This window comes from Pithys albifrons, chromosome 1 (genome assembly GCF_047495875.1).
Source record: "Pithys albifrons albifrons isolate INPA30051 chromosome 1, PitAlb_v1, whole genome shotgun sequence".
Classification (NCBI taxonomy): domain Eukaryota; kingdom Metazoa; phylum Chordata; class Aves; order Passeriformes; family Thamnophilidae; genus Pithys; species Pithys albifrons.
Genome location: NC_092458.1, coordinates 31,392,378 through 31,495,100, shown reverse-complemented (window position 1 = coordinate 31,495,100; position 102,723 = coordinate 31,392,378). Strand labels below are relative to the sequence as shown.

Sequence of the window (102,723 nt, the reverse complement as noted above, 5' to 3'; positions counted from 1 at the left end):
TCCTGGCTTGGATGGGTGGACTCTTCAATGAGTAAAAAACTGGCTGGATGGCTTGCTCCAGAGAGTTGGAGTGAATGAATTTAAGTCCAGGTAGTAGCTGATCACTAGTGGTGTTCCCTGGGGTTGTTTTGGAGCCAGGCCTATTTAACAGTTTTATTGATGACCTGGATGTAGGAATTGAGTGTACCCTCAGTAAAGTTGCAGACATTAAGCTGGGCAGGAACACTGATCTGCTCAGGAATATGAAGGATCTACAGAGAGAACTGGACAGACTAGATCAATGGGCTAAGGACAGTTGCATGAGTGTCTTGGTTTGAGATAAGCAACTGCCAACCCCCCCAAGCACAGAGAGAAAAGCCTCCCTCCTAACACCAGGGAAAGGGAGGAAAAGAGAGGGGAAAGAAAAAAAAAACCACTTCAAACCGCATTTATACTAAATCTACATATATTTTTCACAGAAAGAAAGAGACAATTAGAAGAGAGTACAAATATACACTCACACAAGTCTACAACAACAAGTTCCCCACCTCAACTTCATAACAAACACACAAAGTCTACTGTCTTAACTACACATTATTTAAGAAGAAGCTTATTCCCCAGGGAGACAAACCCAAGCAGAAAGGAGAGACCCAGAACAACACATTTTACTTTCCTGAGGTACCCTGTGAGCCAGTGGTGGGCCTGGTCCTCTCCGTCCCCCCTGGGACAGCATCGTGCGTCCTCCCCAGAGGAGGGCTGAGAAGCAACTGCCTTAACCACTCCCACACTGGTTCCTCCTTCCCTGGAGATGATGTCATAATGTAGTATGGAATACAAACTTACTGGCTAGAAGAGGTCAGCTGTTAGCTCAGCCCAGCTCAAGTCAGCTGACAGCTTCAGCCTAGTCCACACTTCAGAGCCCAAATCTAGGCCCACCTAGGTGAACCCATAACATTCTCCACCCCTTATTCCATACCATATTATGTCACTCATATCTTAGGTTCTCATGCTTAAAGGTGAAGTTCTGGGTCCTGTACTTGGGTTGCAGTAATCCCACACAGTACTAACAGGCTTGGAGAGGAGTGGCTTGAAAGCAGTTCAGCAGAAAGAGACTTGGGGGTGCTGGTTAACAGCCAGCTCAATATGAGCCAGCAGTGTGACCAGGTGGCCAAGAAGGCCAGTGGCATCTTGGCCTGTATCAGGAATTGTGTAGTCAGCAGGACCAGGGCAGTGATCATCCCCTTGTACTCTGTCTTGGTGTGGCTGCACCTCAAGTACTGCATTCTGTTCTGGGCCCCTCACTTTAAAAAGGTTATTGCCATTCTGGAATGTGTCCATTGAAGAGCAACAAGGCTTGTGAGAGGTCTAGAAAACATGTCTTAAGAGGCACAGCTGAGGGAGCTGGGTCTCCTGAGAAGAAAAGGTTCAGGGGGGGAACTCATTGCGCACTGCAACTGCCTGAAAGGAGATTGCAGTGAGGTGGGAACTGGTATCTTCTACCACAAGAGGACCAGAGGAAATGGCCCTAAGCTGAGGTGGGAGATTCAGATTAGATATTAGAAAAAGGTTTTTCTAACTTAGGGTGGTCAGGCATCAGAAGAGGTTGTGTGGGGAAGTAGTGGCTTCACCATTGCTGAGGTTTTTAAGAGGCATCTGGATCTAGCAGTGGGTGATGCAGTTTAGTGATTTAGGGGTTACAGTTGTAGGGCTTGGTTGACAGTTGGACTTGATGAGTCTGTGATTCTATATGTTTCTACTTCTTAGTTACTCTGTTCTTAGTTGGTTTCTAAGGTGAAACCTTGGTTTCATATGCTGCATTTTTCTCTTAAATTTTCTGCTTTTCCCTTTAGTAAAAGAACTATAGGGGTATAAGTTAAGTTGTACTCTGAACCATGAGGGCCAAATGGCAAGCTAACTCTGGCCTATCTCAAATCCAGGATATCCTTTATCACACCATTAAGAAACATGAACGACTTTTAGTTCTGAATGTTTGCTGCCCTCAAGAGGAGAACTTTAAAAATATTTCATTCATGACTACTCACTAAACACAATGACTGAGGGATGTTTGTTTTATGCTTTGCAAAACAGAAACACAACCCAGCCATTGCACCTCCAGATGACTATGTACTTAGCTTTAGAGTTATTAGTATTTTTAAATGAGATGCAAATTAAAAACACTAAACACTGATACGAAATAGCTATCACCTGGCCACTGTCAACATATCATTTCAAGTGGAGATTAAATACATATTTCAAAGACAGATCTATGTAAGGTTACTAAAAACACAAACCTCATCAGGTTCAGGAAGACCCATGAGCAGAAAATAGTTTACATTGTTCACAAATACTTATGTTTGACCAGATCTTACTCCTCTCTCGATGTCTGCTAATGGGCTTTACTGGGAAACAGGATGTTGGACAGGATTCTTATGGATTCCTTCCAAAACAGGAGATTCTGTGATTCTATAAGGCCTTTTCTGACTCTCACCCCACCCTAACAGTTAGCAGGCTAGGGATGCACAAAGAGCTAGGAGGGGACACAGCTGGTACAGCTGACCCCAAATGACCAGAGGCATATCCCAGACTTATGAGGTCATGTTCAGTGTATAAAGCTGGGGGAAGAAACAGGAAGAGGGGGACGTTTGGAGTGGTGGTGTTTATTTTCCCAAGTCCCTGTTACATGGGATGGAGCCTGGTTTTCCTTGGAACTGCTGAACATCTGCCTACCCAAAGAAAGTGGTTTCTTTGCTTGTGTATGTGGCTTTTGCTTTACCTATTAAACTGTCTTTTTCTCAACCCATGAGTTTTCTTAATTTTACCCTTCTGATTCTTTCTCTGATCCCTGTGGGGAATGAGAAAGCGTCTGCATGTGGCTTAGCCATCAGCTGGAGTTAAATCATGACATAGTGTTGCCTGCACAAGTGTATTTTCATTCATAAACTTTAAAAGAAACAAAGTTGTGGTGTCTTACAAAATTCAGCTATTTAAGACCCTAAAACATCCCTAGTGACTTTCATGTAACAGAATAACACTTGCAAAACCAACTGCTTTGGCAATCACCCTATGAGTGTAGTATTCTAAACACTGCAAGAATTCATAAAAACAAAAATCAGTGTGAAACCACATGGAGTAAGCAGATAGCACCTATGTTGAACAAAACCACTTTCGGTCATTTATATTCATTATCTCATAGATTGTTCTGCACTCCCATGTTCATTTGCACAAAGATGTGTGTGTCCCAGTGGTCTGGTCAATTTCACTTACACATAACAGAGGGACAAGGGACATCAGCTATCAATTTCTAAATAAATCTCTTGGTTTCCTCTTGCTGAGGATAGGATTTAGCCATAGATTTTATCCATGTTTTGAGTTAGTCACTATGGCATGAACTTTTGCTTCAGAATCTTTCTTTAAGATTCCTCTTCCATAAACCTTTCGGAAGGTTGCTACCCATGGACTGTGTACCCTCATTTGGGCATCTTTGTGGCTACAACCTTGCTGCCATCCTTAGCAGAATTCAGGTCTTCTACTTAAAGCATTATCATGCTGTGGTTATCAGTATATGATATTTTCTAACCTTTGTTTGATACTGTTTCTTTAGGTGCTTTTACATACATGCATTTCCATCCATAACTCATTCTAGTAACCTTTGTATTTCTATTACAAATCACTGCAAGTTATACAAGGCCAAGTCTGGGAAAAAGGCTGAACTCTGTTTCAAGCTTTCGAGAAACATGAAAAATGAATCTGCATGCTCAGCCCTAGAAAAAACAAGTATGTGTTATATTAAGCAATTTCTTTGCTCATTTTTGCAGCATAATTAAAGACGACCCCATAGACCTCCTTGCATCTGTCCTCTGCTGATGAAGTCGTGGCTGTCTCAGTTTTATTTCAGCTAAAAGAATGGCTCATAGAGGGCACATTTGTTGTATTCTTCTCTTTCTGTGTTACACCATTGCAAACCTCAGCTGTAAGTTAGAGAATTACATTTCTCTCATTCCTTTACATGTCTATTTCATCTCTCCAATGCAGGGCAAAAAATGCATGTATAATTTTCTTAGGGAAGATGTGATTCTACAAAGTCTCTCTGCAACTGGAACACAGCCTCCAGTTATCTGGGTGATTCTGAGTTAAGAATTCAGAGAAGGAATGATTCCTATGGAGTCAACTACCAGCTGTGTTGAAGTACCTGTTGTGGTACTCAAGCCTTTTATGACTGGGGATGTGTCAGAGCCCAATACTCGCTGAACAGGTTCTTTGAGCTATTCCACATGAGGAGGGCTGCATGTTTAATACCAAATTTCCTTATTTGTAAATATCTGGTATTGCAGAGGATTTTGATTTAGCAGAGTGATAAAACAATGTACGAAAATCACAAAAGCAATATAGTAATTGCAATACACTTGTTCACAAAACAAACCCCATTGCCATTACCAGTCCTTGTATGCTCAGCATCACGACACAGGGCATCCCAGGCTTCAGGGAGGAGTACATGGGTTGAAACCAGCTGCAGCCAGTTGCTTTCTTCAAGGTTAATTTTCTTGGCTGTTCAGCCTTGATACTTTTAGGTTCGGCTGAGTCGCCTACACACTTCTCCACCCATGCTGTTTCTCTCTCCTAGTTATGTCAGGCAAGGCTGCTCCCACAACTCAAAACCTCACTGGTATAGCTGGATATCTAAAACAAAGGTCACCCTCAACACCCTGTGTGCTGAGATTAGTTCAGATTTCCTTACCATATTGGAGGTTATTCCATATATTCTTCCCTAGGTTCATCATTCTTGCCCATCTCCTCCCAGCCTTCTTTCATTGTGGGTGTTTATTGTCACAGTGTACATTTCCCTTCTTCATTTTTTTAATAGCAAATAAAATGCAAACTTGAAAACATTCATTGCATCAAAGATAAAACCTAAGTATGGTATTTGCATTTGTGCCTCTGTTATCAAGAAAATACATTTTTAAGAAACAACCCCACTAATAATTTTGCCACAGAAGACCACCGAATGTTTGAGACTCAACTGGTAGTGAAATGCAGCTGCAGCCTTTTCCTGGGCTCAGTGTCTTTCTAAATGTGCCCTACATTCTTAAAATTTCAGGACTAATAATTCCTTTGAGCAGCATTGTTGAGAAAGCGCTTAAAGCAATAAATGAACAGTTTTCCATATGGATACACTTTCAGACAATTTTAAACACGTTTGTAAATGAAAATATACCCTGAAACCATTATCTGGGCCCCAAGAGTCTGTGACAGAGAACAAGAAGAATTCATTAGTTTTAGCTTCAGCCAACTTTGACAGACATATTTGAAATATGATTATAATGGAGAGTACTGCCAGCTGTTGCTCACTGATGTTCTCATCATGTTATATGTATGCAATGAACATCTTATTTTATAAATATCAAGGGAAAAACATGGCAAATTGACCCATCCAGGTAAATAACTCATTAAAACAAAGCTGAGGATGCATTGCCCACAAAGTTTTGTTATCAAACCTAAAAGATATATGTTTTTTCTCTGTGAAGAAAGTGTGTCAGGCTGCTCACTCTGTGGGTTTGATACCTTTGTCTGTGTGGAACTGTTCTCTAGTAATAAAAGAAAAAAGAATTCTCTGAAAAATCTTAATTAAATAGATCCACAAAAATACTGACACAGGCTTGTAGGTATCCTGGCACTTTGTAGAAGTCTCAGTACAGTACCTGGTAAACAAAACCCAAATCCTGTAAACCCAACTTCCCCGACAGAGTGTGTTGCAGATGACATGTGCTGGGCTGGACCATCTCCACTCTGCACCAAAACAAGTATGGAAGAGGTGGTACAGGAACCTGTCTCAGGTACCAGCTCCCAATTGCTTTTGTGGGATAATTTTCAGCCAGATTTATTCCTTTATCTGTTCCATCATGAAGCCACACCAGCAAAAATGACTGAGGCAGCAACACAAGAGTGAATGGTCAAGGATCAGGCTGAGACAGAGTGAGAAACTGTTTCTTCTGGAGAACTTGTGTTGTTTTACTTACACAAGGATACTAAGAAACAATGTGAAGGGAAGTGAGACAGAAAGCAATGGCAGGAATTAAGTACATCTTGACTTCCACCTCATTCAAGGATCATCTATCCTCATTATACCCTAGGAGTTAGACACTGAAGTTAACCCTCTCTCCTAAAGGAGGAATAAGGAACCTCTACTGAGCACCTCGGTAACTAATGAACACACTGAGAACACTGAAGTGCCTGCCTTCCCCAATGTAATTTGATCAAACACCTCCTCTCCCTGTCTAACTGGTAGGCTCATTCCTGCAATGTTGCAACTGAGGCAGGTTTGACAGAAGACATGAGTGGGTGAAATCTGTAGCATAGTGACTTACAGTACTTGCTTGCAACTGAAACTTAAAGAGTTCATGCTCAACTCCAACTGACAGTTTGTATAGAACAATAGAACATTAATTAGAGAAAGAAACCCTGGTATTTTTCCATCCATGTCAAAGCCTGCACTAGTAAGATACCAGGTCGTGTCGTTTTGGGCTCACTTTGGGATGTTTCCATGCGAAACAGAAACACATGACTCAGAGAGAACCCTGCAGCAGCAAAAGCTTTTAGTTTGCAGAAAGATGCATGCTCAGACAGAAAAGAAATTTGAAACCCAACATCCAACCTCTGGGTGTAATGTCAGGCAGAAGATGCAGTAAGTAACCTCAGCCTTCTTATCCACAGTGCATTGGGCTGCACGTGAAATCAAAGGCGGTTGTTGGCCATCTCCACATCCTGACAGGCCAATAGATGAACAAGGTGAGGAATTGCTCAGGGCCTTTTGCCAGGTCTCAGATGCAGATCTAGAAGCACATCTACATTGGGAGTATCCAGCGCTGAATCTGGGTGGGGCATCACATGCCTGTGGAAATCTAGGCAAGTGGAGACATTTGGATGTTCATAGAATCATAGAATGGTTTAGGCTGAAAGACAACTTGAAAGGTCATCTAGTTCAATCCCTTTGCAATGAGCATGGGATCTTCAACCAGATCTGGCTGCTCAGAGCTCCAACCAACCTGATCTTCAATGTTTCCAGGGATGTGGCATCCAGACCATTTTGGGCAATTTGTTACAGTGTTTCACTACCCTCACTGTAAAACAAAATTTGTATATCTAGTCTGAATCTACCCTTAGTTGTCCTGTCCCTACATGCCCTTTGAAAAATCTGTCCCCATCTGGAACACTCTGCCTATGGAGGTATTTAAAGAGATGTAGATGTGGTGCTTGGGGGCATGGTTGAGTGGAGTACTTGACAGTGTCAGTCCAACTGCTGACCTGGAAAACCAAACATAAGAAACCTGAGAAGCTCAGAATTAAATGTAAAATTCCAGAATTCTCAATACACTCAGATCTCCAAAGGCTCAATAAGATGTACAACATTAACCCTGTGTTCTAACACTTCAGTTGTACTCATACAACTAACACAATAATTATGTTTTAAAGGCTGCCACCAAAATTAGTTTTTTTCTCTCTCGTATTGCTTTAAAGTCTGTTAAAGGGGGATTGGCACACCTTCCTCAAATCCTCATTTTTCCTGCAGAACCTGCCCTGCTACTTGGCAGTGCACATCACTGTGTTACACATACCTGCACAATTAATGTACCTGCTAATTAGATGAGTTGTTTGTGGTATAACTGTGAGACCAAGGCAACAGAACAGAACAGAAATTGTCAGGGTTAGTAAGAAATGTTTTCAAATCATAACATTCAGCTTGTTCATTGAATGGGATATGAAACATTTTGAGAATCTGATGTAGTTTAGTATCTCAAAGTATACCAGGGATAGGATATATTGGACTTCTGTTGATCTCAATATGCTGCCAGAAATAGAAGCATCTCCCATTGAAATGCACTAATGATAGAGAGAAGGAAAACTCAGCTCAAATGGGCTGTGAATCAGATATTAAACAAGTGGAAAACCAACCTGTCAAAATAATTCTCTCCACTGAAGTAAGATCAGTCAAGGTTTTACATAATTAATAAAAAAAGAATATATGAATAGGGCTGTCAGACACCAGCAGTATTCTGAGAAAGCCAAGCACATGGTACTTAGACATCAAAATGTAAAATTTTGACTTATGATTGAAAACCAAAGCGGAAAGCAGATTTAGTTACACACAAAGTACATGTGATACAGAGTTGGTGCTTTCTTTTTTAATATATATATAATCTGTATTTTTAAGGCAGTGCTCTTCAGGTTTATTTTAGTATTTGCATAAAAATCATGTAGATCTCTAAAGTCATTAATGAGCTGGAAGACATTGCCAAAGGAAGCTCAAACAAGGGGAAAAATACAGAAAGTACCACTTTTTGCTAGCAATCCTCCCCCCTCTTCTGTTACGAAAGAACAAATGCCAGGTCCAATGAAGATTAATGTCTGACAAACATTGTATAAAATGTCTCATGAGACCCATGAAATAAACAAAAAATTACACAGGGAGAAAAATTCTCAAAATCCCAAATCCCCTTTGTTTTATAGTGAAGTGAATATGTTAATGCAGCCAAACTCAACCTTTTTCTCCCAAGGTGACTCTCTAAATAGAAACTTAAGAAAGCAAAGTGATACCCTAGAAACTAACCTGTTTTACACATACTGCCAGTTAAAATGGCTAGAGTCTGACATTAAAAACAAGCCATCTTTTCAAAAGTTCTGTGTGTATTTGGTTTCAGATACTCCACAGTTCAGGGGTTTTTTTGCAAATGAAAGCTAGAAAAACACCTTTAAAACCCCTGTTTTCCAAAAATTTGGGGGATCTGTGTGTGTGCATGTGTGTGTGTGTGTGTGTGTTTGGAGGGTTTGGGGCTTTCTTTTTTCCTATAGGTAGTCTTTTTGGGGTTTGGTTTCTTAATTGTTTGTTAGTTTTTCCTCTTTGCTAAACAGTTGAACAAGTACCCAACTGCTGTGCAACCATTACGGTGACCTTGTCAACCCACAGCAATGGAGACACCATGCTCCTGCTGGCACTGCCATCACAAAGCCTACTTTTAAACCGGACAATGAATCAGCAGGAAAAAAAATAAAAATCATTAAGTAAATGTTTGTACATCGGATCACTGAGAAATGGAGGCCTAGGCGTGACCTTATCACTCTCTACAACTATGTGGAAGGAGGTTGCCAGGTGGGCGCTGGCCTCTTCTCCCAGGAAACCAGCGACAGGACGAGAGGGACTTGGCCTCAAGCTGCAACAGGGGAGGTTTAGGCTGGTCATAAGGAGGAATTTCTTCACCGAGAGGGTGACTACACGCTGGAATGAGCTGATCGTCCCTGGCAGTGTTTAAGGAAAGCCCGTCGCGGCACTAAGCGTAGCTGACAAGGAGGTGTTGGGTCATGGGTTGCACCCCGTGACCTCAGAGGTCTTTCCGACCTGGCTGACTCTGTGACTCTCATTTTAACCCGAAGGGCCCCAAAGGTTCCCTCGGCTCCCACCGCTGCCGGACGTGGCCGCCGCGCGCCCGGCGCGTGCATCGCGTCGCTCCTCTGATTGGCTGCCTCCGCCCCCGGGCCCCGCCCGCCTCGGCGCCTCATTGGTCGGCTTTAGCCTCGGAGCTCCTCGCGCCGCGGGCCTTGAGGGGTGCACCTCCCCGTGGGCGGCCCTGCGCATGCGCCGCTCCGTCCCGGCCTGGCGCGGCCCCTCCCCGCGCGCCCGCCCCGCGCCCGGTCTCGCCCCCTGCGCTCGCGCCATGGCAGCCGCCGCCGAGGAGCCGTTCCCGTTCCACGGGCTCCTGCCCAAGAAGGAGACCGGCGCCGCCGCCTTCCTCGCCCGCTTCCCCGACTTCGACGGGCGGGGCGTGTTGCTGGCCGTGCTGGACACCGGCGTGGACCCCGGGGCGCCGGGCATGCAGGTAGCGCGGGGCGGCGGTCCTGAGTCACGGCCGCGGCCCTCGGGAGCGCCCCGGCCCCGCCGGGCCGGCCCCGCCGCGGAGACGGGCACTGGGGACCGAGGCGGCGGCGGCGAAAGCGGGGGAGACCCGTGCAGGGCTGTCCCGGTAACTGTCCCTGCCCCGCGGACTCAGTGTCCGGGTGTGTTCGCTCCCGGTTCCCGCTCAGCACCGGGAGCGTGGGCGCTGGGACGGAGGGCGGGGAAGCGCCGGAGCCAGGAGCACTCCGGGTGCTGCGGGGAGGATCCTCCTAAGCCGTCCACAGGCGTTTTATGGCACTTAATTCTCTCTGGCTGCCGCCTCTCACCAGAGCTCATTATAAAGGAACGCTTTGTGTTTTTGTTATACCGTAGCGCTGCTTCGGCAGTGGTAACTCGAGGCTACGCACAGCCGCTTAGGTCTTTTGCATGAAAACTGTGTATCTGGCACAGTTTGCATACCCGCCTTGCTCAGTGTATTTTGCGTGCGTTGTATTGCAATAACAGTCTGTATCAAATTCAGTACTGCCAGCTTGTTTTGGATCTGCCAGCTTTGTATCTCGGATCGCACAGTGATTGCCATTATTTATCTCCATCTCAGTTTTGTAAATTTCTCTGGGTTTGATTTCAATTTGGGTATATCTCAGCACTTCTTTTAACACTTGTCTCCTGACATTTCTACATCGTGTAGGTTTACATGTGGCCTTTTGGGTCACTACTGCTTCTGAATTCCTGTCAACATGTTTTCTCTGAGTTCTGGCAAAGGAGGCCTTGAAAAAAGGCAACTCACTTGAGTACTGCATTCTTTATTTTTTTTACATAAGCAGAGCTTGTTTTGGTTTCTCACCTTCTTTGGTGCACATTTAACTCGTAAATGACCTCCTATTCGGGGACTTGACCCTGGCAGGTCATTAGTTCCGTGTTCTGAAAGGATGAGTGTGGAGGACAGGTAGACTGGATGGAGGAACTGAATAGCTGTAACTTTGGTTGGGTTAAATTGAAATGAAGCTGGTGATTTTGGCAGGAACTTGTGAGTAAATTGAAGCTTAATGAAAGCTAGCCAAAAAACAAGCAAGATAATACCATGGACTGAGCAGAAAGTAGTAAAAGGCAATTAGGAAGATGTGAATATAAGCTGGATGATGTACATAGTTCTGAACTCTCACATATAGAGGCAATACCCCCTAAATTTGTGAAGGTTATAAATGAGGAGCGGGCAACAACAACAAAAACTAACAACATGAGTTTATGGGCAGTAGTGGGAAGGCTTGTTCTGAGATAGGTAACCCAAGGCTCATAAGGGATACTTATGAACCATCGTGATCTCAGCACTGACCATATCAGTTTTCTCCAGCTTATTTCCTTTATGTGCAGGATGATATTTCAGGTAGTCAAGTAAGAGATTTGTCAGGAACCTTGGGAGTGGGGGGGAGATGGAATTTGTGTTATAGTGAATGAGAGTGACTTTGCAGGGAGTCTTATTGCACAGGAAATTATGAAGGAGACAGAGCCTGCACAGAGTCTGTAGAACAGCTTTGTAGGTGTCTCTTTAGCAAGAGGATGTCCTCCCTCTCTGCAGTATTGGGCAGTTTGCATTTTTCCTCCATGCAATGAGTCAGTGTCCTGGACACAGGCAGTGAGGCAGCGTAACTCTACTGCAAGAAGTGGTTTCTAACCTTGGGACAATTTTTGGAATTTTTTTTTATGCCCCTGTCCTTTTTGCTTTTTTGTACTATCATTCTTACTGTCAGTTCTTGGCCTGGCATGGATTTAATCTATGAGAGTCAAATCAGTTGCTTAGAGGGAAGAAAAGAGTTAAGTCTATAGGTATTACAGCTTTGAGTTCAGGTTAATGACAATAATGATTACAGGCCAAAATGAGCTGCCCTGTTTTGAATATAGTGGGGATTTTAGTCAAAACCAAACAGTTTCTTTGCTACTCCCTAATGTTTCATTCCTGGGTAGGATTCCTTTGCTTGTTGATTCTATGACTTAATTTGTAAACACTGATGCTAATGTTTGTCCCCTTTGCAAGGGACAAAAACATTTGGGGACAGAGTTCAACAGGGAAATACTATAGTGTTTATGTTCTTCCTTGGACACTTACTGCTAGAGAGAGAATAATTATCAGGCTTAGCAAACCTTCTTACATCTTTTTTTTCTATTGGTTGGCTTGCTTGGCCGAACAAAATGTTAATCTAACTTGTACTTACTTTATGAATCTTCTGTAGTCATTGCCCTCTAGTGAACTCTTTTCACAACCTCTTGTTTTATAATCTACCTTTTTGTGATACCTGTAAAGTTCAGTTTGTCTGCTGCTTTCATGGTAGTTTTTGCCCTTTCAGCCCTTCTTGGTAGAATCTATTTCCTATTATTGTCTGCCAAGTCATGGCTTGTAATTCCCCATTAAGGCACAATGACTGATGAAATTTTAGGTGGGCAGATAAGGTACATTTAATGGAGTGTTGTGGTTGTGTATGTATAGACTTTGTTCAGCCCCACTCTGGCCTTTCCTTGTTCCTGTTGTGACTTCTTACATTTCACGATAGATAAGTCAGTTCATCTGCTTCTTGCAAATTTACTTATGTGCCTTGTTGGAATTACTACTTACCAAAGTGAACTTGTTATTGTTATGTGACGACCTTTAGCAGTAGCAACTAGTTTGGTTTTACTTGCTTTTCAGCACTGAGTTAAAAAAAAAAACTTGAAAATTATTTTATTTGCAATAAGTGTTTGTGATGGGATCAGCTGTCCCATGACCAAAGTGCTGAAGGACTTGTTCATCTCTGTCAGTTGGAGTCAGTAACATTGCATGGTCTGGCAAAACCACCTTCAGTGCATCTGACTTTCCCCTTTCAGCTGGGATTGTCATGGATACTGGTGCTCCTCTCATGCTGATCACTTGCCAGGATTATGCAGATAGATGATTTTCAGTGTGTTCAATTTATTTGTTTTGCAAAATTGGAGCTAACATGTAAGGAGGTTTTTCAAACTTCAAGCAGAAATGTATAAACAACAAAGTAATTTTTAGTTTTAAACTACTAGATTATTTGTTTTTCAAATGGCTGTAGGCAAGCCATGGTAGGATTGATGATTTTTTTTTTTTTTTTACGAATACAGTATAAAATATTTTTAATTGTGTAAAAGTTCTTAATTTTTTGAATTTTAATGCAGAAGGTACTTAAATGTACCTTCTGTCTAATTAATTCATAACTTCAGGACTTTCCTGTTCACATAAGGGAATTGAGCAAGCTCATGTGATTATTTTTTTATTATTATAATTTTTATCTCAGACTCATGAGACTTGAAAGGGAAAACAGAGCTGAACTCTGAGTTTCACTCTGGCATTGCTGCTGGTGGGCCGTGTGCCGAACAGCAGTTCATGTCAGCAGCAGCAGCAGCCGTATCAGTTACTCGCACTAGGTTACTGCAAACCTGTCTGGATTGCTGCTTTTAGGAATTGAACCTTGGACCATTTGAAATTCTGAGTTTCTTGTTTCTGACTGGAAGACACTGACTGTACAAACCCACCTGCGTGTGCAGACCTGCTGGGACTCACCTATGAGGCAAAGAGCCACAAAGTGGAGGAGTTGCACATTGTCTTTCTGGCTGGAAAACAACTAAAACTACCCAAGCTTGCTGCAGCATAAATCTGTGTTCCTGCCACCTGTTGCTCTATAACTTGCCTACTTCAAACAAGTCACCTTGGATTACCTTCTCATTCTTGTTTTCTTGTTTTTTGATCGTTGAATAGTTCATTTTGAGTAAAGGCACATTGAAAAGTGTCCACTGCTGCTATCTCAGGTTTGGCTTGCAGTTGCTTTTTTACTGGAGCAGCACTTGCCTTTTCTGTGAGTTGAGACTGACATTTGAAGGCATTAACTACAAATGCTAGAAAATTATATGGTTTAATGCCTGTGTGCTTTTCCCCATGTAAATTTTCACTACTGTGTAACTGCTGTTCAGTGGATGTTTTACCAGGTTAAGATGCTTTAGTGATTTTCTTGAGTGAACATGAGTTTCTATGAACAGAGTAGCAGTGTTGGTTTCTGTAATGGAAGTTCTGCCTTGGCAACCTTCTTCACAAGCAGGATTTGTTACCGTCAGGGAAATTAAATTGATACGCTTTTTGCAGTTGCTGTGGGTTTGAATTTGTTTGTTTGTTTTTGTCTGTTTAACCCTATTTTAGCTGGGGAGTTGCTTGTTATTTTTCTGGGTTGGTTTTTTTGTTGTTGTTGAGTTTTGGAGGGTTTGTTTTGTTGGCTTATAGGGGGTTTGTTTTGGTTTTTGTTTGCTGTTTTGTTTGTGGTTTGGGGTTTTTTTTAAACCATGAGAATTTGAGACCATGGAAGTATTGCACTTATTGAGGTGTTATAAAAGCCTGACCCTTGTCCTTTTGGCAGCAACAGAGAGACTTTTATGAAACAGCTTGAATGTGTTGTTGGCTTCCAGCAGCTGAATCCACAATTCCAGAGCATGATTGGAGCAAAACTATCTGCAATCTATGATACACCTAACATCAAAATTATTGATAGAGAACAAAGGCAACAATACCAAATATTTGAATGGTAGAAAATAGCAAATGTTTGTGCTTTTCTGAGTAAGAAAATTTTTTCACTTTCATTGTAGTTATTTTGTGGGACATACTGGGATGATGATTGATTTATTTTTTTTAATCAATCTTTATTTCATGCTATCATATAATGGTTTGGGTTGGAAGGGCCCTTGAAAGGCCAACTAGTCCAACCCTCCTGCAATGAGCAGAGACATCTTCAAATAGATCAGGTTGCTCAGAGGCCTGTCCAACCTGGCCTTGAATGTTTCCAGGTGTGGGACATCCACCACCACTTGGGACAACCTGTTCCAGTGTTTCACCACCCTCATAGTAAAAATTGTTTTCCTTATAGTGGTCTGAATCTACCCTCCTTTAAGTTTAAAGCCAATCTTCCTTGTCCTGTCACTGTCTGTGCCCTTGTTAAAAGTTCTCCTCCAGCTTTTTTATAGGCCCTTTTCAAGTACTGGGAGGCTGCTATAAGGTTTTTCCAGAGCCTGCTCTTCTCCAGGCTGAACAACCTCAGCTCGCTCAGCCTGTCCTCATGGGAGAGGTGCTCCAGCCCTTTGAATTCATATTGCCCTTCAAACAAATGCTACTGTACATGAAGTGTAGTTTATTTGCTGAATAAACTTGTACTGTACATGAAGAATGTTATTACAAGAAAGAAACTGTGTATATTTTTGCTAGATGTTAAATAAATGAAAAAGTGTTAACTATATATTGGTAATAGTGTAGGAGGTTCCTCTGGGTGGAATGGATGTTAGATGGGTTAGTAGTTTCTTTTTGATGTTGTTTAGTTACCCACAACTACTATAAAGTCCATCAGGGCTAGTTTTGATCTACTTTGAGGAGGATTTAAATGTATGCTCGTAAACTCTTCATGGGTAGTCAGCTCTTTTTGTCCTGGTAAAAGCACTCCTTATACAAGTATTGGGTGTATGTAGCCATTGGTACTAACAGTGAAGCAGAATCCTTGAAACAGGAAAAATAAGATGAGGGTAACTTGAGTTCCTTTTAGGTTTAAGCTCAGTTAAGAGACTTGAACTTGTGGGAGCTTGTAATTCACCTTTCATTTTATTAGTTATGCACTCATTACTGTAAAATTTTGCAAGAATGGGGAGATGGAAGCAATGCAGCAAATAATTTGACCACAAATAATATTTTTTACAAATTTAAGCTTCATTGTAAAATGAGGGTGCGTGTGCTTTGTTGACACAGTGTTTTTCACCTGTTTCTTTTCTAAGTCCTTATTAGAAATAAGTGGATTTGTATAAACTAGAAAAATTAAAATGTTGATCCTAGTTCATTAAAAATTTGACCAAGTTCAAGTTGGTTTTATGTCCTTCGGTAAAAGTTTGGGTGTCTAAAAAGGTTAGTTGATATTTTTAATAATGACAGTGAAAGCTTTCCTGGTTTGCGTGCTGAAGGGAAAGAATGATGTTTTCAGTTTTCCAATGCTTATCTTTTCAGATTACAACTGATGGGAAACCAAAGATAGTTGATATAATTGACACAACGGGCAGTGGTGATGTAACTACATGTACCATTGTGGAACCTAAAGATGGAGAAATTACTGGTCTTTCTGGAAGAACTTTAAGGGTGAGTATTTGGTAGTACAGAGACACCACTGTACATCATCTTCTTGCTTGCTTAACGACAAATATAGCACCTATTTTGGTTTCAGCAAAACTTACTTCTGTTTAACCAGATTTTGTGGTTTAAGCCCAGCTGGCAACTAAGAACCACACAGCCTCTTTGCTCACCCTCTCCCCAGCAGTGTGTAGAGAAGAGAATCAGAATGGTGCATGTGAGAAAACTCATGGGTTGACATAAAGACAGTTTAATAGGTAAAGCAAAATCCATGTGTGCAAGCAAAGAAAAACAAGGAATTCATTCACCAGGTCACATGGGCAGGTGTTCAGCTATGTCCAATAAAGCTGGTCTCTGTCACAGATAATGATGACTTGAGAAGATAAACACCATCACTCTGCACATCCTCCCTTCTTTCCCCAGGTAATGTGCTGAACATAACACCTTAGTCTGGGATATCCCTCTGGTCAGTTGGGGTCAGCTGTCCCAGCTGTGTCCTTCCCAGTTCCTTGTACATCCCCAGACTGCTCCCTGCTGGAGTGGGGTGAGAGACAGAAAAAGCCTTGACTCTGTGCAAGCACCACTCGGCAACAGCTAAAACATCCCTGTGTTATTAACACTGTGTGCAGCACAAATCAGCCCCCACACCAGCTACTGGGAAGAAAATCAACCCTAGCCCAACCAAAGCCAGCAAACCAGATCTTATCCACAGCTAAAACTGGACTTGCTCATCTTCTTACAGATTGCGTAGTATTTCTTTTACTTTTCATATGTCTTTATTTTTAATATTTTCTGTAGCCAAATGGGGGTGTGTGCAGGGGGATTTTGGCTGCTTAACAATCGTTTAATTATTTGTTAAAAACAGCATCTGATACAGCTTTGGAAAGTGGTTGAAGAAAACATGCTAACATGCTTTAAAAATATCAGACACAGTTCTGTCTTTAAAAGTGCTAGTATTTTCCACATTTGCATAAACTACAAGAGGAATTGTGTTAAGCTCATGGTAAATAGTTTCAGAGACTGAAAAGTCTATGACAACTTAGCTGTAGGCTCACTGAATTCTCACTGTGCACAGAATAGAAATGGTGCAGGATTTTCCGAAAGGACACAGTAAGATCCAGTAGAGGTCTTGGGCACACGAAACTGATGTTGTTGGCATGTTATTGATTTCCTAGTTGGATTGATGAGGTGATACAGGGACATCACATCTTTGGATCTCTCCGTTCTATCAACTTGCTTCTTAAGTTTGCACAGAAGATGATTGCAAGGGTGAATCTGTTGCTCTTTTACTGTTGTTCGTAGGATTAGTGGATCTGATACTCTGAGTCTAAATTGCAGCAAGATGTGAAATGAAACATTTAGATGTTTGTCATGACTTCCAACCATAATACTCCTTCATGCTCGAGTGTGTCTCTTCATTTGCAGTACTATTTCCCCAGACTTCTGGCCAGTAAAGTCAGTGCTGGGGCTTTATGTTTTAAAAGCAGGGTATTAGGGCAACTGGTACTTGAAGATGTTCGATGGCAATGTCACAGAAACTGATACTGATTCTTTTGGAACTGAATTGAATTTGCCATGTCGTGTTGTTGAAACAGTGCAGTAGCTGCTGTCCTGGAGACAGAATTAAATTGGCCGTATTTGCAAGTCTGTTCTGCTAAGCTCTATTACGCAGTCTTGGAGGGGTTTTTTGTTGAGCTTGTTTTTTGGGTTTTTGTTTGGTTGTCTTTTTTTTTCTTTGTTTTTTTTTAATGCCATAGTTAACCTATTTCTGAATATACTTTTCCGTAGATTCCAGCAAACTGGGTAAATCCTTCAGGCAAATATCACATTGGCATAAAAAATGGCTATGATATCTATCCTAAAGCTCTTAAGGAGAGGATTCAGGTAAGGAAATACCATTTGTTCCAAGTGTATAATCATATTTTAGTGTTCTGTTTCTTAATTTGTTTTTAAAACCACACTGTGACTTGCTAACACACTTAGGCTGATAGCCAGTGCTTGAGAGCTATTCTCTCACTGATTTTTGTTTAGTTTTGATATGACCAATTTCTTCTGTGATTTTTTTTTTTGAGCAACAAGAGGTGGCTCAGTGGTCTTCACAGTGGTTCATTGAGGCAAAAAGTCTAGAAATTACTAATTTTTCTTATCTGTGGCAATTGATGTTTATTTATAGTATTGTATGGGATGTTTTTAGCCATTGTGCGTCAAATCAGAATTTTCAAATTATTTTTGAAGACTTCATACTTTGACTTGTATTTCTCAGTATGGTGAAGAACCTGGTTTTATTTTACAGAAAGAACGCAAGGAAAAGCTGTGGGATCCTGTTCACAGGCTGGCTCTAGCAGAGGCCTGTAGGAAACAAGAAGAATTTGATGCTGCTCATAGCTCTCCTTCACAGGTCTGCAGAAGTCTAAACTTATAAACTTGTTACTTGCAACAATTTGTTGCTGGTTGACAGGATTAAAATATTTCGTTAGATGAATGAAGGAAAATACGTGTGATTATTTTGGCAGTTAACTTACCAGTGTATCTTCTGATTAATTTAAAAAGTCTTTATATGGATGGTTGTTTGATTTGCTTAGTGTTGTTAACTTTCTAAAGTTATTGTCAAATATGAAAATGGTGTTACTTCAAAAGCTTCGTAGGATACTTCTAATAAGTTTTATTTTTAATTTAATTTGCTGTGTTCAAAGTTGAAATCTTCTAAACATGTTTTTTCTTTTAGAAACTATGTACTACTTCAATGAAGTACCTAAGACGCCTCAGAGTATTACTCTATCATTTAACAATCTTAAAAAAAATGTGGCTTTAAATGTTATGATTACAGAAATTGGAAACAGTTTTGCTTAATTGGCTGAAAATAAATACTGCACTGTTGACTTGATCTTCTAATGTTCGTGACTCCTAAGATGGTCTAACATTCCTGAGGAAGTAATGGAATAAATGAATAGTGTCAGAAAGAAATGTAGGATTACTTATCTTGTAATAATTTTAGAAATACTGTAACTGAATTTTGGTTGCCTTATTAGGTACATAAACTAATAAAGGAAGAACTTCAAAATCAAGTGGAATTGTTGAATTCTTTTGAGAAAAAATACAGTGATCCTGGCCCAGTATATGATTGTCTAGTGTGGTATGATGGTGAGACCTGGAGGTAAATGCCTAAACTTGTCTAAAATGTCTTGTTCTACACATAAAACAACAGCTTGCAAAGAAGACTCATGTTAACTTTTAAATCTGCCCTCTTTATAGAGGTTTTAAATATTTTTTGCTTAAAATGATCCTGCTGTATCAATTGAATGTCTTGACAAAATTCTAATCTCATGTGGAAAGGAGGTAGAATAAAAGTGAAGACACCATGATATGAGTGGAAGTTTGTGGGATTTTCTGCTGAAGCAGAATAAAATTGCTTTGGGTATTCACTGGGGATAGGAATCAAAACCCCAAGACAAAACAGGTGTCTGGGCACAGACTCCAGGATGTAACATGGCACATTTCCTGGCTGATAATTGCATCATAAAAACCAATAAGACTTCAAATGTTTGTGTACCAGCCCTGATCAGCCAGCTTTAGTAAAATTTCTTGCTTGAAATTGCATGAATTTTCATATGCTTGCTTTTCAAAGGCAGATTTATTTGAATTTAGTAGCATTTGCAAATCAAGGGTTTTTTAGAGATCTTTGTAGTTTTTGAGTCTTAAGTGTAAGCAACCAGGTTTTAAAATAAATAGTGACTTAAAGATACCATAAGCACAGAACCAAACTGCCTGAAGTCTTTGTGTTATGTTGTGCTCCAGGGCGGGGAGATAACCCAAAGTTTGCAGCAGCTGGAAAATTGCCTTTTGTTTGTTGTTTTTTTTTTTGTCAACAGAGCCTGCATAGATACAAGTGAGAATGGTGACTTAACTAACTGTACAGTCCTGAGAACCTACAAAGAAGCTCAGGAATATGGATCTTTTGGAACATCTGAGATGCTGAATTACTCTGTAAATATATATGATGATGGAAACCTCTTGTCCATTGTGACAAGTGGAGGTAAATGAAAGTCATTTTAAGAACATTTTGTTGTTGAATAGGTGTCGTGAGAAGTAGCAGTTTGTTTTGGGCTGTGATTCTGATATTTTGGACAGCTCTTAACACAGCATTCATTATTATGGCATTTAAGATTGATCCTCACTGAACTAAACCTGTAATGACAGCTCATTACCAAACTTGCTTACATTTTTCTCTGAAATATTGTCAACTTTGTGTACCTAAGCATGTGTACATAGAATGCAGGAACTTGAGTGATCTCTAAGATGTTACTGCATCTTAAGGCCTAAATTAGAGAGAACCTTCTTTCAAAATACTCTGTGTTTTGTTTGTTAAATATAGAGTGATGATTGATTTTTAGTTGCTATCCTTTGTGCTTGTATAGTTTTAAGAATTACAGTAAAAGATCCCTGGGCAAAATGAGTATTGGTCTTTATTTAGGTTTGTACAGATGTCACTATGGGTGTAGCTCCAACCACTCTGAACCCACATTGGTGTACTCTTTAAATAATCATATTTTGGAAGCATCCTGAGTGATTAGGATGGTATGGATGTATTTGATTTGAAGAATGATCTTAATTTCTCATGAAACTATTCCAACTACAAAAGCAGTTCTGATTTCTAAATTGATGGAAATTTTTTTGAGAGATTCCTTTATTTCTGTGCAGTTCCAGTTCTGGTTTTTTTCTTAGTCCCCAATATCCGAGTCATCTCAGACATAATGTTCATAACTTTGAGTAGGAAGCATTGAGCCTTTGAAGTAACTTTTGTTGGTGGAATTGAGTTAATACTTCATTTCTCTCTGCCCACTGTCTTCTTTTTCTTCTTAAAAAGCTGTTTCTTTGTTGAACCTTATACAGTTGGCCTCAACCTCGTGATCCAGCCTGTCCAGTTCTCTCTACAGAGCCTTCCTATTCTCCAACAGAAAAACACTCCCACCCAAGTTGTTGCGGTCTGCAAACTGACTGAGGGTGCCTTGGTCCCCTTGTCCAGATCATCAATGAAGATATTAAACAGGACTGGCCCCACTGAGCCATGGTGAACACCTCTGGCCACTGACTGGATTTATATGCTTATAGATCACTAAGTGAAAATTAGTTGAGCTGTAGTGTATTAAAACTAATATAAATGATGTTCACCAAACATACACACTTTGTGTTTGTGCAGGAGCACATGGAACACATGTGGCTAGTATTGCAGCTGGATACTTCCCAGAAGAACCAGAACGAAATGGTGTGGCTCCTGGAGCTCAGATTCTTGCAATCAAGATTGGTGATACAAGACTAAGTACAATGGAAACTGGCACTGGTCTAATAAGAGCTGTGGGTATTTCATTGAATAAATGATTAATCTCAGCACTGTGACTTAAGTGTAGAATATTGTGAACCTTCCTGCTTGCTAATAGGCTGTGTTTTTATTGTTCTATGGTATTTCCAATGACAAAACCCAACCAAACCATCCCCCCCTTAAAAAAACAAACAAAAAACCAACCACAACATCAAAAAAAGCCCAGCCAAAAAACCCACCCACCCAATGAAAAAAACCTGAAAACAACAAGAATGTATTTTAAAGCATATTTCAAGGCTAATGTTTAATATAAACCAAGATTTCTGTTGCATAGGGCACTTACAGAGTGTTTCCAGAATGGCAGACTTGCAGTGTGTCTGACTAGCTTGACACATGAGTGAAGTTACTTGCATGCTTGCTTAAAGTTTTTTGTGTTGTGAGTGTATTTTTTTATAGTTACTTATTTAAGTCTCTTATAGTATCTATCTATATGGCTGAATTTGTGTTAACGCTTTTTATTAAAAGTGAGGAAAAGTATTGAGCCTTTTAAGGATGGAAGACCCAGGACCTTTTTCATATAGTGAGGTGATAGGATAAAACTTTACACAAGAAAAGGATCTGCAAATAGAAAATTATCCTTGTGTCCCATAGAATATTTTAATACTGCAACATGAAGATGTACAATAATGTTTTTGCAACTTTTTGGAGTTCAACTGAATTGCAGTAAGATAAGATTTTTGTTATTGAGGACAGACCTTAGAGACAATATTGATGATGTCTGCAGTTTTCTATTAGAGTAACGTCTTAATTTATAGCTTGGAACATGGCAAGAATAAGACAGTTCAGGGAGTAGTTTGTTTTAATTTTCTTTGTTCATTGGGAAAATAGCTCTTAAATAGCTGACTAAAGTAAATTAGTTTCTAGAGTCAAAAGAGATTTATTCCAATTTCTTAGATACGTAGCAGACCAGTTTAAACAGATGTTTTGTTATTCCTTAAGTGATTTGTTCTATGACTAGTATATATTTTGGCTTTTATTTTTACTTTATCAGATGATAGAAACAATAAAATACAAATGTGATCTTGTCAACTATAGCTATGGTGAAGCAACACACTGGCCAAATTCTGGGTGAGTAGTATTGGGATTAAAGTATTCTATTTCACAGAAGTGGAATTACGTTTGTTGAGTTTTGTGTAAATCGACTGTCACTAAGAATGAATCGTCCAGGGCCATAGGATTCATATATGTTAGAAACTGTGCAGATTACGTTTTAAACTGTCTTTAAACATTAACTACACCCATCAAAAAAGCTATTAATTTATAATATATGCAAATATAGATTATACAAATTTATATATGCACATAATATTTTGGATTAATAAGGAAATTTTTTAGCTCCAACACTACATAATCTGTGGGATATTTTTTGAAGACCTAAGATCACTGCATAGCTGTTACCCCTCTTTAAAACCAGAAGGTATTTTTGTGATCAGCTTCTGTACTGGAACTGCCTCTGCTGAGTGTGGGAAGCAGGCTGCATAATGTTTCTTGTCTGGTGACTACGCAAAGGTTTTACTAGAAATCGGAGTTTTATCCTGTGGAAGAAAGCAATATTGTTGATTAAATTACTTTGGTTCTTTATCATACTTAGGAGAATTTGTGAAGTGATTAATGAAGCAGTGTGGAAACACAATGTAATCTACGTTTCAAGTGCAGGAAATAATGGTCCTTGCCTTTCTACAGTAGGATGTCCTGGTGGAACTACATCTAGTGTAATAGGTAAATAGCTTGTTTTGAAAAAAAAATTGATGATATTCAGCTTCTGTCTTTTCAAACTTTGTACTTTTGTTACATGTTTGATTGCTGACCTAAATCTAAAAAAATTGTCAGACTGTTGGGCTATAAGATTAATTCTGAGGGAGGCATGTGCTGTATGCTTAGGTATACAAGTTTAGATTATCCTCTTACAGTTCTTGCCAGACCTTGTGTAGAAAAGAGGGGTAGGAGTCAAATGGTCTTGATTTGATGTCAGTTTGTATGAAATGTGCAAAAGAGAACTTTAGTCTGACTTGAACATTTCAGGATTAGTTTTTTAAGTGTAACTGTCTAAGCACACCCCTTTGCTCAGACCAGTAGCTGCTGATAAATGCAACTTGTTAAAAATGTGATTTTAAAGTCTTACAGTGCATTCTGAATTGTCAGAACTATGGTTTTGGATCATCTGTCTTCGTCAGATACTCTGACTTTTATTTGTAGTGATACAATTAAATAATTTTAATTTGGATATAAAATAATCCCATGTCAGGACCTAGACAAGTCATTGTAGGGAAGGAATTCTTCCAACTGCAGTACCACTTCTGTGCAAGTCTTGTACTGGCATAAAATTTTTTTCTGATGGTCTAATGTGTGTTTTAGATATTTTAGTGAAAAGTTGAGTAATAAGAGACTTGTCAAAATGTGTAACATTCAGAGGTAACTTCCTTAGTCTTAATTTTTATATAAATCCTCTGTTGCCTTATTGTATTATACAAGATGCTTAAGTCTCCGAATTCTCATTCAAGGAGACTAGGATGTAAGGAGACTAGCATCAAAGTCTTGAAAGCTGGAGAGCTGCTATTTCAGGGCAGCCAGCAGAATTAATGTTGATTACTTTGTAAAAGTTAATCTGCATTTAATTCACTACTGAGAATGGAGGTTGGAACTGGAATTAACAAGCTCTTTTCAAGTCTGCGTTGTCTTTGCTCTTAGAGTGCATGTACTCTGTCAATTGAACTTACTTCTTGTATCACTCTAGAGACTGGGTGATCGTTCTCTCTGCATGCCAAGTAACTTGGTCCTTGTCCTCGATCTGGAGTGAACAAGATAAGGTTTTTTGTTTTTTGAGGGTAAAGCAAAATACAGCTGACAGGTTGGCTTAGTTCAGACAGACATGGACACTGGCCTTGCCAAATTTGTCAGTTTAGTATGGTAGTTTTCTACCATCCTGATGGTGCTTGTGCTATAATCAAAGTAGAGCTTCACTTTAGAATAGGTAAATAGCGTAGTTGTAATGTGCATCTTTGGCAAAGCCACTTTATCAGGCTTTGATGTAGCCATTTCCATACTCTGCACTTGGAACTGATTCACAGTAATGACTGTCGCAGACCTGTGTTTAATTGTGTGGGTGTGGCCGTTTGCACCAGGTGGTGTAGCTGTGAGCCACGTGAACATGGACCAATCCACATGGATTGCTTTGAGGTTTGGTTGTTGTGGTTTGTAGCAGTGTAAATGGAGCTGAAAAGGTACAGGAGAGAATGGAGATAAGTAAAAGGCATCTACTGTGAAAGAATATAGAAGTTTAATACATCCTAATCCAGCGGAATAAAAGTGAAACTTGGAAGTTTGCATCATATTTTATTATTATACAGTGTGCCCATCAGTATTTTTAGTGCATAGCATGCAGCTTTACACTTGCTCTGCAAAAATACCTAGTTTTAATGATATGGAAAATGTGTGTTTCCGCTTTTAAATGTCAAACAAGAATCTTCTCATAATGAATTTAAACTACAGAAATATTTTACTTTAGCTTTTAATAAAAACTCATATTACATCTAAACTGCTTGAATGTTTTTACAGGTGTCGGTGCCTATGTATCACCTGACATGATGGTTGCTGAATACTCTCTAAGAGAAAAACTGCCAGCAAATCAATATACTTGGTCATCCAGAGGGCCCAGGTATGTTACACTTTTAGAACAAATTCATTACTTTGAAGTAATTAAAAATTTAAAAGGGGTTGTTAATACCAGAATAAAAATACTTCTTTCCAGTGGAAAGATCATAGTTAACCTGCTGTTCTGGCAAGGCCTTTGTATGTTGGGCTTGAGAACTTCTGGAGGAGGAGTAGGAATACCACTGAACTGCCTCAGCACAACCTGTATTTTCCAGGAAAGTGGTTTTGGGTGCAGACCTATTCAGAGATGATAAAAGTTGCTGAAGAGTTGTTTGGAAATTTGTTGGAGTTTTTTAATGTATTTTTTTAAGATTTTTTCCATAACATTTATTTCATTAAGTTAGTATGGCGAAGTTAAATATTTTTCAAGTGCTAAAAATTAAAAGAAATACTGGTACTACAGTGGCGCCACTTCTGGCTTCAGTGACATTGCTGTGATGGCACGGCTTATTCAAGTGTTTTGCTTGAGTCCAGCAGAGGTGTGAGTAGGCAGAGAAATTTTTTCTACCTCACACTATAGAAAATTACCTCAAAGAACTATAAAAGAAAATCTAGGGGCAATTTAAACTTCAGTTTGTATTTGATGTCTCAGAAGCATTTGGTGGTAATGTGGTGGACAAAAAGAAGATGGAAAAGAGTCACATCTCTTCTTGAGTTCTTACATTTATTTGGACTTTCGAATTGTTGTCTGTCATGGTATTTGTATATTTACAGACAAGTATATTGTTCCAAAAATCTTGCTATGTAGAATTCTCATGTTTCATGTAGGGAAAAGCAAGATGTTGCCTCTGCCTTCAGCTGAGAAAGAGAGAAAGTTTATTAATTCCTTTTGATATACATACACACACATACATAAAACTGTGTTTTGTGTGCTTAGTCACTGTGCATTGTGAAGTAGTCAGAGTGAGCATATGTCAGCTGAAAGGCCTCAGTCTGGCCGAAGGAGGATTCCCTTGTGTAGGGTGCAACATGCAGCTAACTGGAGAGTTTCTAACGCTTTGCAACAGGAACTTTGGTGTAGGGGATCAGTCTGTCTCCGAGTAAGCAGCAGGGGCTTTCAGGCAGACGTGCTGTGCACTGCTTGTCCAGAGGTATTCTGGTACAGAACCTTGTATGGCTTTATATATGTCTATCATAAAATGTCCAAGCATCACATTACAGTATCATACTTAGGGTTCTCATTTGAGACGTATTTTGGTCATAATGAAATCGTTAGTGTGCTATACAAATACCCTCTAATATCCTGCCCAGTAGCTCAGGAACAGTGCCACCTTATTCAAGCGATGCAATTTTTGTGTATCAAGAGCAGGAAGATGTAGCATATCTGGCTCATAATGTTGAAAACTAGATGCTGCATTAACTGTGCCAGAGGTCCTTGCTCTGTTCTTAAATATGCTTGTGAAAGATGGGCCCAGCTAATCCTAATCAAACTCTTGGCATCCTTTTTTTTGTGTTCTCCCCCTGCCCTCCTTGTTTCAGGTTGTGTGTTGTAATTCAGAGCTTGACCTGGTAGTGAACTGGCAACATGGAAAATTAGAGATCTAGTGTTTGAATCTTTTCTAGCCTTCCTCTTCCTTTTGCTTTTTTTCTTTAAAAATAGTAACCATTGAATAGCCTATGTAAAATACTATTTTATGTATTGAAGTGTTTAATAGGTTTGTTTGTGTGCATTCTCTAATTCAAATCCCAGAAGATACTCTGCTGGCTAAACTGAAGAGTACTGGAGGACTGAAAGTTTAGAAACCTTTCACTGTGAAACAAACACAGCTGATGATTAATGCGACATTTTGAACTGTTACTTGATGGCATGCTTTGTCTTCATTTAATGGGTTAATGGATTTAAGGAAGTAATAGATTGTGAATCTTCCCTAAAGCTAAAATTTTTTTGAAGTGTACTGATAACTTCAAGGAAAAAAGTTTGTTTTTTAACCATTTTTTTTTTAACATTAGTACTGATGGAGCCCTTGGAGTGAGTATCAGTGCCCCAGGAGGTGCTATTGCTTCTGTTCCAAACTGGACTCTGCGAGGAACACAACTCATGAATGGCACATCCATGTCATCTCCCAATGCATGTGGAGGCATTGCATTAGTTTTGTCAGGTAATGTGCTACAGTGCTAAACTTAGATAGGTGACCTAAATGAGATTAGATAGGTTTTCCTCTTTAAAAAAATGCTGTAGCTTTCAAATTTTTTGTTGTATCCAATAACACCCATATTTTTAATTTCAGGACTCAAAGCTAATGATATTCACTACACTGTTCATTCTGTCAGAAGAGCTTTAGAAAATACTGCAGTGAAAGCTGAAAACATAGAAGTATTTGCACAAGGACATGGTATTATTCAGGTATTTGCTAGCAAAACTCCCAGCATGATATAAGTAACTGACAGTGGAAAATTAACCCACAAAAAAAGCAGGTTTCTAGATTTGATCCCACGCTACTTGATTCTCAGATCTGATGGGGTGAGAGGAAGGGAATGTAGTGGGAGAGAGGGAAGAATGAGAAGGTTTTTCCAGTTTCAGCATGCGGTTATTGTAGAATAAATGTGTTAACTGGACGCATTCTTAAACTGATCGAAACTGATGGACAAAAGTGGGAATGTGGGATTTTATCACCCACATGTGAATTTGGGTGCTTAAACTCTGTCCTAATGGCCAAAAATATTTTTTGTCTATTGTCAGAGAGAGCTGAACTAGTCCTGTCCAGACAAAAGCTGGAACTGTAAGTTCTGGGCACTGAAAATAGATACCCACGCTGGTTCACGAAGTTGTACAGCTGCAGTTGTGCAGTGACTTTGGTGCGGGCGTGTATTGAAATGCTCATTGTATCCTGTGGATTTCTAAGTAGCTTGGCAATCTGTGATGTGATTCTTTGTATGCTGAAGGCATACTGAATTGCTGTCTCCCTATGCACAAGCTTGTGTTCTTACAGAGCTCTGCTGGTGTTTGCTTACAGTCGTTCCTATCCTGGTCAAAAGTAGTACTGAGATTTTTCTCTCGTGCTTCAAGATGCTACATATTAAATGCTTAGCCCTAAACTTATATTCTGGAGATGCCAGAACATAGCATGTACTGTCCACTAAGCACATCTGTAATGACACAAAAGTCGGCAGTGGTGGCAGCCATCTCAAATAAAAAACATTGCTACAGGAAATGAAATGTACCAGCCATACATACTTTGTGATTTAGTAGCATATGATTAAAGCATGTGTTAAAATGTGGTTACAACTGATCTGTGAGACAAGGCTGTTCTATGTCCACTTGTCTGAAAGGAGAGCACACTGGTCTTGGCTGGTGAAGGTCCCTTGCTGTCAAATAGAAGAGAATGTAAGATTTTTATAGTCAGTAAAATAGCAAGAAAAGTAGAATGGCGCGTTTTTAAAACAAAAGCTGAATTTGTCATGTGATTTTACCGTGACAGCTCACTTACTTAGAGCCAGGGCTGGATTTCATGACCTAATTCTCTTAATTTATACCAATTTCTAAAACTTATACAGGCATCCTATGTATCTTTTCTCTTTTGAGTTGCTTAACATTTTATTGTATAAAAGTTTAAAATGTTTAACTAGTGTTGCTCCTCCTTTAAAAAAGTCACCTGAATTAGTGTATCATAAAGTCCTCTTTATCTTTGATGTCATCTCTGAAAACTGATGTTATGAATCTTTTGATGAATTTGTAGCTGAGGAGACTTACCTTTTTTTTATTTTAAGGGTTCTTGGTTTTCTGGACTCTGTGTGGCTGTTGCAGACAGAAAAAGTTGCCTTATTTTATGTATTTGGTATCGTGCAAGCACATGTGGCTCAGGTAGCTGTGAAGTGCTTCATTGTTGCTGTGTTTGCTGAACACTTCTTATTGAAGAGAATATGCATAAATTGCTATTAAGTTGAAATTTGTTAATTTAGAACGTTTTCTTTCTAACAGGTTGATAAAGCCTATGACTACCTCATTCAGAATTCATCATTCACAAGTAACATCGGCTTTACAGTTACTGTTGGCAGCAACCGCGGAATCTACCTCAGAGATCCGGCCCAGATAGCTGCACCATCTGACCATGGGGTTGGCATAGAACCTGTCTTTCCTGAGAATACAGGTAGGAAAGAGCTTTTGTATGTGGGGGGTGGGTGGGGACGTAGAAGCATGATCTTGAAACAAAAAGCTGTGATAATAAGGAGCGATAGGAATCTGTACTGTAAAAGGAGTCACTGTATCTCTGAATTTCGTGGTAAATGCAGGCATGCAACTAAAACTTTTCCATTCTAACTTATAACTGCAGCTCTTTTGTGTGTTGAAGGAGTCTGTTTCACACTTGGTCTCACTTGAAAGAAAGGGATCTCTCTTTGTTTTTTAGAAATTTCAAGTGAAGATGTGGGGCTAGGGAAAAATAGCAAAAATATCAAATATTCCTGATGTTTCATGAAATTACAGAATTTCAGGGCTTTTATTTTAGGTAGTTTTTGACAAAGGATGATCAGTGTTATAAAGATGAAAGCACTTACCTAGAAATTAGTTTCTTAGTTACTTGAAGACTATAAATTTTAAATTTGGACTTCAAGTTTCCACAACTTGAGGAAAATCTTGTTTAATAAACTAGACTTCCATTAAGTGATAAACATAAATATATCTAGGGTCAATACAGGCATTGATACAGATTTTACTTACAGAGTAGAAGTAACTTACACAGATCAAAATAAGATTTGACATCTTTTTTTTCTGTAAACTGTTTTGCCCTACTTTGCTTTAATGAAAATTGGAACTCACTGAGAGACTGAATTATGTTGTATCTGAAAAATGAGCCATGTGAGAGCTTGTTACTGAGGTTAATTCCTCTCCTAAGATCAGTGATCCTCAAGAAGGTTGACGTGTCAGAGGGGTGAGCTTGCTCAGGTGAAGAAAGGGTATGAATTCAAACAGGTTACAGAATCAGAATAATTTAGTTGTTTGGCAGCTTACATTGCAATTAGTGTAAAAAACACATGACACAAAGAAAATAATTGTTCATTAGACTGTTCTGCAGGAAGCAAGCAATCTGAAAACAGGCATTTGTAGTGTGATGAGCAGCTTGTAAGCATGATATTGTTTCCCTAGTACCTGTCCACTTGTTATTTCTGTGCTGTGTCTGGTGTTGTCAACAAGACTGAGTTTGAGAAACTGTAGTAAGTGGTTAAGGGAAGCTCATTGCTCAGTCTGTCTATTGAAGCTTTTCTTGGTTTAAAAGATAAACGTTCACCAAGCAAGATGGGAACATTCCTGGAATAGAAATAGGACCCCTCTCTCTAAATTACTATAACTTCTAAATGAAGATACTTTCAGGCCAAAATGTAGAAAAGGGAATAACAGTTCTTTGCTAAAAATAGATAGACCAAAACAAAACCAACACCACCACAGTAACAGAAACCTTCCAGCAGCCAAGCCCTGCTTTCCCTTTCGGTGCAGTTACAACCACAGCCGCCAGGGGAGCCCGGCTGGTTCAGGATCAGCGCTGCCCTGGGAGGGCACCTGCTCCCTGCCCGCTGTCAGAGCCATCAGCCCCTTCGGGGGAGAGCCGATAAGATCCAAGCTAGAGACACAGTTGAATCTTGATGTTTATCTTTCCCTAACAGAAAAGCACACTTCTCCACATCCCCCTTGACTGTGTATTGGTGTGGAAAATGCATTAAAAAAATTAAAACTGTAACAAAGCTCTGTTTCAGCTTTTCTTGTACCTATAAGGGAATTGGATCTGATAATGGGGTGCACTTTTCTCTAATAAAGATGTGAGGCAATGTCTGAAAATTAAGCTAAGCTTAATTAGGACCAGGAAACCTGAAAGAAGTTTTTCCAAGTGTCATCTTTGGAGCAGGAAGCTGGTTTTTAGTAGTTAAACCATTTCAGCTGGGTTGGATACTTAGCTTAGCTTAGCTTTTTTTTCAGCATAAAAGCCAATTTATGGAATCAGACTGTTTGCAAGGTCAGAACAGATTAACAGATTTTTCTTCTTGCTTAGGTTGCTCTATAATGTAATTTAGTGATTAGCATAACCTTCAGAATCAATTGATTGCTTTTTATTGCATTTTCTTCATTAGGCAAGATTTTATTTACAGAAGGAAGTTTAAACCTACTTCCAGGCTATGCTGTGAATAACTGAAGCATTGCTTATCATCCTACCTTTCACTTTGTGAGGTTTGACTGTTTCAGGGGAGAGGACTTTCAAAGCTGGGTACAAACTTTATTTTATTGCATACTACTGCTATTCTGTTTTTCTCAAGTTAAAAGCAGTAATACAGAACACTACCCTTTGTGCAGAATCTGACCTCCAGGTGCCCTAAGAAATTGGTTCCTATTGTATTGCATTCATGTGTGCATTTTAATAGCAAATACTATGTTATAGTAAACTATGTGCCCATAGTTACTAACTTGTTTCTTCACTTTGTTTCTTGACAGAAAATACTGAAAGAATCTCCCTTCAACTTCATTTAGCTTTAACTTCAAATGCACCATGGGTCCAGTGTCCTAGTCACTTAGAGCTCATGAACCAGTGCCGACACATAAATATTCGTGTGGATCCACGTGGCCTGAGAGAAGGAGTACATTATACAGAGGTTTGGAAGTATTGGTGTTCTAAGCAGGATTGTGTACTCTTTCCTTTTCATGTGGTCTCTATCAACTTTTTATAGAAGTGATTTTTAAGGAAGTCAAATCTGTGTGCTGTACAGACCAGGAAATAGTTCCACACTCCATTTCACTGTACAGGCTGAAGCCGGGGTTCAGCAATAGTTATGTTATACAATCTTGTATAGCATATGCCAGTAGGACTTGGAGTATCAGTGGTTAAAAAGTAAAAGCATGTAGAAAATATAAACCAAATAAATAACCATAAAGTTTTTTTCTTCTGGATATATTTTAACCTTTGACTATCTGTCTCAATCCTGTATTATTATTGAGGATAGGGACTTGTGGTTTTATGAGGTCTTAAATAATTCTCTGTTCTGTGATACCTTAAGGACTGGCCTGTCTTTTGTGGTGTTGCCAAGCAGTCTTAAATGAACCCAAGATTTTGCTTTATCTTGAGGAGTTGCCTGGTACAGTAATGTGACATTTTTTGTTGTTTTGGAAGGTGAAGGAGAAAAATATGTGGTAATGGCTGTGTATAGTAAATGTAGCTGACTTTGAGCATGTCCTTTCAAGTCTGTTCAAATTTAATAAGAAAACCATTAAATTTCTCTTTTACTCTCCCAGCCATTTTCTTTCATTCCTAGAAAAGGCACCCATCAGCAAAAATATTTTTCAACCATCTCTATCCTTATCACAAACCTTACATTAATATCGAAAAGTGTTCATTCCATTGTAGTTAACCATAATGATGATCATAATGAAGATTATACCAGCTTTCTCTTTAAAATTGCTTGCTTAAGATTTTTGAAGTTGCAAGTCTTCTCTGAGAACATTTTAGCAAAGTCACTGTGAGGGTAGTGAGGCACTGAAACAGGTTGCCCAGAGGAGCTGGTGGATGCTCCATGCTTTGCAGTGTTCAAGGTCAGGTTGTTGGATGAGGCTTTGAACAACCTGGTGTAGTGGAAGGTATCCCTGCTCCCTAGACAATCTTTAAGGTTGCTTCCAACCCAAACCATTCTGTGATTCCATGATTGAACATAATTTTCAGACATAGTATTTAAAGCTTGACTGTTAAAGGCATGGTAAATCCAACTGTGTTTTGTCAAACATTATACTGGACGACAAGGATAAAAATACTTTTTATGTAACAACAAAAGCAACTGAACTAAAATAAGTCTGTTTGGGACAAATTCTGAGTTGAAACTTAATTGAGCTTATGATATAGGGACTATCAAATGTGGGTTGAAAACTTGAAAGACTGAAATAAGTCAAAGTGTGAAAACTATTTTTAGTTTCTCAGGGATTGTTGCTGATTTACTGTTTCTAGGGGGACAGTGGTCAAATGACTTTTTTTCTCAGTAGTTACTACAGATACTGAAAATAATCTGAAACTAGTTTAAGTTGAACATTGTCTTTTGTAGTTTAATTTTTTCCCAAAGATTTTAAGTGGTTGTATTTAATTTTGTTAGGTGTGTGGATATGATACAGCAACGCCTAATGCAGGCCCTCTATTCAGAGTTCCAATCACTGTTGTTATACCAACAAGGTCAGTAAACCCAGACCTCTGGGAGTTCTTGAACTTAATACTTAACTCTGTTAAGGAAGTAGACACCTGAAAAGATTCTTTCAGCAGACTTATGCAGTTGTGACATTTTTGTAGTTTTGGTCTTAACAGCCAGAAGGCAGTGTGTTCTGGTGGCCTTAGCCACAGTGGCAGCAGCTCCATCAGAATGCAAATGCCTTCTGGCTTGTTTTACAAAGTATTGATCAATGTACTCATATGTGTAGGTCAACAGGAGTTTGTTTTATTTCTGCCTGGTGGACTAGAGTACATAGGGGCAGAGGGCATTATTTGGCCGTTGTACATTGGGATGAGCTCAGATCATGACCTTAATACAGTGAATTTACAATTAGTGTTGTTCCCATTATTGTTTTAAACATATGAGTTCAACAATGTTTTATAGGGAAGGAGGGTGTTTTATTAAACCAATTTGGTGAACAATCTACCTTGAGGTAGAGGGGAAAAGTAACTCTAACTCATTCATGGAGATGTTGCTTCTTTCATACTTTAGCTCACTTCAGTGTCAATTCACTCAGGCAAGAAAAGCAGATCCACTGAAAATGATTTTGTTAGTTATTTTTTTTAAGCGCTGTAACTTCATGGAGATGGGGAGGGTGTTTACATGGTGTGGTGGAGCTGATGTTTTAAATCTTTTGGATACATCGTGCTGTCAGATTCTGTACTAGTATGGATTAAAATTATTGGTGCTGAGGACCAAATATCCTCATTGTAGATATTTTTAGAGTATTTTTGCTTTTAAAAATAGTTTAAAAATTGACTTCCCAGCTTGTTTGACTGCTGTTTATGTTTTACTTTTGACATACAGAGTAGATGAATCATCGTGCTATGACCTGACATACACTGATGTTCATTTTAAACCTGGTCAGATCCGAAGACACTTCATTGATGTTCCACATGGATCTACCTGGGCTGGTAAGGAAAGTAACCACCTTAACTAAATAAAGTATCACATCTGTCAGACTTGAAAAAATTGTTTTTAAGTAATTTTCAGTTCTGCTTGAATTGATACTGAAGGATTCAACACATGAACATGTCAAATATTTGTGTGATTTTTAAGCTCTTAAATGAGTGATTGTAAATTATCTTGTGGTTTTTGGCCTAATAGGATCATGATTCTCAGTCTTAAAGACACCAGCAAATAACAGTCTGAAGTGATTTCCTATACCAGGCGGAATGCCCCATTGTTTATGGAAAGTGTTACTATCTGAGCTTTGTCCAGTTTTTAAGGAGTATGGATGTAGTGTAGAAAGATGTCACAGAATCACAGAATCGATTGGGTTGGAAAAGACCTCCCAGATCATCGAATCCAACCCTTGGTCCAACTCCAGTACATTTACCAGGTCATGGCACTCAGTGCCACGTCCAATCTCCGTTTAAAAATATCCAGGGATGGTGAATCCACCCCCTCTCTGGGCAGCCCATTCCAATGCCTGATTACTCTCTCTGGAAAGAATTTTTTTCTGATATCCAACTTAAATTTCCCCTGGCAGAGCTTAAGCCCGTGCCCCCTTGTTCTATTGCTGAGTGCCTGGGAGAAGAGACCAGCCCCCACCTGGCTATATCTTCCCTTCAGGTAGTTATAGACAGTGATGAGGTCACCTCTGAGCCTCCTCTTCTCCAGGCTAAACAACCCCAGCTCCCTCAGCCTCTCTCCATAGGGCTTGTGCTCCAGTCCCTTCACCAGCCTTGTTGCTCTTCTCTGGACTTGCTCCAGCAGCTCAATATCCTTTCTGAACTGAGGGGCCCAGAACTGAACACAGTACTCAAGGTGTGGCCTCACCAACACAGAGTACAGGGGAAGGATCACTGCCCTGGTCCTGCTGGTCACGCTATTTTTGATACAGGCCAGGATCTCATTGGCCTTCTTGGCCACCTGGGCACACTGTTGACTCACGTTGGGCTTCCTGTCAGTTAGTACCCCCAGGTCCCTTTCTGCCTGGCTGCTCTCCAGCACTCTGTGCCCAGCCTGAGGAACTGAGGAAAGTGTGATTTTTTCATAAGGAACAAGGAGCTCATGATTTTGCAAGAAGAAAAAATACGGGGTTTTTCCCTCATTTTTCTGTGTGAGATTACAAAATAATCTTTAAAAAAATCATCAATTTAGACTGAAGTTAGTGATAAGACTCTTAATTTGGAATTCAGCAGTCTGTCCTGTACAGATTGTAGATCTGTACTACCTGATTAATTTTCACCATTTAGTCACATTTCTTGATCTGAAAGGGGCCTTGGAAATAACTGATATATAAGCATTTTTCGCGTATGGAGCCATTTTGGGTGCTGCATAACTTACTAAATTATGACTTACTTGTGAAAGTAGTGTTTCCCTGGTGAATCTCTGCTTTCCTTCTAAAATTCTTGGGTCTCGAAACTGAACTTGATTGCTTTTTCTTTGACCTAGAAGTGACAGTGTGTTCATGTTCAGCTGATGTGACCGCCAAGTTTGTGCTTCATGCTGTTCAACTGGTGAAACAAAAGGCATATAGAAGTCATGAGTTCTACAAATTTTCATCCTTACCAGAAAAAGGATCAGTGACTGAAGCATTTCCTGTCTTAGTAAGTTACCTTAAGGTGATGTGGGGTAAATGAGGTAATGTATCTGTGCAGTGTGGCGTAACTCATTCTGGATTTTTTTTCCAAACAAAAACCTCAAACCCAAGAAATCTTGTGTTTGTTATAGTAGTGAATACATCTGATTTTCAGTTTTGAAAAGATCTAATACCTTGCTAGTGTTTGTGAGCTATTTAGTCATTTAATACATGTTAATATCTTCAATTTGTTAGTACTTGTTTATACAAAGCAATTTGTTTCCCTTTCAAATAGGAGTTATGACTTTTTGGATAGCTGTAGTGGATATACAGCATATTTTGCCTTTAGTTGTTAATGTGGTCATCTGGGACATACTGATGTTTAAGCCAGGTAATAACTGGTACAGCAGGCTTAGCTTGGATGGTGCGAGCTCAAGAGTCCAAAACACAGCCAGGGAATGAGCCAACAGTTCAAGGGTGCGGCCAACAGAGCCTCCTTCTCAAGTTTGTCGCCTGCCTTGCTCAATTTAGTTGTATAGCTCTAAAGCTTAAAAGTAGTTATAATTTCTGTGCTATGCAGTCCCTTACCCTCTGTGAAAATGCCAAATGGGGAACTGTAAGCTAAGTTGGTCTTACTGACACATTATTAATTTTAACATTTAAAAAGCAAAACAAACAAACCCCCACCAACTAGACAAAAACAAAACCAAACCCAAACCTTTCAAGCTCCATGTCATCTTATTTAGGAAGAGAGTGGAATCTCTTTTTCTGATACATGTTTTCTAGGGCACACATATTAAACTCATCTATGAACTAATTTGTCTGCCTGGTTTGAAGGATGAGAAGGGAAGACGTAACCTTCAAAAGCTGTACTTTCTGTGTAGGGTATATCCCAGCACTCTTTGTTCTGATGCATTCATCAGTCATCCTGTTCTGTTGAAGCTGTCTTGTGTTTTCTGAACCAAGTATTATGTCTTACTTGGTACTGTAAAAATCTATACAATAGGAGTAAACTGGAGATAAGAGGTATATTTTGAGCTGTACTCTGATGTTTTTGTTGGCTTGGGATGAGGGAGGTTGGAGTCAATAGAAGAGGAAGATGGGAGCTTGAGTCTAACTCTCTGCTTTTGTTACCCAGGCTGGAAAAACCATTGAATTTTGTGTTGCTCGGTGGTGGGCAAGCCTTAGTGATGTTAGCATTAATTACACGATTTCTTTCCATGGTGTACTTTGTGCTGCTCCTCAGCTAAGCATGGTAAGTTTTCCAGAGTGTTTATTTTGAATTATCCCAAAATCCTATGGTATCTCAGGAAAAAAGCTTTCTTCCTTCTTGCCTGTATTTAGAAAAAGTATCTTTAGATATGAGATGTTTTTTTTCTCTCCTAAAAATTGCTAAAACAGAGTTCAGTCCCACAGAAATGCCCGTTACCATTATTTGATTTTTATTTTGCTTTTGCATTATAAGTCAGTAGTGGGAAAAGAAAGGAAAAAAAACAAACAAAAAGCCCTGAACTCAACACCAATAGAAAAAATATCCAAAGGCTGAAGTTGTAAGTACACTTACACTAGCAGTTGTTTGTGTAAATAAAGTTTTCTGGCCCCACAAATTTCTGAACTTGAATATTTAGAGTACTACTGCTTAAAAGACAATGTTTTATTCAATGTTTTATTGAGATCTGCTGATTGGCTTGAGAGTCATCACTTAGGGCAGTTGGGGCCAATGAAGGAACAGTGAATGGGTCAGTGTTATGATTCCTAAGGTTATGTGATACTCTGTAAGGCTCGATTGAAAAAGGTGCTTAAAATGTTAGTATTGCTACATCTACACTACTCTATCTTGGTCCTGTGTTCTTTGTTGTCCTATGCAGTCTGGCTTGGCTTGACACTGCCTCCCTCAAGAGAGCTCTGTGGAAGGTGATATGGCAATACCTACTCAAAGCAGCACCATGCTAATTTATCCTGGCTCCTGCCCTTTTTTCAGCCAGAGGCAAGAGCAAATTATAGCTGTCCTGTGGATGAATTTGGATGTAGTCAGGCTCTAAGAGCTGAATAAACTGGGGGGAAAGCAGGGGGTGCAGTGTGCTAAGGTAGCAGCCTACAAAAGTGAAAGAAGGAGCTGGTGGTGGTGTGCACAGCAACTGCTCCCAGCCCAGCAGGATTACATCAAATGAATAATGGAGAATTAAAAAATAAGAGAATATGAACAGTTTTGCCCTTCCATCTTCATAAAAGCAATTTTCATAGTGCTTATATGCCTGTATCTTTGTCATGAGATACTGCTAAAAGGAAAGTTCTTGAATGATTTTGCGCATCACTAAGTCTGTGTCTATGTAGTATTGTTTCTCTTTTGGAGAGTTAATCTATTCTGTAATAATAATTCTAAGAAGCACTATAAAATACTTGCTTTAATATTTTAGATGAATAATACTTGCATATATTGAATTACATATTGAAAGTAAAATATTTCAAGTGCTCAAACAAAATCCAATCCTGCTCAAAGTCTGACTTGTCAGTTCTGTGCAAAGTATTTAAATTATGAAGGGAAAAAGTATATAAATAAAACTTCAGCTCCACTTGATGAAGTTTTGCAAGTCCCAGTATATCTGCTGGTATAAAATAGAAATGCACTTGTGATACTTTCAAAATCACGCAGTATTGTTAAATTGTAAGTAATTACAGCTTATGCTGTATTTTGAGGGATATAACAGGTGGTCCACATCTGATATTATAGGTGCATATAAGCATAATTGTTATATGCTCTTTTTTAGCATGCTTCAGAAGGCATCGTACGATTTGATGTTCAGTCCCTGTTGAAATATGAAGATATTGCTCCATGCATAAATCTGAAGAGCTGGGTTCAAACACTCAGGTAGAGTTTCTGGGGAACTGTTTTGGGAGAGTGGGAAAACTATTTGTATATAGGGTTAAAACAGGAACACGTTAGCAGTGAAATTCAGGATTGCAACAATACTCATGTCAAATTCAAAGTAACTTTGGAAGCATAAGTTAATTTTTCAGCACTCTGTTTTGGTTGCTTTACAGTGACATTTTTCTGTGCAAATTTGTTTCCTTGAGCTAATTAAAAAAAAATTACAAAAATATTTCATTGCTTCTGAAGGAGGCACTTAAGAGGTAAAAGGCACTTTAATATCTAAAAAAAAAAATAAATCCAGAGTTATTTGGTGTTACTGTTTGTTGGCTTGAGTTTGGTTTTGTGTTTTGTTTAAGCAACTGCTTCAGATCCTGCCTAATTTTGACCTGGGAAGACTGTCTTCTCTATTACTTCATTAGAAGTAAGGATCTAGTGCAGAAGTTTTTTGTGTAAAGCTACTTTTGTCTTGTTGTCAGTTTAACTCATGCTGATTTGGAGGAAAAGCTATGTCAGAAAATTCCTAAACAGTGCAGAAATTATTAAAGTTGGTCACTTCAGAAGGTCAAAGAAATGCTGTGTGGTTTAAGTGCTACTTTTAAGATGTGGGACAGACAACTTCACAGTGCTCCGTAATTCAGTGTTTTCCTTTATTTGGACCTGTCAGTGGAGACCTTGGGGCTCTGTCTGGGGTTTTTGGGTACTTGTAACTGGAATTGAGGTAATTAGGAGTTTACTGTTTAGTGTTAGATTCAGAAATAATCGTTTTGATATGCCTCAAGTGAGGAAATAAAACAGTCCCCTAATAGAGCTTTGCCACTTTCTTGGTTTGAAAAACAAATGCTTTTAGCGGCTCCTTGTAATTTTTAAGGCACTCATCTGCTAGTAAATGAACTACAAAGAAATACTTGTGTATTTAAATTTAGGCATGAATAGTATCTCTTGAATGAACTATTGAGTCATATTAAAAAAAATACTGAATGACTTTTCATTCTGTCTCTTGTTTCAAATACTTGGAGGCAGAGTGAACGTTAGGGAGACGTATCATGTGTGGTATTACTTGGTTCTTAAGTCTTCTGTCAGCAGTCTATCTAGTGTCTGCCAGATGAGGAAACCTGGTTTAAATGGACATGTGGTCTGACACAGCACACATATCTTACTTAGGGTGACCAGTCTGTGCTCTTGCCAGTGAAAGAGCTGGCAGAATCTTTGAGAAAAATTCTGATCATATAGTTAAAGGTTGTCAGATCGAATGAATTAAATGTAAAGTTAAATGATGCCAGGCCACCCTGATTCTGTTACTCTTTATTTCCAAAGCTCAAATTTTCCTATATCATTATTATTTAGTTTATATTCTTTGATGCTTAATGTCTAAAATGCTTGTCCTGCCCTGAACAATAGCTTTTCCCGACTGTATTTGAATTAAAATACACTCTGTAGTGTACATTCTTCTGTATTACTATTCAAATTTCTGTAAGGCCTCTTAAAGATTCTCTTAAGATACTACCTTCTATAGCAAGGAATTATCAACTATTTGTTCTGTTTTCTAATTGCTGTGCCGTTAATCTTTTAATTGCTAATACAAGTGCTGATTTCAGCATGAATACTAGAAGTGTAACCTGATTTAGTTTTTGTTTCCTAAACCTGAAGTCTGGTTTTCCTTTTTTTATGTTTTTTAATGGCTTTTAATTTTGAGCATTTAGACAAGCTTGCTACATTGGCGTCTTTTTTTTTGACTGTGTCTGTAATGTCACTAAACCTTGTTTTTGAACTGACATTAATTTTAACTGAGAAATTGATGCTCCCTTGATACTTACTGCACGTGCTGAATTCAATGTACTTCCAAATATGCTTCTACTTGAACAACACAGATTTTGATAGAAAATATGTTGTTTTTTGTTGTTTAACTGCAGACCAGTCAGTGCAAAAATAAAACCTTTGGGTTCCAGAGATATTTTACCAAACAATCGTCAACTGTACGAGATGATTTTGACATATAACTTCCATCAGGTAAGAGTTATAGTAATTGTATTTTTAAAAGTCATCAATAAGTACAGCATGTTTTCTAAAACCAGATGTCAATTTTAACTAGCTTTTTGTCAGAAAGGAGGTCTAGTTTCACACTCTAGATCACACTCTACATCAAAATTCTGATTTGGTCAACTTAGAGCCGCTGTTGCTTGAAATGAGCTACAGTTCAGTTATCTTTTTGAACATACGTGTAAGGATTGTACTTGTTTTATTCTGGACTATGTTAAATGCCTTGACCTTTCTTTTAATAGCCAAAGAGTGGAGAAGTTACTCCAAGCTGTCCACTTCTTTGTGAATTGTTGTACGAATCTGAATTTGATAGTCAACTGTGGATTATTTTTGACCAGAACAAAAGACAAATGGGTTCAGGAGATGCCTATCCACACCAGGTACAGAGTAATGTATTTATTTTACCTTCTGTTTGCTGCAGACTATGAAAAATTTCATTCTTTTATACCTTCCAGCCCTGCCTGATGCATAGGTATAATCTTCTTAGACATTCACAAAAAGACAGATTCAATAGTGATGTGTTTGTATTAAAAAAATGACAGGTTTTTTGTCCATGAAACAGAACGATTTCTGCCTTCCCCCCCTGCTTTTAAGGAAGGAGAAGGAGGAAAAGCTGTTTAACTTGTCATTTTGACTGTGCTTCTATAGAAGTGAATTCAAAATCTTATCTTTAGGTTTGTTTTTTTTTAACAAAGACAATCCTTTAAACTTTTCTGTGCAAGATGGAAAGAATCCATTTTCTTTCTGTAGTTTGACTTGTCTGCTGATAGATCAGAGGCTTCTGTAGCCATGAAGGCTGTTGTCTTCTGTGCTGTTGACATCTGCAAGCAAATATTTAATGCTTCAGCTTGGTTTGCTTCCTGTTGCCATCTTTCAAAGGGAATTTTTTGTAGGACGCTTGTAAATACTGTACCCTCTGTGGGAATCTCTTTTTGCTGTTAACTGTGTGTCTGGATCATGAAGGAAGTAGGGTGGAATTAAAAAAAAGTAAACAAAAATTAAAAAAAAGTAAACATACACATTTTCCAGACTTTGTTTTCAAACTTTTTTACCAATCTAAAATCACAGTTGAACTTAATCAATGTAATGTTTATTTTGATAGATTGATCATCCTGGAGGTGTACAAAAGATAGTTTCAAAAGACATGATTTAAAGTTTATAAATTGCTTCTAGAAATTGCATTATTTAAACTTCTATTCCTTGACCCTGAGATTAGCTCAGTTGGTTAAAACTTGGTTGTAATAATGCCAAGGTCATGGGTTCAGTCCCCTCTATGGGCCATTGACTTAAGAGTTGGACTCGATGATCCTTGTGGGTCCCTTCCTACTCAGAATAGTCTGTGATTCTGTGACCTGCATTTTAATGATGCTTTAACATCTGGAAATCTAGAAAAAGTATTTTGTTACTTACACCTGGTGGACCACCATGCTGTAACTCTCTGGTATTGTGCACCATGGGACAATTCTAAAGCTACTTAAAATTATTTAATTCAGGAAGAAATACCAAGAGGAAGAGGAAGATTCTGAAAGCAGGGTAGTTCTGAATTACTGTTCCTTTCAACTTGGAGTTGCCTTTTGTATTATTGCAGCAGCAGCAGAAAGGAAACTTATCACATTACTGCTCCAAACATCCACATTGTTGCCCTTTTAGATAGAAATAAAAGAATGTTTTCATAACTAAGAATTTGAGGGTTTGAAGGTTTTTTTCTTGGTGATTCGGGGCAGGGCGGGAGGGCTACGAGGAGGATTCTTGGTTTTGTTTTGGGTTTGTTTATTTTTTTTATAAATGGAGATTATTTTATCTGCATATTCCTAACTGAGTAACAAGCTCAGGGCAAAGAGTCTGTCAGCTCTTTAAACTTCAGCCATAGATCTTACGGAAGTACTGAATCCTTCAGCGTGAAAATTGGTAGAGTATTTGAGACAGTAGATGTTCTGTGATCTCAATCACAAAGCTCCCGAACATAGTAAATTGAAAGTGTATCAAGGCAAACCTGCAGAGGTTTTGAACTTAAAGCTTAACAGGAGGTCAGATTTGTGCCTGTTTTGTGGTCTGAAAACTTTTTTTTTTTCAGTCAGTCTGCTATTATATCTTGAAAGTGCTTTGTTTTCAGGAGATTCAAAACCCAAGCAATGTAGTATATTTTAAATGGCTAGAGCTATATGGTTCAAGAAAAACATGACAATCTTATTTCTGGTGTTTGTTATTTTTTGTGAATAGTGAAATATTTAATTTTGACATTTATGAGAACTTCTTTCTTTCAGTATTCTGTGAAACTGGAAAAAGGAGATTACACTATTCGGTTACAAATTCGTCACGAGCAGAACAGTGAGCTGGATCGCATCAAAGACCTTCCATTTATTGTTTCTCACAGGTTGTCTAGTACCTTGAGCTTAGATATTTATGAAAACCATAGCCTTGCTCTCTTAGGGAAGAAGAAATCTAACAGTTTGACATTACCACCAAAACACAGTCAGCCATTCTTTGTTACGTCTCTGCCTGATGACAAGTAAGTTACTGAAGTCCTGTTTTTCCCATCTACATCTAACCAGCTGCCTCTGCACCTAACTATAATGATACTTGGATAGTGTCTGCCTGTTCAGACTTGGTAATTCCTTGTGTTGCTTTTCCACTTTTTGGCTTCTTTATTCTAGTTTCATTGGAATCGTAATGAATTTGGAATCTTAATGGTTTTAACACTGAACTTACTTTCTTTGACCAGAATACCTAAAGGAGCAGGACCAGGATGTTATCTTGCAGGAAGTCTTACACTGTCTAAAACAGAACTTGGAAAGAAAGCTGTGAGTATATGACATGAAGGACAGTTTCTTTTTCTTTTGTAGCAAGTGAATGGCATGCCAGGAGGTGCTGTATTGTATGGGTTTATTACTTTAAAGAACATTAGATTTGGTAATACATAATGTATTTTAGAAGCAATTGTTTCATTATAAAGTCAGCATAATTTCTAAGTAGTTTGATTTTTATTTTCATCTTCTAATTTTAAATTTAATTGCATTTTCTAAATTTCGTCTTGCACTTCTTTCAGTCTGAAAACTTTTATTTCTAGAAGCAACTGCTTTTTTGTTGGTGTGGAACCTTTAAAATTGATTTTTGTAACTGCCTATCTTAATATAATTTTTAAATGAAAAATACATGCATATATAGTGTAATGTTTTGTGCATGTTGGTTCTGTAATAAACAGTTATATTCTTCCTTGCATGTATACAATTTTCAGCAAAAATATGTGCTTTCTAAACACCTACTTTTTACTGTTACCAAGTAATAGGAATTTTGATGACTGAAATACATAAATAGATACTCTTACCTGCTACACACTGATGTTGTCAACCACTGGTATGACTGTATACTCCAACAGAAAGAGATAGGATCTTTGTGTGTGATGCTAGAAAAACAGCTGTAGGGTCTTTCTGCTCATAATGCAGCATCCTGTGAAAAAGGATTTTTAACTTGTACGACTTTCTAGTACAACAGTGATTGTAGTAACCGTGACACTTTTCTGTGTATCTGTTGCTATAGTGTTTAGAAGATTCCCTTAGCTATTTTTAAACAGATGGCAAACCTGAGATTAAATTTTAGTCAATCCTGGTGATTGTTAGTACCTAGAGGTAGTTTATCTATGTCCATATATCACTAGGTGTGGCTGAATAACATAGAGAAAACTCAAGTATATTTTCATACAGAATAGGTTTCTGTGAGTGGGTGGGCATATACCTTTAGATCTCATTGAGCATAAAAGTTTAGTTCATTCAATCTGATGTGGTTGTAGTGAGTACTTTGAGGGCAGATTGCACGTAACTGCAGGTGAGAAATTGTCTGTCAGGAGAATTTATGTATCAATGAGGAAAAACTCAGTAAATAGGAACTCTAAAAACCTAGTTTAATAGTTGTGATTCCTGCAAGGTTGTAAGTGTGCTTTTATGAAGTCCATGATAAATCCATTACACTAGTGTAGTATAGTTTCCCTAACCAGAATTTGCCCTTCCTTGAACTATTGGTTGCAATTCTTGTCCGTTCTATCTTAAAACCAGACTAAGTGGATATGTATAGCAGTTTCTGGGATAAGAAAGTAGGAGATAAGTAGATGCTGCCTGTCAAACTTCATGTGATGGAGAGAAATTCTGGTAGAGGCATTTCTAATGTCATAGTCTTAGACATTACTGTTATGGTCACATTTCACTGGAAAAAGGATGGTATCAAATAGCATCAGATACTTTCTGCTGCCTTTAGTGAATCTCAGTATGTCCCAGGAGACAAAAAAGGAGGACTAGGCAGCAAAGTTGTTCATTAAGTCAGCGGGTGGATGCAAGGTAAGGGAACACGTATCTGATTTCTGTATATTTATTATGAAATAGAACAATGCCACTAAACAGTCAACAATCTAAAAGCTAAAGTTCTGAGGCTGAATTTCTGTAATTTATTAATTAAAGCTAAGTGATTAACAACACTTGCTTATCTTGCAGGAGTATTGGACTGTATACACAATGATGCATTGTTTTATTGATTTTGAAAACTTGAAAGAGCATGCTTTAAGAGCGTGTTTGAGCATAGATGTGACTCTCTAAAAGTTGGAAATCTGTAGGTTGAAAGTATAACTAATTGTACAGAGAAGGTGTCTCCATCCTGTGTGGTGTGTGCATGTTTTCTTACAGTATGTTATTCTAACTCCCAGGGGCAGTCTGCAGCAAAACGACAAGGAAAATTTAAAAAGGTACTGAATGTTAGTTTTTGAAAAAGATATGCTTAAGTCTTTTTGCATATGACTTAACGAATTTGTCTGCCAGTCTTGGTTTTTAATTTGTTTCCTTCAACTATCTACTTAGACCTGAGTTACTTCCTTGAGCACCTTAAGTATGTTTACTGGTAGAATGACAAAACAGTGCTGTAGCTGAGAGGCACGTGAGCATGTGTATACTTCTGCAATAAGTGCTCTAAAAAATGCATGTGGTAATTAGTGGTCTGTAATTTTTCTTGTTATTAAATACTCAGGAATATTTAGTATTTGTGGTCAAGATTTTCTGGGGCAACTGTTTCTGCCTATTTTATTGTCTGCAGCCTGAGAACTAAGTATGAACCTAACACTTTGATATAGAATTGAAGAAATTAGTATCTAATTGTATACCCAATCTACTGAATTGAGAGTTGGCTTCCTTACAGTCATAAAATCATGCTGTAGGAAGCAGTTTTTTCCTTAAGTGGGATGGACTTGGTGAAAAAGTCTCAATTCACATTTCTATTCAAATGGATTGTAATTTGGTACAGGCTGGAGTTTATATAATCATATAGCAGGTAGTAGAATTTGCAGAATGAATTTTGGAGCACATATAACATAGATAAGGGGTGAGTGATTTTCAATACAGCAGTGTTTAATTTGTACTTTCTCTTATTTATACATTGGGTGTTACAATAGTATGCCAGCAGAGTGTGAAACAGTTTATTAGGAAAACCGCAAGAAATATTTTGATAGACTACCTATATAAAGTTACTGGGTTTTTTCTTGTTTTGTTCTTAAGTTGTAAGGGTATTTAGTTTCAGTTGATTTCAAAATATTTTGTTGTGGAGTGACATGCAGATTAGTCAGCATTCTTGTTAAAAATAAGACCTGAGAGCCATGTTTGTTGCCACATTCTGCTATTTTGTCAACAGCGAACTGGTAACTGAGACTGCTGACTTACTCTGTTCTTGGTGTAATAATTGTGTGGGAATGTGATTATACTTTACAAGAAAGATTTTAGTGCTTGTTGCTGAATTTTATTTTCATATCTGAAAATCATGCAGATCAGTTTTAGAAAGATGATTTAAAATCCCTTTTGAATGCACAGCTTCCTAATGAATATGGTATAAAATCTACACTAAGTGAATCTCTAACAAGGGAGTTAAACTCTACTCATAATTAATTTTGCATAACAAAGCGTATTAAACAGATTAGAGGTTGTATGTTGTTAGGTTTTTTCTTTTGTTTTTAGAACAGAGATTTGTGTTCAGATCTGAGCAATATACCCACCCAAAGCCAAAATAAAAACCATTCTTCTTGTTGCTTCCATCTCTTACTCATCAGCATACTAGCAGCAAATAAATAAAACACAGTGTATTTCAGAGCATTGTTCTGTAAGAGCTCCATTAATTAACGCGTTTTTCTGAGAATACAACTTCGAGGCCTTTCTAGTTTGCAAGTTTTGAATATTTACCCTGCCCTGTCCTAAATTTACATGCAGGTAAGATGTTTTCTAGTGCAGAAAACTTGTTTTTATTTTTTTTTGTGACCCAGTCAGTCTAAAAAGCATGTATAGACTTTTCATATTTTTCACAGACAAGTCCATGCTCTCCTGTAAGATTAGGAGTGTTAATTTACAAGGGCCATTTTTATTTTATGTGTGGGGATTTTTGTTTTGATACCAATGATTAATCTATGGAGGGATTTGGTTGGTTGGGGTTTTCTGATTTGTTTTTTGAAGCTGAGGAGGGATGGAACTTGTTAGTGTCATGCGCATAGGTGCAAGCTGTGACAGATCTAGAGTAGGTATTTCTGGTTATTTGAAAGGACTTTTATTTTCACAGAATAGTTGAGGCTGTAAGTGGCCTCTGAAGGTCTTCTGGTCTAACCCCCCTGACTGAGCAGTGTCTCTTAGAGCTGGTTTCCCAAGACCATGCCCAAACAGCTTTTGAGTATCTTCAAAGGCAGAGACTACACAACCTCTCTGGGCAACCTGTGCCCAGTGCACAGTCACCCCCACTGTGAAAAAGTTTCCTGATGTCCAGAGGGAACCTCCTGTGTTTCTGTTTGTGGTCATTGTCTCTGATCTTGTCACTGTGCACCAGTGAAGACAGTCTGGATTTCTCTTTACTCCTTCCCTACAGGTATTTACACAGATAGAAGAGTTCAATCCCTAAATGCTTTATCTAGGCTGAACAGTCACAGATTTCTCAGCTTTTCTTCATAGAGATCCAGTCTGTCATCTTCATGCACCTTCACTGGGCTCACTCCAATAGATCCACGTGTCTCTTTTACTGCAGAGCCTAAGACTGAACACAGCACCTGAGGTGAGGCCTTGCTATTGCAGAGTAAAGGAAAACGATCACATCCCTCAGCCTGCTGTGTAATGCAAGCTGGGATACCATTAGCACTCTTTACCACAAGGGCACACTCCTGGCTTATGTTCAACCTGGTGTCCATCAGGACACCCAACTCCTTTCCTGCCAAGCTCCTTTCCAGCTGGGTGGCCCCCAGCATGTTCTGTGCTTGGATTTATTCCATTACAGTTCTTGCAGTTTTCCTTATTGAACTTCATGAGGCTCCTGCGAGCCGGTTTCTGCAGCCTGTCGAGGTCCCTCTGGATGGCAGCATGACCCTCTGGTGTTTCAGGCACTTTTCCCAGTTTGATGTCACAGCAAACACACCGAGGGTGCCCTCTGCTCCATCAGCCAGGCCATTAATGAAAATGTTGAACAGGATTCAATCCATAATTGACCCTAGGGTGCACAACTAGTTACTGTCCTCTAGCTGTGTGCCACTGATCACCACCCTCTGGGCCCAGCCTTTCAGCAATCTACCTGACTGTTTACTCAGCCCATAATTCAACAATTTCTCTGTTTTGCAGAAAAGCAGTTTGTGGTTATGCCAGGAAATAGTACTCTAATTTTCCAAAGACAGTTCTTTCATAACTGGACAAAAATGTCAAGAGATTCTCTCCACATAATAAGCAGGTGACAGTGTTTTCACCATTACTGTTTGTTCAGCAGTTACAATCTGATTACTTTTCCCCCTTGTCTTCAGTTTAGTCCAGAATATAGTTAGAATGAAAACCAAGTCTTTGGCTTTTTCTGGTCTGCAAGAATGATTCTTTTGTTGTTTTACATAATGCAGCTTTTGAACAGCAGTATGTAACAACTAGCCAAGGAGTAGAAAATTTCTACATCTTTCTCCGTATTCTATTGTTCTTTCCTCCAATTTAAAGCAAGAAATGCTTTATGCAGGTACCAATAAGTACTAGTGGAAGACTAATAAATACCATTGTGAAGTCAAAAGGGTGACTTCTCTGGGCATTAAGACACTATCCCAGTTTCATCATGTGGCCTTCAAAAATAGGATGAAGTATGTGTCTAATAAAATTTTGTGTAAGCCTGTCTGGTGACTTCAAGAATCTTATTTTTCCATTAAGTCAGAGTATTAACATAAAAATAAGCAACACTGCACAAATTGTATGTGTCTGAAAGCAGATTCAAATTCCGTATGTTCATTCAACTGTATGTGTTGTAGATGTGCATTAATTTGCAGATGCATATTAAATGGAAAACGTGACGTGGGATGTGTTCCTTGAAGGAGCTTTTTTCCTGTGGTTAGTTTTGCTCTGAAAGTTTTGAAGTACAAAAACCAGTATGTTGTATGTGTTTTCCACATAAAGTACTAGATACTGAATCACCAGACAAAAATCGAAATTGAAATCTTTAAGCAAAATTAGCAGTTAACTAAGCTTTTTTGAGAGTGACTGTTTTGAGGGGACTGTGCTTGTTTATGTATGCAGATTGTAGTTCTACTTAAAATAAACTCAGTGAGGCTTATCAAAGTGCACAGAGTACACTGACCAAAGTGCATATCCCATATGCTTCCATAGTTTTTAATACTGCACAAATTTTTAGAGGATAAACAAAAAGCATCTTTCTTATTAATTTGAAAGTTTCTTCAAAGTATTTTTTTCAATGGATAATATACTGACTTGCTGTCTTTGCCCATAGTTGTGTATCTTTTCATAGATATTTGTAAAATCAAATCCAGTACACTACTCTAGAAATTCTGTTCAGAGGGAAGTTTGAATAGGAAAACAAACTGAAGTGCTGAATTGGGAAGATCTGCCTTTCTTCTCCTTGGTCTGTAATGATGAATGATTCTGTAATGGCAGTGACAGTGCCCTTCTGAGTTCTGGTATCTGGGGGTTGCCAAGTTTTATAACTGATCCTAGTGTTTGCAGATAGAATAGAGAAAGAAGCTTTCAGTCCATCTGTTATAGTTTAGTTAAATATGATAAGCACCTAAATTTCCATTTATTCCATGTAATAAGCTTGAAGTCTGTATTGAAGAGTGTGCCTTTTATTCTGTAAGCTCTTCTGATAGGAGGGTGCCTGTGTCTGAAGCTCATTGTTTTCCTTTCAGTGGTTGTAGCTTGTAATGCTTGCAGAATCTCATGAGACCAAAAGTACCTAGCTGAGGGAATGGGCAGATGACATTCTACTGTTGATAGTTTAGCCACATAGAATTAGTTTCTCTAAATGAAAGCCTTCATCCACATAAGTGGGTTTTTGTTAATACAGTTGTGCTTGGTTTGAAACTTAAACTAGAGTGGAGTCTTCTCATACAGACAGGGCTTGGGAATGCAGGGATTGTTTAGATATATAACTCCAAAAATAGCTGCCAAGTAAGATTATAAAGGAACTTTGAAGAAGGAAATCCTAAACTCTTGCAAGAATATTTCTTAGAATGGCTGGTTCTTTCGTGGGAAAATACTAGTCTCGATAGAGGACATCTTTTAGAAAACATGGTAAATTCCTGATTCAGAATTTTGTGCTGAACTTGTTAGGTATCATAAAATGTTTGGTTTATTTTAGTGGACCGTGTTGCTACATTATTACTTTCTACTGTTCTAATTACCTCAGTGAGCCCTGCACCTGTTTCTGACCTCTGTACCTTGCTGCATGTGCGTACTTCCATGACCTCTCTTGTTGTGCTCTGGCCTGGGTTTTGCTACAGTCTTACTTCACTGTACTGACCAGTCATGCACTTCATACTTGAAATGCACATGTACAGGATAATTCCTGTGAAGGAATTGTTCTTTATGTTCGTGTTATTATATTATTATCCTCTAATTATATTCTTCTTCTCTTTATATTATTCCTGTGAAGGAATTCCTTTAATGTAGATTAGTTACCTAAACCAGTATTTAAGTGTCAATATTGTGGTTCTATGATTATGTGTTGAGTAGCTGGAAAAATTGTTTTAAGGGAATATTAATGTGACTTTTACCAGTACTGTGTTCAGTAACCCACACCAAGCTGCTGGTCTGTTTTACCTGTCAGTTGAAATAAAAGTTTTCTGTATCAATGTCCTTGAATGTTTCAGAAGGACAGTGTTGAAGTCCATTATTGGAAGATTAGGCATAGCAGTTTCTAATAGTCACCCTTTTACCTGCTGTTTAAGTAACCTTAAATAACTCAGTCTTGTGTACAACGTTTCATTTTATTATGCAACACTGACCTGTTTTATGGGAAGCATTCCCACAAATGTATTTTGGAACAATTGGAAAGAGTAACTAAATTGTCACAATGATTGAGCATGCAACTCAATGTTGCGGCAGAGTAATGTTACAATAGAATAGTGATATCTGGAGGATATAAACTTAAACTATCTTCTTAGAAACATCATATATATAAAGTAACAGGACATGTGCTCTCATTGTTTAGGGAGAAGCTTTTTTAAAGATTGAAACATAAAACTCAAAAAGAACAAACCAGCCTCACCTAGCAGTTGTGTTTTAGAAGCAATGACTGAAATCTAATGCTAGGTTATTTGCAGACTTACATGTAAATTGTCTTGGGAAATGGACTTCAGAGCATGGTCTAAGTTAGGATTTTCCTTTTAAATAGCTGTGGATGATATTTGTATGGAGTGATATTTGTATGATAGCATGTAAGGTTCAAAAAAAAGTCTTGCTGTTGTGATGCTTAATGTGAGCATAGCTACAGGTGAAAGTGGAAATTCTGTAGCAAAAAGGTCTGGAAAAAAGTTGAGTGTGGATACATCAGCTAATTCAGTAGACACATGGAAGATACACTGTCCTGGGTGGAATAAACCTGTATGTCCTGTGGCATGTTTAATGTTTATCCTACTGTGGTATTTTTTTTTAGAATTTGGTCATCTTTATTCATTTGCTTATTGCCAGATTTGTAGGATAGGATCTCTGACTACCTTCCTTTCCTTTGCCTTTAAACCAAGTTATTTTGGTTTTTTTAGAAACAAACAAAATAAGCCCTCCACCTTTCTTATTCCCTAACTAATACTATTTGAAATTATATGAGTATAAAAATGTCAGACTTGGTAAATATTTTAGGCTTTCTTTTCTTACATTAATGTGCTGTATTAATATTTACATCCTTGCATTGCTTAGAATAAAAAGTTAAAGCAGTTCCTGAATTCTTGATACCTTTACTGTCAGAATTCTTACTCACTGTGTAGCTCAGAGTAGTTGCTGGCTATAATTTGGCTTTTATACAGCATCAGAAAAAAAAGTATGCTGTGCTGCACCCCTTTCAGTATGTATCTCTTTCCCCACCTCCAGGATGTCCTTACTGTTCACTATCATCTGATACCATCACCATCAAAGAGTAAAAATGGCAGCAAAGAGAAAGAAAAAGAACAGGAAAAAGAAAAAGATGTAAAAGAAGAATTTGCTGAAGCTTTAAGAGATCTAAAAATACAATGGATGACCAAGTATGTTGCTGTCATTACTACACAGGCTTGAAGCAGCCTTGAAGCAGTTCAAAGGAATACTCAGAATCTGTACTTTCATGATGTATCCTCCTCTCTTCTAGGCTGGATACCACTGACATATATCATGAGTTGAAAGAAGCCTTTCCTAATCATCTTCCATTGTATGTTGCAAGACTTCATCAGCTGGATTCTGAAAAGGTTATTTAATACTTCTCAAGCTTAATTTCTCAATACATCCATGTAGTCTAAAACCTGAATCTTTCTTCTTTTATATTGGACTTGAAGTGACTGTACTCAGTACTATAAAGCAGAAATTCCTAATTAAAGTGACAGCTGCCTCCATTAATTGGTGGTGGTTTGCTTAATCCCACAGCAGAATGAAACTATGCCTAACTGTACTGTGTTTGCTTATCAGCTACTCCTCCTTCAGTTAAATGCATTGCAAGTTTCCTTACTCGTTTAGTCTACAATAATATTATTCTGTATGGTGGTTATTGATACTTAGTCTGTTCCTCTACTGGAGTGATAATTTCTTCTAGCAGAATTGCTTAGACAACTGAGGACAGTAATCCTCTGAAATGACACAGCTAAATCCAGAATCTCTCATTGTCCTCAAAAATGAGAACAGAAAAGTTTGCATCTGATGTTTTTTATCTTGAAGATAAAGATCTTTGTGCATATGCCACTAGCTTGAATATTTTTATTTTCATTTGATTCTGATTTTATATTTATTTCTGAATTGAGTAACTGCTACCATTATTTAAGAGTATTGATTTGTACTGAAAGGTGATTTTTCTTTCTCTAAACTGAATTTTACATATACCAACCTCCTATTTCACTGCTTGTTTTCAGTGAAACGGACTATGCATGCAGGAAATCTTGCAGACTTTCCAGGTTTTTCTCAGCAAAATTTGGAGGAAATGGAAGAAAGGATGGGTTTAATTATCAAATGTTATTTCTACATAGGTTTGCAGTTAACCCTAATGTAGTGTGTTATCCAATGAAGTTGTGTGATTTCATAGATCTGAACATCTTTTTTTATTCTTTTAGGAACGAATGAAAAGACTTAATGAAATTGTTGAAGCTGCCAATACTGTAATCTCTCATATTGATCAGACAGGATTAGCTGTATATTTTGCCATGAAGACTGATCCCAGGCCTGATGCAACTACTATAAAAAAGTACCTACCCAGTAAATAATTTTCTTGCATCCTATTTCTGTGATCTATGTACTTTGTGTCTACATATAAGAAATTGAATGACTATACCTTTTTTTGATATCGTGTGTGAATTTTGGGACACAAATAATTCCAAATTTGACTATACAATTACTATGCTCTTTTATCTCCAGAATGCAGGAAGACTGAAACCTGCAATTTTTTATTTATTCAGTACACTAAATGGGAGTGCTTTCAGGATGTAAATGTATCAGGAAAATGGAGTATTAAGTTTTTGTATCAAGCTCAATCTAAGATCAGAGGGACCACCAGAATATCAGGAGTGTGTTTTGAGTGACACAGCTTTTTCTTTATACCTTGCAACCTCTCAGAAATTTACATCAGTCAAAGAACTAGCTGCTTGCAAAAGATTTCATTTGTGATAAGCATGATGAGCATACCTGTGCTTCAGAGTATTTTTGAGACTTGTTGCTTTTCTCTAGTTTTAGATTGTCCCTCTGAATTACTTGCCTGTCTGCCTGCCTGTCTCTGCCTGCCTGTCTCTGCCTGCCTGTCTCTGCCTGCCTGTCTCTGCCTGCCTGCCTGTCTCTGCCTGCCTGCCTGTCTCTGCCTGCCTGCCTGTCTCTGCCTGCCTGCCTGTCTCTGCCTGCCTGTCTCTGCCTGCCTGTCTCTGCCTGCCTGTCTCTGCCTGCCTGTCTCTGCCTGCCTGCCTGTCTGCCTGCCTGCCTGCCTGTCTCTGCCTGCCTGTCTCTGCCTGCCTGTCTCTGCCTGCCTGTCTCTGCCTGCCTGCCTGTCTGCCTGCCTGCCTGTCTGCCTGCCTGCCTGTCTGCCTGCCTGCCTGTCTCTGCCTGCCTGTCTCTGCCTGCCTGTCTCTGCCTGCCTGTCCCTGCCTGCCTGCCTGCCTGTCTCTGCCTGCCTGTCTCTGCCTGCCTGTCTCTGCCTGCCTGCCTGTCTGCCTGCCTGTCTCTGCCTGCCTGTCTCTGCCTGCCTGCCTGCCTGTCTCTGCCTGCCTGCCTGTCTCTGCCTGCCTGCCTATCTACCCTACCTAGGAGGACACTGTTGTGAAGGTGACATGCTACTCTGGAGAATGTGGTGGATTTTGTTGGTTGTAGCATGGTGCTGTTTGAGTTGTGAACAGAGCAGCAGATATGAAGATAAGGCCCTTAAAATGGGAGACCCATATTTGTTGATGATCTATAAAATACCAGATTTCAATTGTAAAGTTAGTCCATCTATTCTTGCTATCCTGAATTCTGATTTGTGTGTAATTTTAGAATTGTTGGTGTAAAAGCAAAGCCATGACATAATAAACTTCATTCTAAACATTTCTTGGTAAGTTGACCCATTAGGTCATGTGGTTGAATCTAACATCTGAAACGGAACACCAGATTCAATGGTGCTTTAAATGGATGCAATTCCTTTGAAGTCAGCGGAATTGTATCTGCTTATGTTAGTGGTGGATTTGACTGTCTCTCTTTATAATGCCAGGAACTATAAAGCTGTATTTCTAGATGCTGGCTTACTGACTTGCCCTTGCCTCAAGGCATCCAAGGTATTTCAGACTTTACAAGAATGACTGAGTTTCTTTAATGCATAGTGTCTATAGGTAATTTTTTACAATTATTTAAGTTACAGTAACTATCTTTGCTTTAAAAATTATTTGCGCTTATTTTTGTTTTGTGTATACTAGCTATTGTAAACTCAGCATTGATTCTGTTCTTCATGAGGCATCTGCAGAAAGTTCTAAATATTGTTCATACTGGTTTTTTTCTAGTGAAATGGAAAAACAGAAGAGTACTTTAGTGGATGCGCTTTGTCGAAAAGGAAGTGCTCTGGCTGACCAACTGCTTCATCTGCAGGCCCAAGAAGGGGCTGCTTCCAGTGATGCAGAAGGCAAAGATGAAGATCATGACAGCTGCTCAGAAGCTTTGACAGAGACATTCTGGGAAACAACAAAATGGACTGATCTTTTTGACAGCAAGGTAAGAGGCAGGAGCAGATTTTTTTCTTTTGCATGTTGGGTTTTCTGATAGTTTCTCCTGGAATTACGCACTGCCTTTGTGTGCACAGCTTCGTACATTCCTTCCCTTCTACTTTCTCATGCTATCCCCATATGTTGTGTTTCTTTACTGACCTTTTTACACAGAGTTTTTGCCAAGCCTGTCAAATCTATGGTAAGCCCATCTCTGTGCATGTGAATGTAGAGGTTAAGGGAAGGGTATAGGACAGTACCAGATTTACATGAAAAAGCTGCTTGTTTTATTGAATTGCTTCTTTCTGTACTTTCCAGGGAATATTTTTGATTAACCTCTGCGCTGTTGTAGCTGTACACACAGAAGTGTGCAGCATCCCTACTCTGTTCAGTCCTGCATGCTGTAGCCTCTTCCACACTATGGACAAGAGAAGTTTTGTGTTTTGCTGTCAGTAATATCTGTAGAGGTAAAGGAAGAAACCCTTGGAAATATATATTAGCACAGACTTCCCTGACATTTAAAGGTTCCAGGTCCTGAGACTTGAATATTTGTCTGCTTCATTCAAGACGGTTATTCCAGAAGGAAAAAAAAAATCGCTGTAGGTGATTAGTTATGTAGCTTTTAATTTATAGAGGTAATGACTTTATATTTTTAGCTGTTGAGCTATTGATATTAATTAATTGCTGTACTTAACTGTCACATATGACTGTGTTTTAGTGGAAGATGAAGTGACCAATATATTTGTTTAAGTAAAATTACCAAAGCACTTCAGGCAGTTAAAAAGCAAATACTTTGAAAGTGGGGAAAAAAATACACGCAAAAACATTTAACTTCCTTGGCAATAAATAAATGTCCAATAAGAACTTGTGCTTTAGGTGGAGACCTGAACAAGAATTTTTGTGGTGTTTACCCTCATTCCAGTGTATGTGTCCTTGTACATCTTTTCAGCATACCTCTTCTAATCGTTAACTGATTGTAATATCCTGTGGTAGCGCATTATGTGCTTTAATCATACTGTTTGGTACATGATTTTTTGCTGTCTGTTTGTAAATGCAGTACTTTGTTGCAGTGTAGTAACTCCTGGTTTGCTTCTGTCTTCTGATTTTTATTTTTTTAAGCAGATGGGAAGTTCAGTGAAAAATGCCAATATAGACTATTTTTTTTTAGTTTATCACTCTTTGTTAATAGTTTTAGTATTTTTTCAAGAGAGGTAGTGATTTCTGGTATTGTTGAGCTGTATGCTCTGGCCTGGAATAAATAACTGATTTAAATTCTACAGATTAGAAATTGAACCTTTCTCTTTGGCTGGCTTAACCATGGATTTGTCTAAGTGCATATTAAAGTTTTACTCTGAAAATTGATGCTTCTGTATTGTTAAATTGGTACTGAAAGGCCAACAAAACTTTTTTACATTTTTGTAGCATTTCATTTGGAATTAACTTCCATCCTGTTTATGTAGTATGTTTGTCCTCTTTTTCCTCTTGGTTTTACTACTCATATTGAAATCTAAACTGATTGACTGTCTTGAGCTATTTGCTCATTCCTCTGCTGTGGAGTGAGGGAGAGAACTGGAGGAGTAAACATGAGAACTTTTAGGGTGAGATAACAGTTCAACAGATACAGGAAAAGCCATGTGCACAAGCAAAACAAAACAAATTCATTTGCCTCTACCTATGAGCCACCAGATGTTAAAACATATCCACGAAAGCCAGGCTCCATCATATGCAGTAGTGACTTGGGAAATGAAACACCATCACTCCAAATCTCCCCCTTTCCTCCTCTTTCCCCAGCTTTATATGCTGAGCATGACACCATACAGTCTGGGATATCCCTCTGTTCAGCTGGGGCCAGCTGTCCCTGCTGTGTCCTCTCCCAACTTCTTGTGCACCCCCAGCCTCTTTGCTGGTGGGGTGGGGAGAGAAGCAGAAGAGACCTTGACTCTGTTCAAGTGCTGCTCAGCAATGACTAAATCATTCCTGTGTTTTAAGCCCTGTTTCCAGCAGAAATCCAAACCATGGTTCCATGCCAGCTACTGTGAAAAAAACTATAGCTCAGCCAAAACCAGCAGAGAGATAAAGAGTAGGAAAGGGTAGAGTGGTTCAGTCAAGTCAGATAGGGGACAGACTTTGTGTCAAATGAGAGTCCTCAAGAGGCAGTGAGCTTATTCTAAAGCAGTGTGGTAAAATAAAATGTGGAGCTCTTCCTGTATGTGGACATGGCTGTATGTCATTGGCACTTGAAAGATGGAACATCTGGTTCAGAAAGGATGGAAATAAGGCATTTGAATACTGCCCTGGTCAGTCAAGTATGTATGTATAGCTTTAGATAGAAAAACTGCTTTAAGTGTTTTTAGTTCGAAGCTTTTTATTAATCAGAGTTCATCCAGATGTCAGTAATTAAAAGGCTAAGTAAATTTTTGAAAACAAATTAATCAGGAACATCATCACTTTTCTGTGTGCTTCTGCTCACCCTCTGGTAGACAAAGTACTGTCACTTGTTTCATCTCTCCTCTGCAGATGTAGCACCTGTGTGGCCACAGGGCATTTGTTAGTTTCTTTGGATTGCCTGTTTTTCATTGAAGTGTTGTGCTTCTCCCCATATTGTAGCAAGTGTGTAGGGAAGTAACTTTACTTTTGATAGTAAGTGCATTTGTTCACTCTTTCAGCTATTCTCTGAAGGTTCACTTTAAATGAAACATGAAAGAAAATATCCATGTCCTCTGTGTACACAACAGCATTTCAATTAAACTCCATTTGAGACAGCTTTCTGCATATGTACTTCATTGATTATGCTAACATGTTTATGAGAGTGCTTTAGGGTCTTCAAGAATGAAATATAAATTGTGCAGTTTCTCTTTTACCTAAAACATAGCTTTAAATTTTGTAGGCCAAAATCCTGTTTATACAGAACTGCTACAGGAAAGGCATAAAATGTTGCGTGTTTGTTACTGAGAATGACCAATCTGTATAATTTAATGCCCCTCAACCTTTATTAGCTATTCATGAAAAGCCTAAAGTCACATTCAAAGATAAGTTTAAAAACAAGTAATAGGTACAAACCTTTCCATCTTGTCTTTTAAACATCTTTAGCTTATTGTTTTTCCTAGTACTGTCTGCACCATCAGATGCAGCTGTCTCTTCCAACTGATTGTATTCAGTCACTGCCAAAAATGTATTGCTGGATGCTTGATTCCTTTTAACTCCCCTTGCTCTGTGGAAAATATGAGTCAATTTTTTTAATATGAATATTACTTTTATTTGTAATAGTGTAGTTGATAGAGCAGAGAGAAATCAACAAACATAGACAAGAAACACAAACAAGAAACTTTAGTTTATTACTGTAGATGTATATGAATGTGGAAAAGCTTGTTTGTTGGGAATTGTAAACTTCATAATTCCAGTGTTCTTACAAGTAGTTGGAGTATGTTACCTATAGATTATATTGTTTAATCCAGTGTTTTAACCATTCGTAAATGTAGATATATTTTAATCAACTGCTTAAATAATTAATTGATTGCACAGGTCTGTTTTCATAGGTAACGGCGTTAGAATTCTAGAACAGGTTTTTTAGGGTCATTTAGTATTGCTAGATTCAAACACATTTTTCAGAGTGTTTTCAGGCTTTTAAATACTTCAGCCCTACAAATGTCTTGGGAGGGATCGTTGCAGCATTTTACTCTATGAAACATCTTTATAGTCAAAGGCAAATTAGGCAGCTGATGAGGAGATGGATGTTTAATCACTTTCACGGGTCTGGCTTTTAGCACAGGTAGTATTCCTGGCCATTCATTAGCTTGGGGAATAAAGTATCTAACAGTGACTTTCCTCCCTCCCCAGTATGCTAGAAGTATGAATTGCCTTCTCTTACTACCCTTTCTGTTGGTCTCTGTACAATTTCTTGGCTGTATCACCTGTTACGTAAAAGCTAGCCTTAACTATATTTATTGCAATTACTTTGAATTCATTCCTGTTCTTTCTTCTAGAAATTTTGCTTTTGGATACTACAAATTGGGTTTATTTGCTGATTTTATATGTTCATATAGCAGCTGTTCTTTCTGTTAAATCTTAATAGCATCCCGGTTTGCATTTTGTCTACACTCATCAAGGAACCATAGTCTTTACTTCAGTGATCTTATAAAGCTTGCAATAATTATAAGGCTTAATTTGACCAATATATGTACAAATTGTAAAATATCTAACATCTTTTGTTTGTAAACCAGTTCTGATTTTAAAGCAATTCATGGATTGTTCTTAACTTCTAAAATGCTAATGGATTTTTAGTAGTTTTACTGAACTTGTATACAGTTGATTGTTTTTTTTTTTCCAAGCACTAGAACAGAAATTGTTTTTTATCAACAGCTCTTGGAGCATTGTTTTCAACCTTTTAGTCCAGCAGAGAACCCTTTTCTCATTTAGAAATACCCAAACTTTTATTTGGCCAAAGCAAGGGTGTTTCGTAAAATGCTTTGTTTTCTTGCCACAAAAACTCTAGGAAGCCCTGTTACGAAAGAAATGCTGTCAAGTGGCTTTCCTCCTGCCTTTATCACTGATGTTCAATAACCATTCAAAACTTAGAGGGTCAGGTAAGAGCTTTCTTAATAGAGCAGTGACATTATTTCTGGTTAGCCTCCAATATGTTATATTTGCTGAGAGCTCCAATGCATTTTTCATTTGATTTTTTTTGTTTGTTTTTTTGTTTTGTGGTTCTATCATCTTTTACAGAAGGGAATTTTTTTCTTTTAAACTTTAGTTTAACCAACTAAATCTGCTAATGGATCCACTGAGCAGTTATTCAGAAATGTTTGCTAATGTGTTTTGCTTTAGGAAAATATCCAAAATAATTGGATTGAGAATGCAGCATGCAAAGTGTTTTTCCAATAGCAATATTTGGAAAATTTTATATGTGAATGGTGCTGTATGCTCATTGTTGCATATATGTGTGTGTTTTAAGCTACAACAGCTTAAGTGAATACTCAACATAGCCAAATAAGTACTTGAAGACAGAAGAAGAATGAGCAACTCTTGAGTACTTGGCATAGTATTTTGGAGCTTCAAAATTACACCTTTACTTGCTTGATAATTGAGCTTGTCATTTCTTTTTTACCTGTCTTTTAAATATTGATCCTGCAAAGTCTTGTGCATGTGATTAACACTAAATGAAAGTGTTCAGGCTTCTAAAATTAGACAGGTTCTTCAGTCCTTGCAAGATTCAGGTTTCTGGTTTCTTAATGTTTGTATTCTTGAGATATATTTAATTTGGGGGTTTTTTGCTGTAATGCAAAACATATTTCTAAACATCCTTGAAGGGGTTTTGTTAACTTTCTTAATGGGGTAGTTTAGGCAGGAAAATTTAAATTTTATTGTGGAGTCAGAGGGAAGGAAAAATGTAATGAATGAAAGGAAATGAACAGCAAACTCTAATACAAGATTTCATAAACGCTGCCAACAACAGACACACCACCATATTCACCAACTTTACTGCTGTGTCGCTTTTCAGTAAAAATTATAAATATTCATTGACTGTGTATGTACCAAAGGGAATAAATGACACCATGTCTTAACTCCTCTGATTCTTTGTACTGTAAGTGGTGAGATGGTATGAACTATTTTGCAACACCCTGTACACTGTCAGTGTTTGGGTGTTAAGAACCTGATTTATTTTACATTAGCTCTCAAATAGACACATTCATTTGCTTATGTGAGTTACCACATTGATAAGGACTGTAAGCTGGCTCTTTAGTGGTATCAAGAAAAAGCTTTTTCAATAATCTCTTCTTAATAAATTATCAGTAGTGAGGAACTGACCTAAAACCTGAGGCTTGTCTTCATGCTTACCTGTCTTCATTGCTTTTTTATAATTATGTGCATTTCTCTGTCTGTGTCTCTGTATATATATCATTCACTATGTACATCCATACTTGTTTCTGCAGTCAGTTTGTGACTACCTAGGAATCAAAATTCTCAATTGGGTCTTTGCTTCTGTAGGTCAAAGATATACCTGCCTGGTTCTTGATTATTTTTTTTAATTAATTTTTTCTTAATATACCCTATAGTTGCCTCTAGAGAATGAAAATTGAAAGAAGCTAGAAATGTGATAAATGAAAAATTAGAATAGTGACATCTGTGTGTTATGTAAGATGTTCTGAAGTCAAACATGTTTGTAAAGTCAGAAATAGTCTGCAGGAAGTTCGTGTTTATAACTGCTACTGTGAATCATCTGTTGTACTGCAAAGAAAAAGCTATCTTGTGTAAATGTTCTATTTTGAAACACTTCTTCTACCTGAAGACAATTTGCTATTACTTGTTAAACCTTGTAAGATATTAAAATACCTAATTTTTGGGTTTTTTTTTTATTTGCCTTGTAGGTTTTGTCTTTTGCCTATAAGCATGCATTGGTAAATAAAATGTATGGAAGAGGTCTCAAGTTTGCCACAAAACTTGCAGAAGAAAAGCCAACAAAGGACAACTTGAAAAACTGCATTCAGGTAAGGAATATTTTGTCAAGTAATGGGCTATGTTCATGCTGAGTAGGCTTTTAAAAGTAAGATTTAAGTCTTTTGTAATTTTTGATACTTTTTACATTTTAGAAACCACTAAATGTAACATTTTAACTTTATCTAGGCTTTTGTAGCTTGGCCTCCATGTTTAATAGTGATTTTGTCTTTCTTTTTATAGAATAACTAGTTTGTGAGTAACTGTCATTTTTAGCATATTTACTTTCTGAGACTTACTTTGAGGCATACAGGAAGTAGAGACAATGTAGTTAAAGATACCTGCATATTTAAAATCCTGTTGTTGCTGTTGAACCACTATTATTTTTGCTATTATTAATAAGAACTACTGCTAGTAGAACATAAGTGGAGAATTTATCAAAATTACTGTAATTCCTAGGACAAGATTTCTGTGCATTGAGTTAAACGATGGTGGATCATATAGTAGTCGGGGTGGGAAGTTTTAGTCCCTTTTAGGACTAAGGAATTAAAAGATCACCAGTTCTCCAATCTGTTACCTTTCTGATAATAGATATTTTTAGTAAGACGTTGATATCAATGCACTGTTTCTTTAGATTTAGATGTTAAAAAGAATTTTTTACTCATTAATGTCTGCTTTTTTTCTTCAGCTAATGAAGTTGCTTGGATGGACTCATTGTGCAACTTTCACTGAGAACTGGCTTCCTGTCATGTATCCACCTGACTACTGTGTATTCTAGAAAACCCACAATTGTAAAATTAAAATTATTTTATATGGGGCAGGATAGGAAAAGATAAGTTTGACTTTTTATTCGAACGCATGTTTTCATTACTGAATGCTGATTATTAAATTGTGTGTATTTATCAGTAAAGGCACCTGGGTACAGCTAATACCTGTTAACCTAACTCCTGCCATCAGGGAGTTTCCTTATTGTGCATCCCATTGCTGGCAATGGATGTGCCAGAACTGCCAACACCAAGGATTTGGAATCAGGTTGGAAAGATTTACTGCATGCATGTTAGGTTCTGAACTGTTACATTTAATTGCAAACCTGTCAAAGGTCTGTATTTTTTACGGTAAACTGAATTTTAACATGTTTGATCCTAATTTCAGATTTATGAAGGCCTTAAAGCTACTTCAAGAGTAGCTAAAATCTTACCTATTAAATGAAAATAATGGAACACCTGTATTGTTTGCAAGAGTTTACATTTAAATTTTTTTTAAGAAAAATTCAACCTCTCAAACTGTTACAGTGTTTAACTTGGAATTGCTGATGCATAGGTGCTCTTGTACATCTTCATTTTGGAGTGATTTCAGGCAAACTCAAAAATCCATGTGAAGTTGAGTATCAGGACAGGCTGATACGTGTATAAAAGTGCCAGAGAGTTACATCTTGATCAGATATTGTAAAGCTATGCATATATGTTTATTAATGTTAAAAATATAAACCACAGCAGAATAAATGTGCAAAGCTGAAGATCAAAAAAACACCATGTGCACTCTGATACTTTAAAAAAATTTTATAATTAATAAAAATGCTGAAGCTAAAAATTGTATTGGTTTCTGGATGAGTACATAAATGGAACTTGCTGAAAGAACACACCTTACAAATGACAGAAGTTCAGTGCAGCCCAGAAGATCTGCTTTTTGTAAAGCCTTTTTACTAACTATTGTTACAAACATTGTTTCTTCAGTGAAGGGAAATTGATCTGTTTGGACAGGTCGTATGTATCAAACAGAGACAAATTGCCGTATCTTTTGCCTTGCTGGTTTCTTCAATACTTGCAATGCAAAACTGAGATACAACAGCAACTTTTACAAATATAAATGCACAGAAGGTACAACATAATCCTGCAAAACATTCCAGACTGAGGTGCTGCCACTAAATCAAGATTAGTAATAGATTTCTCTTTAATTCTCTCTTACTGTGACTTTAAGCAGCTTGACATTTGATTCTGGAAATTCTGCCAGAATGGTTGTGTTAAATATATTGCCAAGTTTTTCCAAAAATTCATAATCTGTACTGAATCTGAATTTATTGGCCCATAGTAATACTGTTCCTGGCTTACAAAAATACACCATTGTTGCTAGCAGAGGATCCAGAGCTGCATGATGGTACACAACATCAGTTGCCAGTATGAAATCGTAATGGTAAGTCGATACAGGAAAATCTTCATTGAGGCCTTCTCCCCATACCAGTTTTCTCACTTCAGGTTTGTGCATATTCATGTTTTGTGTATTTCTTGAAATATTATATGACAGATTTTCAAGAACTTCAGGCAAATCAGTAGCTGTAACATGAGCTCCTAAAGAAAAATATGAATTTGTTTCAATTCACAGAATCATCAAGGTCAGAAGAGACCTTCAAGATTGTTTAGTGCAACTGTGTGCCCAGCACCACCATAGTCACCTCTAAACCATATTCGCAAGTCCCACATCAAGATACCTCTTGAACACTTCCAGACATGGTTACTACACCACCTCCCTGGTCAAGTTATTCCAATGCCTAAACCACTCTTTAAAAAAAAATCTTTTTCTAATGTCTAATCTGAACTCCCTTAGCATAACTTAAGGCCATTTCCTCCCATCCTGTCATTTGAGACATGGCAGAATTCATAGGTATGTAGTTGAACATATATAAAACTTTACACAACTTCTCCAGCCTCCCTCTCACCAATAACTAGGGTACTTACTTAGTTAACAAAACAGTATTTAACAATAATTTTCATTAAAAAAGAAAACCTGTGACAAAGTTTACTTCAGTTGTTTTTTCATTTGTCTTGAGGTGGCAGTGGCAGATCTAGTTCATCTTTCACGAGAAGTCCAAAAGAAAATACAAATTCACCAACCTAAGATACAGGCCACAATGGAAAGCAAGCCTGTTCCAGCACCAATTTCCAAAACTTTTTTGTCTTTGAGGTTGAATTGTTCTTGATTTGATTCCAGATATTGAGATAAAGCCAGTGCCTAGAATGGTTAACACATATCCATAAGAGGGTAACAACAAAGTTGCACAAAAATTCATTAGATGTTTTTATACAAAGGTGTGGTTTTTTAGTAGAATGAAAAACACTGAAGGATGTAACATAGAAACATAATAGGAAAAGAATTGCTATGTCCTGTTTTTTTATATTAAAAAAAAAGATTGAAGCAGTTTAGTTTTACATTCATGGGATGTGGATTTGCTACACATTTCTATGTGAGTCCTCTGACAGCTCAAGATAGGCAGTGTTAAGATATGAACCATGCAGTCAGATCAAGGAAGAGGTTTAACAATGTAAAAAGTAATTATCTGGTTTATTATCACAAATGTGCTTTATTATCACTAAGTCAATTCAGGCTTCAGCAGAGATTTCGGAAAACCTTTTTTTTTGTTTCAATTTTTTTAGCAAAGGAAATAATAAAAATTCTTTACCAACTCAACACTTGTCTTGATAATAGTATAAACTTTAAAAAGCAAAACAGCAGTATATGGAAATATTGTTTTTCAGGCCTTTGTAAAGATCTTTTCAATAGAATATAAATGCGCTGTTTATAAACATAAACTGATGCCAAAGAAACCGTCTTCCCCTTTTGCTTCTCTTTTTTAGAGTTGTGTTACTATTTTAACTTGTGCTTTTCATATTGCAACACTGTCTACCTGCTCTGCGAAACCTGACAGCTAATGAATCACCAGTCCAATTTGTGCAACCTCTTCATTTTCTTGGGTAGTTGTACCGTCTGCATTCTGACACCTGATCAATGTGCGAATTGATGATCTGACATGTCAAAATAAGATAGTTTCACCCGCACATACGCTTGCTTTCTTTCTACTGTTTTGAAATTGTCTGCTTTTTTTTTGTGAGCTTTTTAAATAAATGTGGATCTGAAAAATTTTGAAATCCTAATGTGCATGTCTTTATCAGTTGACCTTCCCTTCCCTCAAAGGCAGTTTTCTCAGTCCACATGAAATTCTGGTTTTAAGAGCAGGAGAAGAAGAGATTGAGAACTGTTTACAAGTATGGTTTTCCATACTGCAGTGGAACTGTTCCAGCCTGTTCTTTAAAAGAAGCGTATTTAATTGTTATAATCTCCTTTATTTAATCTCACAATTTTCTTTTTCAGCCTCCTTGTTGTACTGCAGATTGTTGACTTCCCAGCAGTGACTGATTAGAAATGTAGGAAGCTGAACGCTTTTTTCCCGAGTTCCCTTTCTGAATTATTTTTCAATGCCTGCATCCTATTTGGAAATGCTCAAGTGCCACAGTCCTTTTGGCATGAACTGGCAAATTACCAGAACCTTTACAAAGGCAGTTTTCTGCTAAAGACTTTTGTCTTGTGTAGGGAAACCTCCATTGTCAGAAGCGTCATCTAAGAAAGATTCCTTAATATTTGTGTGCTGCTGTCATAGTTTCCTCTTGTGTCATGTCAGCTTTCTGCTGTATTGTGTGCTTACCCCTGGCCATACCACAGCTCCAAAGTGTTCTATGGACTCCTGAATGACAATCTGGTGGCCAACGTACGTATAGTGCTCTTTGTCAAAGTAGTGCGACGCTCTGGGAACCCAGTTCTGCAGTATTTTAAGAGTTACTGGTGAGCCTGTGAGAAAAGAGTTGAAATTTGTGTTTTTATATGCAACTTGTTAAGGTGTAAAATGTATTTTGCAAAAACAGTGTATGGGCACACAGACTAGAAAAGCTGTCAGGCCATTGGCCTTGAAGTACAGACTCCTTAAGGTTGGAAAGATCTGGAAAGATGTTGATTCCAGCTATTAACCACCCCAGCACCACTGTGCTCATCACTAAAACATGTCTTCAAGTGTCACAGCCACACATCTTTTGAATACTTCAGGGATGGTGATTCTAGTACTTCCCTGGACAGCCCATCCCAGTGCCTTGACCACCCTTTCAGTGAAGACCTGTTTCTGACCAAAAAGTACACAGGTCTGGCTGGCCAGGGAGTGAAAGGAACAATGGTCATTTCCTGCCATTCTGAGTGTTCCAAGTGGGCAATTTACAGATAAAAACAAGCATTTTAGGAAAAGCTACTAATTCAAATATAAAACTCTGCTAATAACAGCTAGAAGACTTTCAGGGCCAAGTTGTGTTTTGGAGTAAGCCAGTTCATATTACGTGTTCCATTAAGGTTTTTTTGCCTTTGATTTCATTTGTGGGGCCACTGGCTCTAGAACATCAAGCTTCTTTTTACATAAGAAGGATTGAGAATTTACATCTTACATTGAAGAAAACCTAACTCTTTTCAGTGGTTGTTTCTTAAGCATCCTGCCACAGAAGGAGGGTTGTCAGAAGCTCTTTTAGTATATGTTAACAACATACAGTGTGGTACAGCAAGTCTAATGTGTTAGCTGTACTAATGTGTCTCATCACAGCAAGGAGGCTTATGGGTGAGGCTTTTCAGAAGAACTGTGCTGAACTGTTCGATCTGCTCTCACTGAAAACAAGGACACTTCTGAATGACTGTACTGGTGCTGGAAAACTGTTAGCAGGATATGCATAGAATTAACTCCAAAGAAAGGTTTGCTTTGACTAGCATGGATTATACTTGTTGCCTGCCAGGAATTCTTGGTAGCTTTTAGAGCAGTTAGTCTGTTGAAATTTGTAAAACCACAACTTTAACAGTGCCAGCCCAATTAATGCATATTGTAATCATATCTCTGATTGTATTTGGCAAGTAATTCTTAAGATGTCCAAGTAAAATCAGACTTTTTTATATATACATCTTAATTCTGGAGATAATATTTTTGTAGATTTGATCTGATAATATATGCAAATATAAGGGGAAACGAGAAAATTGGCTATCAAAAAGAAAAGTGACACGGTGACATCCATTTGGAGACTGACAAAAATCAAAATATGAAATGCTAGCATGCAACAGCAATTGCAGTATTTAAATGGAATTAAACCTGTGTCGAATTCTGCACACTTGGAGCTGCAAGTGCAGTTTTCAGAGTCATAATGCTCTTCACAGGTTTCTTCTTCCTCAGATTGGCAGTCCATTGCTCTTTGAATTTTGTTGGACAGTGGTGGCTGCTGTGCAGAGATCATAGCAGCAGAGCTGAAACAGAAGAGGAAAAATAATGTAAAATCTTGCAGGCACTCTCTTTGTGTGCAATATGACTGCAGAAGACAATGAGTAGTTCAGGTGGCCTTTGGTGGCCTTTTGGGGTATTTTTCAGTGATGGGTTGAAGGAATAGGATGAGATGTGACATCCCCATTCCTCTGGGTGCTACAAGCACTTTCTGGTAATGAAGTAATGCTGTCAGAATTCTTATTTTACTACATTCATCATATTTATTATCATGATTATTTTAACATTTATCCAGAATCCTAGCATTATGTCACTGAATTGATGCCACTAAGCAGTCTGAAAATTGAGCTACTTTTATCAATTGAAGCAATGGTTGAGAAAGATAACTGTCTTTTAACATCTGTTACTTCTTATCTGTGTAATTTACTGTTTTCCAAAAAACTTGAGACTTGGTATTCCAGAGATAAAACTGTCATTTACTGCAGCCATTGCTCTTGATTTTGTCTACTTACAGTTTCCTTTTTTTCCTTGCCTTTTCTTGCAGAACAGATAAATAAATTACCCTGAAATGTGTGGAACTGCAGAATATGCAGATGGCAGTCAGGAAATCATTGCAATGAGAAGTTTGAACCCATAAGGCTTTTTTGAGAGCTCTGTGTGTGTTGTGAATGACTTTGCATCCTCAGTGTACAGGGCAGCACCCAGCCTAAGTAGGACCTGATTGATACCAGCTAACATAATAAAAGCAGGAGTAGGACTGGATCTAAATTTGCCTGGGGAGAAATATGTCAGTGAAACTTTATGCTTGACTGGAGTTTTCTTCAGTGAAGCACCAGCATATATCTGTGAGTGTGTGTAGAGGTACATATATATACACACATATCTGCATCTAAAGAGCAAAAAACTGGCTCTGGCCAGAGGCTGTAGAAGTTCACCTTTCCCACATAACATGATGGCTGGAGTGAACTATGTTTTTATCTGTGATGAAAACATTTATCCTTTCTGCTCGCCCTTGAGACTGCATATTTGCTCTCTTCACCCACAGGCACTGCAGGCTAAGTGTTGTATCATTTGGGTTGAGTCATGCTGTGGGAGGCTGTTGTAGAGATCCTGACCAGAGAGGGTAAATTTTTGGCAGTGACCAAGAGGTTCAGCAATGCCTGCAGGTAGTTTTTTTAAGGAGCAGAGTGACTGCTGACTTACATGGGTGGTTTATTTACACATGATATTGACACCATTGCAGTTTTACTGATACCTGATATATTCCTTATTGCTGCTCTGTTTATTCACAGGATGGGACTTATGTTCTTATTCCTCTGACACTGCATTTCTTCAGTCTTGGCAGTGATTTTGTACTGTTTCAGAAAAGAGTGCTTTAAAGTAAATTGATTTCTGCAGATTTTTTTTTCCTTCAGAGAGCCTCCATCCGGCTGGTAATGAGTTCCGGTTGTGCACCTTTTGTGTATGATTTGAGATGCCATCACAGTAGATAAGAGACCTAAGTTAATGCAGTTACTGCATTCCCTGACACATGAGTGAATGCATCCATGTCCACATTTCATACATGATATTGTGCTTCCTTCCAGCAGCAATGGTTTTTCTCATGTAATCAAAGAGAGACTTCTAGTTTTCAGCAATGCCTCCTTTTCATACCTTGAGCTAGAATAAAATCTGGCCATGTTTTAATGCTTTAGGAATTCTCTGTGAAAAGTATTTTAAGACTTGTGCAATTGGGAAGGCACATAATGAAAAGAGAAGAATCTGTCAGAACTGGTTATGGCTACAGCCAGAAAACACTTGGTTGAAGACCCAGTCTTCTGAACATTTCATGTGGAAACATGCAGAGCACTACATTTTCATGTTTGGGATGAGTTGTTTGTTTTGCTGTTTTTGCGGGGGGGGGGGGGTGGGATTATAAGGTTCTTGTAGCATGAAATTTGTGCTATTTAAGTGGAAAAGCCAATCCTGAAATTAATAAGCAGGAGGGGACTTGACTTTGTCCAGTACTCTACTATGTATAAAATCAGAAGGGCTTGTCTAATGAGTAAACTGTAATTGCCAGTCTGGACAGAAAGTGATCCCTCTGTATTTTTTTCCTTGCTTGAATGAGTTATTACTGCAACAGACCAAAATTTCAGTTAGCTGTGGGTAGTGGTGAGTTCAAGAAAATAGCTTGGAAACATGCTTAGTAAATACAAATTTGTTGATCTGCTATTAAGGACCTGCAGGAAAGAAAATTGCATCTCTAACTGTGATATATATATCCTATTATCACTCATTCAGTACAGACTGAACTCTAAATTTAATTAGATGTGTTAAATTACATTTTTAAATTAAGAATTGTTACACTTTTCCTCATTTTGTCCTTTGAGCTCCTCTAAAATAGGAGCATGTTTAAATATTGAGAAATATTTAAGAATTTGGGAAAATTTGCTGTTTTTATTAAATCACTTAAAATTATCAGAAGGCCTAAAAATCACCTAGCGGTCACTCTGGTGCTATGGTGAGTCTTGTGTGTTCCTTTAGTCTGTCAGTTCTGAGCTCTAAGATGGTGAATTGGGGGGGATAAACACTATGCAATCTGCATTTGTGTGTCACCTAACACACTGGGCTCTGGTTTGTGGCTGGGGCTTCTAGATGCTATATTAGTATCTTGTAATAGGTGTAGCTTTTGCTAAACAGGAAGGGTTTTCTAAGTGTGTATATATACACAGACACATTCTATTACCATAATTATTAAGTTCTGTATTTCGTAGGAGTAAAAAGTAAGACTTTTTTTAGCTGCAAACTACTTTTAGTCTTATAAATTCAAGAATTCAAGCACATTAGCATCTTGGCCTTATTGATGCACAGCTTTATTTTATCGTTTTAAGTGACTGACAACTACCTGAAGACTACAGGCACAAGTGAGTATTGAGAAGCTATTTGCATTATTACATCCTCTATATGTAATATGGTCAAGTTGCTGCTGTGCTTCTAGAATTATAAAAAACATCTGTTAGTGTTTTGACATTTTCCTGATCATTAATTTACTGAAAATTATACATCTTTAAAAGAATTTTGCTTTAATGAAGTTGCAGGAAAAAATCTTCTCCCTTAGAAAGTGTTGGCTCTTTCTGAATGTGAACAGCCAGGTTTTTTCCAGATGATCCTGTTGGGAAATAATCATCTAAATTCTTTCAGAGTTTTAAAACCAGCATTGACTTCATTAACAGTCTTAAGCTGTTGTGAACAAAACTTACAAAATCACATTTGATTTCTTCAGAACCTAAGGAAGAAACAATAATTCACAAAATTATATCTATTTGGCAATACCACATAAAATTAACAAGGTGATTAAACACTGAAGGGCAAATTGTAAGATGATGATAAACCTTAAGGTAACAGTTTATCCCCTAAAAATTTTGTGGCTCTTAAACTACTGAAATCCATTACTCAGAAAGAGCTTTTCAAATTTAGCTACATGGCCAAAAAAAAGACTATTGAGCAGTACTGGGTCTTCATCTGTAAACACAACTCTGCTGAAATGTGTTTCTCCCATCTCTGCACAAAGTTGCACAGCATACTCTGGTTTAATCTGAAGTATTTGGGCAAAAGCCAGTTTCATTTACTCACATGGGAAAAGCAATTACAATGTGTTATTTCCAAGGCAGACTTAACCATACACTTTTACCATACCCTGACATGTTTCTTAGCACTCATACAATTTTCTCATGTTATCATGCACTACATTAAACAAACAAACAAAAAATTATCAATGCTAGGAAATAAAGGAAATGTCAATGCTAGGAATATCATAATAAGAAACAAGGTAAATGGACCCAAATACTGAAAACCAGCAGCAACAGTCACTCCTTATGAAACAGAATAGGTTAGGAAAGCTGGATTCTGTTGGCTGACAGAGCTGACCTGAAATACAAGAATTCAAAGGTATTTCTGTTAGTTAGCAGAGAACACAAAGGCATGCCAGACCAGGTTAGCTGGGCAGCTCTGTGGGTACCTGATGTGACAGAGGGCACGGGAAGTTTCCTGTGGTTGGATGCACGCGCCAGAGGTTTTTTATACAGGCATGCACCTGAAAAGAATAACTTTCCGTTCTGGCCAGTTGGATTGCAGGCTATTTAGAGTAACATTACCAGGCAGTGCTCAAAGAACTTACTGTGTTACATTAAACTCTGCCACATTTGCAGTGCAAAATGAAAACTCTCTTAGATTTTGAAGTCCCAAGTGTACTAACCCTCAGAAACAAAATTTCAGCTTCCTCCAGCCTCTTGTTCTGTTTTTGCAGATGCAGTGTTCGCTGTGTTGGCCTTAGGTCAGCAGAGCTTACTCTGCTGCAAGCAACTTACTGGGGGCAAACTAGCACATAAATAACGTGTGTGGCCACTTGGCAGCAGCCCTAGCACGGAGAAAAGTTCAAGAAGCTCCTGCTGGCAGGGAAAGGTCAAGTCTTACTTGCCCTGCTGAGTGTCTGGCTGGGAAAGCTTTGGGTACCCTCCTCTGTCCTGAGTCACAGAGAGTTAGGGGAACTGACAATCCTAAGAAAATAACAACTTTCCCATGGTCTTTGGTGCAGGTCATAACCATAGGAATGACATACACTGAGAGTGCAAACATGAAAATCCCACTTTCATCAGAAAATCTTGCAGTTGCTTGTTTTAAAACAGATAGATGTTGTCGATGTTGGAGATAAACCTAATGTGTATTCCTTACACAGTTCAAGAATTTGAGAAGTTTATATGCATTTATTCCTTTGCTGCCCTTTTGCTCTCCTTTCTCCTTGGAAATGTTTATGCAGAAAGAAATTTAACTAGAAACCAAAAAAATTTGAAAGCAACTTAGAAAGTCATAAAGCTAGAAAAACAACCCCTGGCTAATTAATGAACAACTGAAGGTTGGCAATAGAAATGGTAGAAGTGGAGGGAAATGCTGGTTTTTTACTCAATTTATAGACATCTGCATTTCTGGATGGAAAGCTATTGAATTCAGGTAATGCTCTCCTGAAGAGTGACAAAGGGGAAAAAATTAATCTTTTCTGTCACTGCAGCTGTTTACATGTTCGCTGCTGTCTCAAGGAGATAGGAAACACTTGGCTCTGCATTCAAATGTTCACCAGTTTATTTCTTCTGAAATTTTATAGTTAAAAGATACTTCTTATTTTACACTTGGGAGCCAGTATTAAGATATTAACTGTATTCAGTTGATATCATAAACTTTGCATTTCACAGACCCTCCTGACTTTCCAAGTACTGCAAATGAGTGGTCCTGAGCCACATCAGTCACTGTTATTGGAAATAAAGAAGCAGATATGCTGCTGTTGGAATGACTGCTGGAGCTTTTTTTTGAGATGTGGTCTTTTTAACAGGCATGTTCCCACTGTCATTTTATTTGTCACTAGGGGTGAATGTAGCTCAGAGTGGTGCCGCTCTCAGAGTTCTGTCCTAAGCTTTGGCAATGGAATTGATGCTGGACATAAACAGTTTATTTTTTAAATTAACTCAGAGAAACTGGCTTACTCTGTGTTGTATCTCTTGTAAAAAGGATGCCAGCTGTAGGGACAGTGTTACAGGTAAGGAACAAAATAATATGGTGACAATAATGTAGAATTATTCAAGACAGTGAAAACAAAAATAAGCTGCAGAGTTCCAAAAGGATCTCTTGACATGTTAAAAGAGGTGGTAATATGATAAATGAAATTCAGTGTTGACAAGTATAACATAATACACAGGGACAGCCTCTAACTCAGTACCACCTAGGAAAGAGATTTAATGGCACCAGAGACAGCTATATAAAAATACCTCTGCAAAACCACAACAGTAATCAAAAACATCTAGAGATTTTTGTGTTTTATAAGAAAAAAAAACCCAAACTAACAAACAAACAAAAAGGAGCATTGTTTTTTCCACTCTAAGAGTTCAGAGATTGTCTCACATTTTCAGTGTGTGCCTCAAATTTTTGATTAAAACATTCAGGGTCCTGTATCCTGCAGTATTTGCTGAAGGTCCTGGGTGATCTGGTCAATGACTGATGAAGAATGATAGACTCACAATTCTAGAGCGGATTCTTCTCATCCTTTTGCTGGAGGCATCTGCTGGACTTTTCTGGATGCAGAAAGCAGGTTTGCATTCTTCAAATCACAGGGACTTCTCAACTGCTGTCAGCAGCCATCTAAAAATCTACAGCATGGTCTTGACAGGACCTGTGATGTTTATTCACGTACAAACAACTAAGGAAAACCTCTGGTTGGTGTCTACTACAGGACCCTGTTCAAGGGAACCCTGTGGATGAAGCCTTCTTGCTTCAGCTACAGGAGTCATTGAGCTCCAGCAGCAAAGTGCTTCTTCCCACTATTAGCAAATATCAGGTTCATGACCACCTGAGGAACCTGATTGTGCATAAGTCTGTGGGAGCCCAGGAGATGCATCCCAGAGACCTGAGGGAATTGGTTGATGTAGTTGCCAAGCCTCTCTCCATGATATTTGAAAAGTCACATGAAGTCCCTAGAAGAAGTGAAACATTGAACCCACCTTTAAAAAGGGTAAGAAGAAGGACCCTGGGAACTACTACTCTGTCAGCCTCATCTCTGCACCTGGGAAGATCATGGAGCAGATCCTTCTAGAAGGTATGATAAGGGCCATGGAGAACAGGGAGGTGATTTGGGACAGGCAGCACTGCTTCACCAAGAGTAAGTCCTGCCTGACCAACCTATGGTGGCCTTCTATGATGGAGTGAATACATCAGTAGACAATGGAAGGGCTACTGATGTAATTTATATGAATTTCTATAAAACTATTGACATGGTCCCCCACAACATTCTTTTCTCTGAACTGGAGAGAGATGAATTGGGTGGGTGGACTGTTCAGTGGATGAGGAATTGCTTGGATGGTCACATCCAGAGGACAGTGGTAAATGGCTCAGTGTCTAGATGGAAAAGTGGTGTCCTTCAGGGGTCTGAATTGGGATCAGTGTTACTTAATATCTTCATTAATGACATAGACAAAGAGATCGAGTGCACCCTCAGCAAATTTGCAGATGACACCAAGCTGAGTAGTGATGCTCACACACCTGAAGGATGGGATGCCATCCAAGGGGACCTGAACAAGCTCAAGAAGTGGGCCCATGGGAATCTCCTGCGGTTTAACAAGACAAAGTGCACAGTGCTGCACCTGTGCTGGGGCAACTCCCACTGTCAGTAGAGGCTGGGGGATGAGCAGATCCCCATCCCTGGAAAAATTCAAGGTCAGGTTGGACAGGGTTCTTATCAACCTGATACAGTAGAAGATGTCCCTGCTCACTACAGGGGAGATTGCACAAGATGACCTTTAAAGGTCCCTTCCAACCCAAACTATTTCATTATCTTTGGTGTTCGTTTGTTGGTGTTTTTCCCTATTCCTTATGGCTGTGGGATGACTCCTCAACTTAAAGTCACTAATACCCAAAGTTAATTCTGTTTACCTTCCTGAATAAGGGCAGCCAAAGGCAAAGGATAACACTGAACACTGAATATGATCCTCAAACCAAACACACTGGTTTCATTTTTTTAAAACTGGAAATCACTTCTTGGTAGAGATCTTCTTTTGCTTGTCTATTTGAGACAACTCAGGGATGGTGACTCAACCACTTCCCTGGGCAGCTATTCCAATGCTTGACAAAAACCTTTCTATTTATTTTCTTTAATTGATTTAATGTTTCATGTTAAGTTAATCAGGCCTAACCTTATTTTCACTTACAATGAGATGACACACATCTCAAAGAAGGCAGTAATACAGAGTGTTGCCAGATAAGTAACCTGGAACAAGTTGTCCAGAGAAGCTGTGGATACCCCATCCTTGGAGGTATTCAAGGCCAGGCTAGATGGGACCATAAGCAACCTGGTCTAGTGGAAGGTGTCCCTGCCTGTGGCAGGAGGTTGGCACTAGATGATCTTTGGGTCCAATCCAACCCAAAATATTCTGTGATTCTCAGTATTTATTTGAAAGTGTGCTGCCATTTAGAGGATCTTCATGTTCAGGAGCACAGAAGAATGAAGAAATGCTCAAGATTTTATGCTGAGAAAAGTGACACCAGGTTGTGCCCACCCTGTCAGTAGTTCCTGATTGCTGTTAACTGTTACTCTGCATTTAATGCCATCTCTCTCCTTCCCTGGCAGTGCAAGAACTGCAGCTCAGAAGCAAAGATGTTGTGTAAACCAGTGCTGCATCACTTGGGCTCATCGCAAGAGCCACCACAATGGTGAGGAATGGGACTTTATTTCCATCATCTAATCATCCTCTGTGACTTAAGCTCTTCTGTATTGGGCTTAAGAGCCTCATTCCTGTGAGAATAGATGTGTTTCATCCTTCCTGTGTCCATCTATGTGTTCTGCTGAACAAGAGCTCTTCCTGTCTTGCAAGAAAAGCAAGGGGACAGGTGAGTCAACATTTGGCTTTGGGTGGTCTGAGTAGAACCTTCCTTCGGTTGTCTTTAAGTGAAAAGCCCTGGAGTGTTATTTAAGCACACACTCTAATACCAGAATTAAAGATTGTTTTATTTTTTAATTAGTAATTTCCTTTGTTGAGGATTTTGTCCAGCTTTTGTATGTGTCTCTTATCATGGGAAAGACCTGTTAGATAAATGAAAACAGGTAATTTAGCTGCCATGCACTTGAATGAGGAGATTGGCTAAAGAGGAACAACAGCAAAGGGAAGGCAGGAGAGGAACAGAGAGACATAATGTCTGGTACTGCTGGATGTGAAAAGTGCACTTTACTGCATGAAGCCACAGCCAAATCAGATCCTTTGCCCTCATTTTCGCATATTGACAGCATAAGACAATCCATAGAATTTTTTTTTGCAGCTGATTAACTACACTTCCACTCCCGTCGGCAATTAGTTTTGGGGGTGTCTTCTAAGCCTTCTGTAGTTAATTTTTCAAAAATGGAAGCTTGCCTTCAGTGGATTGTTTTAGTTTGAATTTCCTCATTAATATTAGTTCTCCTCTGTTTAAAATAAGGAGATATTTTTCCTTTGGTGGAACCAATTTCTTATCTGCTTATTCACCCCACCTGTTTGGAGAGCTGCTACTGCCTGGAAAGTCACTAAAGCTGAACTTTCATCTGAACTTTCATCTGAACTCTCTTAAAGCTTGGGAAGAGTTTTAGCTCTTCACTGAGGAGCCCTTTGCCTTGCCATGGGGTGTTGTCTTACCCCCTGTGGTCCCTCTGCCATTTCTCAGTTCTTTAGCGAAGGACTCAATGCCTTTTGCTATTTTTTCTTTGTGGCAAGGAAAGAGATCTTGCACTAATTCCACATGGCTTTTTATAGAGCAAAGATTGGGATGGTCTTAATATACTGAACGGGAAGCTTTACAGCTGGGGTTGCCGTTACTGTCTGTTTGGGGCTGGTTACTATATACACAAGTGAGGGACCGGCTTAATCTGCCTGTGACAAGAATGAGCACACCACTCTCAGGGTGCCAGGCTTTGGTTGGCTACAGGTACTACCATTAACACTGAGAGGGCTTTTTTAATAGCTTGGTTTTCTCTTTTTGTTGGGTTGTTTGTTTTTGGTTTGGTTTGGGGGTTTTATGAGTGGGGCATTTAGTTATCTCCTGTTGTAATAGTATTTGTCAAGCAATAAATTCTTCAAGTTCTTATTCTGGTAAAGCTGCCAAATCCAGGGAGAGTTTTGTCATGGTGAGGGACAACTAAATGGCTCAATGACAAGAATGCAGGTTCTGATTAATGGTATCCCACTGAAGGGTCTCCTTGCCTCTCTTCCACTTGTGAAAAATATGGTGTTTCTCCAGAAGGAAGACAAAAACATATTTAAAATAATTTCAAATGAATGACTAATGAACAGTTCAAGCAATATTATAATGAATCAATCTGTTTTTCAAGAGGAATTTCATATTCAGAAATCAGTCTTTGCAGACTAATATTAGAAGTAACTTGACCTTATTAAAAATATACTAGATGGAAGAGTCTCTGTTAACTTAGAATCCTAGAATCACTGAGGTTGGAAAAGACCTCTAAGATCATCAAGTCCAGCTGTTAACCCAACCCTGACAAGCCTCCAGTTTCATTCAGATTGAACCACCAGCTGTGTGCTCCAGCATGAAATTAGTCTGAAAGTTCAGCAAATTTGTCTAAGCAAGAACTGCAAAATTAATCCTGAGTAACGAGTAATATTTATTTTTTAAAAATCTATTAAGCTCCAACGTCTATCATCACATCTTTTTAACTTCGTCCAGAGCTATAAATGTACTGCCTTATGTGTTCTATCTTGCTGTGCATCTGCCTCACAAGCAAACCTGTGCAATCTCTTAAGTAGGACTAGGATGCTGATTTGGCTCTACAGACGTCTAAAAGGATTGCAGTCTGGATATTCAACAAACAGCTTCAATCAGAAGTCATCATTAAGCCCTTCCTAGCTCACTGAAGAGGGATCTGCTGGCAATGTGCCCATCATGATTTCGTTAGGACATCAAGATTAGTTCCTGGTTTTGGTCTGCAGAAGCAAAAATTGGGCTTTGCTGCCTTTTGGAGACATAAATGAAAATATGACTATTTGAAGGAAGAGATTTGGCTTTTCTGTTTTATCAGAGGGGCTGTGGCTTACTTCCACAGCTTCACCTAGTGTGAAAGGCAAGAATGGCCAGGAACTCGCTGCTGGGAAGGAAGTCAGACTAGGCAAAGGTTTTGCTGTACTGCTGCCTCTGCAGTCATGCAACATGCCTGTAATACCTTAGGAATGGCCTAGAAAAAGCAGAATTACATTATCTGGGAAGTACCAGTAATACTTAAAGCCATGAAAGATTTGCCTGGCAGCTTTTGTAAGGCTATTCAGAAAAGAGATTTTCGGATGGCTATTGCATCAAGGTTAAAACTATTCCCTGCCAGCACCACCAAAAAGATGAGGGGTTACTTAATTCATTTTAAGCCAGTGATGGGCCCACAAATACTTTGTTAGCCTGCTCCTCTATGAGGACATGGTTCCAGGCCTCCCTATTCAAGGCAATTTGTCAAAAAGATAATTGTTTTAAAAGCTCTTTAAGGACCACAATTGCATCATTATAGCATAGACTGAAGCTCAGAGGAGAGGTAGCTGTTCTGTGTAGAAAATTATCTTTAAGTGAAAGGTACACCGTGAGTAACAACATCATGCCACAGAGCACAGGCTACAGCAGTAGCAACCCCAGACAATTACACCTGGTGTTCCAAACCTGGTTTTGTGTCCCTTACTCATCCTTTTCTCTGCTGCAGAGCTCCAGCCTTCCTGCCCACAAGCTTGCTGTTGCTGGCAGGTGTACTGTATTGCTGCTCTCATGTCCTTGGGTGGTGGGGAGTGATGCTTATGCCTACCTGAATGGACAAGACCTGGTCTTGCATCACTGCTTTTTGTGACTCCTCTCTGTGGGGAAATTATTATTCACGTATCTCCACAAGAACACCATGCTATTGTATGGATACTTTTATGTTATTTCTCTTTCTGGTCAAATACTGAAACATACTCCTAAGATTACAAGGAGCCCTCTTCAGTTGTTTCATACGGAAATAGCTATTGTGGATGTTACACAGTAAGTGCTTTCCTAGGCAGTTATCCATGCATGAACTATGAAATTCAATTAGAAGAATAATAGTCTTACTTTTGTTTTAATTATCACCTGTTTGCAGTGCAGCTCTTCTAAAGGACGTTGCTAGTGTTGGTGCCATGTGAGCTGAACTGTTTTTCCCTGCAACAACTGGCATCTACAATGACTTTAAAAATAAACATTCAAGAACTGAGCTTTGCAGTATTAGACTTGTTTACAATAATGTGTCTTATTTAGCCCACACTTTTGTTCCAGTGTTTTGGAGACTCCAGACAGTCATCTTGGTTGGTTGGTAGTGCCCAATCTTCAGCAAATTCTGTCTTTGCTCTAGCCAAAAGATAAAAACAGGAGCAGAGACAAGAGACATTGTTTAATATGAACGAGACTTGTTGTTGTAATTAATATGGCTTAACATTTTGCAAACAGAGTCATTGTAACTTGCATAACTGTGTGATAATACTGGCCTTTAAATACATTATTTCTGTACTATTAATTGCTGTGTGTATATCCAGCATCTGTGTGAGTTAAGGCAGCTGTTCCCTCTGACCACAGTCTCCTGTTGTTCCCATGCTGAGTGCAGTATTTGTAGGTGGGTTCTTGGGGCATCATTGACTTATCACGTGGATTTGAACATGATCAGTGCTGGATCCTGCATATCCCATAAGTAAAGCTCCTTTGCTGATGGAAGCCACAGCAGTCCGCTCCCTGCATTCTGCAGGTTTCAGGAGCCAGTGAGCAGCCTGGAGTGTCTGCCCATTGCTGATGGATGTAATTCCCTCCCAGCTGTTGGTCCTCCTGTGTGCTAGCAGAGGTATCTATTGCAAAGGCACTTGTTGCATTTTTTTAAATCCATGCTGACCAGATCCTGTAATGTCACACAGGCATGAGAGCACAGTGATGTACCCTCAGATAACAAGATTACCCAAACCCTTTTCAGTTTAGGTGTTGTGTTTGCTTTCTTTTATCAGAGAATCACAGTTGGAAGGGACCCACAAAGATCATTGTGTCCAGTTCTTCAGTGAATGGCCCGAATGGGGATTGAACCCATGACCCTGGTGTTATTAGGACTATGCTCTGACCACTCACGTGCTTGTGTCAAACTAAAAAATAGAAACATTTCACCACCTTGGCACCAAGGTTCCATTTATTCCTGCTTGTCTTCACCGGGCATGAAACGGAAATGTGGCATTTCCAGTTTATTGGAAAGGAGTTTATGTAGGGGAAAAAGCTGAGCTGCGTTGTTGCGAGAGGTTTTTTCCATGCCCCCGTTGGCTCACCCCACACGGTACCCGTGGTTCAGCGACCAGACACCAAGACATATTCTCACAGAGACAGGGTCTAGGCTCCGATGGTTAAAAACAGGAACATACGAACACTTTACTGGGGGGGGGGGGGGTAAACAACTTGTATAGGTTTTTGGAGTGTACACGAGCACAATAACAACTTTGGATAGGCTGAGGGGCTCCGGTCATGCACTGTTGGGCTGCTCCCATTGGCTGGAAGCCAGCATGCATGCAGCAGTCACGTGCCAAGCTGCCCCTCTCAGGCGCCAGCCTGACGCTGTTTACCTGGGGTCTGAAGTTATTTACTTCTTCTTCAGGCTGCCTCAAGGTCACACTGACCTTGCCAGCCTGTCAGCTCCTGATGTGGGTCATGCAATTCAGGGGCTGAGGCCAAACCTCCCTTAAAATTTACTATCCTTAAACCTGCTCACTGAGGTAAAATAAGAGATCAGAACTACATGAATTGCTGTCTCACAGTGGAAAGACGTGCTCACCAGCAGGACAGAGACAATTCTGTACATTCATCCAGTGGATGTCTTTGCAAACTCAGAGAAGGCACCATAAACAATTAAATATGTCAAGACTTTCATGCTCTCCTCCTTAGCCTGGGTGGATCCCCATTAATTTCTCTAGTTTATTTCCTCCTGTCATGGCTCCACTATAAGTCAAAATTTCTCTTGCTGTGTGCTATCCCTACCCATTTACTACTGTGCACAGAGGCTAGTTCTCACCCCCAAAAAAGACTATCAGGCAAAGCCTGTGTACTCCAAGGATGAATTTTATCTCAATTATTCAGACTCTCAATGCACATTGTACTGCTCTGCAAAGACTCTGCTGATGCCAAAAAAAAAGAATTTCAAACCACTGAATATTGAAATAAAATTCATAAATCTCTCTTGAGGACAGGGTTCATGCTAAAAATACAAAAACCTGGCAGCACAGCTCCAACTAATAAGAAAGTGCTGAGGCATCTCTGATGGTGCTGTTTGTGTCAGTGGACACAGCTCATATCACTTTGACAGGACCACCAAATCAGAAAACCGTAGGATAAAAAATGCAAATATCAGTATCAGTCTCCAATACACTTTTTGAGCTGTAAAACAACACATAGTACAAAATAAGCACGAAGGAAATCAGTGCTGCCTATGTGAGCTGATGGTGAACCCACTGCAGCCACCAGACACAACAAAAGTCTCATGAATTATCAGTGCAGACTTTTCGCCCCTTCCAGAGACATCAGAGTGCTCCTGGTACTGACCATACTGACAGCATTCTCCCAGCCCTCTTCAAGACACAGATGGCTTGAGTACAGATGCTTAAAACCCTCTGAGACACCTCAGCATGTCTGGAATAATTGTTTGGGGCTGATAGAGAAGACATGGTACTGTTGGGAGACCTCAACCTCCTGCAGCAGTAGCTGGAGTCCAGGTGGGGTACCCAAGATTGTACTAGACAGCCATATTTAGGCCACTTAATCCTCCTGGGAGAGGAGATTCAATACCAAGTAAGGACATCTAAATTCAGGCATCAGTGTGGGAGTTCAGTTCACTCAAGTCCATGGAGATATATTCTGTATAATCGATGAATCTACAAATAATTAATCTTTCTAAACCTAGGATTCAGTTGCCTAAAAACAAGTGTCTAATGCTATTTTAGGTGTTGTGGGGTTTACTGGTTGGCATCCAGTTGCTTCATCAAAAAGAGCATGGACTTCCTCTGTCTTGCATCATATCTGCCAGCCTTGTGGAGATGTCTCATCTGCCCTGGAGTATCAAATGGCAGGAGGACACAATGCTAACAGAAGCCCATCTGTGCTGGTAGAGCATATGACTCATCCCTCAGGCTCCCTTGACTGTATCAATCAGACCTCTGCTGATTAAAGGAGCCAAGATACTAAATTTTAAGATAAGATATAAGCCTGACTCTCCAAAATAAACTTATCCCACTGGAAAAATAACAAGATTTGGGATACTGAAAGACTCCTTTTTTCTGCAGCTGGGTATTTATGGGTGCAAGTGTCTCTATTCCGCCCTTCTCTTGCTTCCCAAAATGGCTGTCCAGCTTACAGGTTGATGGTTATTTTTAAGTCAGTTTTTTACAGTCCCTCCTATTTTAACTGCACCTCTGTGTGAAAGAGGCTTGAGCATCACTATCCTCTGTTACCTAGAGAAGGGTCTCACAGATGTGTTTAACTAGGCATTAAAAAGCAAAGTATGATGTGAGGCAAGGGCTGGACTTGAAACTGGTCCTTCACCTTGCAAGGTGAAATACATGGATTTTCTTTGGGAAATCCACCAGGCTTTGTGCTCAGACAAAAGCACTTGAATTTGACTAATTGTAACTATGGCCAGCAGCTGATGAGATGGAGATTTTACCCTGGAAACAGAGCTACAGGAGACATTTGGCTAGAGACAAGCAGCAGCTTAGGGTGGGAGTTCACAGCATAGACATTTTGGACTTAGCTGCCCAAGAGGCTTATGATCTAAAATTTTTTTCTTTCTGTGTCAACCCTTGGGAGAAATAACAAGTAAAATGTGATGGAAAGCATGTCCTCTCAATCAGTAAGTTGAAAAGGATTATCTTCCCAACAGCAAAATGTTCTCTTTTCCCCAGTCTTCTCTTCTTGAAGGTGATACCTAGGTAAACTTAAAAAGGTTTAATATCTACAGGAAAATCTGAATAATTAATATGATTTGTTTTAATTTTGGCTACTAGCTAGTAGCTGTACTTGTCTTCTGTCTCATGTCTAACCATCATGTCATTTTCCTAGAAGTCTCAGAAAATTGAGGTGTAATTGCTTATAGAAGGTCATTCTTCCAGCCCAAGGCAGGAACAACTATACCTGAACCATTCCTGACAGATGTTTGCCTAACCTGCTTTTTGGGATCAGAAAAGAGGTGTGGTCTTCATTTTACTGATGTCTGTGATGAGCAGAGGGTTCCAGGTGATGGGTGCAAGGGTGAAAGCAGGTTTACAGGGTTTGGTTTTGTGCAGCCTCTGGATGAAGCACCAAGTCAAGTGATTGCACAGCTGTAGCGCAGTCCTTAGGGACACTCCAAATTCCATTAAATCCAATTAGATTAAAATGAAAAATATATGCAAGCACATTGGTGAATGACATCCGCAAAAGTGTTTGAGCATGAAGTGGGATTACTTGACACCTTGCCATATCCCTTGGTGCTTTGCTAGACTAAGATTTATATGGCAAGAAGTTGCTCCAGCCCCTTATCAGCAAACAAGTTTCAGTGTCCTCAGAGTTAAACTGTGCTTCTTAGCAAGATTAAAGGGCAAATGCTCATACAAAGAGAACAAATACACAGGTAGATGGTACTGCACTCCCATCCCTACTACATTTCTAAGTATTTTTAAACTGAAAGGTGTGTTTGTCACTCATTTGGTGGGCACAGATAGTGCAAACATCTACGCAAATGGAGGACCACATGGAAGAAAACTGCTTTGGCATGTTGTTTTGTCCAGACTGCATCACTCTGAAGACCGGACAAGAATGTACTTACTCCTCAAAACTGGAACAAGATCTTGCAAACAGAGCTATATCCAGCAAAGTTTTATAGGCGCAGAATTATCTCCAGCATCTGCAGGAAACATGAGAAAGGACATTCACTCAGTGATTTAAGATGTTGCTAATGAGGATAAGGTTGCCTCGACCAACTCTTGTCAGCTTCCCCATGCACACTGAAGTTATTCCATCATTTCAAGCCCTCTTGAACACCAGTCTGCTAGGAGCTCTGTTCTAAAGGCTACCATCGAACAGGTCTCATGTGTTATGGTACACCTTTGAAAGCAAGAAGACTTGTCTCAGAGCATACTTTGTGGCTCATGCCACACTTCTTCTGTAGAAAGGCATGTCACTGATTTGTGTGTTGTCTGACCAGAAAAACATTTCTCTGCTGCTCCACTGATGGGAGAATTCAGGACCAGTTAGTCACTGCCTTAGTTCTCGGCAACAAAACATAACTTCCTAAGAGCAGTGCTGCAGGCATGACTATTTTGAGCATTGTAGCATAGCTCTTTCCAATCAGCTGCTACCTAGGACCAGGCCAGCAATAGCCAAAGCCACCAGGGTCAACTGAAAGTAGCCAAAGGAGTATAAAATCCCTTTAGAAGAATAGCACTTTCAATTTTTTTAATTATTTTTTTTTCAATGACAAAGCAAATATAGCTTCAGTTGAAAGGAACAAGTTCTGAAAACACACTACTTAACTCATGGTGTTTTAAAGGTTTTCATCAGCATTTCTAATTTAACATCTGGCTGTGCTGCTCTGAATAGGATAAAAAGATTCTTTAATAAAAATCATTGATTTTCTGGGTTTAAATTATAGCTCACAAAAGACAAAATTTTTATCTGCTACTTTAGAAATATGTAATAAACAACAGAGGCAAAACCCACGTACAGCTAGGCTTGTTGTGTACAATATTTAGCTTTTCATTTAAATACAGCAGTGAGTAATAGTGCCATATTATTTGGGAGAATGCCTTGCCAGTGTTTGCTAATCACTCTTCCTAAAAGTAACAGATACCCTACATGGTCCAACAAATTGTAAGTCAATCTTCAGGTTCAGTGAAAGGCAATATCCTGAAAGAAAAATGACTTTGGCAGTCTGTGATCAGCAACTTGAATTACAGCTTTGGTACTGCGAGCATCACACTGTTTCATTTAAGAAACATGACCGCATGTTTGTAAAGTGAGGACTGGTTTTTTATTTCATTACAGAAGCCAAGTCAGAAATCATAAAGATAGTAAGAGAGCAACAGCCTGCCTCATCCAGAGAAGGAAACACAAGAAACTAGCTGTTAAATATAAGAGGAAAATAATTATATATGATGTATGTGTAATGGTTTATATAATACCAATTATAGCACTGGGCTCATGATTGTTTAATAAGAGACAATTGTGCTGGTTCCATTGCTTTGATCTCTGGATACAAATGTGGTATTAATTTTTTCTACTGTGAGTACCAATTTATCAGAAATATTGAAATGCCTAGTGTACCCTGTCTCCAGGAATGACCCTTTCATATACTTTGGTCTCTGAAGCATTGCTGAAAGGTGGGACAGAAGTGTAGCAAAGGCCAGGGGCTTTTGTGTCACTTTGTGTCCCCACTGGTGACAGAAGGAAAGAGGCTGTGACTCTGCAGGCTCTGCCCTTGCTTCCAGAGCTGGCTTGGCTGAGCACCTGGGGTTAACCCAAACAGTGCTCAGTACATGCAGGGTGAACTTGCTTCAGTTATTAATCCAGAGGAACAATGGCAGCAATTCAACACAGCAAGAAGCCTTTTTGCAGAACCAAAATAACTCAGGAAAAAGCATTTAGGAAAGCCTTCCTCAATCACCACCCAGCAGACAAGGCACGGCTGGGTTCAGGCCAGCTAACACACACCTCATGGCATGTGCCAGGTGAGGAGCTGCCCAAGTGCGAAAGAGGACAGGTGAACTTTCCTGGTCCTGGTCTCCCACCATCCCACTAAGAGCTAGACGGGATACTCCTGAACTGTCTTCAGGGCCTAATTAGCTCAGGCTTAGTTTCAAATGAGCCATAAGACCCTTCTGAGCCAAGCATCAAAATTGCAATCACTTGATCTGACCTACTCAGCCCTCCATGGGGTAAGAGGGGACAGACTCCATAGGCACCTGAGACAGTTCGCACCAGGCCAAGGGTTTGTCCAGGAGGGGGGCCACCAACAAGCCAGGGCTTGGGGACCTTGGTAAAGTAGCACCCAGCTGTTCACCCACCTTCATACCAAAAAGTGGAGGCCCTTGGTGCTCCTGCCACTGTAAGCAGGAGGTTTTGCTCCCCACTGCTATGCCTACCTCCTCAGCTGGCTCCCAGGTTTTGGTTGGCACTGGCACTTGCTGCCTGTAACATCACTGAGCTTGGTAACCCTCTCTGCACACGAGGTGGGGATCTTCTCCTAAAGAAGGTTTGTGTGTGCCACCGTGACCAACTAGCACTCAAGTGAGGGCAAGGAAGCAACAGCACTGTGTGCTGGGAAGTACTGGGAAGAGGAACAGAAGTGAAAAAGGAAGATAAGCCACATTGTCACTTCCGTTCACTGCCCTGTGCTGGAATGGTCTCACCCTACCAAGAGTCCTGCAGCTGACTCATTTAAATAAGTTCAACAGGGTATTCACACACCAGGAATGAAGCTTTTGGTTTGAGGGCTTGTCCCATGCAGGAGTGCTGCAGCCCCTTCACCAGCAAGATTCAGGAATACCCAGATCCAGCACATTTACATTGTACAGGGACAGTAATTCCTCACCCATTTTTTCCCATTGTCCCTCCCACCCTGCTGTGTTTCCAGGTCACTCTCCTTACTTCTTGACTAGGAAGGTCCACCAGCACAGTTTTACATGAGCAAAGACTACTTTAACAGAACCAGGAGCTTTTCTGATCTTATGCCCTCCCTGCTTTAAAGACCTGCATTTAGACCTCTGAACAGGTACATGATTATTTGTCATGGCTATTACAGCATTTCTAGTTCAAGAGGACAGTAAGTAACTTAGGCTGCCTTTTCTGCTTGGCTGCTGGACCAGTTACACCACCTCATGCAGGCACCCCTGTCAGGTGGCTTGAGAATCCAGGCACCAGGATTATTGATTCCCTATGCAAAGAGACCTGTAGTGAACAAAAAGTGAAAAGCCATGAACAAAAGCTTGTGAAAATATAATTTAAACAAACCTAAGAAGTGCCCAAGGGTACTACTTATTGCATCTTATTGCAATGTAACATGGCCTCAGCTGACCAGAGACTGGACCTTCCAAGCCTGCTGCATTTGTACCTGAGCAATTGCATTATTCATTTTCACCTTTCTGCTGTTAGTGACTTCTTCTTGTTGAATCAAGTAGCATAGAGATTTTGTGAACAGAGATCATGTCTCTTTGCCTGTAAAGCACTCAGCATAGTGAGCTTTCCACAGCCAGGTGTCCTTTCCTCCCATGAAGCTGCAAATGTCACATCTGGACAGAGATTTCACCTCCTCCTTCAGACACAGGCAAGAATAGGGAAGACATGAAAGCTTTGAATTACAGACTTTAATATACACACACTGCAACACTCCCATTCAAAGCCTCCTGGGCAGTGGGACATGTCTATGCTGGAATGGAAACATAGCCCTGTTAAAATAAAGTTCATTGTACAAAATAGGCCTCAAGTCAATTATATTATTTCAGTAAGCCAGCACCCCTAATTTTAATTCATCAAAGTTCACAGTGGCACACATGGCCCATCACTCAGGTGTGTGTAGCCCTATCCATGAAGTAGTGCACAGCATGTTTAAGTTATGGACGTGCCTAGGAGCTTATGCTTGACCTTGATCCCAGCAGTGAACTTTTTTGGATGTAATGTGGATGTGATGTAAGTAGTTGCTTGTTCAGTTAAATATGGCCTGGAAAATAGCTGTTTAATAAGCTGCAGATGCATTTAGGGGTCTACATATTTAAGATTATTCCTTATTTTGAAAGAGCCTGGAAGCATTTATTTCTACTATGGGGTGCAACTCTTCTCAAGTAACTATTCTTGCATCTCAGAGCTTCCCACCCTCTTTCAGCAACTTTCTCTAAAATCTTTTGACTTTACTGTATAGAAGGATCCCAAAAGTGTTGGGAATAACATGTTTCCTTATCTCAGTGCACTTAAGATGTGTAGTCCTGCTGTCCCATTCAGTGACTATACATATGCATAAGAGAAATCAAGTTTAAGGTGAAATACTTATATCTGTATGTATGTGCATGGACTTACACATATGCACACACACATTTCTTTAAAAAAAGGCCTCGCACACACATAAGACAACAGCATGAAGCTCTGTCAGAAGAGGTTTGGATGTTAGGAAAGGGTTCTCCATGGCACCAAACCTGCCAGAGTTCAAGAACCACTTGGACAACGCTCTCAAACACATGGTGTGATTCTTGGGGCTGTCCTGTGCAGGGCCAGGAGCTGGACTTTGATGATCCTTGTGGATCCTTTCCAACTCAGAATATTCTATGATTCTATGATTTTTAAAATATGCAGTGAGCTTTGGAACCTGGATGAACATACCTCACTTCAAGCAAACGCAGTCATCTGGATGTTTTAACTGTGCAGCTGCATTCCTGTGGTACAAGGAAACACACTGAACCTGGACACCTGACACAGACAGGCACACTCCTAATCCTGCTCCCTGTACACCTCTGAGGAAAGAGGAAATGGTCCTTCCTGGCATGGTCCTTTCCCAGGAAATTGAAACCTGAAATCAGAAGCACACGTTACAGCCCTGCTGTTGCCTCAACTACCAACCTGCCAGGATAGCGCCAGAGCGTTGCCTCCAATATCTGTCATAGAGTCAGAGGTTTTAATATCCAATTACAGGAAAAAAATGAGCTCTGCTCTTAGGAAAAACTGATGCTGCCGTTCCATAAGATCTTTATTTCTGGGAGAGTTTTTTTTTTTTAACCATGAAATAGATAAAATCACTGTGAGATGTGTTTCCATTAAAATAAGAATGAGGGCTTTTTTCAATGTGTTGCTATTCTTCAAAAGTACAAGGGACATTATACACACAAAGGTTTTGCTAATATATGAGTGAGGAAATTAAACTGTCCAGCACTATCAAAGACTAAAGGTATCTTGATCAACCTCTGACAACTCCCTAAGTTTCAGAAACACAATTTATCTTTCTCCATTTTTATTCCATTTATTTTATATGTCCATTGGCATAGCTTTTCATGCTTGCTGTTTCCAGAGTCTGTGGCAAGCTGCTGAGTGAGTTAAAAAGGCTGATGCAAAGAATGGCACCAGATATTTCTCTCTGCACATCAGTATATAAGATCACCCTGCCTCTGTGGGGATTAGGTTACTGCTGAGTGAGAATGCCTTCATGGTCAAAAATACCCTGTGAACAGTCCAGTTCTTGACTCCCCATAATAAGCAGCAACAAAAAAATCTGCCATGTGTACCTGTGGAGACCACTTCTCTCTTCACTGCCCCACACAGGTTTTGGGTGCCCTTGCCTCAGCAAACTGTAGTGCTTTCCCTCACCCACGAGGAACTGTGAGGAGATGCTCTGAGATGTGCTTCCTAAGGGTGACATAAGCTGTGATGTCTCTCTGCAGTGACAGCAATGAGACAGCAAAGGGGCACCTGCAAGGCCAGGCTGCTCACACTGCTCTCCCCTACTCCTGTCACCCCATGGGATGCTGATGCAGAAAACAGAATGGCAAGGAAACTAACGCCATAGGGGCAAAACAGTGAATAATTTTCTCTAGTTTTTTCCCATCCAGTTCCCTGAATGCAACAAGACTTTCTGTGGGAACATCATAAACCAATTTACCAAAAGTGTACAGGAGAGAGCGGGGCGGGGGGGGGGGGGGGGGGGGGGGGGGGCTGGGCAGACAGTGATGTGGGAAGGAGCAAAGTTGAAGGCAGTAAAACCTCATATGTCCACCTTCTAATGGGACATGGGCATTTTGTCTTATAGCAGGGGCTGAACAATATGCTTATGACTTCTGGCAGTCAGAAGAAAATGAAGAAAAGATGAACCTCAAAGACTCATCTCAGCAGCATGAGTTCAGCTCTGCTCATAGACCCTCTGTGAACTCTCTGCTTGGTCCCCGGGAGAGTGGGTGCAGAATGTTCTTCTTCTCCAGAGACTGAAATGGAGGTGAAATCAGACATCATCTCTTCCTCTACAGCCCATCACACAGGCCTCAGCACACTGAGGCTGCCTCCTTGCTACCAACAGTTGGTCACCTCTCCTGACCGACTGGGAATGGCACTTGGACTGATGAGGTAGTCCTCACTTGACCAGAAAAGGAGAATCCACCCACAGAATGGGAACTGTGGAGTATGATCCTGTTGTGTTTTTGTGAATATTTCCCTGTTGCCTGGAGCAACATTTAACCATTGCCATGATGGAGGTCATCTCGTGCTTTTGGCAACCTCCGCCACAGCTTTTGCCAGCACTGTTTTCCTTGCCCTTCCTGTAAGCACCTGGAAATCTACTGATCGTATTCTGGCATCATTTGGAAGCCTAGCACTCTGCTAGGCCATGCAGCCTGAAATTACTGTTTGGGACATGGTGGGTGGGAGGCTCCTGCAGAGCATGACATTGGAAGCAGTTGGAGAAGAGAACACTGAGAAGGGCTTTGTGCTACACCCAGGCCAGTTCTATCTCAAATATGTCCTCAGACATAGTCTTGTATCAGCAGAGCAAACACACTGACCTGCCAACTTCTTGCTTACAGAGCTGCCTCATGGGCTGCCTACTAACACTACATATTACAAGCATGACCTGAGAAACATCTCTAAAATCCATATTCCCTGGGGAACATTGGTCTTGCAGCATCTGTTATCTTGAAGCAAGGAGGTCGCTGTCACTGGCAGGGGCAGTGCTGCCAGGTGCAGGTATGTTCCAAACTTAGCTGTAAGTCCTGTGGGGCACACAGGATTTGCTGCCCTCACCTCCATGGCATTTTTGCATCAGCTGCACACCAGATGTCTTTCAGAAAGGTGGTGTCCCTTGCACAAAGACTTTTCTACGTATTCTTGACTGACAGACCTCAAAGGATCAGAATGTCACTCAGTACATGTTTCTGCCCCATAAATGCAACTTGTAGCTCACTCCCCTAACTCTGGTGGTGAGCATTCTCCAGCAGCATGATGTGCAATTCAAGCTTCAAATCCTACCCCAGAAATGAACAAACAGCTCTAGCTGAGCTCCATGCTGTGACATTTTATGAATTGATGTTACTAACCTAGCAGTGGTTTTGGCTTATCTGAAATGAGGGCACTCCTCAAGCTGTTTTCACAGCACCACTGCTCTTTCTCTTCTGATGGGTGTTTTGGTGGGGATTTCTGCCATCCAGAGAATATCTGGAAATTTTTTTGAAGGGAGCAGCTGACCAGCAAGGGATCCAGCTGCCTTCCAATCTGTCATGTGAGATTTTTCACAGGATGCCAGAGAGGGCACTGAAATCATCAAGATCACAGGTTTTACAGGCATGGATTCCTGGTCATCCTACCTCTAACTATTATCACAAGTATTACTTCACAGTGAATGAACTCTACCCACTCCTCTTGCAGAGATGTGACATGAGGCTCCTGCAACATTCAATACTATTTAACCTCTCAAACTAGGGCTTTAACAAGGTCTAAATGCTGATTTTGTACTAGACCTTCCAGAGGAAAGTTGATTTCCTCCCGCATCAACTTTTACAATTCTAGTATAAAAGTGCTGTTTTACATGTGCATAGGCATACCTGCATATTTTTATGGGTATTCCCATGTTCTGGTATTTGAAAATGCATGTCATGATGTTTCTGACCAAAAATTAAATGGCATAAATATAACTATGGGGTTTTTTTGGTGTTTTTTTCTGCTGTATTTTATTGGCTGCAATAAGCACAACATTAGCACTGTAAATGAAGAATGGGAAGTTTTAAGACTGTAAATGTAGCCCACCAGTATGTAAATATTGCAGATCTCCATTTGCGCCCCTTCTAAACAGAACAGAAAGCGTTAACAATGATCTCTGTTGTCCCTTGAGGCTCAAGATGCTCTAACAAGTCCTTGTGGCTTGGAAAATCCTCTTATCAATTCCCTTCAGATTAGTTGGAAGACCTGGTGTCATATACATGTTGTAGTAAATGCACTCATATCTTCCAAAGATGCAGTCTTATTTTCACAGCTGCTTTGGGACTGTGAAGTTTGGGACTGTCAGGGTTTTTCTTTGATTTTTCTCAGCAGTTTCTCACCATCTGTAAGATGAGGAAGGAGGAATCCTATGCTTACCACACTCCTACAGTTCTAGCTAAGAAAGGAACTCAGTAGGCTCTGGGAGGGCTGTGTACTTCACCACAGAGAATCAGCAAAAGGCTATTCATACAGATGAACACCTAACTTTCAGCATGTATTGACTTTATCAAACCAGCTCCTACTTGGGTCTCTTAATTACTTCTACTGAAGCAATATACCACAACTGGCACTGGAGGATTTAAGGCTCTTTAAGGAAAGATAGAAAAAAAGAAAGAAAACAAAGAGAGAAAAGAAAGAGAGAAAAAAAAAGAAAAAAAAAAAGGAAGGGAGGAAAGGAGGAAAGGAAAGGAAAGGAAAGGAAAGGAAAGGAAAGGAAAGGAAAGGAAAGGAAAGGAAAGGAAAGGAAAGGAAAGGAAAGGAAAGGAAAGGAAAGGAAAGGAAAGGAAAGGAAAGGAAAGGAAAGGAAAGGAAAGGAAAGGAAAGGAAAGGAAAGGAAAGGAAAGGAAAGGAAAGGAAAGGAAAGGAAAGGAAAGGAAAGGAAAGGAAAGGAAAAAGCATTACTTGACATATGTGAAGTATTATCAGCCTCAGACAATAAACTTGTGAAAGGAGGCCAGAAGAAAACCCATAAGCACAGGAACTTAAAGGAGGACATCTTTATGAAGCTGTGAAGTCTCTGGCTTCAGGTGGCCTCTTGGCAAAGTCTGCAAGTGAAACCCGTTGGTTTCCCACAGTGTGTATCTGGTAGCACAGGCTGGCAGAAGAGACACTTTGTTGCTGATAATTTGACTACCAGCTATCCAGTTTCACTGCTTTGGTAGCAAACAATGTTGGGACATATCCAAAAGATGACAAGTGACATTTATGCCAAAATGTGGAGGTAGGTCTGCAAGAGTCAAGGAATGGTAGGGTGCAGACAACAAACTCCTCTACAATCCTCCACTGAACCAAATCAGAAAGAGGACAGAGACAGGTCAGTTGCGGAAAGAGAAGGCCCCAAAATGGCATGTTGCATCCTCCAACTTCTCCTTGAATGATTCATCTGTAGTGATGTGACAATCCTGCCTGGTCACAAGTCAGCACACTCAGGCCACTTGGAGTGCCCACTGTCTGTGTCAGTCTGCAGAAAATTTGCCTGCCCTTCCAAATGAAAAGGATGAATGCGCTTGGAAGTTGAATAAAAACACTATGAAACTGTAAGTGCAGTTCTGTATTAAACATTATGAACAAGAATTCATTATTATGCAGGCAAGCTCTGGGACAGGGACTTTACACACACTTTGTCATATGAATATTAAATATGCACTAACTTGCACTGTGTGTGCAAAGAGAAAACAAACAATCCATTTCAGAAGATACATGGTTTATTGCACACTTCACAGAATCACAGAATATGCTGATTTGGAAGGGACCTACAAGGACTGTCAAGTCCAACTCCTGGCCATGCACAGGATCTCCCCAAGAGTCACACCATGTGCTTAGAGTATTGTCCAAACACTTTCTCTAGGTGAAAGGGAAAAAGACAAACAGCTGATGTTAATGATGCTCTTTAATACAGCATAAACTTAGAGGGAGTGAGAGCACTGCAGGGACTGAACAGATTACTTGGTGTGTCTGTATTGGCACAGCCACCTCATTCCCCTCTGGGGGGATGCATCACTGCAAACACAAGCACCGCTGCCATAACATGGTCTTAAAAGTTCCAGACAGCTACCACAGTGAATGTCATACAACCTTGTACTGGCAGGGATAGAGCTAGATGACTTAGCTGGATACGCTCATTTCTGTGGTCATAGGAAAATGCCTTACCACTTAAAAGGTTTTTAACTGCAGTGATGTCAAATCATCTAGTGAGATATGTTTCTACTGCATCTCCTTTTGAAGGTTCCCACTAACACATATTGAAATAAAGATTGATGCAAAATTAGTGCAAACCCATTAGTTTCTTCCAACTCTTCTTTGACAAATCAATGGACCTATCTCACAGATCAACTCATCTGACTTCCTTATTTGCAGATACAAATTCATTCCTGACCACATGAGGGCCTATAACCTCAGCCCAGCCTTTGCGAAAGGTCAAGAGTTTAAAGTAAACAGAGCATCCAACAGAATAACAAGTTCATAAACACGGTTTGCCACCACTGAGTCCTAAGATTGATTTGGCCACAGTATGATGCTGGGCTAAATCTGATGTTGAATCAAACTGAGGGTTTATAGATCTCTGTTAACCTGGAAATAACACATTTTCTTAAGGGTCAATGTTCTAAACTCAATGGCCAGAAACCCTGCAGTTATTTCCTTTGGGAAAACAAACAAACAAACAAAACAAATAACAACCCACAAAACCAAAACTGAACTAAAAACCAGAGAGAGCAAATACTTCCTTAGGAGCATATCAAATTGGAAGGACCGAAAGCAGCAATTAAACCAGAAAACAAATAGCACCGTAAATTCCATCCTACAGATGACCTTTCTCTAGGTCCTCTTTTCACCACCCCTTTCATTAGCTCTGTCCCTGACCATCATGCTATCAAGCAAAAGGCCAAAACCTTGCCTTGTGTACTGGCACAAGCTGTCATAGGCACGATGCAGTTTGCCAAGACAGCCTTCTTCTGACTTAATCACCAATTTGCCTCTTGATTCCACAGACAGTGTGCCTGATGTCATTGCTCAGACATCCTGTGTCTGACTTGCTGCCATTGGCAACAACCTACGAATTCCCTGTGGGAACGAGTCCTCTAGCTTCTGAGTGTAATGTTACTATCCTTGGTGTTTTCCCAGAAGGTTGAAGTGTAATGATCTTCTTTTCTTGTAGTTGTTTTCCAGCTAATGAGATTAATTGCACAACAGACATGTGAGAGACCTGTGATCTTAGATCCAAATGATTGCACTTTGCTTCTTGAAGTATCCAGGTGATCAAGACAAGGCTGCATGTCCAAAAGTTCAAAGGTTAACACTGGGATGACCAGTTCCACATAAATAAAAGTCATATAATGCTCCAGGATCTTTGAAGTAGTCACGGTGGATGAAATCCTGTGCTTCATCTTTCTTCTTGTCATCTTCTTGAAATTATTCATGTCACATAATCTATTGATTTACAAGTGCTGAGGAGAACTGCCAAACACGTCTTGGGCTAAAAGCTGTCATGTGGACTCCTGTAATTTGTTGCCTTTGCAGCATCTCATGAAAGATTTTCTGCTTGGCAGTCAATGTGCCCTTGTAAAAGGAAAGCAGACTTGGTGAAATGCAACCCATAACTTCAAGTGGAGGTTAGGGTATCTGACATGCTTAACTTCACATAGCAAGAAGCTCAGAGAAGAAACAGGTCAGGGCACACTTAATGGTCTATCAGAGAAGTACTTAACGAAGCTCAGTTTTGTTTAAAATCTGAATTTTCAATGAATCCATGTACAATGTGGCTACTACCTGCAGCTACCATGTACAGGGCTACTACCTGCACCATTCCCAAATCTTCTCTTCCAGCCTATCAAAGTCTTTGCAATGACTGCAAGAGCAATTCTCACATAATTCTGTAACAGCCTTGTTCCATGGATTCAGCTGAGTTCCAGCTGACTGACCGCAGCACACGAAAAAACCACCAGTCAGGTCTTTCAGCCTTATTCAAAGAGTGTTCTTTGGTCACCATTTAGTTTCTGTGCATCTCTCTTTTAAATTTTACAACCAGAACTACGGAGCAGAAATAGGTGATGCAGAGATCTCTGGAACCATTGCTTTTCAGGAAGATGTAGAAGATATGAAGAAACTCTTACACTTGTAAGAACTGAGGTGAGAATACACCTGATTGGTTGGAAAGCTCCTGAACAATGTTGTTTCAGGCTGGACATAAGGAAGAATTTTTCCACTGAAAGGGTAGTTAAGCATTGGAACAGGCTGCTCAGGGAGGTGATGGAGTCACTATCCCTGGAATTGTTCATAAAATGACTGGAAGTGGCACTTAGTGCCATGGTCTAGTTGACATGATGGTGTTCAGTTAAAGGGTGGACTTGATGGTTTCCTCTGCTGCCTGATGCCTACACTCCTGTAGAAATAGACTCTCAGAAACAATATTAAAGGAGAAAGATAGATGGTATACCTTTATTGAAAGCTTTCAAGGTGCACACACGAGGTTTGCGCATACACATGCACAGGCCCATACATGCACACACACATGCACACTGACATGCACAGGCCCACACATGCACACAGACATGACACAGACATGCACACTGACATGCACACCCGTGATCAGGGATGTCATGGCTTTTGTAACTTCTCCAGCAAATAACATATGAGATACCTGTAACCAACAATGATTCTCATTTCCCTCTGTACCCCACCCACAGGTGTCTTCAGAACTGCCCCTTGGAGAAGCTCCGGAACCTCCAGGCCTTCTTCTTGTGATTTGTCCTCATGCTTTTTACAGTGCTTTCTCACAAACACCATGGCCTTGGCAGGGCATGAGAAAGCGCATGAATCTGTGAGAAAGCTTTACTAACTCATCTAAGATGTGAGCAATCTTGGGAAATCCATGCAACCTATATAATCCGCAAAATCTACAAAATCTACACTAAAATCCTTATGCATCATCTCCATCCTAAATGATTCTGTGGTTCTGTGATTCTGTCTGCCTAAATGAAAGAAATAACCTGAAGGAATGATAAATGAGGAAGGTACAACAGTCATCTGCAGAGCCTGAGGGTTACTCTGAACTTGTTCATTCTGACAACTTATGGATAAACAAAGGGTTTAATTTTCTAATTTCTGTGAATCTCTGTTAAGTTAAAGGCAAAGAGAAGTGCAATGTCACTTTCTGCATCTTAAAATTATCAATTTATTGATGGAGGTGAAAATGGCCTAGGAGCTTGCAACAAGAAGCAAAATGTACACAGTGCCCATATTTAGGGGCTGTAGCACTGTGTTTATAATTATAACTAGTGATAAACTCCAGATAAGTAACTTACTTGAATGATTGATGACACGACTGCAAGGGGTATCAGATTTTTGGACTAAGAGTTAAATGGCAAACAGTTTCAGATCTTAGCACAGTGTCTACAACAAAGGAAACACAGCATCAGCAATAATGTTCTCTACCACCCCTAACCATGCTAATCTTTTGAAAAAGTTACAGACAGAAACGGAGTAAAACTTCAGAGCGAAAACATATGTGGAATTGAGTTCAGCATGCAAAGATCGTATGAACATGCCAAAACTATTAATTCTTTCCTTGCAGCAGTGGGAGTAGAAAGGTTTGTTCCATTGGCTCCTGGCCAGGCCAGTTCACCGTCAGGCAAGGGGAAGGAATAGCCAGAGTGATCTCCTGCCAGTAGTGCTCCATGCAGCCTCAGCACATGCATGGATTGTAACAGCTGTCACTGGAAAACAAAGTGGTTGCATTTAATCAAGAACAATGAACGAATACAAAATCTCTAACAAAGACTCTGAGAAATGTATAGCATCCAAATTTGCCATCCAGAAGCATGTGTTATGATGACACCTTCCTTAATTAAAGAACTTCCATTTAGCGCTACAATTACAGAGCTTAAGATGTTCCCAAAGGTCTTGTGCAATTCAAAAGGGAGAGAAGTCCTTATGCACTGCACATTTGTTACCTGACGCTATCTGTGTTCCCAGAGTTTGTGACCAATACAATGTCACAAAAGGCACCAGTTTTCTCTACATGGCTTAGTTTCACAAAAATCAGTGTCTAGCAAATACACACTATAAATTTATTATATATTGTATTATACTATTATGTAAGTGTGTTACTGATATATTACAGTTTGAATAGACTAATTAATAACAGGTGGACAAAACGAGAAAGCTGAGATGATGCAAAACAATATAATAATAAAACCATTATGTTGTTATCAATGACAAACAAACAAATTGCCTAATAAATATATTTTATCAGACTGCATTACAGAATTGCCACTAATAGAACTGTTTTCAGTTTGACTTGAATAATTCACTTTCTGACCAGCCAAAGGTCCCAAAAAAAGCTATAGCCAAGACAGTTTCTAACATCAGTGGTGGCCAGTGTCTGCACCTTCAAAATGTGAGCATCTGACTTGCTCCTTCATCCTTCCTAGAGAAAGACATCCAATGTAAATGACCAAGTGCTCATCATGGAAACATGGAGATCTACACATGCCATGCTAAAATTCTTTATTTTTCTACATGTTACAGTGATTCTGCTTATCTCCTGCCCATCAATCCTCATTTCACACAGGACCTCAAAACTATTTCAGACCCTCTAGAAGTATGATACAATAATTAAAAATTAGACTGTGTTATGGACATCATCACTTTTAAACACAGAAAACTATACTGGCTAATTGGATAATAGGTTGCTGATCACTTTCAGAAAATTAATAAAGTTGCTTTTGATGTCTGTGAACGCAACATATTCATGTGTTGCTGTGTATCCACTTCCTCAGGAAAAAACTTATGGCTCTTGATCAAAAATCAAATTTGTAATTTAGAGGGAGAGTTGAGCTTTTAACATAAATATGTGTGTGCCCAGCCTAAAACAGGCATAAAATTTTGATGATCTTTTATTAAAAAGTTTAAGAAAAGAAAAAATTGTTTCTGATCCTCATGCCCTTAATATGTTAGTTATTTTGTGCTGAAATAATAAACCCCACAACATATTCTTTTAAACTTTTATAATTACATTTATACATTTTTCTAAGCAAATCTGTTCCAACACAAGATTAGTGGGAAAGGTCATCTCTGTTGTTCCCATTGCATGAGTTGTGTTAATATAAGCCTCTGGTATGGAAAGCTGTATTTATAATCCAAGGAAAAGAACAGGGATTGTCTGATGTGCTACTGAAAGTTAACAGGTCCCAAGTTTAGACTAGGGATAATGTCATTCTTTGATAAACAGCCACTGTTTCTTCAAATCCAGCTGTCCTTGGCGTATCAAATCTGTCAGAGGTGCTTACAATAGGGTATAGGTTATTATAACACTCAACATATATTCTCTTTGAGAAATATCAAATTACATACCTTTCATAATTTTCATATGTAGTGACAAATTTAGATTACTATGCACTACATATTGTTTTCAGAATAAACTTCTCTTTCCAGGAGTGATGTAAGATTAAAGTTATGGAATGATGTCATGCACCTAAGAAACCATGTTTTTTTAGATATTTAATTAAAAAAATATACAGAACTTCGGAAAATATTTATAATGAGTTTTGGGGGTTTTGTTCAAATGTGGGAGTGTAAAATTAGACTTTTAATTTAAGTGTGTAAAGAAAAGCATTAGGATTTTCAATATATCTATAATGGAATACAACTGGATTTCAGAAGAGTTACCAGAACACTTGAAAACCAATGAGAATCTACTTAAATGTCCCTCTAAACCCACAGAAACCTAATTTTAAATAGTTAGATATGAGAATTGCCTTATGTTGCAAAATTAAAAAAACAATTCATTTACATGTAAATTAATCTATTTCATTACAAATGCAGTACTTAGTAAAAGTCAGAACATATCCATTGTAAAACATATACCCATGAGTGGGTGTTTAATATATATATTTCAAACTAAAGTTTCTAGCCTTTAAGATATTAGCAATACTTGGGGCCACTTGGGGCCACTTCCTTTTCTAGAAGGTAAGTTACTGCAGGAAAAGTGTGGCAAAAATAGACTGGTCCAACCCCATTCACATGGACCAAAGGGTAAAGAACAACAGTCTCTCCTTCCTCACACTTTCAACACAGAATCATGGAATGGTTTGGGTTGGAAGGGACTTCAAGGATCATCTAGTTCCAACCCTCCTGATGTGGAGAGGGACACCTACCCCTAAACCAGGTTGCTCAGAGCCCCATCCAATCTGCCATTTACATTGTTCTGGACTTTGTCAGGTATTAGCTAGCCTACCTGGAAGGCTGTGCTTATGTAGAGAAGGCTTTCAAATTTTGAAAAGAGATCTGGTCAAAGAAAATTAACAGAGAAAATAGAAAGTAAACTGGTAGCAGCTTGCTGTACAAGAAAAGCATAAAAAAGCAGTTTTTCAGAGGGAAAAGGTTACATACGGGTAGATTCAACGGGATACATGTTCCTCAAGGACTGGTTTGAAAACAGTATGTGAATAAAGCAGAACGAATATAACAGGTGGACTGAAGACAGAGAAGAATTTAAAACAACAACAACAACAACAACAACCACCCAAAAAACAAACCAAAAAGCCCACATAAGCATTCATTCAGTATAAGAAGGAAAGAAATGAAGAAAAAAAAGTAGATGTGAAGGTTTTTTCCTTGCATTCCTGTTTTCTAGGTTGAGGTTGTAACTACTTTGGGACAGCAAATCTTCTCAGTCCCTTTCTGTCAAATATCTCATTAATAAAGACTTAATTGGTGCTATGTATTAATTAGAATAGAGTTATCTCCATCCAAGATAAATTGATCTGGCATTTCTCTGAAGTATTCTCTTTTCCTTAGTCTGGTGGACTTTCCACATTTGATCTATGGCTCAAGGAGCTGCTGCTTCAACACCGTCCCATTTGCATTTCAGCTCCTGGTGAAAGGCACACCACTTGTGCAGGCTGTGCTGGTGCCTTTTACTCAGCTTTATGCTTCCACATCTTGTTTCAGCTTGACATTTTTTAGGCAAGGTAGAAATTCAGAGAAATAAATGTCCCTGTCTTTTTCATGTTCTCCACTTTGCCTTTCACACTTATGACAATAATGCCTGGACTGGAGTAGGTGTTCAGCAAGAAGCTACAGAGATCACCACAGAACTCAGCAAGAAAGGAGTCTGAGCAAGAGTGAGGAAGAACTGCTGACTCTGCCAGTCTGAGGCAGTGCCACATCTTTCTGGGACCAGAAACAATCCTGAAGCAAAAGAACTGTTTGTTTCAGTTCCTGTATAGACTGTATGAGTCAGTTAATTCATGGTAACAAGAATGTCAAAAAATGGTTTGTGAAGGGTTTGAATAGTTTGAAAAATGTTTAGTTGTATGATAGAAGGTTTTATTTGTTCTCCCCATCCTCTAGTTTGTATATCCCTTCGCCAAGTATTATAAATTGTTCTGCTTGCATTCAAAAATTATTCAGCTTGCCCCAACTTGAAAACATCAAGCTGTGTCCTGTAGTACCTTTAGTCACCACAGTTCACTTCTCAGAGGGTTGCAGTATTTGGATTCCAGTGCCTGACAATATCTAGCTGGCAGAGTGACAGTCAGTGAGACATGTGGAGCAGAAGCCAGAGCTTATTTTCCAGCAGGTGAACATATGAAAAATAAAGTTCTATTTGGTGATGACATCTTCAATCAGCTAAGCAACAGGGCACCTTAACTAGTATGAGCTTTTATACACCAATACTGGAAGAAAACGTTCTCTGACTAAATACCTTGCAAGAGAGGATTTTGGAAGGATTTTTTCACCTGTGAAATAATATACAAATACTGGAAGCACTTTTGTAGACTCTTGGTGCTGACTCCCATCAGTTTAAGGCTGCATTTTGAACACACTCGGTTATTCACTGTACCATAAAGCACAGCCCAGGGCACAGATGTGTGTCGGTACCTAGAACAGCAGTCATGGAGTCTGTCTCTCCTGCTTGTGAATGCCATGGAGATCCAGTGTGCTGACAGCTGCCAAAAAAACAGCCTGATGTTGCTGCGGACACCTGAGCTTTCCCTCTGTACTCAGCACTGGTGAGGCTGCACCTCGAATCCTGTGTTCATTTTTGGGCCCCTTAATGACATGGAGGTGTTGGAGCATGTCCAGAGAAGAGAAGCAGAGCTGGTGAAGGAGCTGGAGCACAAGTCCTGTGAGAAGCAGCTGAGGGAGCTGGGTGTGTTTATCCTGGACAAAAGGAGGCTCAGGGATGACCTTCTCACTCTCTACAACCACCTGAGATGAGGCTGTAGCAAAATGGAGTCAGTCTCTTCTCCCAAGAAACCAGTGAGAGGACGAGAGGACATGGGCTTAAGCTGTGCCAGGGAAGGCTCAGGCTGGACATCAGGAGGAATTTCTTCACGGAAAGGGTTGTTAAACATTGTAATGAACTACCAGGGAGGCGGTGGAATCACCATCCCTGCAAGGTGTTCAGGAAACCACTGGATGTGTCACTTGGTGCTATGGTTCAGTTGACAAGGTGGTGTTCGGTCAAAGGTAGGACTCGATGATTTAAGAGTTTTTTTTCCAACATAACTGATTCTGTGATTCTGTAATTCGTCGGAACCATCACATCTGTACTCCTTGAAGTCAGGTGAGAACCTGACTTTCCAAGCAATCACTTGCTTAATTTCTTCTGAATAACCACTTGTCAGTGCGCGATTTCCCGCACGTTCCGGTCACTAAAGGCTGTTGACGGG

General features: G+C 39.2%; 2 protein-coding genes across 3 annotated transcripts; one reads left to right on the top strand and one right to left on the bottom strand.

The window, feature by feature from the left end:
• The first annotated feature begins 9,653 nt into the window (after window positions 1-9,653).
• On the top strand, window positions 9,654-65,636 carry TPP2 (tripeptidyl peptidase 2). Of its 2 annotated transcripts, XM_071548736.1 has the most exons (30): window positions 9,654-9,845; window positions 15,885-16,013; window positions 17,793-17,888; window positions 18,298-18,402; window positions 19,034-19,158; window positions 19,874-20,037; window positions 21,202-21,356; window positions 22,373-22,449; window positions 22,973-23,100; window positions 24,937-25,036; window positions 26,983-27,131; window positions 27,261-27,376; window positions 28,952-29,120; window positions 31,451-31,608; window positions 33,091-33,167; window positions 34,009-34,115; window positions 35,602-35,756; window positions 36,867-36,983; window positions 38,497-38,597; window positions 40,511-40,607; window positions 40,880-41,017; window positions 42,902-43,146; window positions 43,360-43,438; window positions 45,328-45,366; window positions 51,983-52,134; window positions 52,236-52,332; window positions 53,185-53,315; window positions 55,087-55,294; window positions 61,650-61,769; window positions 62,405-65,636. In XM_071548736.1, the coding sequence occupies exons 1-30, from the start codon at window positions 9,684-9,686 to the stop codon at window positions 62,492-62,494; spliced, it is 3,786 nt and encodes a 1,261-aa protein (XP_071404837.1). In that variant the 5' UTR covers window positions 9,654-9,683; the 3' UTR covers window positions 62,495-65,636. The 2 variants fall into 2 exon arrangements, with proteins under 2 accessions (XP_071404837.1, XP_071404846.1); XM_071548745.1 differs by lacking the exon at window positions 45,328-45,366.
• Window positions 63,620-71,916, bottom strand: METTL21C (methyltransferase 21C, AARS1 lysine). Its single transcript, XM_071548760.1, is given in 7 exon segments — window positions 63,620-64,061; window positions 64,605-64,722; window positions 66,191-66,333; window positions 67,658-67,809; window positions 71,026-71,051; window positions 71,784-71,843; window positions 71,845-71,916. Coding segments are annotated over 7 exon segments (966 nt in total). The 3' UTR covers window positions 63,620-63,666.
• Window positions 71,917-102,723: the final 30,807 nt, after the last annotated feature.

Coding starts and splice junctions, on each gene's coding strand:
- TPP2 (XM_071548736.1), top strand. CDS start 9,684: ATGGCAGCCGCCGCCGAGGAGCCGTTCCCGTTCCACGGGCTCCTGCCC. Junction 41,018..42,901: donor GAGATGCCTATCCACACCAG/GTACAGAGTAAT, acceptor TCTTTCTTTCAG/TATTCTGTGAAACTGGAAAA. Junction 53,316..55,086: donor GATGCAACTACTATAAAAAA/GTACCTACCCAG, acceptor GTTTTTTTCTAG/TGAAATGGAAAAACAGAAGA.